Genomic DNA, 144,179 nt, shown 5'->3' with positions numbered 1-144,179 from the left:
CCCAGTTATGTTAATTCAGTACATTTTGGGATACAAATTTAGTATGTACCCATGATAGCTGCTACTTAAGGCGAGTGTACAATTAATTGTATCGTGTTGCTAAAGTCTAGACTTAAGCAATCAACCAAACATGAAGATAACAAAACTGTAAAGGATGAAAAAATATTTATTTTTGTGCTTTGCAAAGGGCTTTGTTATTTATTTATTGCAAAGAGCTGCATTTTTAAAAAATTTGTAGTAGCTTCAGTATTTTTTTCATAACCTTGCTTATAAAACAACTAAACTATAAAGCATTTTGTGAGTCAAATGGCAGTAATTTGAAAAGTAGTTTTTGGTCAATTTGCACTGCTTTTTTAGCGTGAGAAGATTTACCCGCCTTTTAAAGCCGTACCACGGTTTGGCCATGCACTTCCTGCAGTGTGAGGAATGTGCGTGGCATGTGCGTGTGCTACATCACATTCTACCCACAACAGAGAGAAAATCTGGAATTTCTAAACGTCATGGAAACTCTGCCAATGTTACCGGATGGTTCCCAGAAGTACAAGTGAATGTTTTAGAGATTAAAAAAGGGCTGGAAGAGCAGAAACATTGAAACATTCAGGCAGCTATAGTTTTACTGTCCCATCAAGTGATATATTGTGCTATCACTTTGCACAAAAGTTTTACTTCCAGTAGTCTATAAAAGGACAGCAGATCTGGTCTGTAATGCACAAAACATACCAAGCCATTTTTTTTGTCATCTTTTGCTCTGTTTCTTGGATGCAGTCATCAAAATAGCCCCCTTGGTGACAGCCCCTAAATACAGTGTTTTTTTTTAGAAGTTTTTTGAAAATAACTCAGATCATTCCAAGGCGGCTTGAGTGTTCTGCCAAAACGGCCTAGTGCTTTTTGGCTGCATCAGTGTGCCATTTCTGGTCAGGATTATCCCACATAAGCTCTGTTGGTAAAAGAGCTAGTGATTGTGGAGTTGACATAATTTTGTTTTGTGTGCCCACTTTATCATTTCACGTAATGTTTTCAAACTTTTTCATAACTTGTTTTGCATTTGCCAATTGGGCAATCTGTTTTAAACTCTCCTCCTCTCCTGGAGTAGTGGTTAGGGCTCTGGACTCTTGACCAGAGGGTCGTGGGTTCAATCCCAGGTGGGAGACACTGCTGCTGTACCCTTGAGCAAGGTACTTTACCTAGATTTCTCCAGTAAAAACCCAACTGTACAAATGGGAAATTGTGTAAAAAATAATGTGATATCGTGTAACAATTGTAAGTCGCCCTGAATAAGGGTGTCTGCTAAGAAATAAATAATAATAATAACAAAAAGTGTTTATTTAACAACTTTTAGAAGCCTAAAAACACCAACATGCATTGGGTGCATTTTTCTGGAGAGCGTGTTAAAAACAAACATTCACATACTCAGCATTGATAATAATACTGTCACGTGACTTCTTTCCCATAAAGTCACAGTGACTAATTTCACCCAACCACAGGGAAATGCAATCCCTATATAGATTTATTTGTTTATAAGTTTAAACATTAAGCATTGGCATCATCAAGTAGATCAAATCAATTGAATGTTCAATTATTTAACAGTAAAGCAGTACAAATAAGATAGAGGCATTGTAATGTAGTGAAACAAGAGCTTTAAATGTTATAACTTTAATTATAGAAGTTATTTTAGTGTATCTCCTCCCTAAGCAGTGCTGTTATTGGAGTGTTCACTTCATAAAGTGAGTTCAGTAAAGAAGCTGCAACATTCTCTGGTCTCCGTTACTCATAATAACTAATATTAAAGGCATATCTTTACATTAGTCACATTTACACTGGTAGCATTTGAATTAAATTATATGTGAAAATGATTTAGATGCAATGCAGAACACTATTTTGTGCAGTTATGTTTACAGAATTGACACCAGGACCACAGAACCAACCCTATCACAAACTGCAGGTCACAGCATGTCTCTGTAAACTCTATGTCTGGATCCCCTGTTCACCATACCCCAGATCATGATTTTTTTTTTCTTCACAGAAACTCATATTCATTGTTCTATTAAGGGCCTTAAAATAAATTGATTCTCTTGTTTTTAGAGGTGCTGCTTGTTTTGTTAAGGTATTATCATTGTCACATTGCCCAGTCGTGATTAGTGCCAGATGGATTTATTTCAACTAAAGAAAACTTACACAAGCAATAAGATATGTATTATACATATAATGCATTTATTAACCACCATTATAGAAAAATGATACTCTTCTATGTGAGAAGTAAATATTTATGTGACTTGTTAACCTATGTTGGCTCCCAGTGATGGACAATAAGAATAGAAACACAAGTAATGGAGCACAAAATAACTAATCTAAAGTTAATTACCTGTCACTGACAGGGGTCCATTTATCACATAATAGGGCCATCCTGCTGGGTATTGCTATATATTACTGTCAGGATGCAGGACAGATCTAAAATTAGGACTGAAGTCATTATATTTTGTATCTTGCTCTTAATTGTACTGTAATTCTTGACATGTATTGTTTGTATACAACTGTAAGTCGCCCTGGGTAAGGGCGTCTGCTAAGAAATAAATAATAATAATAATAATAATAATAATAATAATAATAATAATAATAATAATAATAATAATAATAATAATAAGAAGAAGAAGAAGAATAAGAATAATAATAAAATATGATTTTTACAAAGCTCGTTTTGCAAAATATGCAACAAGTTCTCAGCCATATTTATAAGCCCCAAACCCGTTATAGATTTGTTTCTCATGTCTTGCTTTTCAATGTAAAAAAATAAACAGCATTAACAGAGAGCAGTGCAGCAGAAAGACAGAAGCCTCCATTATGTGCATTAGTTTATTCCAGGACAATCTGCCCTCTGCAAAGAAAAAAATGACAATCTGCTCTGACAGTTCCAACAGCCATCAACACAGACGCTCTCACTGAAGCTCTCCACTCGCACCCCGACCTGCAGTTCACACAGCACCTAATAAACGGGATACAACACGGCTTCCACACAGGTATCTCCAGCCTCCCAGCTTCCTCCTTCATTTGCAAAAACCTCAGATCCGCCACTTCGGAACCACAAGCCATCTCCACCTTCATTCAAAAAGAAATCAAAAACGGCTTTATGGCTGGCCCCTCCCCCTCCCCACCATTCTCGGAATATAGAATCAACCCAATTGGCATAGCTACACTAACAGTTTTCACTACAATACATCACTCTATCAGACAGCATTAAATTCATAAAAATAGCAGGGCATGGAACATTACTGGCAAAAGCCAACATCACAGACACATTTAAAGTGATGCCCATCCATCCCTCTCTAAGACACCTATTCGGAATTTCCTGGCAAGGCGCATATTACTTTTCAACGCAATTAACCTTCTGCTGCCGCAGCAGCCCCGAAATATTCGATTCACTTTCAGAAGCACTCTGCTGGATCCTGTTAAACGAATACCACTTACCATTTCGCTTGCACCTCCTGGATGATTTCCTCCTCATATCTCCAGTATCAAGCTATCTCACAGCTGAAAATGCTGTTCTCCACCCTGGATGTTTCACTCTCAGAGGAAAAAACCATTGGACCCACCAACTGCCCTCGACACAATCAAGTTCATGGCTCGCCTCCCCCCTGACAAATTGGAGCATCTGCGCCAGCTCATCAAAACTTTCCAAAAAGCAAAAACAATCAAAAAGAGAGAACTCCTCTCTCTCCTCAGACATTCATCACCCCCCAAGGCAGGACCTTCATATCACATGTTCTAACCCTCTCTACAACCACGGAAAATCAGAAGGATGGTAAAGAGCCTGCCTGCATCCTCTCCAACTAGACAGCCGATAACATTGGAAATTCTCTCCAAACTGATCAATACATTGCGAAGCGGCTGCTTCAACCCAGCTGACGACCTCACGGAAACACTACACTTAACAGCATTTTTTGGCTTCATGCGATGCGCCGTTCACAGTTCCATAAGTGAACAGTTCCCATCCTTAGGCATTCGTCACTCTGACTTGTCATTGGTCCCTGACAGCCACGTCTTTCTATAGCTCAGAATATCCAAGACTGATCAACTTCAGCAAGGGCAGCTTATTCAATTTTTGAAAATTGACACTCTGTTATGCCTGTTTTTATCCCTATCTAAATATCTAGCCACAAGGAACTATGCTCTCCCATCAGACCCGCTGTTCACAGATATATCCAGGACAATTATCACGAGCCACTGGTTCTCCTCTCATCTATCTGTACTCACCTCAAGGGCAGGCTTGCCCCCTCAATTCTATACACCACACTCCTTCTGGATAGGAGCAGCTAACTCAGCAGCAAGCGCAGGAGTAAACCAGCACCTTATCCAGAACATGGGGCACTGGTCTTCAGCAGCTGTAAAGACTTACATCAGAACATCTCTCTCAGACATTGCAGTAGCCCAGCAATTAATTGTTAACATGCCCAGAGTGGGGGTGCCCTCTCTGCCAGGTCCACCAGAGGTTTTCCCCATTTTAAAACTTAAAGAATGTTTTTTTTCTCTCCACAGTGCAGACGGCCTCCAATCCATAGTCGTGTTACTAACCTTTTATGTTGTCATTCTAACTTTTATTCTATGTGTGCCGCAAGCAGTCTTTCTTCACAGTGAGGTTTGCAGAAGCCGGGGGTCCTATCTTTGGGGGGGCAGTGAAGCTCACTCCCCCTGCCTCGGGTTCTGTCCACGCCGCCCATATGCTAATATGGCAGAGGCTCTTACGGGAAGCCAGAGGGACCCCCAGCCATGCCTGTACCTTCGCAGCTCATGTGCTTTGTCTCTACATAGGCTATCCTAATCCTGTCTCTACCAGCCAAGCTCAACTCTCGCAGCTCTGGCCTCTAACTGTCTTCTTATTCACAGGTCCCTTCGGGGCTCACTACCAGACATCTGGCATGACCTCAGCCTCCAGGACGCTACCTGGTGCCAGACCTGTCTAACTCTTTCTGTTTCCAGGTCCGAGACCTTTCCGCCCCTTGGGAAGCCAAGTCTACCCAGGCCACTAGAACGTGCTCCTCCGAGCAGTAGGGGCTCTTCCCGTCCTATATGTTTTTGGTTCCAATCACATGGAAACCTCTGCACTCTCTTGGGTATCTGTTTCCCAGACCGAGCGAGGAAGCTCCTCTAGGTCCTCCGAGTAGTGAGAGTTATGTCTGTCCTGTCTAACACTCAGCGCTCATATGCGCCCCGTGAAATAAATAGTATTACATTGTAACTTCATGTACTTATAGTTATGTTTTTTTTTTATTTGTCTATGATTTATTATTTTAAAAAATTGGATTGGTCCCTTAACCCTTTGCGGTCCATTGTCGGACTGGGTCCGACATTGCAATTATTCCTCTCAGGTCCTTTGTCGGACTGGGTCCGACATCATTATAGCAACGCAATAAACGGGTTTCTAGTCGTTTTTTCTCCGGAAAAAGCCGAGAAAACCATTCAATTGCCGAGTGGGAGCGACAGGAGCCGAAACAAGTCGGCAAAAAAAAAAAAAAAAAAAAAAAAAAAGGCGTATCTCGTGAATAGGCATACATGGTATCAGGTATCAGATAACGGGGCGGTCATAGTAAACAAGCTGGCTGAGTGTGTCAGCACACAGAGACTATCATGGACATTTGCAGAGCTTTTTTCAGATGTTATAGTAATAAAATAATGAATTTGATCGCATTATTGAGGAGTTTGGTGATAAAACGAGTGATCCGGAGATGATTGATCGGTATGTACGACTATTATTTTTATTATTATTTATTTCTTACATAGATGAAATCGATAGCGAACGAAAGGGTGTGGTGGGGCTGGAGAAGCCTAGTGAGTGCTTTGTTGATTTGCAGGGCCATTTAAACCCATTTGACTGTGGAAAAAAATACATTTTAAACAGCGCGTCTAAAATTAACTGCGCGTGTGAAAATAAATTGGACCTGACGCGTCTGACGCGCACTTAATAAATGGACTGCAAAGGGTTAATAGTTGCAGCACTCACCAGTTTGTTTTTGGAGTCGTCAGTGAAAATCTGGCCCCATTATTCAAGATTGCATCTAATATCCCAAACTTTCACAAATCTCCAAACTTTTATTTAATTTATTAAACACAAATTGTACGAACATTTACTCACAGATCCCAACTGAACAGTCTGAATCAGGATTTCCAGTAGGTAAGCATGATCGCCAGTGCTCATACTGTGGTTTGGGTTGAAGTTTATGCATATTTTAAGAAGGTTTAGATGCCCAGAATAATATATGAATCCTGCTTTTGTGGTACAGAAATGTTTTCCTATTTTTATAAAACAGTAACAATAGTCCTGACAGTATTTAGTAGGGGTGTGCCGAGTAACGCATATAAACACGTATTTGTAGCGAGTATTGTCAAGCAGTATTAGATAACACTATAAGGGTGTCAGTCACAGGAATTTGACTTGGCCAGAGTTGTCAAATATTCTTATGCAAATTTTAAAGTTCACCCCCATCAAACTGCATGCAAGATTTGTGGGTCTTAGACAAAAATTGAGATCAGTATCATGAAAAAGAAAATCACCATGAACTGCATCAACTGTATAGTGTAATTGTGACATACTGAATAACAGGCAGGTTGTTCCATATATCCATAGATTTTGATACCCAAAAAACATGTGGTAAACAATGTTGTAGCCAAGTTTTATCACAATTGAGTCAGTTCTCTTTCTATATTAAACTCTAAAGTATGACAAATGGGAGCATCCACTATATCCCTGTCACTGGGCATATGAATCCCCTGTGGGAGATAACACCGCAGTATGGTTTTCAACTTTCAATCAACAATAAAACACAATAGATACTTTTTCTACTGAATAAATGTAATTTTTCTACCCTGTGCATATTTGTCCATTAAATATACAGTCCAATAAGTTAAACCCTTGGCAATTAAATCATCATTTGTTTTGTGGTTTATTTGAATTACAAAATAATACAAAGGCAGGCCCAAACTGAATTTAAATCCTTGTCCACATTAGCACGTTTTCATTTGAAAACTGAGTTGTAAACCAGATTAACTGGATTACTAGTAGTAATTTCCAAGACAAGTCAGAAAGTTGCTTACTTCCTAAGCCATCTATATTATCTCAGATACATCCCAAGGCACTACTATGGGCAAACACCAGTAATCATAATAGCGTTATGGAGGATTCAACCAAGCTTGAACACCCTTTACATCCATATTTCAGGTAAGCCAGATTTTCTAACCGGCTTTTCCCTGTAACCATGTTCGAAACTATACCCTGTTTGGGTTTTTGAGAACAATTACAAACCATGTTTTATGTGAACATGTTAAGGATTTTGAAATCTCAACATAGTTTAAAAGCTCTAATGTGGACAGGACATTTAATTGTAGATGAGATATTATGAAAACTTACCACTCATTGTATCTTTATTGATTTGTATTAGTTTATTAAATATTGCTAAGCATGTAATGAATGTTTAATTTGTGTCATTCCTGCATTCATATTGGTTTAATACAGCTTTATATAGCTAAATGATACAGATGGAATTTTAAAAGGATTATGTGTGCAACTGTTTTTACATTGTTACACTGTAAAGAGGTGTGCCAAGTTTGGCTCCAAAATCTGAACAGCTAGACTTTGAATTACATCCATAAATGTAATTTTCTCCATGTGATAGTGTGTATTGGAGCCATTAACTTATTGGCTTCAGCTTTATGTCTATCTACCTCTGAGACTGTAAACAAGTTATCATATCACTCATGGATGGAGTACAGTGAACAGTCACTGACTGATGAATGCTATTAAACTGCTTCTTGCCAACAGTGACATTCACAAGTTTTTTTTTTTAAACACCACTTCAGTCACTGTAAATGGTGTTTATTTTGAAAAAGACGATGACATATTCATGAAAAAACTTGCTGCTGCTCAAACTTAATACGGTATGTTTGTTTGTTTGATTTGAATTTGCTCTCTTTCAAAGTAGACTAATGTTTTAATTAGATTGACAAGGCTAGTAATCACTAATGCTCAATTTCCAAACCACATTATCCCAAGTTAAGAATTCCCCAGCTACCCTTACTAAAAGGTTTGTATTAAAATAAAAAAATGGTATACCATTCTAAGGAGTCATACACACCAGATGCTGCAAAGGACATGTGTCAGCCTCTGGTATGGGTGGAAAATATTAAAACTTTAGTGTCGCAGTTGTCATGTCAATTGAAGACATTGAGGAGCTTTTTATTCCAAAGTTCAAATTACAATTCAAGATAATAAATGAGAAATAAGCAGACTTACTTAAACTGCATTAAATAAATCAACTGCTGTGTTTGTAACTTAACCAGGTGTTTTTCTCATTGTGAAAAAAATAGTAATTTAATTTAAAAGGCTTTGAAAATCTACCTAAAACCCTTGGGGGAAAAAAGAAACATTAACTAGAATGTAAAAGTGTGGCACCAGTATATATATATATATATATATATATATATATATATATATATATATATATATATATATATGTATATATATATATATATGTATATATATATATATATATATATATATATATATATATATATATATATATATATATATATATATTTTAAGCCATTTATTAAGGGAATTCATCTTTAAAAGTTTTAGATATACAATTCCAATCAGATAAGAAAAAATAAAATATTTCCTTTGCTTCTGTTTCTACTTTGAGATTTATGAATCATCTCGTGCAAAACTACAACTGGAAAAACGACCTTTGCTGGCAGATCTGTTTTAAATTTAAAAAGTTTACCTGAGTTTAAAAGCAGTCATCCAGTCTCCGGGTTTCAAATCAAATTTATTGGTTCATTTTTTTTTCATCTGTATAAACAGCTGTTCTGCTTTTATGATGCCCCAGGACGCTCTTAAAAAGATGATGCAGCACCTACTGAAAAAGTGGTCAGTTGACTCCTTTGAACAATGAGTATACCAGAAGTAAACATCTGTGGCTAGCATTTGGGATTATGTGGAAGTGTTGTAGTGTGTGAAAATCTGTGAGGTATAATAAGGTTTCTATGCACAAAATTCCAGGAACTTTCTACTGAGCCCAGTTAAATATCCTCAGAATGTGGATTTGATCAAAAAATGATTTTCTATGTAAAAACCCATTATAATCCTCTAAGGTAGCTTTCTAGTCTTTGCCTCTCAAAGAAAATTGTCATAAACACCTTTATCTGCTGCTTGACTTTTCCCAAATGCGTTGATCTTGGAGCAACTATAGATGGCATCTTTTGAAAGCAAGAAAAAAAACTAGTTGGTGAAAATTGAGGTGGCAGGGGTAGCCCACACAGAACTATGTGACTAATTTTAGGAGTGATTGGTCACCCTGGTCCCCATAACTCGGGTCCTAGTTCCCAGGCTTACATGGGGTAATATTTTTAACTAAAAATCAAAAAAGCTAATGTTTTACAAACGCCTTCAACAGTGTTGTTGTTCATTTCTTTTAGTTTTACCACATAATTTATGATTTAGTGTTAAAAGTTAAGAATTATTTTCTTAAAATAATACCGTATTGGCAACCATTGGTTTAAGTAAGCCTAGATGATTATTACCAGAGCCAGTTGCACTACCTTCCACCCACAGCCAAAGGTCTATGTAATTTATAGCTTTACACAGGCATAGGCGTGATTTACATGGGGGATGCGGGGCACATATCCCCCTCACAGGAGTGCTAAAACTTTTATTTCACGGTAATTTATTGATATACTCACTAGTCAGTTAGAAGTCAATGGGAAGAAAAATGGGATTGGATCCAGGATCACTGTAGCCGGATCATGAGATGGCGTTTTACTATGAGGATCTGGATCAGTCTCCAGTGATCCGTAATGTTGATCCGATTCTGGAGATGCACACACCTTAACTAGGGAAACTGACCAATGAGAAGTGAACATGCGTGGCGCTTAGTTTAAGACCGCGGCTGACATATTTGTACACAGTATGTTGGGAAAAAATGGCAAACAAATGGATAAAGATAGGAGGATGCATTACATTGCTGTATCCAAAACACAGGAAAATGGTTTAAGTTTGTAATTTACCATAGATGGCATTATTTACTAATCTTATCACACAGAGGTTTCTGTCTACTTAGAGTTTAACTTTTCATTTTAAATTGAAACAGTAAACTCAAAACCAGCAAAACAACCTTTGTGCCTTGTGCAAATAAATATAGACATCAATAAAAACTAAATAGATTACCAATAACTTTTTACATAATTATACAAATTAATCATGATATATTACTGATTCAAAATTATTTTGCATGTTTAAATACATCGGACAGACTCTCGCATCTCTATTTATCAATGTTCCAAAAACTCACTCTTGGTCACATTTTACTAAACATTTTTTAAATGTTAACTTTAGTGGAGTTCAGGGGGCGTGAGCCAGGGCTTCGCCCCTTCCTAATTTCACCTGCCTATCATTATTGACTAATTTCACCTGTCTATCATCATTGACTCCCTATTTAAACCCAGTCACAGTTCAGCTCTTTCTCTTGCGTTTTTCTTTTTTGCATATGCTGCGACCCGTTCTCCCTCTCTGCCGGATCTCCCCCAAATATTCCATTCATTTCTCTATCTCATCATTTTTCCGATGGAAGCTCAGTACCGTCTACTTCTAATGCAGACCTCTACCCAGCAACCAGACCTACTGCCCCCGGCACTACGGAGATGAATACGCCCCCTCCAGCAGGCTCAGCCACTGAAGCAGCTATTTTATAAAGATTGGCCACTCGCCAAACTCTTAAAAACCCTGCACGACAACAATATGCCGCATGCCTCTGTGTCGGTCCATCTGGGGGGATAGTGAGTCTCACTTCCCCAACCTGGAGTTCCAGTAACTCTGCAGGTTCTTCGTGTGGTCAGAGGGGACCACCAGCCACGCTATTCATGCGCTATATCTTGCCTCAAGAAAGAAGACTCTGTCTTACTTCCTTCTTTACCCTCCTGGGACATGGTCCTCTTACTCTTAGTGCTCGAGTCCCATAACTAACAATTATGTGTTCTTTCAGATTCTCTATTCTTCCTTACGTCAAGGCTTCGTATGAGCTGTTCCGTCCTCTGAGGGTCAAACCCGGTCGCTAACTGGGACCCAGCTGCGAGGCCGAGCCTATAATGACTCTCAGAGAAGTCAGAGGACTCTGTCTTTTCAGGGGCCCGGAGGCAATTAGGGCTAGGCTCGACTCCATAGGGGAGGCACTCTCGATTGGTGTCCGGCCTGTCCTTTTCTCTCTCCCTTGTCTAGAGGCCGAGCCTCCAATCCTAAGTTGCAAAAAACACTCCATTCCTCTCACAGCCCTGGCCCCGTGAACTAATAGATAAACAATTATCATAACGAACAATATCGGTTTGCTCATAACAAAGTTGAGTTCTTATCTGTAAACAGGAACACGTTGAAAGTTTGAAATTCATTGTCTGGAGCTTGGTGTTATTTACATTATCATCGATACACTGCAGTTTGAGGTTCAAGCTACATCTGCATATTATAACCCTTTCAGGACCAAGCATTTTTCAGTGGGATGCTCCCCCAGGACCAGGCACTTTTTGGCTGTATTTGACGCTCTTGCTATAAAAATTCACTACAAGTCTATTTTTTACAGTAGCATCTTGGAAATGGTGTCCTTTTTTTTCAGAACACTCTGGGAAACATTATAAAGCATCAGAAATCATACAAACTTTTCGCTTTTTCTTCAACACAATATTTCTTGTTTTTATGTATCTATTTTTTGTTTTAAGTATTTGTTATTATGTATTCTGCTTAGAGATACATGTATAAAAATGTGTCATTCTATGACCCGAGGGACCTTACAATACTTCCTGAAAGTTTTGTTGAAAAATATTGATTTTTGGGCAAATTACAAGACATTGTTTCACCTGAGTGATTGCAATGATATAATACACGTTTATTCTCAGGGTCTTTATAAGCAATAAGGGACACTACTCTCGATTATTTTCTCAAAATAAATATTTATAAATAAAATATTTGTTATTCATTCCATTATTATCAGTAATAAGAAAAAAATGTACCCGATACACTTGTTTGTTGATATTTATAAATGTTGTAAAAACACACATATATATATATATATATATATATATATATATATATATATATATATATATATATATATATATATATATCGGGAGCCAGTGGAGCGAGCGGAGTAGTGGAGTAGCGTGGGCGAAGCGAGGCAGAGAGGACACCAGTGCGTGCCAGAGTGCAGATGTGCTGGGAATAAGAGAGGCAGGGGTCCAGGGTGACTCAAAAGTTCTTAGCGGAGGAAGAGGGAGAGAGTGTGGTAGATTCCAGAGGAACAGAGATAGAGAGATCAGAGGAGGGGGAGGAGGAGGGAAAGAAAAGGAGGTCAGATTTAGAGAGGTTGAGTTTGAGGTGATGCGAGTGCATCCAGGAGGAAATAGCAGACAGACAGGTAGAGATACGGGAGGAGATGGTGGAGTCAGAGGTGGGGAAGGAGAGGAAAATCTGAGCATCATTAGCATAGAAATGGTATGAGAAACCATAGGATGCGATGAGGGGGCCCAGGGAGCGGGTGTAGAGAGAGAACAGGAGAGGACCCAAGACTGACCCTTGGGGGACTCCAGTTAAGAAAGGGTGAGGTGTGGAGGTTGCTCCACGCCAGGTTACCTGGTAAGTGCGGTTGGAGAGGTAGAAGGAGAACCAGGCCAGAGCAGCGCCAGAGATCCCCAGGTCAGCAAGAGATGATAGTAGAATAGAGTGATCAACAGTGTCAAAGGCAGCAGAGAGGTCGAGGAGAATTAGGACAGAGGAGAGAGAGGCAGCTCGGGCAGACTTAAGTGAGTTGGTGACAGACAGGAGGGCGGTTTCAGTGGAGTGAGCAGAGCGGAAGCCAGATTGGAGAGGGTCAAGCAGAGAGTGGTTGGACAGGAAAGCAGAGAGCTGGTGGTGTACAGTCCGCTCGAGGGTTTTAGAGAGGAAGGGTAGGAGGGAGACAGGATGGTAGCTCTGGAGGGAGGTGGGGTCGAGGGTAGGTTTTTTGAGGAGGGGAGTGATAGAGGCTTTTTTGAAGGCAGAGGGAAAGATACCAGAAAGTAGAGAGGTGTTGAGGAGGGAGGATCCAGGATCCAGGCTCCGATCTGAGCGAAACTTCAGTGCTCTTCAAAGACTGAAGTCATGGTTTCGTAATTCCATGACTGAGAAGCGACTGAATAATATAGCACTCATCACTCATGACAACATTGTGCCAACAATGTATTGTTTTGAATGATTTCTGCAGGAATGTCTTTGGATCTTTTAATTAGACATACTGTACATGCTTGTTTGTAACATATTTTATTATTTCAGATAGTTACGCCACTGTACACAGGGCATCTGATTTGTGGAATTTGCCATGTTGATATACAGTGGGTAGTTAGTGTCTGCAGTGACGGCACCAATATATATTTTTTAAGTATATTATTTTGAAATGGTTCTGTACCCTACTTGACGCTGGCACTGCTGCTAGAACTAGAAGTTTCATTATGAGAAATAAAGGCATGTTTAGCAGACAAGTTCATCATATTTATCTTAGCCATAAGAACTTGCCAGCTCCCAAGCCTACTGAAATCCACCTGCAAATTCATAAAAAAGTGATCCAAAAAGCTAGTCATAATGGTCTTGTACTGTATATACAGTACCAGGGGGATTAAATGATTAAACAAACAGGAGATGAAAAAAAAACAACTGTCTTGCTGTTTTTTAGTTTGTTCTTAGGACATCTAACAGTCATATGCTGCCTATACTGTTCAAGGTTTAACCAGCCCACAATCATAACTGGAACTGAGTCACTGTTGAAACAAGGGTGCTCTAAAATTCGTATTTTCCAAGTAATTACCTTTAAAAAATGTTAAGCTATTAGGTATTAATTAAATGGAATACAATGTTAATTATTAAAATGTCCCTCGGCTTCCCTTGCGTGAATCAATAACAATCTGGCAGTGTTGTTTAATATAGGCCTAGAACCTGTCGTGAGCAAACTAAAACTTGTTTATATTTTAGGAGCGATTATTTGCCTTACCTAAGCAATGCATCTTCTCTCTGGTGAATTTTGGATTGGATTGTAGTCCTGGGCAAGATCTGATTAAACTTGACAAAGAAATTCTTATCCCAGAGTTAGGTTTACAAAAGGTCATGTTTATGTGATGAATCCGTTGAAATTACTAGTCAGTTTAAGGCCTCAGTACGGCAGTAAAAATGTCAGCACCCCAGATGAGAGGAAAATTCACTTGCAACCGGCTTTTACTCTGTGCAGAATTTAATTACCATTAATTGGTACTCAACTGTAAAAGTGAGAGAATGACAGCTTTTCAAATCAACACATTAATAAATAGGTGTGTTTTAAATTATTTAATATGTGCCAACACATACTTCTTGGGAAATACTTGGGAAATATTAGAATCAGCACACCCCTTGTTGAAACTGGTTTAATCTTGTTCTGCTGCTGATGGAAACAAATAGAACAAATGGAAACAAGGCATAATAACTCCCTAGTATATCATGGAATAGTTTTGTATGTTTGCTTGTGGCATTTCTTGTGCATGCTAACTACAACAACTGGTGCTGTGATGGTAGAAACAGAAATCATTACAGTGGAACAACAGATTGTTTTTCCGTGCACCACCTACACTCTCTTAGTTTAAAGCTCATCTGAATCTGCCAGGGAATTTCCACAGTGCATTAGCACAAAACAAAAATGATCTTAGATTGCAATGTGAAAAGTACAGAAAAACAGAAGAACTTTGTATTTGTGGTTTTCTACTAATTTCCAAAAATATTATTTCAGGGTTGTGGCAGGTTGGAGCTCAGTCAAGCCAGGAGCCTGAGGAAGTGTTGTGACCCACATCCCCCACGAAGCCCTGACTCATAAGGAAATTGTGCCACATTCTCCCTACAAAATGCAGAGCACGTTTGCTTTGTTACGCCTGGGAAATTACTCCTTAAGTAGGACGATGAAATGTAATTAACCTTAGGAAATGATCTTTACAGAAATAATTTAGCAGGGGGATTTAAACAGCATCACTAGAAACCAATCAGAAAGCTCCCTTCCCCCTAAGAATAACAGACGTTAATAGAAGAAAAACAGCAAAGAGACACCAAAGCCATCTTTGTGGTCTTTCTCATATATCTGTAGATTCAAAGAGTTTTGACAGTACGTTGGTTATCAAAAATAATCTACTTGGTGGCTTCACTGCGGCCTAGTCACTTGAAAACGTTTTGTTTTTTTTGTTTTTTTTTAAATATCAGGTATAGATATTTACTTGTGACCTTTACCAACCAGCTGCAAAACTAGGTACAATTAGAACCACTGCTCCAAAACAGATGTGGACAAATTGTTTGACTACCTTGGGAATTTGATTTATTTGAAATATTTTTAATTATGGTAGGCCTTTTAGAATGCATGCTCAGTTCCAAAGAGGTTAAACCCTCCTCATCCCAGATGGGTGCAGCTGGCTGGGTCGATCGCTGCTCCTGTTCAACATGCACTGTGTGATCTTTAATAAGTAGATATAATCTTGATTATTCAAATATGTAATACAATCCAATTCAAACAAATATCAATATATACTATAACTTAACCATTCATGAATTGCACGCAACTTTCTTCAGCTATGGTCAAAAGTTTTGCATCACCTAGAATTATAAGATTGAGACATAAAACAAAACTAAAAAAATATATAAACATATATTTTTTATTTAACATCATGTAATCAAAGAAACTACAAAATTAAGAATGAATAACTTTCAAATGTAACTTGTAAGTACCTTATTGTACATAGTTATTAACCAATCAACCTGTGCTAATTGCTTGGATGAAACCAGGTAGAGTCCCCTGGTTATGATCTTTAACAGCCACCTAAGCAGTGTATAATTATAATTATCCCTTCTTCAAACAGTCATCAAAGATGGAATCTAGTGCCCTTTTTTTTGCTGTCAAACTGTTAATGGCAGCTTTATAAAGTGAGACTGCAACATTCTTACAAGTAAATGTATGGCAGATGTGCCATTTGATTTGTTAGGGGATTCACATATGTTGACTGCTGGAATTTAAACTGTATGGGGTATGGAAATCACACACACACACACACACACACATATATATATATATATATATATATATATATATATATATATATATATTACAGTTGGTATGGGTTGTCTACCATAATACTTTGCAATGCTTGTCTGTGCTTTACCATACTTTTTTTATTTTTTCCCATGGTAATGTACCATAAACATGTATTTCTTTAGAGTTTTCTTTGTTCTCCTATATTAATTTGTGTGTATTGGCAATTCACATGCTGCCAAATGCTTCAGGAATATATGTGCTTCCAGGACCACCTACACATAAACTTAATCCTACCCTTAAATCACAATTTAATCCTTACCTTAAAATCACTGAAATGAGATTGCAAAATTGCTGTTCAGTCCCGAAGTGTGACAATTGTTCTCATTTAAAGAGATCCTATTAAAAGTGTGGATGTTTCCAGGTGCATTTCATACAGGGCACATCAACAACCTGCTTAATTTGTGTTTTGTTTACAGTATAGACAAGATCCTTTATGTTTTAAAAGCAACTGTATACCCTGTGATTATAAGTACGCCATCTTACTGGCCGTCCAATATTAACCCGTAAGTAAAACTATGTTTGGTGTATATTTATGTCTCAGTCCTGTAACAATATTTTAATGATCTTAACAGATACACATCTACATTCTGCCAGAATTTACCTCCATATTAGTTCACTGGTGTTATCCCCTGGTAAATAGGGTAAGGGGGTTGTATATTACCCCATTCCACTGTATTGTTTTTAGAAACGAACTGACCCTATTTAGTCATTAAAATTGACCTGAAATAGGTTTTACAGAGAATTTCTAATAAGCTTGGAGACAACTTTTTTAAACTACCTTTGGGAAATGTAAACAAACAAGCATTACTGATAAAGTAGAGCAAATCCCTAACTTTAGGAGAACACAGCAAACTTTTACCAAGGAAGTATTTTTACTGGTGAGTAAAATTGAACATCATTGTGGGTCACTGCACACGATGTATACGACTGTTGTGGGCCTGCCTATGAAGTAAGTACAAACATTTCCAGTAACCAAAGCAAAGCAAGTCAGGCATTGCATTTTTGGTCATAAGGTGGTTTAAGTTCCTTCTTTGAAAATAATTTTGTGAGTTCAGCTTGCCATTGTCTTGCATGATTCTGAAAAGGCCTACAGAATTTTAAATAAAATCTTGAGTTTATTGAACATGGTGTTATGTACGGAACTGTATATTCTCTAAGGGACACTTCATCAACACATCTATTATAAAAACGCTTTTCTAAGAGGCAAACAATACACAGAATGTCACTTTATGGTGGATTTTGTGCATATTTTACAAGATGGAAAACCAGAATGCTTTTTAACTTGTCCAAAGCTATACTCATCACTGAATCATTAACTTTAATGGACTCCATCACAGGGTGTAGAAATGTTCCAGTGCACTTTCACAAACTATACTCTGTCAGCACAGAAAATTGTAATTGCTAAGCTTATAATTATTATTTATTTGTTCTACAAATCCTTGTCCCAATTATTATTATTATATTATTATTATTATTATTATTATTATTATTATTATTATTATTATTATTATTATTATTATTTTAATTCACAAGCATTTAGAGAAATCACATTTAAGAAACATATTTTCAAATGTAATTGGTAAATTACCCATTCAAGAGTAAACACTAAGTTTTATGTACTGTGTTATTTTTTGTTAATTACATTGGTCAAGTACATGTGGTAAACCGTACTTTCTAACTTCAACAATATTAGAACATTATAGATTTAATGATTTTTATTGTCTTCACTGTAACATACAGGAATCTTCTAAATTAATCTAATTATTGTCTTATAATGTACCAGATAACAAAACAAACACAACTGCAGATATCTGATGATTTGTGCCATATGATAGCAATAAATCCTGGCACACAGTATTTGTTATTTGGCATTTTAGTATATAGTATTAGCAACATAATTAAAACTGAATCCATGATTAGTCCCTCATATTCAACTACTTACCTGTATCACCATAGATTGAATATAGTTTAATATTTAATAGACTGCACAAGTGAGCACATCATGTGCAATGTTAAGTTGCTGGTGTTTGAGTAACAATAGACCTAGGTAGATGTGGAAAGAAACACAGCAGAAAGTAGTTTCCAATTTGTTTGTAACTTTATTGCAATAGGAACACAAATTGAACTGACTAATATAGCCGTACATTGACTATTTTCAACTAAAAGGGAAGAGCTTTCCCCCAAGAGGAAGTCTTTGTAATTGGCAGTAGCCTTTCACAATACCAACTAAAAAGGCAATCATTTTGTTATTAAATGCGTTAAATAAATGTGTTCAGAAATGTAAACGTGACTTCTACTTTAAAGTGGATGATTTAATATGCAAGACAATTTGTCAGTGTTTGCCAATTTTGGGTCAACCAGCCATCTGACTATTAGTGACATTAATGTTTTTTTGTCTGTGTGTCTTGTATTTATTTTATTTAAACTGAAAATTAAATGAAATGCAGTATCTTGTTCACAACTCTTGTCAAAACAGCAGCATGCTGTACAAAATTAAAAGCATTACAAATGTATTACCCTGGTACAATAGAACTCACCATATTAAAAAAGCACAGTAAGCCTAAACTTTCTGATAACCCCCCATACATGTCTCCAAATTGTAAAGTGGAAGTTATAAAGCATGCATTGAGATACTCTGAATTATACTCCTTTTCAATTGATAACAAATCAGATAGTTATAATCAAACTTAAATAGCTTCTTTGTTTTCTACAATATATTGTATCCCACAGGAACATGATTTAGGGTGGAAGACTGGTGCAAGCTTCCCTCCCATCTAAAATATCTAATATTTTGTTTCTAACCCCATCAAATGTACAAAGGCAAGGCACTTGAGAATATACTCTTGTAGATGACTCTGTAGGCACACAAACATCTAATATTAAGCCCCTTTCACACTGGCATGCTTTACCCGAGTCAGAATCTACACGGGTCAGGTCCTGGTATCATGCGGGTTGGCTACAGGATTTCATAAAGCAGGGTTGACCTGGGTGACAGACGCGAGTAAACAATCCCTGTATCAATGCCCCGGAAGCAGCTTGTTACAGATGCTTTCATCCAAGCTTCTCTGGATTGAACTGTCGGCCCAAATGTTGATTACAGCAAAGATTTCTTCATCCCTGCTGCAGTCTGGCTCATGGTGTGTCTCAACAGCACAAATATGGTAAAACAGAAACCTTCACGCAGGCATGGCTGTTTGTTATTTTGTCCGCCGTCATGCATTTTGTCTTGCTCAACCCGGGTCAAAGCATTTTGACCCACATCCTGAGGTGGGTCGCTGAGACCTGGGTTAAAACGGGTACGACCCAGGTATGTGGTTTTACACTACGCGTGATTATGACCCGGTAGCCAGAACCCGGGTCCGGACCCGAGTAGGAGTGCCAGTGTGAAAGGGGCTTTACTGTGCTTTAAACTTTACTCACCCTTACAGACATTACTTTGAGGCTGAAAACATGCAAATATCTGCAAAGTTTAAGTCAACATTTACAAAGACAGCTTGTGCATGTTTTAAATGATTAGCCAGGTCTAATTTTGGCCAGACTTAAGTAGTCTGAACCCTGAGCTTTAGAGTATAGGGATCACAGTCTATACAGTTGTGTATTGAACAACTGTCAAATTTCAAATTATACCTATGTGACACATGCTGTTATGGGGCCCCAAGCAGCTACATGGTGACTATGAATCCACACTTCTTGAAGCCAACTTTGCTTTACCTCTCATTTTACAGTATAATTTGTGGCAAGGATTTAATAATATACAGGTGCAAGATACAACACAAAGAAGTAACTAACTAAAACCTTATGCTTGAAATGTTTATATAAAGAAAAAAACCCTCAAACCATACTGACCCAAAATGCAGTCAAGAAATTTGATGGATGTCCTTCTTCAGAGTTATACATGGCTTGGTTTCACATGGCCTGCTTTATTTATTTTTGTTTAATTCGAATAGAAGAGGCCTCAGACACACATCGCCTCTCCAGGACACTTTTCTGTAGGCTTAATGCTGCGCTCTGGAGCACAATTATACTCAAGCATTATTTTAGGGGGTCCTTTGATGACTGTTAACAACTAGCTTACTGATGTATTAACACATGTTGTTCATTTTACAGTTAATTATTTGTAATAAAAAAATAATAAAAAAATAACTTTCAGCAAACATTAGATACCTACTTTGGGATATCAAAAAATTGTAATGGGGTTATGTTTGTTGAAAAGCTATTTTAAAGATGTTACTGTAGTAATGTTGAGCAAGTGAGATCAGGTTTTATCTTATTATAGCTTTCTATTATTATTTTATCAACAGGGTATTATATATTTACTAACTATTAACACAAATTTAACATTTGTTAACACGTTAGTAAACATGTTGTAAACAGTTAATAATCTAAAAGAGTTCCCCTTTAAATGCAGTGTATCTGACTTCCAGGCTCACTGCTGGGTGCAGGCAGAATTACTCATTCCCATTACGGCTTTTCTCACAGTCCATATGTATCTCTCTCTATACTCACCCCTGCTCCGTTTTTTACAGTCCACATTGCGCATTCAGATCTGCACATAGAACTATTGTAAACCTCTTGCCCCACATTCTCAACACTTTTATTATTTCCAGTTGCAATGACACAGGCACTTCTAAAAGAAAACATTCTCATTGTAGGCAAAGTGTGCTCCCTCTTTATAATGCTATAGTCAGGGGCCATAGTTACGAGGCCATGCTATTTGTGTTCCGCCTTATAACAAGAAAGAAAGTACTAGTGGAATGGCATTACAGGGCAAAATGGGAGCCACGACCACGTCATCTTATAACTAGTTCTGTGATATAAAAGGCCTCCTTACAAAGAGGGAGCACTGAAGTTGATCATTTTGTTAAACAAGCTTCAATTATTTCTGATTCATCTGTTACCAGGGATGAATAATAAAAGGTACAGTAATACTGTAGTGGTCAGTAGTGTACATACAGTGCAAGCTAGTGTGATCGACAGGGCAAGGCAACTCAATGCACTGGCAGAGACTGGGCACAAACTTGGTGCTTTGCTTCCCAGTCTGAATTTTAACCAGTGTACAAAATAGTCAGACTTGTATGGACAGTTCTAGATGTGTAGCATTGACTTCTTGTGCACAGGTAATAAAGTTAGTAATCCAGAAATAAAACAACTTAGACATTGTGTATCCTTCCTCCTCTTCAGCTTGAAGCATATCAAGGGGCTCCTGCACCGTCAACTTCCCAGAGAGAGCCATAGGTGAAAAAAGCCTGCACTAAAAAAGCACTTGTACTGTTCTGATCCCACCTAAACCTAGTGTGACCATATGGTGACACACATGTTTACGTCATCAGGAAAAGAACAACTGTAAATTTGTGAAGTTATATTTCTAAACAAGTTAATAAGCAAATAAAAAAACGTTACATGAAAAGATTATCTTGACAAAATATTTTCAGACTTACCAAAATTGTACTGCCATGTTTGGTGACCAAGCAGCAACTGAGAATGCCTATGTGGTCAGGCAACTGGACTCAAACAATGTCAATACTAAGTGCTGAATACAAAATTGGACAATTGTTGGCAATATTGGCAGACCTAATAGCCCTCATATGAGAGAGTGCTACATGTGGCCATATGGCCACACAAGGTTAAAATGGGTTTTATTATGGATTATTGGAGCACCAACATCACACTGTGTAATTTACATTAGAAACAGGTACATGGTTGACATTGAACCAGCCAACTCCAGAGTTGAAGGCCTCTTGATCAAGGGCATGTTTCCACTGTGCCCCCCAGACACGTTGTACAATGCAATATTACGTTTCCCATGAATTAATGAAGATGGCACAAAAGTTCTCACCACTCACTTGTTTAGTTCAGGTTCCAGAGGTTAATGAGGTGGACAGGCACTTTTAAATGAGTCAAGATAACAGTAACCTGAAACCTCTGAGAACCAGACTGTACCTCCCCCTACTGCCTCCATCTTTGTAGCTTTGTTAATGAAGGTTCTAGAAGTCAACAGCAAATCCACTGACCGCCTTCCTTTCACGACACTACATGGTCTGTTTGAATTCACAATACTTGGGGGGAGTGTTAGGGGGGGATTACAGAATATTTTTTTTACAAAATCTACCATGTATGATGTATAACTCTAGCAGCAGTAATGAGGTCCAAGTTGGTGGTTCTGTGCCAGTTGTGGCTCTCTAGTGAAGGGTTTGGCACAGTGCAATGGCTGCTGCTAAGAGCATTACTATTGGGCCACAACTAAGCAAAAACAAATGGCGGTGTAAAACTATGAAGAAAAACACTTCAGTTAAAGTCTAATTTTGGTTAGAATGACATTTCCAACCATGAGTGCTGCGTATAGCGTTTAAAGAGATACGAAGTCCAGGGATCCACTTGTCTGTAGGGTTGTTCTGGCTTCAACAAAGACACACATTATAATTCTGTTATTGTGATACCAAACATTGCATATTATTTTATAATATACTGAGAACTTACAGTAACTAATGTTGTTCTCTTTTTTAATTATATGACAAGAATGTCCTTTTTGAATGTCTGAAACCGAAAAAAGATGTATTGAAATGTTTCTTTAGTTAGCAAAAGTCTACTGGAAGTCATAATAGCAGTAGACTATTTCATGTTAGATTTCAAAATGTCACATTTTTTATTTTTTGTCAGTTTTTCGTTAAGTATATGGAAAACTACAAAGCGGTATGTAATTCAATATGTTAACGTAACATTATTCAGCAGGTTTCATTCAATGTGTTAATTCTATAGGGTGATGCAAAACATTTGGCTATAGCTGTACATATCTACCAATCTGATTTGGAAACCAGTCAATGAATAACTTTATTATAACAAGAAAATACATCATGTTCATTATGAATTGAAGTAGTGCCAGTCACATTGGAGTGCAATTGTTTGTAGGTTTACTTTGCTAGTTTTGGTACCAGTCTGTTGCCAGTTTCTGACTATGAGAACTAATTTCAATACAAACCCAAATAACCACCAGAGTGAAATGAAAGGGCTGGATTCAGACCAAGGTCTCCTGAGGAATATCTTTAGTGTTCCCATTTAAACATAAAGTGCCGACAGAGAGGTGATTAACAGTCATTGCAAGTCATTTAGGGTGAGTAATGATGCCTGGGGCAAAGCTGTCATTAATGAGTGGTGATCACCAATGTGGAGGGTCTTTGTGTTTTTTTTTCTATTAGAAACATACAATTGTGTTTTCCATTTTTTATGTATGGAATTGAGAATTTTGTTTAACGAGTAAGTAATTTCAGATGTCCTTTTAATTGTTTTTTTTTTCATTTCTGAGTGAAATTATTCAGTGGTACATGGTTTTGTTGCTCTGCTATTGTTGTTTCAGTACCGAGACTGAGCAGGCTTCCTCGTTCTGTGCAAATCATGTGACAACATGATCTTTCAGCTCTTTCACCTACTCTACATTAATATAAACAAAGAGTATATGGAGCTGAAAGGTCACATGGTTTGAATAAGTGTGTTTAGACCTAACATTTAGGATTCTCCAGACAAGCACAAAGTAAACATAAACAAATTGAGAATAAAAACATATTTACAACCCAAATACCATATGCTCGATATATTCTAAATGTTTATTTAATGTTACTGTTTAGCAACATTTAGGGATGGGTGCTTACAATTTCCTAATCACACCCACTTACATGGGCTGTCAAACTCAAACCATCTCTCTCTCATTCATTGTATTCTAGCAACCCAGTAAGATGCCCATTATAATTGGATACTGTTAAGTTAATGGACAAACTTCTGGTTGCAATTACAATACATATTTATTTGGGACTAACAGAATAGCCTTTAAGTTTACTAATAGCAATATTAATTAGGATGTAGGAGTTATAGTTCTATAATGGGCATGGTCATGAAATTCCCTCACTTCTCTCAGCAGAGACTTTGCATAAAACCTTGGTCAGACATTTGTCTGGAGTGCTAGTAAGTAAATGTTTCTTTTTCTTTTGCTTCATCTGTTTTCTTGTATACTGCATATTTTAATATCTGTTTCAACAAGGAGCGATACACTGATTTTGACACAATCTAATGCAATTGAGGGCATATTTAACAATTAAAGATGTTCAATTAATAATTATACTATGTGTTTCCATAAAGAATGTACGTATAATGTAAGCACACTGTAACTAGCAGGCATTTCACTAGATTGGAAAGTTGCTATTAGTCTGCAATGTACAAATTATAAAGGAATTTCAGAATATCACACTTTTGTCGAACATGCAACTTTTATGAATTATATATATTTATAAAATGGCTTGGATAAATTAAGTGTACATATTGGTGTTAATTACCTCGGAAACATGATGCCTCGCATCTCAGGGCAAGGTGGTCTTTCAGTACGTTACTCGAAGCATTGCTGTCCACATATTATCTAATGCTGGTTTGTAGTCCAAGGAAATTATTTCGGTTTCCGGCCATCGGTGTGAAAACAGCTTCCAAAATTATTAGCCAGCTTCTCTTGAAGAACGCAAAACCTGTAGTAGGATTTACAAAGACGTCTCCATCCACAGCCTCACACTCAAAAGCCCCTCCCTCGAAGTCGACCCCAAGTACCAGTGAAGTGGCTGGCTGTTCCATGAATCCTCACTCAGGTGTGGAAAATCAGTCTGCTTTCAATTCCAAATGCTATTTAATCTTGAAATGTTACTATAAATGGCAATGTTCAATTTAATGTTTTTATGGCAAATAAAAAAAAAAAAGTTAAAATATATATGTCACAATGAAACTGTCCTTAGGGACTATTTTTTCTCAGTGGAAGGATATATAATACATTTCTTCTTTTTTCCTTAAAAAAGCTAGTTATATATATATACACACTGTATGGTTCAGATAAAATTTAAATAAATTTCAGTTCTGCATTTATCAACCTCTTGATTAATGGGATTCTTCAATTCAGTATTTTATAGTTAAAACAGCAGAAGTAACAAGAAAGTCCTCTCGTTTTGTTATGACGACCTTCAATGTCAGGGGGTGGGACTTTGATGAGAAAATGACAATCTGCAGCATAGCAGAGGTTGAATTCCAATCCAGTTAAAGGAAAGCCAGCTAAACCCCTGACAGTACTTATATGGGTCATTCACTGAAAGCAGGCAATTGGGCTTCCACAAAATTGAGAAATTGAGGGGATATTTTTTAGTGAAACAACCATAATTAAATAAGAAAACAGCTTATCTGCATATAACATAACTCAGCCGAGCTGAAATTTTCATGTATTTTTTTTATAGTTTTGTTCAAATTTCTTTTAGCACATAAATCTGTCATTACCGTAACACAACTAAAAACTGTTGTATAAGAGAAATACACATCACATTGACTAGGCATTATAACATTACACATAAGGGAAAATATTTCTTTCAATTTTCAAAAGTTAAACTTTTATTTTCATATTTATTGACTAATACAATTAAAGTTAAACTTAGTTTTGGCACTTACATCAGGTATTGTACTGATATTTTTAATGAAAAGGTATGTTACCAATGATTAAAAGCATACCAAACTCTCTTACTGTTTTTAAATATCCCTCACCCCCTCATTAATATCACTTCCACTCCTGCCAATGCTGCTGCAGTTTTATTCACTAAAATAACTATTGTTACTGTAATGACAGCTTGTTACGGTAATGACACAAGGATTTAAACAGTGATTTAAAATAAATATGTAAAGAAATAAACCATTTATAATGACAATACCCAGGTTCCAAAATACTTTTTCAGTCGTTCGGGACAAACACCAATCACAACATGTTTTAGTACAAATATTTATTGGGAATAATGCGGAGTATGCAAAATTACACAGAAGTATGTTATTGTGACAGGATGACAGAGATTGAGACTCAGAAACACTGTGGAAAGTTAAAAAATAAAGCTTTTAATATACCAAAAATACAAAATAAACCGGCACGAGGGCCAAAAAAAAAGGTTTCAAAACACAGACAATAAACACAAAACAAAACTTACAAAAATAAGTCTTCCAGGCTGGGCGTTGCCTTCACTGGTTTCAAAAATGAACAAAAAACAGCACACACAAAAAACCTTCCTTTCTTTCTTTCTTTCTTTCTTTCTTTCTTTCTTTCTTTCTTTCTTTCTTTCTTTCTTTCTTTCTTTCTTTCTTTCTTTCTTTCTTTCTTTCTTTCTTTCACTCTCCCCCCATGGGAGGCTGAGGCCTCCTTTTATGCCAGGTGGCTGAGTGTTTAATTGGATAATTGATTGATTGATTGCTCCCACCTGACGCAATCAACCTGGGCAGGGAGGAGAATTTAACTCCATCCCTGCCAGTATTTCCAAGGGCAGAGCCCTGCTCTGCCACAGTTATATATGCGCATTCATTTGGCATCATACCTAACTTGGTTTGAGAGCTCGCTGCGTGGCCGACTGGACAAGGCGGAGACCCCCAAAAAGAACATGCAGGTCTCAATGCTGTGAGTAGTACTGGATGTAGCCCCCTTGAAGGTTTAGCCAACCTTTAACAAATAATCGTCAGCGCGCAGGAGAGGAAAACAAAACCCCAGTTGGGAACTAAACCTCTGGGAATCCATGGCTGATCCGATTGCCCTTCCTCCGGACAGGCTACTAACACTTAAGAGCACATTTCTGTAAAAGCATTTTGTAATATTTGTTTTAATGAAAACTTGGTTTTAAGGGACAAAATAAAGGATGATACTACAGGCATTAAAAATGAAGGGAAGGGAATGTTGAATGCAATGTGAACATTTTTAAAGCAATTCCAGGATGACCAATACGTTTGCAGTGAGTGAGGAGTGATACTGAAAAGAGCAGTTTCTTGGGCCTTATATGTGGGTGGATGAACAACCTTTGTTATGATTTGGACTGTAGCTGAATTATCTGAGTGGATAAGAATGGAATTTTGGGCCCAGGTGGACCCCCAAAGGAACGTGGCTACAGCGACCGGATACATCTCGTACAATGACGAGGACTGATCGGGTATAGGAATGGTGCTGAATCTTTGGGCCATGGAGCAGGAGTAGTTTAAATGGCCTAGGAGGGACAGAAGATTATGTTTGGTAGGAGGGGGACCGGACAGAAAAGTATAAATAATGGATACGATACATTGTTTTTTTTCCCCAGGGGAGCGAAGCTAAAAAAGATTGAGAATCCAGGGTGATGCCTAGAAACTCGATGGCAGTGAGAGGACCCAGCGTCTTTTCTGGTGCTAGGGGGGTGCCGAGATTTGAAAATAATGATTTGAGAATATTTTTTGTTCTGGGCAGGGGGAGCGTGGGGAAAGCTGGGGGTGGTGAAGTTATGTGGAGTGGGACGGTTGATTATCAGGGGTGCTGAAACCCCGAGATGGATCGCGGGAGCGGCCACTCCTGACTGTGAAAGTCTCTGGTTCTGGATGCTCGGGAACTGCTGAATGAGCCTTTGATTGGCAGGTGTCATGAAGGTCCCGCCTTCTGCGTTTCCCAGATATAGGTGCTGAGCTTTGCAGAGATGGGCCAGTGGGTGCGGAGCAAGCTAGAAGGCGACGATCTGTGCTTTCGTCATAATGCCTGCGACGGGAAGAATGCTGTAGAGAGGAGAGGAAGATATTGAACAAATTCTCCTTACATGCTGCGGATATGAGGGGATGTTGTTACTACGGAGGTAGTGCTGAAGCCTGGGGATCGTCCAGTCAGTGCTGTTGGTGTTACCAGGAGGACAGTCAACCAGGTGATGAAAAGGTGAAATTCAGCTGTTAGGTCTAGGATGACCTGCAGGGTGAGACGATAACGCCTTACCACCGCATCTGGAATCCCAAGCAAAGTGACCCTGGGTTTGAATATGCAGGGTCTTCTCTGTCAAAAAAGCAGACGCCTAGCTGCCAAATCAGTGGAGAGAAAGCATTTAAAAATCGTGATCGGTCAAAAAGACCACTCCGGTAGTTCTAGTGTTAAAGGGTATTAATGCCCCTCACCTAGTCGTTCTGCATTCGTAGAAAATACTTTTGTGAAATACTGATGAATTAATTTATATTTAACAATAATTTAGTATAAAGCATTTCTAAAAAGTGTCATTACCATAACAGTTCCGTCATTACTGGTACAAAATAAGTTGTTACAGTAATGACAATTTTAAGCATTTTATGAATTTATAAAAATCTGAAGCCTACACACTCTGACCTTGCCTATAGTTTAATTCTAAACTATAATAATTTGTTTAGTAAAACATTTAATCATAGCAGAATAACATGCAATGGTAATGACGCATAATAAACCTAATCCATGATTTTCAGGCACAAAAAACATATTATCATGTTTTAAAAGGATTCCATGAGATACTTTTGATAAGAAAGTATAAGAGCTGGAAGTGGGGACACTGAACTTTCATAGAAAATCACTCTTAAAGTTTAATATTGCATACAAATAATTATGCATATTTCTTACATTTTAATAAAAACAGCTAACAAAATATATGTTTACTGCATCTGCCGAATTATTACCTTTTTTAAATATTTAAATACACTTTACTTTGAGGTGGGGACTCAATTTGTCCCGTTTCTGTAGAATGAGCCATATACTTAAAACATAAGCTTCCATTTACACACTTTAAAATATCAGTTTACTAGAGTTGAATATTATCTGTTTGTTAATTTAACAATGTACGTAACAGCAAGTGTGTAGGATGATATGTTGTTCTACGTTATGTATGTGTTGATGCTCATTTAGTCTGTGTACAGCAGTTTTTATTTTCAGCAATAGCCTAATTTCATTGCCACAACACATTGAAACCCTGGGCAAATTAAGTTCTAAACACTATCAATAAAACTTTCAAAAGGTAATGTTATAAATCTCAAATACATTTAAGAGCTCATTCTATAACATTACCCCTGTGTAAATGTCTTGAATGATAATTTTCAAGTGCCTTATGTACACAACTCTTTCTTTGAAAAGCTGCATATCATTTGCTAGCCATTGCCTTTGTACAGCCGTTTTACACATTGTCCTAGAGAACATTACCAGCTACAAATCTGCAGCTAAACAGCTGGTTTGTAGATGCCATTTTGGAAATGAAAATAGTTTAAATTCATGTGGATTGTATTGGGCACTGGATGCTATAAGGGTCCACTGATAAAGAAGCAAGTAACATAAAATCTGTATCTGTTTGAACATGACCAACACATGTGTTATTTTCAACCCAACCTATTCTTGACCTAACCTGCATGTTTAAATTGGGTACTATGTGCTGTGCACTTGTTTATTTCTCCCATGAATGCAGAGTTAAAGGTTGAAATGCCAGATTGCAGGAAAGGTCAAGGGTCACACAAACAGATAAAAGTACAGCAGGCTCTCCTTTACCTAATGATTTTCCACAAGCTGCCTTAGATCAGTGGTGCACACCTGTGGCTCTTTCAAACCCTTCACATCCAGGACTGTTATTATGCATGTTCTTTGTGTGTTTGCTGTCCAGTGGTTATTTTTATGAGTTAGGTCTAAGGCTGGTTATTTTTATGAGTTAGGTCTAAGGCAGTGGTACTTATTAATGTATTTGTGGCTGTTCCATTAAAACTTCTAGAATCCTTTTCCAACATTACACATGGTTTGGGCTTTCCTTTTTTAAGGGCCTGGATTATTTTTCTTAAACCAAATCTTGGTGACAACCTAGACCCTGTGTAAAGTTTCTTTGTTCGAATCATGTACTTATTTGCACCAGGTTTTGTTTCCAAGACCCAGTCAATCTGCAATCGAGCACATTTCTTCACTACTGTTTTTTTTTTTGCTTGTGGTAAAAATATCTAGTTTCGTCAAAAGTTTATTCTTTCTTATTGAATGTACCTATTTAACAAATAACAGCCAAATAATGGATCATTTGAAACTACTTGTGGGCACACTATTTCAGCATGTTGCATACTCCCAAGTTAACACTGCCCTCTGGTGACAAAAGATGTATCTCTACAATGGGCAAGTTACAGAAAAAATACAATTTGTATCATTCATAAAATAATCTCTGGATTTCATTTCCTGAAACATACAGCCATCTGGTCTTTATTTTCATCATACATTCTTGTGTACCATAAAAACTCAAATTATGTTACAATTATGTTGTACATCAACATATAACACAAGTGGTTTGAGAATTATAACATGCTGATTACCATGGTGGTTTATGATGACTTGTCAACTCTACTCTAAAGTTCACTTACTTTGTGCCTCAAACAACCTTTCACTTTTAGAAAGGTATCTTGGGGATATTCTGAGAGATCATAAACTCCAACTGCCTGGGGATGTAAACATGGAAGTTTCTGAGGAAATTTTAAATAAAAGGAAGTTAGACAAAGTAGCATTTTTATACAAGCTTTATTTACAACTTGTTTAACAACTGTACATTTTTGCAGCATAAGGAAGCATATTGTATTTCTAAATGGAAAGAGACTGTGACCCCCCCCCCCTCCCCCTCCCCCTCCCCCTCAATTCAACCACACATTTTCATATGACCCATTTGAACTCCTCCTAAAACTTTTCTCACATTATGTACATATATGTATACAACCAATATAAAACTTGGCAAATGGAAAACTTTACTTGCTTAAAACTACAATAATGGCCAGGTCCTGTTAGAGAAAAAAAATAATAACAAAAATAATAAAACCTGCCAATTAAACACAGTGGCCTCTCCTTTCATAGATTTTGTTTTACATGTCTTTGTTGTACTAAAAGTGAAGCAATCTAAACATTATTCTTGTCAAAACCATCAAACAGAAAATAACTTAATTGCTGCTATTGAGTGGGGTAGATGAATTCCAAGAACATGATTTTATAATTGAACTCCAGTGGCATCCTGATTGTAATCAGTTGTATAACTGTTAGGGAGTGAGGCAAAAGAATGTTTGAATTTGCAACCAAAATATCCTGCTGGCTCACAGGCTTCTATGCATACATGCCAAGCAAACAACAGTATATGACATAAGGTTTAAAAAAAAAAAAAAATGCCTTGCTCAGTACTTTGTTTATTAGCAATCGCCAAATAGAAGATTGTTTGCTAAATGCCTCAGCAGTTCTTTACAAGCTTTTGCCCAAACTGTGCATGCACCACACAATAGCTACTGTAAAATGTGTGTCACTGTAAGCATTGAGAGAATGGGAGCATTGTGGCAACAATGCTATATTCTCAAAAAATGTCACCAATTCCAGAATCTCAAAACCCACAGAAGAGTCCACTATGTATATTCTTGCCTTTTACAGGTGCGTCATAATCATCAGTGGTTCTGTGTTGTCAACCATGACATTTTTCGTTACATTAAATTCTTCAGTCCACTTTAGTTTTCCTGGACAGAGTTGACCACAGTTAAAACGGGTCTTGACCTGTTAATAAGTACTGTATCTAAAATAAAATATACAAAAAAAAGTGGATGTATCAAATCTTGCTCAATACTGCATATGTAAATAAGAATTGATAAATAAATACACCAATATAAAAGGCATAATTGTTCAACAACCTTTTATCTGAACACATTTTCACCCTATTAGATAGATCAATGCTTTATTTTAAGGTAGTCATCTATTGTTGTAACTTACTATGAAAAACAGAGCACAATTGCATTTGAAAAGAAAATGAATGGAAGAAAACCAAGCAAACGAATGATAAAAATTATTAGTAAGTCACTAACATTTAGGGAGACATGCATTTCAATATGGAAACAGCACAGGGTTAAATGTCCATTTAAAATAAACAGAGAATTAAAAAATAATAATAATAATTCAGAGATAAAGATCTCTCTGCTCAATAAAAAAAAAGCCGGACCTTGTATTAAAGTCATTTCCTCAATATGTTTTGCATATGGTCAAAATAGAAATGTACAACATAAAGCATGTTTTTCTTTCGTGTTTTTTTTGTTTTTTTTTCTTAATACAGCAATCGCAAGCTGAGAAATACAGATTTTGTCCGTGCAGCTATTCAACATTGATAGCATACCAAGTGTTCGAGAATAGGCTCTTTTGATTCTCAATATCTCCAAATAACTTTTTGAAGTGGTGCCATCCAGGCTGAAAATAACAAGAGCAAGAATGGGGATAATAAAGTGACATGCTCCTGCCCTTTCCACAACACATTACACAGTAAACAGTGCCACCCTTCCTTTAAGAGTCCTGGCGCTTGTTCTGTATTTGACAGGATTGCAGCATTTTAGTAGCCCAGGCAAGCTTCGGCTTTTGGGTGGGCGAATATCTCCTCTTTTGAGACCTCTCCGCTACGTGTTAAGGGAACTGTGATGTGTTAGTTGATGGGTTATGCAGGCTTTACTCAAAGTCATGCAACCGCAGGTCATGCAACCATCAACCAAGCTGAAGGTCATGCTATCACATCACTGCAAACAAGAAAAAACAAAAACAAAAGAAAAAATATATTAAAAAGCAAATACAGATGGAATTGTTAGTATTACCCTGTGTTAGATAGATTGATTATTATACATACATATTTAAATGTGAGATTGTACCCCATATTGCTTCTATACAGTACTCAACAAGGGGGTACACCTGAAGATAACTATTTAAAACACTTACTGCCAGTAGGCACAATTCATATATTTTCCTTTACTTAAATGGATATTGAAACTAAATTAATAAATGTATGTATGCCTACGTGTTTAAAATGGCTAGAACACAATTTTCTCGTTGGCTAAGTCTACTAACTTTAAACAGCTGCAACAGTCACTATCAATATGGGGTTTGAAAACAAACAAAAAACTCACAGGATTCCAAATGTGTGATAACTCCATTTGTTGAGCCAAAATGGCACCCCAAAGGGGAATTTGGCAGAGAATGGTTTAATGTAATTCAACAAGACCACTTCATCAGCAAATACAATGTGCATTGGGCCTTCAATCTTACATTTTGAAATTCTACACATGCTTTATGTTTTAAAAACGCTCATGTTTGTATACGCTTAACTACACTAGCTAAACAGTTAGTAAGAATTGGAAGCCCAGTAATTAGTATGTGCAGACCAAACAACAGTGAGTGGCAAGTAGGTAAGACTAAAAGAGAAAAACATATTTTATCTGTAAAAGCCTGCTTTTGCTTGTGCATACAGAATATTATCAGTTTTTTTTTTTTTTTTTCTAGTAGCTTTAAAAAACACGATTGGCAATTAACTTTTAAAGCAATAAAGTTTTTGGTTACAGTAATGTCCACGACCCGTTTGGTTGTACTTCAATCTTGTAACCCACTGTTTGGCCTCCATTTGCCAAGTTTCATTACTCTGTAGTTTTGTTTTCTTTTCAAATCAAACCAAGTGACTTTGTACTAAGCCTGTGAATGTCTAAAAAAAAAAAATGTATTCTTCCGTCTGCTAGATTCAGCACGGTCACTGATCAGTCAGTCAATATCTGGAAGACTTCTTGGAGACCAATATTAAAACAGTCAAAGTAGTTCTGTCAACATTGACCAACGGTAACTGACTGCTAAGCTACAAACCCCTATTCTCAACTCTATACAATTTACAGCACAATTCTAGTGATATTATTTCTAGGAAAAACAGCTATGGGATCTGCCCACTTCTAATCTTGAGGTGTGTGCTTAGTAGAATAAAAGAGGATGGGTAAACTGTTCTCTTTCACTATATTCTTAACATCAAAGAGCCACCTAATCTAAGTCTTTAATATTCATGTTTGTGGGTGTCCAATTTGTGGATCTGAAAGCTGTGGAAAAGTTTTAAAGCCCACAATATGCTATGCATTATTATCAGCTCTATAACCAACTAGTGGTACTGCATGCATTATTGCATTTACCCTGCAGATAAATCATATAACATTGTATTCTCTGACTGTTGTTTAAAAGGAGCTAATCAGCATGCAACACCAATCACTCGTATTCCAAATGATGTCTGTACTATGTGAAATTGCACTATGATCACGGTACACAATATACTGCAGCATTTTCAATCAGACGTATGTTTGGCATCTCGGAATGTATAATCAAGCTGAATATGGGTAGAGACTAAATGTTGTCTAACTCATCCATGCTCATGGGGGTGGGGTGCTTAAATGAGATGTACAGTACAGTGTCCCTTTAGGGTCTTGTCTGTCCCCATTCAGAATAATGGTAATGTACAAATCTAACTGGCAGTAAAAACTACATCTGTAAAAATACATTTTAATCAAAAACACAACAGTATTAAACTTGGGAACCACCAAGAAATTTAGCACGAAGGACCTACACAGCCATAGAAACCCTTCTGTCTACTTCAGTGGTTTTAGCTGGTAGCCCACATGGCAACATGACTCAAACTTACAACTCTTAAAATGGTTTCCATGTTGTATTGAAATTCATATTATACTTGCATATGCATTTGGAAAGCGAAAATAATGTTTTAAACATGCAAATAATAATAATAATAATATAAAAAAAAACATCTAAAATTAGAATCATCTTGTTCTACTGCTGCAACTTAAAACCACAAATCACACATTTATACACAAAGACACTTCATTTATTTAAACTGATAAAATCTAAATCAGAGTTTGTGATAAACACGCTCACCATGCTGTACATTTGTGTTGATATAAAACCTTGTTAGGGTATACTACCACATTCTGCTAAAGGTTCACTGCATAGAATTGTGAATTTTCAAAAATAACACAAAACCAAAAGGACAAAGACAAACAATAATGATGTGACCCTTTACCCACAATGTTCATAAGGGGAGAGGGCTAAACAAAAAACAAGTGGAAGAATCATTGTAATTATTTGCTGGCAGAGACTGAGACTATATGTGGCTTTTGTTCAAGGGACTTTTAAGCAGAGATGCCAATATAAAATAAATTGACAAACTAATGGAAGCACACAATTGTCAGTAGCAATTCGCTGAATTTCGGAAAACCATTGTTCAAATACACATGAATTTTCCCTGAATACAGAGACCACATTTTGTCACATTTGACTAGAAAACATCAATATATAAATGTGTATTTCATATTGGCCAAATTCAGATTCTATAACACCACTGTCAGTTTTGACAGTTTGGCAAGGAATTAAAAAAAAAAAGATTTTAAATATTCAGCAATAGAATGAAAACATTTTAAATATAAATCCGTACAGACTTTTTTCAATATTTAAGTAATGAAAATGCTCATTTTTGTAATGGGGTTTTACATCACTGTTTTGCTATTTGCATCTTCTCTGGTGGTTTTGGTTTAAATGTTTGGTTGTAAGTGTGTACAGTATTTTTAAAATTCGTGATTTTCAGTGCGAAAGTTTTAAGAAAAGTGAAAAAAGAAAATAACGTAGCTCACCATAAATAACATATAATTGTTGTGTTTTTTTGTCCTATTCCGTGAAATAATTTTGTGTATAGTGAATTTTTGTAATGGTGCTCATTTTTGTGCTTAAACAACACAGAACTATTTTTTTTGTCATATCCTGTGAAATAATTTTGTGTACACAGTGAATTTTAGTGCTTCCCTACCCTGCCCTGAAGGTGTTAGAGGTTAGAGAGATTAGTTCACCCCAATCCTTGGTCTCTCTTGAGAGACTGCCTGTTCCCATTAGTGCCCAATGGTGGCCCCTGATCCACTAAGTCCCTCCCTTTACAAACAAACAAACAAACAAACAAACAAACAATAATAAAATCAGCGCAAACCCTTTCATTCTTCAAAAACAGAAACACAGATTTCCGTCTGTTTTATGTGTACATTGATATAAAAATGTAAAAGGTGTAATTTATATTCAGGTGCATATAGTAAGGCAATTTTGCAAAGATAGATTTTGATTTGAATTTTTATTGATTGGTTGCTGGCATTGTGAAATGATGCGTTTTTTATTGACTATAAAGTCATAGCTATTCAAATACATTAAAATGTTTCTTCCTAACTACCTTATTTCTTCATTTTAAACACAAACAATGTTGTGGATTCAGGGGTACCTTGTCTCAAATGAAGAAAACCGCAGCGCAAATGTATGCTTCCATTACTGTATGAAGTCATGTATAAAAGGTGGTGTTTTCTCTGCTGCAACCAGGTAATCTTTCCCCGGTTATCAAAAAGGGACTCACTATTTGCACAATATAAAATATAATTTGTTCTAAAGTTTCCATCATTCATATATGGAAGTATTGCTCAGGTTTGGAGATAATGATATCTCTGATTAAACCATTTGAAATATATTAATAATAAATATTCAAAAAATTAGTTTTATCCAAATTGTTAGTCTGCTTGTAGTTTTACTCATGACATAATGTAACTTTGAAGTTAATACTAAGTGGCTTTGTAAGAAATAACCTGGTAATATAAAATAATACAGAGTAACAAAATAAATGTGATCTTAACTGTCCTGGAAGCAGCCGCTGAGGTAGGGTTAAGCTACAATCCACTGTTAAGCCTTGTAAAAAGGTTAGGCAGCCATGGCTTGAAAATAAAATAAAAAAAGTTATTAAAACAATCAATGTTCAATTATTAAAAGGGTTGGTAGCTTCACATCTTATTTTATTTATTTTCTCACCTATCCCTTACATTTTTATGCAGTTAACAATTATTCCAACTGGTTTAGAGTTCTTTTGCTCCAAAATTGAATTCAAATCATAATTTACCAGAGCCTGTGGAATCTTATTTGCAGGCTGCTTTTGTACCGAGTCCAAAAAAATCATATAATGCGGTAACCTTTACACTCTGCTGAACCAATCGGAATAGTAGAATAAGGTGGGGCCAGAAGAGTTGAGAAAGCAACCGATCATGTGATGTCTTTGGAATCAGGAAGTACAAAAATGTGGATGTTGGTTTAACTTAAAATGTAATCTTCAAGCAACATCACTCGGAATGGTTGTACCACTAATAAAATGGTAAGGGAAAGTTGAACAAATAAAAGCAATGACACTTGAAGTTTTTTACCCTTTAAGTACAATCCATTTTGAAATAAAAAACAAGAAGTAAAATGTACAGGTGTTGGACAAAAATACATTTGAAACACCTGTCATTAGTGTCGTTAGAGTGCTGGGCCAAAATGGGAGGCCTGGATGGCAGTGATTTGACATGACAAAGGATACATGAACATTCCTCAATGATTACCAGCATGTTATTCTTTCAGGGATGTACTGCAGGGGGTGGAAATCAGCAATGAAAAATGTTCCCCAGGATGGCCCACTTACATTTCCTTGTAAAACATTCATTTTTGAGCAGTTTCAGATAAGGAAGCACCTGCTACCCTCAAGACTATCGGATCAGCTGTCTATCCCATTGTGACTGAAACTGACCTGAAGATGTGGCACTGACATATTGCAGAACAGATGTCAGGGATGACAGTTACACAAGTGAGTCATCATGTGATTAAGAGCTAGTTTACAGAAAAGTGTGTGCTATATATCCAAGGTGTTTTTATTTTTTGTCCAGTCACTGTATTTGTATAATTTTAAAATTAGTAAAATATATTAAAATTATAATTTCAGATACAATATTAAAACCAAACAGATTTGATCATTATCAACAAAGAGCAGCCTACAGCACATACTAAAGTTTAGTTGACGGTTGGCACAGTAGGTTTTAGGTGAATGCAATACTAATAGTGACAATTCACTCGACAGGGGAGTAAAGTGGCACAGTGCTGCTATGGATTTTGGTTAAGATGCCGGTGGACGAGTGGAATCAATATTTGCATTAGCTGATCTGATGACAAAGGTATATAGGTGTTAGTCAAATAAATCTGAAACATTTGTCATAACTCTGTCAATAGGGTGACTAGCCACTATGGGCTGCAAAGGCAAAACTGATCCAATGTTAATAGTCTGCAAGGTGTTGAAAATGCACCATTCTTTTATGCTAACTCACTCTAATTCCTTTTTGAGACTATTCCCAGTGTAAAATCTGTAATTTATGCAGTTTTTCATATGGAAGAAGCTGTCAACAAAACCAGCCCTTTATCAAAGTTGGTCAGATTTGTCACCTAGACCATCATGACTGAAACTCACTTGCAACAGCAAGATGCACCATTTTAATTTCCACAGAATGTCAAAACATGAAATCTGTCATTTGAGGGGCAGTGTACTGACACAAAAGTGTATGACACATATTGAAGGTTTATTTGTGTTTCTTAGTATCTTCATGTATTTTATTAATCTATATATTTAAACATTGGCCTTCTTCAAGATGTTTTATTTCCCCTCCTTTATTTGTCTTGAGTATTCTGCTTCACTTTTGTAAACTAACAGCTTTTTTCTTTTTAATGTTTTTTAACTCGTGTTTTGTTGCATATCGCTGCACTGCACAGCACCGCCTCCAATTTGTAAGGATCATATTTAAACATGTTTGGCTGGTTTCACAGACCCCGATTACCACTAATATTGAACTACATAACATTTGGTAAGCTATACGAGCACTTAAGAGATCTGTGGAACTCGCCGATTATATTAATCTAGAAATGCATAGAAGCATTTTTTAAGTGAATGGGCCCCAATAATGGTAAATACATCTAAATCTTAAAGGTTGGCATCTCTGTTTAAATCCATAGCATAATATAAATGTATATGAAACCATAATACAATTGACTTGAAAAGATAAAGTTAAACATAAGCAAAGCAACAGAAAACTCCCGAAGCTGTACAGTACTGAATGTTCACCAAAATGAGACGATTTCTCCCGAATTGCTATGATGTGCAATTACACGATTGCGTGGCTGATGTGTCCTCAGGCTAAGCTCCAGCTTCTCTACCTGGCTGTAGCTGGCTGGACGTGCCCAGGATATGACCTTCTTGCGCTGGTTGCCTGCCTTTGACGTGCAAGAAACGACTGGCCCGAACCAGTGCTGGCGAGCCTGTCCTCTGCAGCTTTCTTCTGGAGGGCCATCCCCTGGGAAAGACAAGTTTACAGTCTGCATACAGGATTTGTTAAGCATCATTCAGTGCTAGTAAAACAAACTGTGGTTAAAAACAAACATTGTAGGGTTGCTAAGTTTCACTGACCCCAGAGTGAAACTATAGAACTTTGGACTGTTTATAAGGATTTATAAAGTATTCTTTTTGGTTTTACACAAAAGACTCCTTAAAAAAAAAAGTAATTTTATGAATATAGGGCCCTTTGCGTCATGTTCGGTAAGCTAGTTTGGATCTCATGTTTTATATTCCATGCAAGAACTCAAATGCATGGTACAAAAGGGCTGAGAATCAAAACACTAAGGAATAGCATCATAAAGGTAAATAGGGTTGAGAGATATGGCGCCTGAAGCCTTACAGCACCAGGCATTTGTGTGGATGCCTGTGCGAGAGGTTTGTTGATTTCTGGTTTAGTAGAAAATGCTCTAGCAGCAGTTGAAAATCTAAAATGTTCATTAAATTAAACCAACATAAACATTTTTTTTTAACCAGTGCTAATATTCATTAAACATGTTTTTGTGTAATCCATGCTTTTTATCTGTGTACATGATTAGAACTTGAGAAGGAGTTTGAAGAAATATGCAGACAAACTGGTGAGCCTGGTCGTGTTTATTATGACAGATTTCACAGCTTTGCTGTAGATTAGAATGTAATTCTGTCTTTACAGTCTTTCTACCATCACAGTGTAGAAAAGGATACTCACCATATTGTACCAAGCAGAAACTATCAGCTTCTCTTCATGATCTCTCTGGCCTTTTGTCTTCTCATATTCTTTCTATTCATTCAATAAAGAACGAGGAGGAACAAGGAAGCCACTTATTAGCATTTATACAAAATACAAAACCGAAAGCTTGGCTTTTGTAAAAATAATAACCCAAATAACAGCACTTCATGTGATGTAGGTCATGCAGGCTATGTTCAGCAAGACAATGGGGTAAAACTGTACAACACAGAACTGGCATTGGTAAACAGTTACAGTTACAATACAAATAATGAGCAAACTTTGCTTTCAAATGCTCATCATGCATCCGTGTGAACATTTATATTGGAAGTGCTTCTTACGCTGGGAACTGGTCTCCTGTATATAGCATACAACTGGACTGTGTGCATTATTTTTTTGCATTATTTTGTATAAGTAAGCACACATAAAGCAGGCACCTCTAATAGGGATGTAATAGGTTAAATGGTTTAACGGTTAACCGATAAATAAATTCATACCGTTTTTACATAACAGTTAATGTATAATACAAATTAATTAAATGTGTCCGGCATTTTGTGTTTCAAAAGTAAATATCAAACAACACACATGCTCTTTACGCAATGCCTCTGAATTCTGCAACTCCTCTGCCTGGAACTTTTTTTTATTTGGCAACACATGACGTGGGGTTAGGTATGATTAGCTGACTGAAACCTCATTTATCAAACTAGTCTCAAGCTGTCGATTTCCGGTGTTCGTACGCAGAGCACAGCAGCTGGCATCAAAATAGAAAAGGGAGGACTGTATAGATGGAGTGGTCAAAATGAAGTTAGTGCTTCGTTTTGACTGAGTGCTGTAGCTGTACCTGAACCAACTGAGCCAGCAGCTAAAAGACCATGTGGAATAGAAATGTGCCATGCCGATGCTTTTAGGTGAAGACTATGTTCTAAAAGCAGACGTTAATACAGTTGAAAAGGAAGTGGAAAGTTACTTCAAGGAGCCTTGCAGAGTGGTGGTAGCCCAATGCATACCACTTTCCTTCACTGGAAAAGTTACCTGTGATGCTCAGTGCCTGCAGAACATCTTTTCCACTAATTGTAAATTGGTTGCAGACTGACACCGGAACACGTCAAAGTGTTCATTTTTCTGAATAAAAACCACTTGTAGGTGCATTTATTTTTTTATTTTTTAAATATAGCTGATTTCACCTCAGCCGGACTTTGAAAAAGTACTTGCTTAATCACAATTGGACCATATTTTGTTTTCTGAGGGAACGTTTTGGATTTTTAGCAAAAGTTGCTGCATACATTTCATGTTCATGTTATGTTTCATGTTGGATGACATTTTCGTTATCTTTGGAGAGTACAGTGGTTTAAATTTTGATTTTTTTTTTTTTAAACTAAGATGTTTTAGTAGTAGTTGTGGGCACAGTTTGCTAAAGTTGCAGTGGTCATCTGTGGGAAAAAAATCTTGTCTTTTACGTACATGCTTTTAAAATGGATTCATAGCATTCATTCATAAGAATCTTGAAAAATGAATTGTTGATTTTTACGCTAAGTTTATGGGATGGTAGCATGCATTTACGTTACGTTGTTTTCTTTTATGTGAAACCAGTGTCCTCTGTAGTGGATTGAGATTAACTATGAAGGAGATACTAGAAACTTAGAAAGGTGTACCAGTACACATATCGTCAATGTGATACAATCGTGATGCAATTAAAGAGAATTCGTGCTCTAAGCTGGCTCTTTTTATGTTTGGTAAACACATGTCAATGCATGACAAAGAGTAAATATATGTGTAAAGGGTATTTATTTAAAGGGTATTCAGTGTGACGGTGTAACTACGGTTAAATGGTTAACCGATAGAAATCAAATAGTTTAAACAGATTTCTTATTAAACGATATTTACATCCCTACCTCTAATGAATGCAGCATCCTCTCCCTCTCCTGCAGCTGGTTCTTAAGAGCTTGAACTTCAGGCGCTGATCCCTGGTTCTGTTTGGGATCCAAGGTTCTGATTACCTGCAACAATGTTGTATGGAAGGTCGGTCATTAGGAGGTTAATCATAAAATGCAGAATAAAAAAGTACATTTATAAATAGTCGTATATTCTAATCTAATGAAAAAAAAAATATATAGAGGTTAAAATCCTGCTAGGTCACTATTTAAAAGCTGTGATAGAAAGTACATGCCTAAGTAGGGCAGCAGTGTGGAGTAGTGGTTAGCGCTCTGGACTCTTGACCGGAGGGTCGTGGGTTCAGTCACAGGTAGGGGACACTGCTGCTGTACCCTTGAGCAAGGTACTTTACTTAAGCTTTACTTACACTTTTAGCTTTTTCCAGATATTTCTTATATCTGTCTTCCATTTGTTTCATATCTTCATCTTTCTTTCGTAAAGCTTCTTCTAACTCTTCAACTTTTTGAGCTTTAAGGGAAACGACAGGTGAAATGATTATCCAGTCAATGATTCTGTGAAGCATCACTCAGTGGGATGCTTACAGATCCTTTTTATTTCTGTAGTAATGACCGCTTGCTTTAGCAGCTTACAGTACGTGTTTAAAATATTTGCTGAGAAAATTCACTTGTCACACTGATCCAGCATACAATGCAAAGGACAGAAGGGGTAGGTTTAAATATTTAGGCAACGGAAGTCTCCCAGTTATAGTATCGGGACATTTTGGAAGTAGGTGAATTCATTTCTAAATTTCAATTTTACAAAACGTGATACATAAAGGCAGTAAGCGCCAGTTTGATATTGGAAGGAAGGAAGCTGTTAAAAACGCAGGGCCCTATTCATAGTACTTAAGACAGTAACGGCTGGTTTTACAGTCCGTGATTAATGTGAATATTAGACTATCTCATCTAAAGTAGTATTTGATTGTCCAAACCAGGGTTTGAGAAATAAAAAAATACAACAAAAGGTTCTGTCCCACATAATGGAAAAAAAAACAAAACAACATCTAATAAAGTAGGGACATATCTGCAACAGAAACAGGTTTCAAACTCAGCTCACAGTTAGGTATTTAACCCATGGCTCCATAGCTGGTCATTTTTACACATTACTTCCAATGTCTGAAAACAGCTGATTCACCTTCAGAAAACGTTATACTCACAGCTGCTGTTGTATTTTGGCTCCAAATCTTCAATATAAGCTCTTTTCTTCTGAAGCTCGCTATGTACCTCCCGCAACTTTTCTCTATTACATACAAGGGAAAAAGTGATTAGAAACACTGGAATATATATACAATGCCTTGCAAAAGTATTCAGACCCCTGACCAATTCTCTCATATTACTGAATTACAAATGGTACATTGAAATTCCGTTCTGTTTCATATTTTATTTTAAAACACTGAAACTCAATATCAATTATTGTAAGGTGACATTGGTTTTATGTTGGGAAATATTTATATATATATATATATATATTTATATATATATATATATATATATATATATATATATATATATATATATATATATATATATATATATATATATATATTTTTTTTTTTACCATACATACGCTCTGCATGAAACAATATGGTCAGATCTGAATTTACTGAACTGCCAAATCAACCTGGTAATTCAAAACCTGGACACAGAACTATCTGACTGTTGTAGTCTCTTTTGATTCTTGTTAAATACACCTATTGATGATACTGGACAGGCAGAGGGGCAGCTAGATAACTATAATGTATACGGATGACTACCTACATAAATTAATTTCAGTTAATTGAAAACCCCTATCATGCAGGCGTACGTTACAATATGTAACATCCAATTTTAGAGAATTAGAGAAAACTGCAATCAAAATACTTAAAGTTTTTCTTTTTTAGAAAACCTATTACAATTTGCCAAAATGTCTCTGCGCACCTGATGCAGAACAGGGAATGGATGTCCACACAAAATCCTTATTACATGGAACGATACATAAAGATAAATCACATAAAGAGAAACCTTAAATATTATGGAAACACAAAACAGAGCTATACTTACAAGTGCTCTTCGTATTTCTTCTTCAGAATTATTGACTACGAAAGAAGAAAACACAATTTGAAAAAATATAATTTGGTCTACATTCACTTTGTACTATTAACATCTTAAATATGTATTTTTATAAATGTCAAAATCACTGAATGTATTTGGTTGTGTTGGTTTAGTGCCCTCTGCTGGTTTTTCTATGTTACTGAGGTCTTCAATAAAAGTTGACACATTAAATCCGAATTTCTCAATTCAATATCACACACCCTTATTTGCTAGTCAGTCACGCTCAATGTAAATGCCAGGCATTTGGCTCCAATTCAACATTAACTGGGCAGAGTTGTACAATATATCCATTTGATCTGGTGCATTCTAAATCACTTTGCATAGGCCTGTTACACCCTTTTACTGGAAATTGGTTACTTTGCATTGTGAAGAGTTGCATAGCACCACAAAGCAATGACACACACACCCTTAAATACTGCAAACAATTGTTTAAAGTGAATCTAATTGTAAAGGGTACACAGAGAGGCAGGACTGATGAAGGATATGTTTAGAATAACGTTTGATATTCAAGCACAGGTCACTACCCAGCACAACACAGAACTTTTCAATCGTAAAAATCATATACAAATACTGGTATATTTAGACAAACAGATACAAATAATACATAGACTACATATACCATTAGTATATCAATATGCAGTATGTCTGTTTACAAATGTCATTTAATTTAAAATAGTAAATAAAGAGTTGAAGTGGACTTCTCTAAATTTCTATAGGGATATTGAGCACAGGAATGCTTTTTCTTGGGTTTGCCTTGCCTGTTCAGCGATTACCCGGGGCAAACAGGTATTACTATTTAACATCTTGATAAATAGCTTCCTTGTATTTCACACAGTCTGCAAATGGATTGACTTCACTAACACCGAGCCTCAACATAGAAATATCCACTTAACTGTGACTATTTTAAAAGGAAACTATATGGATTAACACTTAACAATATGGAAAAAGGGAATACAACGGTTTGAAATAAGTTTAGCATAAATAAATTGTACAAAGGTTTGAAAGCTTGAAGTAAAACAGAACATTATTAGAAAGCATTGAGTTCAATTAAAATGCAGCCCATACTCACAATAGCCTAGAATTGAAGCCCACACCAAGAGAAGCATGATTAGTGCAAGGAAAAGCAGACAATAGAAGAAACATTAATGAGTAAATGTTAAAAAATAAATAAAAGCAATACATTTCGTTTCACACATGCATTTTTTATTCCTCTTCTTGTGTTTTCATCTGTGGAGGTACCCCACTTTGTAGATGTCTAGATATACTGGGCATATTATCCACATTGTTTTCAAGAAATAGAATGCCTTTCTGCTTCCACACTAAAACATAAATGACATCACAGGAGTGAAAAAAGCAAAACATGGACCACTACACAGTACTACAAAAAGATGTACATCAGTTTTGAATTAAGGTAAGCGTCTAAAATGTGTTTAAAAGCAGTAGAACTTATAGAATGGCATCCAAAATATCCAAAATGTGGTCATTTGCAGAGATATTTCTCTCGCTAAATGTATATATATATAGGATACACAAAAGGATATTTCAGGTACTTAAAAAGGTAGAATAATTGATTACAAATCAATTATCAGGACGTTTCGGACTACAGGTCCTTCATTGGCTGAATACAAAAAAAAAGTGCTTTAAGTTTTTTATCAACTTTATACCAATGAGTTTTCTGATCACTATTGACACACACACACACACACACACACAAACACACAAATACTGGGCACTGTGCTCTCACAGTAATTGAAAAGTCCATGATCACATTCATCCCAACACTACCGAAAAATATCATCTTACACGTTTTGAGAGAACAATATTTAGTCCTTAAGAGCAAATCACCACTGGCTTCTGCCGCAGTTTCTAGGCTTCACTGGCAGGCTCTGGAGAGATGCTGCCAAGCACTCTATACAATATGCTGGCAAGTAATGACTGCAGCAGTAGTTTAATAAAGTATTTACGAATAACTAACAAGATTGAATGTCTCTTGGAAGGAAAGTAATTTCTTTTGATAGACGCAGTGGTGTGGCCCATTATGAATACTGAGATAATACTAAGAATATGATTACTTGTTAATTATTTCCCTTTTTGTTAAGAGAAGCAATGTGTCTTAAGGGTCGTATGGTTAGAAAATAAATACACATATGCAACATGCTATGTTAAATTGTTAGTAGTGCTGAAGGTTAGGTGTCAAAAGTTAGAAAGTTTAAAAATATTAAACCAAAATGTATCTATCGGAGCTCATTATTTTTGAATGAATACTCACGTCGTCCGCCTTTGAGCCCTGCTCTTGTAATGATTTCTGAAGTTCTTCTACCTGGGATTGTACCTCCAACAGCCTCTGGTTCACTAATCTGAAACGGGACGTTAATATAAATCCTTACATATTGGTTGTCAGGGGCACTTTATTGGCTTTGTGGTATTTTGTGTGTAAAAAAACAAAACTAGACCAAAAAAAAAACAATTATATGAATTAAAACAGGGCTGTTCAACAGATATCTCTTGAGTCAGACATAATATTACCCTTTTTAAGTATCCCATTTAGGTTTGAACAGACTGCAAGGACAGAATGGCTGTGAACTAAACTACTCAAAGAGCTAACTCAGCTCAAATGAAAACTTAAAGCGCTGACTTTTACACACACTGCATTCACTGACCTACATGTTCCATTTCTTAAGAACTTTCAAATTAAACAAATACAGGGTTAATACTGTAAATTATGAGGGCGACCAGTCCAAAGAAGAGGGTTATGATATTACAATAGCGGAACAAGTAATAGCAAACCGCATGACACCACCTGGAATTTTTATACGGTTTGCAATATAATGAACCATGACAGCAGAAAGCGAGTGCAGTAAATGAGAAGTGTAATGCAATATGAATTGCTGAGGGATTTCCTATCCCTCACAACACTCCTGAAAATGAGACACTCTACTAAAAGTCTTTCTACACATTTGTTCCAATTCATTTAACCTCCCAGCACAGCCTTTACTTTGAGTGTTGCTGCAGTGTCTTGGGGTGGTGATGGACTTTGGTCAATTGTTTAGAAAAAAAGTCGGGATGCAAGTCAAGTTGGTTCAGTTTTTTAGCAACTCTTTCAGCTGACGTCCAATCGGTTTTCAGTAAAACCAAAATGATAATTTAAAACTGAAGAACCAAACTGCATTTCTGTAGCCAAGGGTTATCGTATATTTTATTCTGTGATAAATAAGCTCAATACATTGTTGTTGCATCACTCATACCAATGTATAATACAGTTAGACACAATGTAGAAAGAATATAATACTGTTTTAAGAGATATTCAACTATTTTACAGTATTTATGATGTTTTTGGTACCCCCATTGCCGCCGATGTTGGTTATCAAATTGCATGCAAATCCCGTCTGAGCAGAACTGCAGCTCATGGTTTTCAAAATTGCAGGTATTTAACATGTTGGCTTCAAAGTGTCCGAGATGTGTGGTAACATTTGAAAATAGTTTCTGATGAGGAAACACTTCTAATTTAAAATGTCACCAAGATTTATGCAAGCAAAAAACTAAAGCTAGAACACAGGCCCTCCGCCAGCTCTTACTTCGTATGCTGGTTTCTTACAGCCTGTTACTATAATACATATGAATCTATGGTAAGACCATATGCCAACAGAACACAGCAACAAATAATCAGACCTAAACTAATTTCAATGCACGCACAGTAAATAAAGCCTTAATAAAAACTGACCTGCTCACAGAAGCATCTGATTTAACGCAGCTTCCAGATATTTGTCATCAGTAAACCTTTTCGCTGGTTTGTAGTTTCTCCCAGTTTACTGGCCATTACAGTTTCACAATCATTCGGACCTCAACTTACATTTCATTTCTTTCAATACTTTTGCATATGGCTGTTTTAGTCAGTTTAGCATCATTATTTAATTTTTTATTAGGTCTAACAGACTCGACAACTATAACTTTCTTTTTTTTTTTATTAAATTTCCATTGTCAGCCTTTTGCTTCTTAGAATGCATTTTTTTATACACCAAATGTGTGAAGATGCAGTTAGCCCTACTGAGGGCAATAAGGTAAGTTTGTCATAACTTTTTATTTATGTAACTATATTAATTATTAAGGGATGTTAATATGAACCGTCTACATGTAGCAAGCAAAGTGTGTGCTGAGCTCCCAGAAATGCCGCTGGCTTACAGCTGAGAATGGCAATGCTTCTTCATTGTTCAAAACTATTCTGTTCCGGGTTGTTTTACATTTTGTCGGCATTGCTCAGTTTGGAATGCTGCTTTCAGTTAGGTCTTAGTTCGGGAAAATCGAAACCGTTGCATCCCTAGAAAAAAGTGTGCATTTTTCACTGTTACTAAGAGTTAAAAGTGCCCTGAAAGTGGTGGTAATAGACCTGAGATTATCCCAAAATAAAATTCTTTGTGAAATATCAAGAAGCAGCATTTTAAACAATACAAAATCCTGATGCTGTTATACTAAACATGGTATGCTGAAATCATTTTTGGATTACTAAACTGAAAATAATCCAAAAATAATTGTAGAACACAAAGCACAACCCAGAAGTGGTAGTAACGTCCACAGAATGAGTTCCACCCCTGTGAATATCAAGATCTCGACCTGTTCTCAGTCTCCAGTTCATTCTTTCTGCTGTTGGCGTCCTCCAATAGGCTCTGTAACAAGGCAATCTTTTCATTGTCTGAACCTTCCTGATTCAGCTTCAGTATCTTGTTTTCATGCTGCAGCCGAATGAGCCTCTCTCTGATAAAACAAGAACAACACAAATAAATATCAGGACAGGAAGGTATACAACTTGTTTGGGCCCCTATCTCAACAGTTGTAGCATCTGGCAGGTGTTTGCAATCTTTAGTTTATTTGATGTAAAAATGTATTAACTGTTAGTAGGGGAATTTTTTTTTTTATTATTTTTTAAACCAATGCTAATCAAATCAGAAGAATAAAAAAACTCACTTTGTTTAATGTATTAATGTGTGATTCCAATGCAATATTATGTAACACCAACAATGCTTTTTTTTTTTTTTTTTTTTTTTTTTTTTTTTTAATAATAATAAAATAAAAACTGCTGTACAGATTTTCAGTGTACATGCTCACCAAGTTTAAGCTTTCTAGTCTGACTGGCAAAAAAATAAAGAATGGTCTGAATAGCCCACAACGTGCTTCCTGGTGCATTGTCCTAGTAGAAACAGGTACGTCTTGTCCAGGGTTAAAGGTTTCTATGATTTAAGCCACTATAGCACGCCTGTTGCTTGTCCCAATAAACAGCCTGTAAACTAAGCTTGAAGATTCAGAAAAGCATTTCAGTTGTAAAGGCGCTAGTTATGTCGACAGAGATTTTAACTTCCTAGACATACTGAAGGAGGGCTGAGGCCCTGCACATGTAAATAGTGTTTTTTGTTTCTTTTTTATTTTTCTAAATAGTTTATTGTTAAATAGTTTGTGTTAAATATAGCAGGGCTGGGAATAGAATCCCCTACTTAATTACAATAAGTGTGGAATGTGGCCAGGTGTTAATTGATATACAACAGGAGCTGGAAAGCCAGTTCCTTTGTTCTCTACAAGCCAGAGGTAAAGGGCTGTGTTGGTGGAGGACCCGCATGGCAGTGTGTGGAACCAGGGTAAGCAACAAAGCACTAGTGATCACCAAGTGTATACCGGGATCCTAGTGTTTAACACAGGGAAAATTAGGTTGGGGGATTTAATCCCACAACAGGGTACAAGCATGTGTCAGTGTAGTTGGTTCCTGGAGAGGGACACTCCTTTTCGTGGAGGTAGCGCTCAACTCTATTTTATTAGCTTTGTTTTGCCTTTTTTGTATTTATTATTATGTTTGTGAATTTTCTCCCGCACTTGGACTACCATTGATTGTACCCTAGTGGCGGCCATCTGTTATTACAACTGTTATTGCAAATAAAACCTGCGCGCCTGCGCGCCTGCGTGACGTGTCAACGTCAACCTCTGTGTCCCTCTGGTCTGTCAGAGGATACCCACAACCCACTTATACACAAACAGATATTTATGAAATAAGACCACATACCTGTATTCAGGTGTAACAATTTCTGCAGCCAAACAGTCGGTGGAATCCTGACTGCCCAGTGGAACGAGACCTGTAAAAATATCACATGCATTTGTGAGTATGTGATAGATCAAGATCAGGCTGCTTAATACCCTTCCTAAAATCATGACTTCTTACTATGGTTAACATTCCCACTGCCCCTCTTTATTATGTTAATACTAGTTCAGTTATTAACTTTATTTTTTAAATACAACAGGTACATCCTGGTTCTTACCTGTGCAGACCACTAGAGTCAGCCTGGACTATAGTATAGGATAATGAACCCTTTTAAATATGTCCATATTCTGAACTGAAGTATAAAGAAAAGCAGGCAAAGAATCAAAGGGTTTTTAATACATTAAAAGGCAGAGTGAAAACTGCAACCACACAGAATATGAAAGTTGTTGCAACTGATAAACACCTGTGGAAGCCAGTGTTCTATGTACTGCATGTTCAAGATTGCACACATTTGTATTACAGAGTTCCAGTCAGTACCTGCCGTGAGTTGGCCTTCCTGTGCTTGTACACATCGCAGCTCTTCAATCGTTTCTTTCAGGGAGTCTCTCTCTGTGCGCAATCGCTGAAAGAAGAGACCATATGAAAAGTCATGAGCAACAGAAAGAATGAACAACTGGCATTATAACGAATGATCAAGGATACTTCAATCGACTAAGAGAATAAGGTCAACATCATTCACTGACTCTCATAAACAACTAGAAAAAGTTTAAAATAATAATATTATATATATATATATATATATATATATATATATATATATATATATATATATATATATATATATATATATATATATCCTGACACACACAGGAACCCCACTCCTGTAGTTTTCTGCTCATTAAACTGCACTTTGACTGTAGTTGCTTCTACATAAGACTACAGATTGTCCTTTCAGTCTTGTCAAACCCGTTATAAAAAAATAAAATAAAATAAAAAAAACTTAAATGAGATCATTCAAAACAGCCATCGGTCAGACCACCTGCTCTAGCGGATATAAACTGTAAACTTTCTTATATAGACCATCTACATCTACACAAAGTTTTCCCCATCTAAATCGAACTTCAAAAGCTGAAAAATGTAATTTAAAATGTTTGAAATGAAAGTAGAACCAATTACATCTTTTTCTTTCTGTAGAGAATCCACTTTTTCTTTTAACCTTTTGTATTCAAATTCCATCTTGTCTGCTTTTTTTGACTCTTCAGACAATCTGTTCTGGAGCTCCACAACCTGCAAGGTGGCAATATAAAACGTTACTCATTTATCAGTACAGTTTCGATACACTTACCTATTTACTTTGTCGAAACTAAACAGAATATTTTCAAAGCATTTCTTACAGTCCTAATTTCAAAAAGAAAACCTAGAACCAAACAACCAAGAATTAAACTCAAGGTTTATTAAGCACCCTAAAGTTGTTTGTGGAAACAAAATCAAGACGACCAACATTTTGGTTATTGCCTTCATCAGCCAACATGTGCACCAGTTTTGTTCCTGTTCATCACTAAAAACTCTTGGATGTATGCACTGATTAATGCATTACAAGAAACATTTGTCTGACTTGACTTCTTTTAGTTTTCCCTCAGCATACAGTCTCTACCTGTCTCTTGTATGTTTCCAGCTGCCCGCGTGCTGCATTAGCTTTCCTCAGCTCCTCCTCCAGGCTGACTGTGTTCTGCATGTACAGAGTATTCTTCTCCTCCAGCAGCTTCACCTGTCTCCTCAGGTCTCCCAGATCCTCCAGCTTCTTTTTGTAGGAATCCACCATGCCCTCCAGTTTGGCCACCTTATCTGAAGAATGCCTGGATGAAGCAGAGACAGGGGGAACATTTTGTGGCTTTAATACACCGACATCCATAAGCAACATTTATCTTTCTGCATGAAAGACATAAGGGTCAGGAGTGTAGTAATAAACTAAACTTATAAAAGTTTTAATTCAGTTCTGACTGCTGGTGAACAGAAAGGATTTGGGTTTGCAAAACACCTCTGCCTGTTTTATTGGACTAACCAGAATATCATTACAATAAAGGTTATTCATTTGCTAATTTTGGGCACTATGATGTCCAGAACTCTTGTGCTTTGCTCTTGTAGTTTATATCATCAGGCTGACCTTGCTATAAAAAACCCTCAATTTCACACCATTTTTTGAATGAATATGAGCAAAGACACAAATCTTCCAGTACATCCTAAGAGCTGCACTGTGCATTTTAAAATATAAACTCACTGTGTTTAATTGTCAGTTTATTTATTTCTGATGTATTCATGTAAAATCTATTTTTGTTCATGATACCAGGGGAAAGGTCTAGCAGCCAGAATGTATACCCAGCATCTTCCTGACTGATGTGAAGGTTTAAGTGGTTTTCCTGTCCTGATAAAGCTGTTTTCAAGGACTTTCAGTAAGACATGCAAGTAATTTCTTGTCAGATGAATGCAGGTCACATTTCACCAGTCTTGCTTTGTAAAGCCTGTACGTGCCTTTGCAAATGTAGGATGCTGCAAGCAGGAGAGGTTCAACTACTGTATTAGACTGTGGAGAAGCAGATTATGAATGTGTGTGTTGAAAGACATTCATTTGGGAACACCTGTCTAACTTAGTTACAAGGGATTCTGAGCACCTCTGGAATTTTTTAAATCAGTTAGTGGATTTTAAGTAAATTTAATTTTTAACAAGATTAACCCTTTGCGGTCCTATGTCGGACCTGGTCCGACATTGCAATTATTCCTATCCGGTCCAATGTCAGACCCTGTCAGACATCATCAAAAAAACGCCAAAAACGTGTTTCTAGTCGTTTTTTCTCCGGAAAAAGCCGAGAAAACCATTCAATGGCCGAGTGGGAGCGTCAGGAGCCGAGACAAGTCGGGAGGAAAAAAAAATAAATAAAAAATATATTATATATATATATATATATATATATATATATATATATATATATATATATATATAAAAAGGGCGTAATCTCATGAATAGTCATACTTGCCCCTGGCATCAGATATGGGCGGTCATAAGGAAACAAGCTGGCTGTTACTGAATCAGCGCACAGAGAATATCACGGACATTTGTAGAGCTTTTTTTTTTATTGAGGAGTTTGGTGATAAAACGAGTGATCAGGAGATGATTGATCGGTATGTACGACTATTATTGTTATTATTATTTATTTCTTGGCATATGTGAAAGCGATAGCGAACGAAAGGGTGGGGCGGGGCTGGAGATGCCTAGTGAGTGCTTTGTTGATATGCAGGGCCTTTTAAACCCGTTTGACTGTGGAAAAAAAATACTTTTAAACAGCGCGTCTAACATTAACTGCGCGTGTGAAAATAATTTGGACCTGACGTGCCTGACATGCACTTAATAAATGGACTGCAAAGGGTTAAAAATAACATATATATATATATATATATATATATATATATATATATATATATATATATATATATATATATATTCTTTTTGTATTTGTAGGCAAGTGAGGTGGGGAAGCATATCAATGCTGCACAGGATTCAGTGAATGATGCTTCATGTATAGACACAGTGCAACATTAATATGCTTTCCACTTCACTTACTACATATAGTACAATACACTTTTTTTCTGGAATAGTTACAGTATAATCACAAAACTGAAAAATACAATAGAAGCTGTTTATACTGTACCTAAGGACATCCATCTCATCCTTCAGAGACTGGGCTTCATCTGCCAGCGATGTCAGCTCCTCATTTTGTCCTCGCAGCTCCCCGATTTCTTTCTCCAGCTCCTCGCATCGTATCCTGTAATCATCTTTAGCGGCTTCTAATCTACAATGCAGAAAAAACAAAACAAAACACTATTAGCTTGTTGCTGGGGAGGAAACAAAAGAATGCTTATTTCTAACACCGAATTAGTGGAAAGACACACATGCAACACAGCTGTGTGGGTTTGTGGAGAACTAAACCAAGGCTTCAGCAGGGGTGCGAGTGGATAGTTGTGCTGATGGTAAAGAACCCAAGCTTAGACTTTTACCTCCTTGTGGACATTAAAAGTAAAGCAGTTAGAGGACTGGGATGCAAGGTGGAAGGAAATGGGTGCACATCCCAGCTCAGATTTGCACTGTCAGAGAAGGACTGCCTGGTGTAAAAGCAATGAAGACTGAAATCAGTTGCAGGGTTAGTGACTAGTCCTGGCAAATTTTACTTTGATTGTCACCATAGTTCTAGTAATAGTAATTTTTTTTTACAAATGTTTTGCTGCACCAACAGCGAGTCGTGGTTATATCTTATGTTGTTTCAACATTTTTCTGAACAAGTTTAAATGACCAAATTTGCCAAACCTAGTTTAAAAGTTCAGTTTAGCATCGGCAATTAACTGAATACAGAAATAAGACATGCATACTGAACATACTTTTGGATATGCAAGAGCCATACAGATCCATGTTACAGACAGAATGACACAAATGAAAGGTGTTTTCCTCAAGACACACATTACAGTAGTTAATTCCTGCCTTCCTTTAGACTATTAATATCTTCTTGTACTTAGAATGCTTACTAAGAAAAATGACCTACATGCATTTGCAGGACTGTGAGATTTCCTTAAATGTACTAGAATCAATTTGGTTCTTGAGTATTCCTTTATATGGATGAACATACCAATTCTAAGAGAATAATGTTGTATATTCTTTACCCTCTTGATCAGGTCATGCTTTGACACACAGGTCTAGAATGGGAGGTTTCAATCGGGGGTGGATTGTTTTTTGGATCTCAATACACAGCATGGGGCTTGTGGACAGTGGGGTGGAGGTAGGGGAGGATAACCAAGCACGACACAGATTAACCCACCACTATCTGCTGAGCCAGAATATCCTCTAGTTGTAAAGAAGTGCACATCTATTCCAGTCCCAATTAACCCCAGCTGAAGATGCTTAATGCTAGGGTGTACACAGCACTTCCTAGGGGGTATGAATACAAGGGATGAAAATATTCATTATTTTAAAAAAATGATTATAGATTTAATAAGTCTGAAAATTGCATACACGAGGATGGGACAAATGGTGGAAACTATAGCACAACTTTAATAAAATTCCTAATGGCAATTTCTTCTATTCAACCGAAACTGAAATGCCCTTAGAAAAAGGCAGTCATTGCTCATTTGATCTAGAGTCACATTCAGTGAGAGTCAATTCCAGACAGGTTAAATCCACAGCCTGCTAATTATACGTACGCTAATAAAGAAATGTCATTTGATTGGTAACATGAGTAGTGAAGGTGGTTATTGCTTCACACCCAGCAATTCAATGACTGCAGTCCCAGTATACTATACCTAAACGTTTCTTCCTGGAGCTGATCTAACTGGGACTGCAGCTGCAGGTGTCTCCTCCCAGCAGGGCTGTTGGGGTCTTCGATGGAGTCTGACTGGTTGAGTCGTTCCATAAGGATCTGGTTTTCTGCCAGCAAGCTGCCTTTCTCCTCCTGCAGAGCTGCAACCTACAGGAACAAAACAACATGGCCGCCTGTTATTTTCAGTAACCCTGAGAAAGATTTTTTTTTTTCCCCCAGTGAAAAAACATATTATTTTAATATATATATATTAACCATTTAACTATGATGCCAATATGGATATCTGAATCTTGTGTTGTCTTTCTAGGATAATGTTTATGTTACATTGGTATGTATGTATGTGTATATGTATGTATGTGTGTGTGTATATATATATATATATATATATATATATATATATATATATATATATATATATATATATATATATAAATTGTAAATAAACGCCAGGTCTCTGTCACTGCCATTGAAGCTGAGGAATATGAGGAGGAGCTTGAGTGTAATGAACTGCGACAGCGATGAAAGTGACTCTCAGGATTAATAAATAATAATAACAGAAAATGTAATTTAAGGTAAGCCTATATGTAATGCAGTTGTTACGTTATTAAAAGTTTTGATAATTTTAAGCGTGCTGAAAGTAGACCAGATACAAACCTCTTGGTGTATTTTAATGTGTTTTGTTGTATTAACAAAGTTTGAGAGTAAACAATACATTATTTTTGATAATGATACTTATTGCTTTTATTGTTCATTTTTAAAAACATTTTAAAAGTTAATAAAAAAAATAAAAAATAATAATAATAATAATAATAATAATAATAATAATAATAATAATAATAAGAGTGGTAGCTCTAATTCTGTTTTAAAATACAAATTTGTACTTCTGCTTGTTCATTTTTCAATGTTTTGCATACCGTATCCTTGCTAACCAGTGCATATAAAAAGACTATTATTAATACTTTCGCTTTATACTTGAGGGTGTACAATACAATGTAATTTTGTTATAAAACAAAACTGTTACTTAGTTCCCACTGACACACAACCTTTTAACAAAGTTGCTGGAATGTTTAAATTGAGTTACGATGTTGCTACAAGGTTGTGTGTTGGCGGCTTCTCAATGACCGCATGAAGCATGTGAAGCTAGAGATAAAAACGCTAGTGTCTCAAATAATGTCGGTCTCCAATACGCGCCGGGTCTGCTGGCAAACATTGCAAATAAACGCCAGAGGCGTTTAATTGAAGTTTTAAATTATATATATATATATATATATATATATATATATATATATATATATATATATATATATATATATATATATGCCTGGACCTCTTACCTTCCAGATTGCAATGATAGGGTTTAGGGTTCTATTATTTACATAGACAAGATTTGGTGTCTTGATAAATACTTCTTGTTTTCCTCAGGATTAAATACTTGAGGAGAGCCCTGTACACAACATCAGCAGAAGTTATAATTTGTATTATTATAGTGTGTGTGTGTGTGTGTGTTTCAGGTTGTTTCTCTCTGCTGGTCACACATTTTGTGGATGAAACTTCTGGAAGGTGGTTGGTGAAGAAATGTTGGTGGAAAATAAATTATTACATTTTAAATTCATTTTAAAGCATAATGCACACAACTATAACAATAATAATAAATAATGAGGGAAACAAGTACAGTTTGTAAAAAAACAACAACCGTGTATTAGTGATGGAAAAATAACTCATGCATTTCAACAGGTGTATGATTCAATTTGATGCATTCCACAATTTGATGACTGAAGCAGAAGCGACAACATGGCTGTATTGCAGAGATGTCAGAGTGGCAGAATTAGTCCGGTCATTGTCTAAAAAATACTGTGCCTCCCATGAAACTGACAAAGCCTTAAATCTGCTCCTAGAAAACAAGATTAAGCAGTGGTCCTGGGGTGTGGATTGTTAACATCCCTACAGTTCACTGTGCTTTTCTTTAAGACTATGGTGCGACACTGTAAAATGCTTAGACAAGTGCAAAGGCAAAGCAAAATTTTCTGAAAGGAATTAAAACCATGTTAACAGTATAAATCAAGCAAGGAATTGCTCAGAAGAATAACTTAGCTACAACTATGTTGTCCTTGTACTTGCTGATAATTAGGGCCCAATGAGTTTAAATACCATACCCTGAAAATTAAGAATAACTCACACACACACAGTTTATTTACAAATAAACTCCACCACGAGCAGATTAGCTGTACCACCCCTCTACTCCCTATCCACGGATATCAGGACTGCTCAGTCCCTGACCACCTTCAGGCGCCTCCTCAAGACACACCTGTTCAGACAGCATCTGTAAACCTCACAACTCTCGACTATACTAGACTACATGGCACCCAATTGTACCAGTACTTGCATCAGCTTATACTTGTACTGAACTGCTCCATACCCTGCCATATTCTACCACTGCTCTTAAATTATATTTCCTGTATCTTGTACTTGATTTTACTCTTACAGGTATCCGTATCCATGTTTTTTGTAATTGCTCTTATTTGAAATCATTCTCATCCATTTATCGTACTTACTATGTGTGCTTAATGGACTTTAATCGTATGAGCAAATATTTTAACCATAAGTTAACTGCTCTTAGTCAGACCTGCTCTTAAATGTAATTATTATTATTATTATTATTAGTTTATTTAGCAGACGCCTTTATCCAAGGCGACTTACAGAGACTAGGGTGCGTGAACTATGCATCAGCTGCAGAGTCACTTACAATTACATCTCACCCGAAAGACGGAGCACAAGGTTAAGTGACTTGCTCAGGGTCACACAATGAGTCAGTGGCTGAGGTGGGACCTCCTGGTTACATGCCCTTTTCTTTAACCACTGGACCACACAGCCTCCTATTCTTTATTTTGCTCTTATTTGAATTTTATCTTATTTTCTACTGATTTTACTGTACTTTATAACTGCTCTTATCTGTAATGTGATACTTTGTACTGTGATATTTTGTAACAATTATAAGTTGCCCTGCATAAGGGCGTCTGCTAATAAATAAATAAATAAATAAATAAATAAATAAATAAATACCAGTATAAAAAAAAAAATATCAGTTGGGTCATTATATGGGTACAGTACATTAGTCATTGCAGACAATTATCATAATCGTAGTAAAAACAACTTAACTACTATACAACCTGGCAGCTGGAAAATAGCTTGATGTGTTATACAATTTACAGTATATAAGTGGCTGCACTATAAATATCAAGTTCTTCACATTAAAGTGTGTTATTAACTGAAAGGAAAGATATACAACAAAATATTCAGGTACTATATATATATATATATATATATATATATATATATATATATATATATATATATATGTCATGCAGTCAAAAACCTATAAATACCTCCAATGATTTGATTCAAACACAGGCTCCCTTGAGAAAGATATGTACAACATATCGAAACATTGGGCAGCTGGCTCTGTGAGCTAATATATATATATATATATATATATATATATTTATTGTAGTGAAATAGGTTAACGCAGGCAGGTGCATCACACAGGGCGAGGAAATCCACACACAGGCGGAGGGCGGGCACGAACCCGGGACCTCTCACACTAAAGCATAGCACCGATACAGCTGTACAAGAGCCGGCTCCTCTGCAAGGAGAGTCTTTGTGTGTGATTACATCACCTACCAGCCCTGCTGCTGCCTTCCCCATCGCACGCTATATATACAAATATATATAAAGATATGTACAACATACTGAAAGCTGGCTCTTTGAGCTATATATATATATATATATATATATATATAGCTCAAAGAGCCAGCTTTCAGTATGTTGTACATATCTTTCCCAAGGGAGCATGTGTTTGAATCAAAACATTGGAGGTATTTATAGGTTTTTGACGGCATGACAGCTTGATTTGGCCTCCCCAGCAGATCAGCATGCACAACTTTTGAATGAATTTTGTTTATTTATTTAAATGTTATATATTTATTGGAGTTAATTAGTTCATTCTTTTCTGTTGAGTTCCGTTGGCATTATCGTGTTCAGTCTATTTATCCATTTACTTTCTTTTATTCTTCTATATGTCACATTGTCTAATTTTAGCTGTTCTAATACTACAAACTTTACATCATTTATGTCATGTCCTTGACTAGTGCAAGTATTTGTAGAACCTATTCTGTCAATTATTTTTTTATGTTTACTGTGAACTAGAATATCACCTAAATTGGCTTCTCTTTTGAATGCTACAACCGGGGCCTTAAGAAATAGCTTTTTTTCAATTTTTCTTAATTACGTAGAATCCGCAAGTATTTCCAAACTAGCTTAGAAATATTAGGCAAAAGTTTAGAGTAAGTCATTACTAATGGGACTCTTTTGACCTCTATTTTTATAATCTAGTAGATCATCTCTTTTTATATTCTCATCATTTTACCCTTCAATATTACCAGTGAACAATTTAGATGCTTTGAGAGACAGAATAACAATAAAGTCTGAAAGGTTTGATCTGAAGTGCACAGTTTCCCCAACACCTCTGAATACAAAATGTTACTCTTCTGGTGTTGCAGCTGCATTATTTAGGAAAGGTCAACACATAGCGGAGGGAAGACAATACATATATTAATCAAACCAAAATTTAACAAACAAATCTGAAATCAGTCAAGTTAAATTTTAATTCCCTAATTTTACAGAAAACTACAAAAAACAAAAGATCTTAACTGAAATACTGTCCTGAGGTAAACCTACAATAAACTGATTGCCCAGTTCCATTAACCATTAACTTTTTATTTTCAACGATTAAGACATCAACATAAAATATACCTCCACACCCTTGTTTACTAATTTTGTATTTTTCTAAAATGTTTTTTTTCCCCAGTAAATGTTAATGGAACTTGGCCCTCATTCAAGTAGAAAAACATTCTGGCTAACAGTGTTCAGTGTTCAGTGTCCTGCTAATAGAAACTTTTTTTTGTCGTCTTTGAACGCAGAAATGATCTCAGGACTGATTTGCTTTGGGGTTTTTTAATGTCTACTCTCTCAGATTTGTAATCCCTCTCCTCCCCATATCTATATCTGTATTCCTACTGTACCTTACTGTCTGAATATTTAGTTGGACAGTATTGCCATGTTTGCTCCTCTAAACGTGGCTGTCTTGGCTTTGTCCAGGACACCGGCAAGCATTCCTCCACAGTCTGAAGTGGTGTAGGTAAAGAGACTGCAGCCAATCCCTCCATGGCTTGGATGGGCAACCTATGTTCGGCCATACTGCCCACTGTCTGCTGGCGTCTGTCTTCTTGGTACTTCTGCTCGGCAGGCTGTTGGTGATGAGCTAATGCCTGAGCATCCAGGAACATATACCTCATTCCAGCACTCACAGCTAGCAGGTCAGGTATCCTTCTTGCAGAGGTCTCTTCTTCACTTCCCAACTTCTTCCTCTGAGCTTTCTTCATGGCATAAGACCAGGTAGTCCTTGCCCGTTTCTTAAGCGTCATTCTATATAAGGCTTCTTAGGCCAAATACAACTTATACCTGACTAAACTGGTCTTAATAAATCTTCAGAATGCACACAAATTGTTCAGCAATAACTAACACATCCAAAAACTTAAAACTGCATTATGTTATTTGCATTTTATGCAACCAATCCAGCATTAAAAATATATGAGAACCTATTAAACGCCAAATCACATTGCATCTGGGGCTGCTGTTTACCTAGCCTATACTTACTCACTTTCCAATACTGGGAGGAGTCTGTGCACAGTAGTCTGGCAAGTTTCTGTTTCAGTTCTTACAGAGTTTCTTTTTCCTCTGTCATGACTTCAGCTGTTCCCCGTTTGCCAACTAATGGCTGCTGAAAACTTTTGATTAATGGTGAAAGATTTTCAAACTCATACAGCTCCCCTCAAAGGAAGGCTTGTTAAATACATTTCCAAACAAACTTAGTTTAAGGTCTTGTTCTTGTTTTTTTTTCTTGTATTATGGGCACTGCACCTACAGTAAGTATCTTTTCAAACGATCATGTTTTTCATTGCCCAGCTCGTACACTACACTACTCCACAAGTAATAACCTTATCACTGCCTCTACTTACTTAGTCACTGGTCATTCTGAACTATGAAATACTGCAGTCTCCTAGTCTCTCCCTCCTTATCAGTAACTGCAGCACACATTTACAGTTTAAGTCTTACTTAAGTACTGCACATTGATATGTTCAATGTGTATTTTTAATTGTAATGGTGGCTGCTGGGTTCATAAAAAGCACATTATACATGTTCTATTGTATTGCACTGTATATTGTAAATGACTGCCCCACAGGCCCACGGCTGCTTAAATATTTGCCAGTATTGGAACGTTAACTTTTTTCCACAACGTGAGAGGAATCTCTCTCAAGCTATTAAAAGTGTAATATGCACAATAACAGGTGTATCTCTAATGCAATTCAGAGTGTATCAAGTGGCTCAACTTCTTCATATAGAATTTTATTTGGAAGCATGAGTATGGCAATAAGAAGAAATAATGACTTAGGTCCCATAGTACCAAAAGGCTTTTGGTTCTGCATTACTAGGTTAAAAAAAAGGTGGTACAGTATTAGTTTTAGCATAGTGGCCAAACAAAACTCATTGTGACAGACTAATGCGCACACAGTGTTAGAGGATTTCCCAGGGATGCTGTTAAAGCAGACTACAATTCCAGTGCCATGGGAGCCAAAAACGAAAAGAAAAGAAAAAGCAGAATTACCCTTTCGTCTAGTTCAATACACTCTAATCTCAGTCTACCTCGCTCCTCTTGAACAAGGTATGCCTTCAAAGCAAGGCAAAGTGGAGAAGTAGTTAAAAGAAAAGGTAGGGAAACAAAATACGGGTATATAACAGAAAGAGATCAGATTACTAGAAAAGAAGGGTTTCCACAGCACCGGGCAAAGAACAATAATATACAAATGCATTACCTTTACATGACAAATGTGGTTTTCAAATCATTGCAGACTACTTCAGATATTAAATGGCATTCTCGTTTGCCTTAAAAGGAGTGCTAACCAATGTTTTTTATGCATTAGCAGCCTTGTCACTGGCCCCCTTTTTCTTGGTTTCATTCAGGACATACCATTTTTCAATGCAAGAAAAATGTGTAATAACTGCCTGTGTTTGGTTAAACGACCTGATTGGAGCAAGACCATTGGATTAAAATTGCCATACAGCACAGGGAGTGATTTCATACCACTGATGAAGCAGCAACTCTGTACTCTGTAGCATTGTCTCTGAAATATCTACACATTCCAAATTAAACCAAAAGATCTTCACCGTAAGAAAAGGGGATCAGTCATGGTGATGACAGTAAGAAGTAAGGAAAAGTATTAACAATCTTTTAAGTTTGCCCAAGAAACAGTACTCATGTATTATTATTTTTGGCTTATATTGACCATTTCCTTTAAAAAGTTTTAAAATATTGCATTTAATAAAGTTTGCCCGATGTGTGGGAACCCAATAATAATATGGCAATTGCACATATTAAGAAGCAAAGGAAAAATGGAAACAATTACCATTCAGAATATAGACAAAAGTCTTAGAAAATAAATACATGTGAATTTGTGGTTCAGTAACAGAAATGAAAAAAAGAACTGTAAAATGCAGGACTCATAATGAATATTTCATCCATAAAGCCACTCATGGTTTGTTAAACACAGCTCACTTAAACAATAGCAACTCAGCCACCACTGTTAACATACAATAACTGATTTTCATTCATATGATATGAGTTCAGACTCACCTGCATATCCAGCTCATGACACCTTTGTGCGATTTCTTCTTTTGTTGCCAATGCGTCATTCAATTCCTCTACGGTTTTCTTAAGCTAAAAAGAAAGCAAATTCACCAAAGTTATAAATACGAGAATGTCATTTTTAGAATTGAGTTAACCACTTTAGAACAGTGATGAGAAAATCTGTATTGTATTTAAAAAGATATTGTGCCCTTTATCATTTATTGTGAGCTGAATGTTTAAGTGTTATAATACAAACTGTGACTATACCGAAATATAGTATGTCAGTAACATGTACTGTATATACCTTGCCATGGCATGGCTGTAAAGAGCTTTAAAAAAAAAAAAAAAGAATGTAAAGAATATCATTACCATACTGCATCACAACTGAATAAGTGGTTACCTAGATATATTTTAAACATTGTAAATGCTCAGAAACACTCTGTGACTTCTGCCTCTTTCCACAGCCTGCCCTGCCCTGCCCTATAACTTGGCTTTATAAAAATGTTTTGAGTCAATAATAATTTCAATAAAACAAAAAACAAAAAAACAGTTGCCCTGGAATCAGTATCAATGATTAAATCAATGAGAATGTTTTTATCTGAATTTAAAGCATTAAGAAGTTAGTGTTTGGTGAGCTGTCTACTAAAAAAAACACAGAAGTTGTGATGTTAGCTCAAGTCCTGTGGTTTTACAAAAAAAGTGTTATATGTTGCATTGTTTTTGGATTACTGGAATATCTGCTGCTACTTAGAACAGTAGCCTGGCATCAAAACTCACCTACACAACAGGATTATAAGAAAAGCCTAGTCTTCATTATATGAAAAAATGAATACAAAAAGTGGCTCTTGAAGTTGCTCCATCATTATTAGAACAATTCACTTCAATTTTCTTTTTACACCCATTTTGGTTACCACTATTTGCTTCTATATATATCTATATATATATATATATATATATATATATCTATATATATCTATATATATCTATATATATCTATATATATCTATATATATATATATATCTATATATATATATATATATATATATATATATATATATATATATATATATATATTTTTTTTTAATCAGTGTTAGTGAAAAGAAATACCTGTTTATCAAGGTCAACATAAGCGTAATTCCCTGCCGCCACTGGAGTTTCTTTGCTCATCAGCTGAAATGCAGAAGTCAGGATTACTCAAAGTAAAGAAGATGTACATCACAATATAAGGCACTTGTTCAAACATGTACAACTCATGTGATGCAACACATATTTGTTGGGGTTTCTCAACCCTAAAAAGACCACACTACCTTACTAATTTAGGTCAAGCATCTCTATATGCACTACTCCAAAAAATGAAAGGAGCAACATTTCAAACTTGAATTTTTCTAAAACACAGTTTACAACTAGAATCAAATTTGAGTGTCAAGGGGGCACTTTTTACACACTGAAATTAAGATACATTAATTTGATTATGTTCACTGTATCAGTGACGCGCAATGAAATCAAAATTCAACAGGAGTCACAACAAATTCACAAGCTACATGTCTTTGTGTATCCCCAGATTCCAGCCTCTGAACAGCTCTGGCAGTGTGGACTTCAGCAAAAATCTTCATCTGCCGCCACCTGGAATCTTTATACGCTATGACTCCCAAACGAATATCAACAAACAATGTGGAAATCTGAAGTCTAAAACTGGGGGTACCTGCTTTTAAGGGGGGGGGGGGGTAAGCCGGTGCAAAATGCATCACAACAGCCGTTTATTAAAGGACACGTAAAAGGTCTCTCATGAATGCCTGAACAACTGTTTTTGACTGTTAATTTTGTATTTATTTATTTGTCATATTTAATGTTTGCTCCTTACATTTTTTTCAATACTGTAGTATATACACCGTTTACAGTACGTCTTTATCATGAGTTGTCCTCATTCAAACAATATCATCTTATCAGTTTGTTAAACTACTGCAAATAGTTTATATCCTCCTAACGATATGCAAAACGCAACCTGAAAAAACTACTGTGTGTGTTGTTTTTGGGGTTTCTTTGCCAATAAACTTAAAGATCAATACAAATTGAATGTACATGCCTATTTTGCAGTGCTCATTTGCCAATCACATTTTTATTTTTAAACTGTAGTGTTAGTTTGTGTTTACCTCTTGAATTGCTGTCATGACAACATGTTGAACAGACTCCTCCATCATCATAATTGTCTGGATATACTCTACGAAATACAAGGAAGAACAAGTTTGACATGTGAAAAGAATACCACAGTACACACACTTTGAAAGTTTTGTTTCGCAAAGACATACAAGCAAAAGGATCTTTGTGAAAGGGTAGCGTGGAGGCCAAGGCTTGTTACCCGTCAGTAAGGAAACCCAGAGACAAAAGCTACAGTTAAATGCACACTTTTATTAACAAACAAAATACAAAAGAATCAAAAAGGCACAGGAACCAATATAAACAGTTTAAACAAAACAAACACAAACACTGCTGTCAGGCTGGGCATTCGCCTTCACTGACCAGTACAGAAAACACAGTTCAGAAACTCACCCTAAACTCCTGCAAACAAAGGGTTTTTCTCACCCTTTATGTAGGTGTCCAATCCCCAATTAGCAGTCAATTGCCTAATTAGGTAATGGCCACATCTGTGATTGTTGGCAGGGACAGATTTAACCCCATCCCTGCCAAACCTACATTTATGCAACTATTTACAATGGCATGTTTCTTCCCTGCCGCAATCTTAAACAGCTATCAATCTGAAATGAATACCAGTCTGCTATAAACATGCTAACTACTGTACACTATAAGTAGTGTTCCTTGTTTTTGTTTTTTATCTTTAAAACATTTTTCTGGGAATTTTTCAGAGTTTATTTTACATATATTAAAATAAGGATAAAAATCAGTGAAAAAATTGTTTTAATTGAAACATCGGTAAAAATTGGGGGGAAAAAAACTCAGCATACACACTTTACATGTGGAATATGATGTGTAGCAGTTCTGGTTTCTCATTAGGTTTAATGTCCCTGTCTGATAAAGCACAATCTGTGTGAGTTGAAGCCACATTTTCCCAAGTTAACTGGTACTTTGCAAACGTTTGGGCAAATCGCTGTGCTGACGGAAACAGTATCTACAGAAGGTATGAACATGACATCAGCACAAAACAAGCCAGGTTTATTTGCCTTGAAATCATAAAAATAAAATAAAATTGTGGTACAAGCCATCGGAAGACACGTCAAAAATCACACTGGACATTTCCATCAATGCGTTCCATGTAAGTTTACCAAAAGCATCACCATTTTTTGTCAAATATTTACGATTAGATTGTCGGCGTTAGGCAGTGTTTTAGCTGATGGACAGACAGTACTGTCGCACAAAGTCACCGATACATACCTCTGCAATAAACTGCGGCAGTCCAGCAAAGCACAGCGCTCTAACAAACTCATTAACACAGTCATTCTGAGCTCTCTTTTTATTAAAACATGTGTAAAAGCCGCACAACTGGATTGCTTGTCTCTGTTCTCTTTCTTGTTTTAGTTTAATGTGTCGCTTATTTTTCACTATGTTCTTTTATTGTCAGTGCAAACATGTACCTCAACGCAGCAGTATTTGCAGCGCTATGCATCCTCTGCCTCATCTGACCCACTTCTGTTATTTTTGCTTTTTGTATAATTCATTTTCTTTTGAATATTCATAAACTGATTTACGTTTTCTCCCCATTCCTCATCCACTAAAAAATATTGTATTTTCGTGTAAATATTTCAATTTAGTTTTCAATCAAGCTAGTAGTTACTACGCCCAGCAACTGCCACAATAATCAGACTTTGATTGCCCAACATAATCAGGTGATAGTGTGTTTGTGAAGTGACAGAGAACCACAGTTGAATGTTATTTGATCCTCTGGCGTCTAAATATCTGCTGTATCCTAGGATACAGTGCAGGGCTGCTTATAAAACAGCATTTTAATCAAACTATTGTGTATTTCCTAGAAAATAATACTGAGATAATATTGAATAATAGACAAAATCGGGTATAAATCAGTAAAAACCGACGTCCAGTTAAAAAACAAATCCTGAAATATTTCGGTAAAATTCGGGATATTTATTTTTTATTTTATTTTTAAAAAAATTATAGAGCGCAACAGACCGGAAGTGGTTTCAGAGCGCTGTACAAGACATAAATATATATATATATTAAAAAAAAACCGGAAACGCAGAACCCTAACTATAAGATAACCCTTTCAGCTCTGGGTTTAAAGTACATGTAGCAGCTATATTTATAAACAAATGTTGAGTGTTAATGTTTTCACAGAAACCATTAACTTGGCCCACTTAACTGTGAACCAACACTCAAGTGTTGCTTTCTGAATACAGCCTTGTGTCTCATTTGAAAGAAGTTTGGTTGAATTATCTTTGGAAAGTAGTCCATTTCACCACCTTAAATTGACCCAGTCTCAAAATAGAAAACAAAATCTGGCACCAAAATCAATCACAATTCCCCACCTTGTTTCTGCTCGCAGTTAACAGCACAGCCCAAAATGAGCTGCAGCATTCTTCCGAGCTCAGCAGCATCAGAGTGCTCTCCTACCAGGTTAACGTCCGGGAGTATGAAGTCATTAATCTGCTGCCCCAAAATCTTTAAAAAAAACAAAAAAACAAGACTATCTTCATACCAAATGAACAGATTAGCTGTCAACACTGCAGTGTGTTTACAATAGCCCTCCAGAAGACTATTCATTTGGCGCAGAGATGGCCCTCTGAAGAACAATGGAGAAAATTGATTGCTGCCTTCTGCAAAGCCACAGCATACAGTACAGTACACTGACATTTTTAAATCATATCACTCAGAACATATACGGAATGCCTCATATAGTGTAGTGCTGTGAAGTTACTGATAAAACTGGTAGACGTTTGCTCCACCTCCCTCGTTTTAAATCATCCATATTCTACTACTTCTGTGGAAATAAATAGAAGCCATTTGTCAACAATACAATGGCTTTTCAACAGGGAATGATGACACATTTTTCAACCACAAATTCATCACTATAAAATGTACCTTTTAGATGCCTGACTGAATACTCTAATAGGGACAATTTCACTCTTTATTTATTTTTTTCTTACCTCATGATTGTAGTCAAGAATGCCTTTTAAAATTTTCTTCAAGTTGCTGATCTGCAAGAGAAGAGCACCCATGTATAAGGATACCACCATACAGTAGAACAGTGGAGGATCTCTTCACAAAGCTTTAACCTGTGACTTATGTAAAGAATGGTTTTTCAAAGACGGTTTTGTGTATATCAAACTTTTATTTTATTCATTTTTCCAGTACAGTGGCTACAAGATCCAAGACCACTCATTTTAAATTTCTAAAGACAGGAAATCCAGTTTAAAACAAATATAGTATACAGCAAACTCACCATTTACAGTACTTTTTTGTAAATAGTGATGAACTTAAAAATATAATGCAATCTATGTAATACAGTACACTTTTGTATTAAAGTAACAAAGATAGAAAACTAACATTAGTTACATACAAACAGAAAAAAAATCATGCTTTTGATGTATAACAGGATATTTTACTGCAGTAATACTCAAACTTCCTGCCTAGATGGTAATACTGAGTCTTAGGATCTAGCAGAATATAAAAGACAGATTGGTGACACTTTATAAAACTTGAAAGGAATCCGTCCCCTTTGGCTGGTCAATAAGGCCAGCATTCAAGCTCTCTGTAGAGTGCTCTGTGGAATACTAATAAAACACCACATTCCTTCTAGAGTTACAGTAGAGTTCTGTAAACAGTCCAGTCCCACTGCAGCCATTCCCCAGGCTACACTCCAATAGCAACATCAGAATGCAAATCATACACTCTACAAGACGCACATCAAAGTGCAAAGAAATACTGTAATATTGCAAAATACTCACAATGCTTCACATTAATTGTTGAATTATTTATTTTTTATTATGTTTTATTTTTCAATATTTTTAAGTTTTCACGAAGCTTTATTTACTTATGTATTTATTTATTTTTACAGGCAAGAAGTACCAGAAACTTGTACACGCTCTGGTTAATTAGGCTAACCTTGTACAGAATCCTCCAGAGGTACAGTATACATGACCACATGTGGTCATATATTTATTCCTCATTTAAAACCATTAGGTGGTCCCGAGGTACAGGACAGGTTTGACCTTGCATCATGATACATAACTCTGAATAACAATGATGACATAAAAAAATTACCATGAATTATCATAATTAATCAGTTTTCTCCTATTAATTGGTGGAGAACAATTTAAAAAAATCAAAGTGCACGCACATACAGAGGGTCCCCATAATTCAGTATTGAAAGGTGTTTAGGCTAGGAGGCTTGGAGAAGATGAAACTATTGTAACTAACGGGCAGCCTTTCTAACTCACCAGAGCTCCAGTTGAGCCACACACAGAAAAGTCAGGTAAGGATACATGTTTCTAATTGATTGCATATCAGAGAAACACATTAACAGACTGCTGAAAGCACACATGTAAAAAATAACAGCCCTAACAGTGTTCATCAACACATGTGCCAAATCATTATGATTACATTGGAAAAAAGCTCAGCTCTAATCAGAACTCAGATTTGTACTGTTTGCAGAGATAAATCAGAACTCTTTGCAACAAATTGCTTGTTTGATTGTTAGTACTAGCCAATTGACAAATCATCTTCTTTGACAGAAGGACGTTCATATGCGATAAAGAAGCACAAATGGTTTGAGGGCAAACTATAAAAAAGTGAGTGATATTAAAAAATAAAAAAAAGTTCAGTTGAAGCTTGCTGTTTGAACAACGTATCTTGAAGATAATGTGTTGGTAGGCAAACAATTTGATATACAATGATATTCTATGCGCCAGTTAGTGGAAGACCATTCACAGAAACGACTCAACTTTTTGTATTAATCCATGGCGAATTTATCACCTTTTCTTGAAAGATAAGTACTATATATTTTTCCAGAATTCAGCCAATATAATAATATGGGAGAAACGCCACAATAAATATGGTAATCTATGTAATTAGTCAGCAGTGGTTTCAATTTCAGCTGTACTGTAAATAACTGCATTTAACCAACAAAAAAAAAAAAAAAAAAAAAAAAAAAAAGGAGGCCCACTGCATAACACACAACAACTCCTGCAACAATTTAGCCTTTTAAAATGTATTTTTAAGAAGTGTCCTTGAATACTATACTGTTACATGCATTATGTTTCCCAATTTAAAGAAAAAGCCTGGTACTCCACCTTTAATCTCCAATTATCTCCAACCTCTGTTTTGATCCTGTTTATCCAGTTTTCATCAAAGTATGCAGGATCTCTGTGAAATAAACAGTAAACATGTTAACACTAGAAGGACCGGAGATATACTCATACCTAGAAGCCCTGCAGCAGTATTTCTGACGGCTGTATTCAAAATACTGTAAATAGTATGACGAAAGGAGAAACAGTCGGATGTAATTAGTTTTTTTTTAATGAGTACGTTATATAAACATCTGAACAAACGAAGCATATTATATACATATGAACATTTATTTTACAAAACAAAAGAAAATGTAAATAAATAAACATCTGAACAGACATTGGTTTACACAATACATATTTATAAAACTGAAACGATAGCAATACATTTTTAACTTTTCAACAGCAAATTGTGAGGTTCTTAACCACTTGATTGATTCTGCCGTTTACCTTGGCAAGCAAAAACTGGCATTCAGAGGGCACGATGAAGGCACCAGTTCCTCAAATAGAGGTAATTATGTGGAATTTGTTTTTCAGATTTCTGACTACGACAGCATGTTAAGCAATCGCTTCTCAATAGCCACAGTATTCTCAGGTACCTCTACTAAGATTCAGCAGGAATAACAGCAGTACAGGAAGCCAAGTACGAAGCTGTAATGGTAGATTAAAACAACTGGCGTCCCAGCATCACCCCCCTCCGTCCCCCACTCAACTCAATCCAGCTTACTTACCCATACATCAGCGTTTCTTTCTTTCTATTGTGCTTGAGATCCCCAATCAGAATCTTTCCGTCTCAACCACAGCCAGTTGCTGCTCCTCTCTGCTGAAGTTCTTCACTGTGCGACGCAACTCTTGGCCACTGAATCCGACGTCTCTGAGAAACTGGGTTGTAGAATGTGCCACAAATCCTCGACAACCCACCTCCACTGGGTAAACCCGGACTCTCCATCCTCACTGTTCTGCTTCAGCAGCTAGTTGAGCATACCGCAGTTTCTACCTCTCATACGCCTCATCTACAGCATCCTCCCATGATACTGTTAACTCTACCAGGTGAACAAGGCATACTGATCCAGACCACAAGACAATATCTGGTCAAAGGTTAGTGGTGGCAATCTCAAGTGGAAAAATAAGACGTTGACCAATATCTGCCAGCATTTTCCAGTCTCTTGCAGCTTCCAGTTGTCCTGGGTGAGGCTTGGTTTTAACACCTTTTCTTGGCGGTTGCTCTCCTGGGTGGAGGAATGTTGTCTTTAGTGCGTAATGTTTTGATGGAACTGGTGGCAACTTATTGTTCATGTTACACATGTCTTCCAATGCTAAGGCCAAACATCACAGCACCTGGTCATGGCACCAAGTAAACCGTCCTTAGCTAAGACCCACCTTACATCCTGTCAAAATGTGACTCAATGTTGCAGGTGATGATCCTCTCCTACCCAGAGGTTTAGGTTCTGTGGTGATGGTAGGACATCATATGTTGACCTGATGAGGAAAGTGATTCTGCTCTGTTCCATTGTCCATAGGTCTTGCCAGCCGATCTTGCCTTGTTCCAACCCTCCCATCTCATCCATTCTCCCTGCTTGGCCTGGGAAATGGCCTTTACGCACCTTATCCTCTCCTCCTGCTTTTGCACTTCGTTGACTACCAGCTTCCTCCGTTGAGCTGGGGCTGCCTTGTGCCATGTAGGAGGAGCTGAACTGAGACCAAGACCCCCTCTTCCATGCTGAACTTGCCCCATGATATCACCAGTTCGAAGGGCAGCCTTTGACAGGTGCTGCCTCCCTTATGCATTTGTCGCGTGACTCTACTAATGTCATTTCCAGTCAGACCTTAGCGCACTTAAACTCCTCGGTTAGAGCGGAGACTGGTAGCTACAGTATTCCTTTACCATAGTCCCATTTTGCTGAGGCAGCGTGGAACTCCCAACCATTTCCTGACGTATGAACCGATTAAAGCTTCTAGCTTCTCTACTGTTGTCAAAGAAAAATCGTACACAGTCAGTGGACACAGCAGCCTCGGCAGTAGACCAAACTGAAAACACCAGAGTTTTAGTTTGCCTGGTAAAGCGCTGCTGTCTGTGCTCTTCAACCCTTCCACTGCTTGTTGTACAACTTCTCCCACACGAACTGTGTCCTTTAGATCCCCATCGTACCACCGCCCAAGACTTTTCACTGGCTTCTCAGACACTGTTGGTATTGCCTCACCATTTATGTAGAACCTTTTATCTACTACTTTACCTTTACTTATAGAGATGCTCCTTGATTTAGTGGGCTTGGATTGCATTCGTGCCCATTCAAAGTTATTGATTAATTTGCCCAATAACCGATTAGTACAGGCTACTGTTGTAGTCATGGTTGCCATGTCATCCATGTATTTTTATATACAATTACCCATTTATACAGCTGGGTTTTTTACTGGAGCAATCTAGGTAAAGTACCTTTTTTTTTATTTTTTTTTATTTATCCAAGGCGACTTACAGAGACTAGGGTGTGTGAACTAGGCATCAGCTGCAGAGTCACTTACAATTACGTCTCACCCGAAAGACGGAGCACAAGGAGGTTAAGTAACTTGCTCAGGGTCACACAATGAGTCAGTGACTGAGGTGGGATTTGAACCAGGGACCTTCTGGTTACAAGCCCTTATCTTTAACCAAAGGACCACACAGCCACCTTGCTCAAGGGTACAACAGCAGTGTCCCCCACCTGGGATTGAACCCATGACCCTCCAGTCAAGAGTCCAGAGCCCTAACCACTACTCCACACTGCTGCCCCACTGCTAAAATAGGGGAAAACTGACTGATGCTTGTAGAATCTTTTTCTTTAGGTATAAAGGCTCCACCTGTTCGGCACCATGCTCTTGGTACAACCTGTTTTTCCCATGCCACTTTCATCAATTTCCACAGGATTCGTAGAACTCTGCAGTCTGCAGTATGATACAGGTCGTACTTGCAAAAGAAATGACTCGTATAATAATCAATGTTTTCATTTTCTTTCATGATGCAATCTTAGTTTTGCAAAATTGTTTTTTTTTTTTCCATTGTACAACACCCCCTTTTTCATGTTTATTTTGTTTGAAGCGTTTATTCAAGTTAACAACTAATGTTATTACTTTATGAAAATGTGTATATGGCCAAAAAATGCGTTGTCTACAAGATTTAACTACTGTATTGCTTTCTTTGTTTTGTAATTAATTTACGCGGGTAAAGTAAGGCATTTCTTACTTCTGTGATATATTTTTCAACTTTAATACAGTGTTACATATAATGACTTTGATAACCTTTTGAAAACGAATATCCAAATGAATATCTAAATCTTGAACGAATATCCAAACATTTCCATGTTCGTCCCAGCACTAATTATATATACATACACAAACACACACACACACAACTTCAGTCTGGGACCTAGGAGTGCCGTGAGGTTCCAACATGATGGAGTGGGTATTTTATTGTCAATTTTTCCTTACTCAGACCCCTTACTTATTAAATACCCTGGTATCTCTGAATAGATCAATCGTCTCCTCTAAAAATATGCTAAATATTTTAATGAGCAAGACATGTTTGAAAAAAAAATACAGACGTGGCAGCTTTACTTATGATATGTTTTGCTTTTAAACAGACTATTCTGGAGAAAACAGTGGAACCTACGAAACAAATACGAAAGTAAAACAGCATATTGTACTTATTAATTATCTAAATTATGAATTTAAACTAGCAAAAAAGCATATGTAGTACTTACATTTTTTGAAGAACTTGAGCCATCACAACCCCATTCGTGAGATCATCTATTTTTTTACATGATGCTTCAACACCAAAGGTTTGTATCTGAAAAAAAACAATTAAAAAAAAGGGATTCATCTCCAGGATATGGTTAATTTACAATAGCATTCCCAGGTTTCGCCTAAAATATGCCTTATTAATCATTCTTTTCACACATTTGGGGAATTTATATTGGAATCTTTGAGTTAACTGCAAGGATTCAATGCAGTTTCAAATAAAATACGTAAACAAAAAAACTATTATTTCAGAAAATGTTTAGAATTAGAAATGATGTGAATTAATTCAGTTTATGCTTACCTACAATTCAAATTGATTAGCGCATTTAATAATGTTGTGATAAACCAATTTTCGGCACAGTTAATTATCACCAAGTTTCTCCCTTATGATGCATAGAACATAGGGTAATGTATTACAAGAAATAGATGTCTACAATGATTTATTTCAGCAATTTTTTTGCAAAATTCCAAAAATGCTAATTCAAAATTTTTAAATACAATGGCATTACTCTATCCATAACACACAAGAATTTTACATTTACAGTAGAAAAAAAACCTCAGGAGATTCAATTACAAACATTGATAAATGTCTTTCCAAATGTAATTTCAACAATTGAAGCCATTGAGAAATAATTTTAGACAAAAAACTTTACTTAATTTAGTATATTTCAAGTACAGTGAAGAGCGTAACACAAGACCAAGAATTACTTAAGTGGTAAAAGAATTGTGCGAACTGAACCCCACCCCCCAATTTTCATTCTACAAGAATACAGGAATCAAGGACACACAGACCTACAGTAGCTGAGGGAAGAAGCACATTAAAAACCCACACATAATTAAGCGATTACAGATGCAGGTCCACAGTGGTACTGTATTTGTGTAAGTGTACAGTAACACCACAAGTAAACAATATCCCATACAGGCTCACAGCCTATCCAGCACACCCAACTTCCTGTCCTCACACTCAGGAAATGATGCGGGCGTGTTTTAAAGCCAGGGGACTTCGCCATTCTATAGTGATGTGTCTAATTACATGGCTTAATGTTCCAGCTTCAGTCTAGTAATTATTTCCTTTGTGTGCAAAAGGCAATTAGCTCCACTCAAGCTCCAATGGTCCTGAACTGTATAATCGTGTTAGGAAACTTATTTTTCACATAAAGCAGACATATGTCTGCTGCTAACCTCCAGACCTCCTCCCTGTCCTCTATGCACTCTTCACACAATGAATATACAGTAGACTAGGCCTGCGTTATAACAATCCGTAAGTACAGTGCATAGAATGTGTTTCGTTGTCACGCTTTTCCTCCTGTGAAAACTTTAGTACTACAGTAAAGATGCACTGTTGGCTTACTTTACAAAACAAATTTACTGTACCTGCATGGGTAGTCAACATGTAGTGTGAGCTCCCCATATTTGTTACTGTCACTGGATAAAATTTACAAAATGTGTATTTTATTTAATGATCAGTTGGACTGTAATTAGATCTTCTCAAGTCCCACCATATTGTAGCACTTTGCTTACATTTCTTATTTTAGACACACACACACACACACACTCCCATCTATAAATATTTTTAGAACAGTTTCACCATCCAGTTACCCAACACTGACAAGTGATGTGGACCAGCTTTAATATTAGGTTTCAGTGCAGCAGGGATCCTGTCTGGGATGTGTGTATCTGTTTTAGTTGGACATATTATTACATAGTTGGATTTAATATTATACCACACTAAGAAAAAAGGTTGTTATATGGAACTATGATGATATAACTTCACCACATAATAGCCCCACAAAGGCCAACCATAATTATTTATAAGCTATTATTAGCGTTTCAGTTTTCACACATTCACATTAAAAGTATGGTCTAAACTGAAATACAAGAATGTATGTAAATATACATTTCTTAGTAAGGAAACCTGATTTGTCAGGAGCTACATTACAACAATCCTTCTGTGCGTAAGATTGCTGAATTTACTAGCGAGTTGCTGCTGCCACACTGTTAATTTTTTAATACAGTATATTTTTACAATTCATAAATCTGTATGACAGGAAGTACAAGTTAAATGTAAAGTTACTTCTGACCGATATATTTTACGAAAAGCAGCAGCTGCCTCTTGCTATGTCTATGCTTTTGTCTAAAATCAAAGATTGGAACCTCGACTCTTGCAAAGCATTCACAATTTCTGACACAACTGGTTCATTTAGCGCATCCACAAACTGCCAGCCAAAGTTTTTTCTAATATGATCTGCACCCATTGATACCCCATGCCTTTCCATCAGCCTTATAGAAAAAAGGCAGATAACATTTTGACACGACAAACAACTGTTTAATTAATGCTACTATTGTAAAATAAACAAGCATACAAATACTAAAAAGAAGCACATTCCTACATGTGCAGACATGCGGCTTTATAGATGGCATTTTGTTAGTTTGTTAGTCAGATATCATTTCTGAGGACGTGTGTAACTGTGGCTTTGCTATCATTTCCCACATGACAGAGTATCCCGTGCCCGAATGTTTGCGTGTGCTCAGCAAAGCAGGGATGCTTGTGAACAAACGGTGCTTCTTTGAAACCGGAGAATGTGGATGCCATAATATTTCTGAATAAAAACAGAAAATAAACTCTGGAGAGAGCACAGACTTTGTTACGTTGGACTTGTAAATAGTTATTCTTCTGTTCCCCGTTGGAATTTGTTTTTTTCTAATCTGGTTGCTTTCAAGACATCTTAAGGTAAGACCGTACTATTTGTAATGTTTTATTAACTTTTTGTGGGGTGACCAGACATAAATAATTAGAAATGTGTAGTTTTAAGTTCAACTGGAGAAATGTTTACTTTTTGTGATTAGATTTGATGAAAATATATGTACCGTATTACTTCGAATTAATGCTGCCCTCGAATTACCGCCTTACTCAAATATCAGCTTTTTAATAGACGCCGCCCTTGAATAAACGCCGCTCTCAATAAAGAAATGTAAAGGTATTTTTTTTTCTACCCTGCTCAAAAAATAAAGAAACACGCAACTCTGCCTATGTACATGACACCCCAGAAGGACTGCAACTTCAATCCAGCATGTAATACAAACTAATGTACACCCACCTTAGTAAGCAAAGGGGATAAAACAAGGGCTGTCTGTTTACCTCGTCGTCAGCTTGGATGATTAAGAAATACATGCAATTATCAAAACAATGCTGATCTCATAACTGGATTATACTGTTGTATACAATGGGAATATTTCATACTGGCATATCTTTAAGCTATTAAGCTAGTTGATGGCAACCCATGTATTGAGGTATGTATTGTATCGTTGTGACCCCAAAGATACTGCACACAGCCCTAATTACACGCCAGAATTTGGGTTACTGAATGTACTTACTGTACAAGTTTCACCACAATTGGATGATGTCTATTTTGATAGATCCAAAAAGAATCTCCTCCCCTCCTGGGATTATCATCAGTTCTTCACTACTGATGGATACACCTCACTAAATAAAGAAGGACCTGAAGGAAGAGCCCATTCTTTATTTGTTCATTTTGCTTGCACAGACATCTATGATACAGCTTTCAGACTAGCACTTCTACAAACAAGTAAGTTTCAAAATGAAGGTTACTGAAGCTTGTTGCCCTATACTGTGGTACTGTACACAGAATACAGCAGTCCAGACAACGCATGTATAACATGTCCAGATTCTGTTGTGCACTGCATACTTGACATGCTCCACTACTGTACTGTATAGCTATGGTCAAAAGTTTTGCATCACCTTAAAGAATGATCTCATTTTGCTTCATAAAGTCAAATGAAACCGGCTGAGTAACGTTAACATATTGCATTAGATACCACTTTGTAGTTTATACTTAATGAAATGCTGACACTGTACTACTATTATGGCTTCCGATAGACATTTGCAATATCATTTTGTAGTTTATTTGCTTACATGATGTTAAATAAAAGATCTAATTTATGTACATATAAGGTTTTTTTTTTGGTTTTTTTTGTTTTTATTTTTAATGAAGGTCGTAATCCTAAAATTCTAGGAGATGCAAAACTTTTGGCCATAACTGTACATACAAAAAAGGGTTGTCTCCTCTGTTGTCTGAAATATGTTTAGCCCAATGCTATTTATTTGCCATAATGAAAATGATGTCTATACTAGACAAAAACTAAAAAATATCTCTCAGGAAAAAGAAATGGAATATGAATGCTGTATTATATAATTACCATTTGTCAAATTTTCATCCTAGGACATTTCTGACATGTAATTGTAAGAGGTCAAATACCTTACAGTGCAGTCTGTATACTGACAAAAAATACACACAGTACACATTTTGTTACTGACTGCATGTGTTTTTTTTTCATCCATTTACATTTCTACTGTAGCACACATGCCTCATTCTTTGCAATGCTGTCTGCAAACAGCTGTTTGTCACTGTGTTTCTCAAAGGCATGCTAGGAGATTCATCAGAGCCGGTTAACATAATCAACTGCCCCACTGCCAGCTCTCCATTACTAAATTAAACATATTGCTCAAGGAAATCTCTTTATGAAACAATTAATAGTAGTCTAATTTTACAAGTGGATGTTGAGTATTTTAATTGAATTTGCTCCAGCACATAATTACTTGATGCTATTACAGTATTCTTATATATACTAGGTTAATTCATTTTAAAATTAATTTACAGATTGAATCATTCAGCAAAAGCCATTCAACTGTACAGTACACAGGGATGCCTCTTTGAAATGCTGTACAGTAAGGCTGGTTAAACTGTAATAAATTCCTAAAAAACATAAAAACTAAACATTTCAAATTGAAAATGTCATGATTTAAGGAGATCTTGCATTCACTTTTACAGTTTTGTTTTACATTTACATCTGTACTCCTTTATTATCTTCAGTTGCAGGACAAAAATCAAACCAATGTGAATTGGTACTCTGTCGATCCAATTTAGATTTTGGGCAGATGACTTGGATGCTCAAATTCAAATGAAACATTGACATACTTTTTTAACCATTTGATCACAAATTGGGTTTTAGACTGCATAGAACTGGCGGCAGCCCAATTTTTAAAGTGGAACATGATAAGACTTGACTTGTACATACTGGTTTCATGAGCAGAGATGGAAACAGCACAATACCATTAGTTGCTTCAGCCTGGTTTGCAGTGCTTTGTTCTCCAGCAACCAATTTTTCATTTCTTTGAAAAGTTCACAGATTCATTACATTCCATTCTATCAAATCCATCAGCTAAGAACAAAAGCATTTCACAGTACAGTACATGGAGCATATTGCCAGTAGAGGTGCAACAATTAATCGATGCATCGATTACTGGTCCTTAAATTTCCAGAGCGTCAATTACATATTGGTGAATTGATGCATCGAATTAGAACCCAGTTTGAAGTCTCCTGTTGCTGGTTTGCATTAAAACCTTGAGCACGTGAGAATAGGCCTATTGTATTCACGTTTTCTTGATTAAAAAATTTAAGCAATATGTTTTTTCTTTTTCAAATAGAAAAAACTGACAAAGATTGGTAATTTGGGGGGCTTAGGGATAGGGTAAAATTGTATAAGAAGCTGAATTTAGTATGATAGTTAAATTAGTCAAGATTTGTGAGATTAATTAAAATGTTTTGCTTTGCTTTGGACATAAAATGTTAACAGTAATGAACAACCATAGTGCAGATAGAAATTACTTCTGTACAATTCCTGTGAGTTGATGCCATCAGACACATGGGGGCTAATGTCAGGGGTGCAAATTTGGCGCTATGGCGCTAGATTCTAGCGCCAGCAACATTAAATCCCGGCAGCAGTAGACATGTTTCATTCTTCTTTTTTCACAGCAACCATAGACGGTGACAGTTTCTCATTGGGTCTGTACTACTCACATGGCCATTGGCGCCGGCAGTTGTATGCACATTACACACTGTGCGTACCATTGGTTTGCAAAGTTTCGGCTGTATAAGTGTGGACTCACATATAATCTTGTGCGATCGGTTGAAGCGAAACAGACATTTTAAGCTTAAAGGATTGTACTGTTTATTTAGTGGTAGTAATAAGCAAACAAAAGCAGATACATTTGGATGAAGCTTGAAAAAGAGCAGACCTCTTTCTTCTGATGATCCAGAATGTCAGAGGGGAAAAAATCAGTAAAAGCACCGAATTGTCTGTTTCTTGCACAACTGTGGTGGAGTTGGCATTGAATGTTAGTACTGTTGCTGCTCTTCCAGGATTGAGCACATTAAGTGCACATTTATACAAGTTTAAATTTGTATTTTAATTTTATAAGTGTCTTGTATTAAAATGAATATACATTCCCTAATCATTAATACATAATTGCAAAGTTGTGTTATTATTATTATTATTATTATTATTATTATTATTATTATTATTATTATTATTAATTTATTTTTTTATTATTTATTTTTTTATTATTATTTTTTATTATGTTTTATTTTATTTAACTGCCTGTTTTGTCACACTGTGTAAGAGTACAAAAAAAGTTTATGTTTATACGCCATGCTTAGGGGGCGAGTAATGATTACATTGTGGGTGATTGTGGGAGTAACGATTAGAGATGGAACTAGCAAAACAGATTTGTGAATTAGGTTTTCCCTAGTTTAAGTCTGTATTTCAAATAGGTTTCTTTGTACCTTTTATTGTTGTTGTGGACTATTCTGTGATAATTTAGCACTAGTAGGCTCTCTGATGCTAAACCTTTAAAAAAATTTGCACCCCTGAATGTGCTCTCAAGTTGCTGTACAACCCCATTCTGTAGAGGATTAGAGGCAGCCCCTGGCCCTGGCTGCGTGCTGCACTTTCATCCCTAATGGCAATGAATAGGCCTACAACCAATTAGCCAAGCAAAGAATATTGATTTCCATTGTGTGTTGGAGAAGAAAAAAAAAAAAAGAAGGTGGTTCAACTTGGTCTTTTTTTGCGCTAAACCAAGGGCCACCTAGTGCAGATATTCATTATATCCCAAACAGTTACAAAAAACATATAGCGGCCTAACTATAATTTACTGGAGTCTAGAACATTTTCAAATATGACAATATAGGATTTTTGTGAAGAGAGCCCGATGTTGGTGTTTACGTTTCAAATCTCCATTGATCTGTATAAATGCTGCTGCTCTATTTTACATTTGGAGTTGTTCTGGTACTGCTGTAGGTAAGTAACCCCCCTTCTTGCATTAGGTTTTATTGTCAGTTTTCAAATACTGTACAAGGCTCTTGGGGACGCGTCCTTTACGCACACAGGGTTTGTCGGGTCTCTCACGTTTGCATTGTCTGTGTCCCCAGAAAGCGTGTGTCTGCCTGACATGGGCAGCGCCATGGAGGATTATTATTATTATTATTATCATTATTATTATCATCATTATCATTATTTAAAATCATGCAGGTAATGCAGTAGCATTGCAAGAGGTTCATGCTTCAGGATGTTAGAAAGCTTATACTCCTTGTTGTAGCTCCTGCTGTGGAGAACTGGAAAACATGGACCTGGGAATACTTGGATCAGAGCGGACTGAGGACTGAACCTATAATGAGTTGCGCCCCTTTCATGTAACCGTCCGTGTACAGTTGCTTGTTTTGCAGAAATCCATTTCAGGCTTTCTTACTAACTGCTTCCAAAGCATAAACAATTGTGTTTGAACAATGTTAATGGCTGCTGACAGAAATAAATGGTTCAGAAGTTTCATTGATTTTTTTTTGCTGTACTATAGTAATACTGCTAAGTTTAAGGGTCTACTTGTTGCTTGTCAATTCTTGGCAGAATTAATGGTAGTTCGACGATGTGCACACGGTCATTTAAATCTCCCTTCTACTAGCCGATCGTATGAAATATGTTACAAAAAAAATTGCTCCCCTCGAGTTAAGTCTGATATGAATTGTGTTATCCAGTTTGAAGAAATGAAACAAAAGCAGGACTTCACTTCCCACTTACCTATAGCTTAGTGTTCTGAGCAGAGCACGCATACTTTGCAATATTGAATAAGCAAGTTAGTTCGTTTGGGGAACTCGGTAGAAAAATAGAAGGTGAGACCAAAACATGAATTATGATTCATAAATTTAAAAACCTGATAGGTTCTGAACTTCTGGAGCATTTGGTCTCCTTTAACATTAAGAGCAGTGGGGGGTGCCTGGTTGAGTAGAATGGTTGGTTGTCCTTTGATCTTCACAGCATTTTGCTTATGTGGATTCTTTCGCCTTTTTGCTCTTTTAGACAGAAAAAAAATGTGTGGCTTTTAGTGTTTGTTTCTTATTGTTAAAAATGGACAAAACTTTCATAAATTTAAAAAAACAAAAGATGTACCATAACATTAAGACTTTGTACTTTATTGTGTCCAACATTTTCACTGGGACCCTGTGACAAGCAGGCTGTAGTGGTGACGTCAGACCCGGAAGAAACACACAGTATTGCAAAGTGAAATGTGAATTGCGCTGTTGCGCGTTTAATAATGAACAAAATAAAAGGTTTTAAACAAAAACCGCACACGGCACTTTGGGCCAAAATAAATAGACGAACAAAACGACAAAACAGTGCACGAACAGACAAACAAACACGGTGAGTCAAAGAAACTTTATTTTTTCTCCTTCTCCACACCCATTCTCCACTCACCGAGAGTGAAACGTGCATCTATATGTTGTGCCGGGATTCAATTACTAATTAATTATTCACTTGAATCCCAGCACGTGAATTAATTATGTGCAACCTTGTGCGCGCATATTATTAAATACTTTAAATGCACGTGAAGTGATAGTGCATAGTGCAATCCCAGTGCCTAAATACAATTATACATTTTAAATACTCGTTCTCATTACCCACATTATATCCCATGTACCTACATCTATACATCAACATTTACACACTACATACAACATAAAACACAAAAATACACACAGGGGTGGGGCACATTGCCACAGACCCCCAAAATTTCCCCTGGGACCTTCAGTTTTTTTTTAGTTGAGAGTCCTAGAGCCTCAATGGGAGTTTTGGAGAGTCCTGCTGTAAATAGGGATTTATGAACAAATTGGCATTTTTCAGTAATTAAAATGCAGGAAAAGCAATGTGCTACTGTTCTCAGTGGGCAGTAAAATTAAACTAAGCACATAAACCCCTCTTTTATACAAATAGGGGGTGATGTAAGGATACGCGCAAAGTGATTTGTGGGTGCAAAACTGTAAACTGTGTTTAGCAGCCATAAAGTCTGATTTTACTGGTCACTAATGCGGCGTATGTAAAGAACGGTGTTAACCTGGCAATCTGCACCCGCTATCGAATTTGGACTTTGCCATCATTAATCCATTAAAATTATATTGAAATGCATTCACATGAAGAAAAGAGCATGGAATTGGGCAGGATCTGGATACTATGCGGGTGCAAACATTATAATGTGATGTAAGCATTTTGCCTTGCACTTAGGCATTTACTGACACTCCAAAAACTTTACACCTCTTCTTACAAGGTGCAAACCATTATGTCATGCTGAAAAAGGCAGGCCAATACATATAATTTCCTAAGGATACTTGTTGGTTGAGGCTTTTTCAAATAACTCTGTTTCATGCTGACTCTCAGCTCCTTCTCAGAAAACCTCAAACTCCCCCCCCACCCCGGTGCGCCAGAAAGACTTCCTATTGCTTCCTATTTTTGAGCTCCACAAATGGCATACAGCGACTACTGCTCTCTGTACTGCTAACTCTGCAAATGCGGCCGCTAAATAGACCGATGCACTCTCTGAGACCCTCATTATCGTAATTGCGGAACATTACTTGTGCGTGTTGAGTAATTTGCATTGCTCTTAAGCTTACATAGGGCGTAATGCAAAGTAATTGCCTGGCTGCAATACAATTTTAATTTTGCGTGATTATTTGCACTTGCTTATACTTACATCCCCCATAATGCATTTTTGAAGAGTATTAGCCTGGATGTATACTGTAATCTACTACTGTATTTTAAGCACTGTATCCGACAATAAGATTGTAGTCAGTAAAACAGCCGTTTCATGTCACATCATTGTAATCTCGCCTCCAGAAAAGGGCTAGTGGAGAGAACCATTCTCCTGCTGTGACTGCCAGGAGTTATGTAATGGAATTTAAGATGTGTTAACATTCAGTCTGCTTGGCTATAGATAAATAGAAGCCACCCTGAAGTCATTGAAAGTACTGTATCTTACAGTAAGTGAATGTTCAAAAAGAAGCATAATGAATGAATTTTACTGTTTATTCAGTGTCTATAAAATGCTAATTTAATCTGTCATGGAGAATGGCAGCTCCGGTTTTGTTATAATGTTAACTCCCCCACGCTAAAAATGAACACATAACAGGCAGATAATTATTACTTTACAAAATTCTGATTAAGAAGCAAATAGTCGTCCTTGTTTTATCAGTATGAATAACAGACAAAATACAATCTTGAGATGAATTAATTTATCTATCTGTTTTCTTTTTATAATAGATTCACTACCTTGAGTACTTCTCCTGTTTAACTGGTGAATCTTTTAAATGTAGCGGTACCGTGGTGGAATTAGCATTCATTTTCAAAACAGCTCAGTTGTGGTTGTAACCTTATACTTTATAAGGTCATACAATGCAGGATTCAACAATAATGTGGCACACACTACTTGTTTTTATTTTATTTTTATTTTTTTAAATCGCTGTCTTTATGATTTGTTAGTTACCGAAATCTCAGTCAACAGCTGAAGACAGATCAGAGGATAACTTCATACCACTTAATTTGCACCGATGGAACATAACCTGTTTAACTGTACTGATGACGTATCAAATGCTTAGATGACAGATATGGTTGCATTCTTGTAGAGAAAACAAAATACATTTCGACAAGGAATTGCATTAGTTCCATTAGTTGAGCGCAAGGTGGTTTCAATAAATACTTTCCGATTTAAATAAATGTTTATTTTTTAAAATTGTTTTTATATATAATTATTAGTCAAATAAACCGCTACTGAATAAGACAATTATGCTACCTACTTCCCAGGCAGGTAGCAATTCCTCACTACTACCTTAAAAAGTTAACTTCTAGCCCTGTATCACTAGACTGGTTATCGAAAAAAGTCAAGAATTACTGCATCTGTACTATACAGTCTCCACTGGCATAAATTCAACAAAACACTGCTTTTTGTATCTCTCTGAGAAGAAGAGGCTAAAAAGAAACCTACAACCTGTCACACAGTGACACAAACTATACTCTCTTCTTCACATGGGTTTATAACCCATTAAGATGTCACTTGCCTTGGAGCACACATGCTCTTCAAACCAATCTTCACTCATCTCAGTTACTGTACCCAGGAGGTAGTTATTTCCTTCTCTTGGCCACTTAAATCCCAAAGTACAGTACAGAAAATTTGTAATTTGTTCCTCATCTAAAATAATGGACCCAATCTCCTTGTGAATTACAGTGTAGCCTAAATAGAATCACAGAGAACAATTCTAGTAAGCTGCCTTCACACTGAATGGAAGTACAGCAATTTTATTTTTCTTAAAAGCCTTCAAGTCTTGGTGACTATTATTAAATACATTTTCAGACAGGCCGATTACACCTAAGGCAAAACAGAAATAAATCTCTGCCAGGGAACCTTGCAACCCTTCAGTTTTTTTTTCCAGTCCATTATGCTTACTCAGTTGGACGGTGGGGATGTCTACAGTACCTCAAATATAGGTCAAGTCTCCTCTTGTTAGGATCAACTCGGTGCGTTCCACAGGCAGACATTTAATTAAGCTGGGGAGATGTACTTGACTATCAACATATCGATGTCAGGATTAATTTGGTCACTTATAAAAGTTAAAGAAAGTGGTTTTGAATGAAAGAAACTAGTTCACATCCAAATCATTGTACAGTTGTGTTAAGTACTGAAGACAAATATCCTGTCTCATAAGAACTTAAGAAAGTTTACAAGAGCCCATCTTGCTCATTTGGTTGTTAGTAGCTTATTGATCCCAGAATCTCATCAAGCAGCTTCTTGAAGGATCCCAGAGTGTCAGCTTCAACAACATTACTGGGGAGTTGGTTCCAGACCCCCATGCATCATATTGGGTGCTCCCGAAATGTTTTCAGTTTTATTCTTGAATTTTGCTAGACTAGTAAATGAAACGTCCTATAGGTCCCAGAAGACTTAGAGGTTTAGAGGTTTGTTTTTCTCTGGGACCAACCACATGGAGTTGAACAGTTGCACCAAGCACACTACACATGTATCACAGACACAGCAATCAGCATGCTGCCTGCCTCTCCAGCCTTGTGATTCCTATTATCACATGACTAGATAATAAGATTAAAGAACACCCTTGAACAATCTTTCACTTACCACGATTATAGCAAAGGAAGGCAAGAAACAGGCTGCATGGCAAAATGATGGAACAGAACAAATGTTAATTGCCGTGGGTTAAAGAGAGAGCATTGGTGTGGATACAAACACAAGATACATAATGAAAATTCACATTGAGTGGAAATAATGAAAAAAAAGACCATGGTTTCTGTATGTAATTTGGTACTGTTTTTTTTTTTTTTTTTTTTTTTTTTTATAAACTGTTCCCCGTGTCGTTTTTATGTAATTTGCAATCATCTTAGTCGTTATTTAAAATTACTCAAATATGGCGTTTTTTTGTTTTGTTTTGTTTTGTTTTGATTCTCTGAAGGAAGCTTCTCAACACTTGGGAGCTATTGAAGAACAGCACCTTTACTATACATAGTCTTGACAACCAAAAGATATTATACTGTAGTTATAATCACTCAGGTGAAACAATGTCTACTAATTTGCCCAAAAATCTGAATCTTTCAACAAAACTTTCAGGAAGTATTGTAAGGTCCCTCGGGTCATAGAATAACACATTTTTATACATGTATCTAATTAAGCAGAGTATGGTTTATGAAGTACTTTATAATGTTCCCCAGAGTGTTCTGAAAAAAAGTACATCATTTCCAAGATGCTGCTGTAAAGAAAATATTTTTAGTGAATTTTTATAGAAAGAGTCTGATACAGCCAAAAAACACCTGGTCCTGGGGCAGCATCCCACGGAAAAAGGCTTGGTCCTGGGGCAGCATCCCACTGAAAAAGGCTTGGTCCTGTGGCAGCATCCAACTGAAAAATGCTTGGTCCTGAAAAGTTACATTGATTCCCTCCCAGCACACACTCGCATGTGCTACAGTACCCAATTTGACTGTGTGTGTGCGTATTCTATACGTCATTTGTTTTTGGTAAAATTACATTACTAATGCTAACTAAGGTTTAAAATAAATAAAATAAAATAAATAAATAATGCAATTCTCTAAATTAGTTAAAAAAAAATTGTTAATGAAACAAAAAAGCCCACACTCAAAACGAGAGGCATATTTCACATTTTCCAATAAACAAATAAATACAGTACAAATACAAAAACAGTGCTGATATCCTCTTTACAACCCACAATACCCTAACACAATGACATAAGCAATAGTCAATGCATCTTTATTACTAAACCAGAATATCTGCAATTACTACTACTGTTTAAATGCATAAACTAAACTACAGTACACATGTTGCACTGGAGGTTTCAGCCAGACAGCAAGTAAATGACTGAATGAAGCATTTTGGTAAATATACTATACAGTAGATTGGGTAACCAAAAAGTGGGCTGATATTTTCTTCTATTTTGTACAGATACAGTGTGCATTACCAACACAATTACAAATCACAAAACTACAAAATACAGGATTTTACCTGAATGAAAACAACATTTCTACTTGATCAGCAGTTTACATTTACAATAAAACCAAAGGAAGGAATAAAGAACAACCAAAAATACTTAACTTTGACCTGGTGCGTTACTACACTAGAAAAACACATTCTTCCAGCAGTTAGGCCTATGTTTTACTCTAGTGCACATTTCTCCACAACCCAGGATATCACCCATGAAAAGTATGTTAGAAATACCGAGTATGTCACTGGGGTGCATTCTGAACACAAACAGGAATGTGTTATGATTCAAGTTTGTAATAAAAAGGCCATTCTTTTTTCACCAACATATTATGTCCCACTTAAAACATACTGTATTGGGTGCAATATACTCAATGTATTTACAGTAAATATTAGTGTCAGATCCCATCACTGCTGAAAACATTCAAACAAGGACTTTTCAATGAAATGAATAACTCTACACCATATGCAATGCGATAAAATTAATAGAGCCAGCATTTTGATAAGTATCTTTCACACCACAGGCGACATGGCAGGCGATGCAGGGACAACTAGGGAACTGAACAATCAGAGAAGAGCTTCAATGAACGGTGTCCACCAGGGTGAAGCAGAATCCAAAATGACAGGGGAAAAAATAATACTTCCCATTGAAAAATACTCAGAGCTTTATGACAAGGATCATCGCAATGATAAAGATACAGAGATGAAAGATAATAAGTGCATTTCGAAGCCTGGTATGTATGATTTACTGCCATAATATGTTGAAATACCATTAGAGAAGACACTCATAATTTCCAAATCATGTTGACGAATACCAGTCTTGATCATAGTTTTGTCAATAGCAATTTTAATAGTTTTGCAGATCTGACAGTTTCCAAACCTGTCACATCGCATCTGTGTCACTTCGGGTGTGTGTGGTCATGTCGCTGCAAAAGTATCTTGTCGCCCGATGGAAAATCGCATCGTGTCTGGTGTGTAGAGGCCTTAACGGTGCAAGTGAGAGCTCAACTGTATTTCTCTACTGTAGGTTATAAAACTTCAGGGAGTGTAGGCCTCTTTTTATTGATTTGAGTGGCAGCAGAAAAACACATGAGTCGTGCACCAAACAGACCACCTCATTGATTGTCAACAATCTGAAACGCCTGAGCCAGTTAAAAAGCAGGGTTTTTATTTTCTTCAAGACATTCTGAATAAAACCTACTTGCCGAAGTATATCCAAATAATATGATATACTGGGATAACATTTCTGTATTTGGAAACCTTAGACTTGATCTGTCATGGATTTGCACACATGCACAGCCAGGCCACATTTTTCCCTAGGGTTGGATTACCCCCAGGTCAAGCAACAGAACCTTCTACTGACTCTGGAGCGCATCCTCCTTGTTTTACAGTATTTCCCCAACAGTTAACAGGATGCAGACTAGCAGGACGTTTTACTGGTTCAAAGTAAACCAGTATACAGGATCAGGCCTAAGGAGGTCAAATGGCATTACCCAGGGTCACACCCAGGATCTACTGATCATAGAGCCTCAGCTCTGATACAATTCCTTTAGTATCCTGAAGTCTCTTTTCAGATTGTTAAATATGATATAATAAACCCAAATGTATATGCCCAATACCACAGAGATTACATTATAATTGTGTAGCACCTTCTACAAAGTATAGACACTAGAAAAACTCGGGCTGTAAATTTACGTTACATAGATTACACATTTAGGCTAAACATTTTGTGGATGTTTATTATTTAAACTACTCTATCATACTATATATACACTTTCAATGAAAAAGAATAGCAATGCAGATATTCAGATTTTGTATTTATTTCACATTTTTAATTTCACATACAATATTCAAATGTAAAAAAAAAATTAATGCAAGATACATTTTCGGTAAAACGGTAGTAAAGTAAAATACTATTTTGTTTGTATTTTTTATTATTGTTTATTGTTTAACATTTAAAGCAGGGATGGGCATTTCCGTATATATTTTAATGATTGTATACGCAGAATTTATTAAACGATTAAACAGATTCCCTGTTATACGTTTCATCACCGTGCCACTGTACAGTATGCATAAAGCCCAACTTCTGCATCATTTCCAAACAGCAATTAAAGGCAACGTAAAAATGTAGAGATTACAGTGAGTGAATAAATGATGTGTTCATCAGACAACTATAAAATACAAATACATGTTTACATTAAGGAACATATCATATTAAATACAGCACTACCTCCCGGTCCTGGTATACATTCTGCTACTGGACATCAAGTCTTATAATAATGTAGGACACAGTAGATGTTAAAGCATTGAATGTCATAAACTAAATGTCATCATTGTAACAGAACAAGTTCAAACTACAAAACTTGTCTTTTTTTGTTGTTGTTTTTGTATAACTCGATTTAACGCTGTCCTCCAACAGTGCTGGTAGTCAATGTATCTTTAGTGATCATTTCTACTGTTAGGTTTGTTATTCATCATTTCAGCTGTTAGGTTTGTTATTGGCTCCTTGGTGGAGTGCATTTGGTGAAGCAAGCTGATTTACCGGTACTTGTGCTGCTTCTGCAAGGCATACTCTCAAGGTCCTTTTACATCATGCGCGTTGCGTCAAAGCATTAGCGTCCAGCGTAAAAGTCTTGCAGTCAACAGAGCCCAAGGCTTGCGGCGAGGCCTCTCTCTGAAGGTAGGTGGATACATGCCTGTATCATACAGTAATTGGCGATTATTGTCCCTGTGCTGTTCATGTAGCTCAGTCTTTTATTGCAAAGTGTGAATTTTACTGTTTTAGTGTCTACTTTGGTAAAATGATCCCAAATAAAATGCTTTATTTGTCATAACTAACAATTGCAACAGCCAATTATTTGTTTGTTACAGTAAACCAATAATGAATACTGCATATCAATTTAAATACAATACATCATGGTAGTGTCGTGTTTCTTTAAATTAGGCCCAGGAGGGTTTACAGTTGAGTGGAAAGAGGTTAACATGTCTGTATTTAGGATGTCTGTTTTCACCACCAATCCCAATAGGCTTTGTATAAGCATGAGGGTTGATCCAGCCACGCTCCTCTATTGACAGCAGCAGTGTGGAGTAGTGGTTAGGGCTCTGGACTCTTGACTGGAGGGTTGTGGGTTCAATCCCCAGTGGGGGACACTGCTGTTGTACCCTTGAGCAAGGTACTTTACCTAGATTGCTCCAGTAAAAACCCAACTGTATAAATGGGTAATTGTATGTAAAAATAATGTGATATCTGTATAATGTGAAATAATGTATAATGTGATATCTTGTTAAAATTGTAAGTCGCCCTGGATAAGGGCGTCTGCTAAGAAATAAATAATAATAATAATAATTGACACATGCATGGGGAGTGATCCAGCCACTCTCCTCTATTGACACATGCATGGGGAGTGATCCAGCCACGCTCCTCTATTGACACATGCATGGGGAGTGATCCAGCCACGCTCCTCTATTGACACATGCATGGGGAGTGATCCAGCCACGCTCCTCTACTGACACATGCATGGGGAGTGATCCAGCCATGCTCCTCTATTGACACATGCATGGGGAGTGATCCAGCCACGCTCCTCTATTGACACATGCATGGGGAGTGATCCAGCCACGCTCCTCTACTGACACATGCATGGGGAGTGATCCAGCCACGCTCCTCTACTGACACATGCATGGGGAGTGATCCAGCCACGCTCCTCTATTGACACGTATACACATATTTGGGAATGAATTGGAGGACCCATTTTTCAATAATGGCTATATATGGACTATTTGTATATATATATATATATATATATATATATATATATATATATATATATATATACACACACACACATACACATACATACACACACAGTCCCAGTAAAAAAGAAATCAGGAATGTACGAGTACTATGATGAAGGTACTGTATTAGCTGACAGTAAAAAAAAAAAAAAAGTAATAAAAAAAATTAACAAGTTCTTAGTTTCATTTTACAACTTTAACAGCGTGTGCCATTTTCACCATCATGCTTGGATTGTTTAATACCACTTACTGTATGCTTGAAAGTTTCAAACTTTATAATATGGACAGTACTTTGAAACCTGTTTAACAGAAGCAAAAATGTGGGTTGTCCCTGCTTACCTGTATATCAAAAGCACAGATATGTTCCCTCTCTTATTAACAGCTTAGTGCTATATGTCAAGCAGCAACACAAAATGATGACATTTTGAAATTGTGACCGACTGTTATAATTTAGAACATGGGATGCTCATAAAACAACTGGCCACAAAGAAAGTTTCCGACAGCTATTTTCCATGCGACCTGGTAACAGCAGTTCATAAGGGTTCAAATGCAAAGGTATGCAATAGTTACAGAAGGTAACAGGATAAAATCAGTGGTGGGTTAAAACTGAAATGAGTTGTGACCTTGACCTACAGCAGTTTAACTTGTCAATTGTATTAGGTCATTTTAATTTTTAATATCATGTCATTTAGCCTTTTAACATAAGTCTTGGAATTCTCCTCAATCCACTGAACTTTTTAGACTACATTGTTTTTGTTTTGAACCTTGTACAGTAAGTTATGTCCTTAAGTGTCCTGTTTAGTTGTCTACAGTACATAACAGTAACACTGTTGCTGACAGGATATCATCGTGATTGAGAAGCTGTAGTTACTGTATGTCAGATATTTTAAATAAATAAAAGCAGTTAAGTGACAACCAATGACTCCCTTTCTTGGCAGCTAACATCACATTGTGGACGCACACAAAAAACCAAAAATAAACATCTGTGATTCCTTCTAAACAGATACAGAGGTCATCTCCTGGAAGGATGCATTGGAATCAAATATGATCAATCGTTCTAAATGGGGACATCATTAATGCATTAGAACATTTTTCTTCATTAGCCTAATGTCATGTAGTTAAAGAATCACTGCTCTTTGTAAATGTTCCCACACTAATAAGCCATTTCTAGTAGTAAACAGGACAGTAATGTGTTCCTTCACTTCACAATTTAACTGGTGCTCGTGTGGAAGTTTCAAGTTTTACTGTAGATTAACCGTACCACAGTCTTTTCTCTCTAAACATTCTGCTACAGAAGGATACCAAAGCAGCTGATGCCATAAAAGCACCATTTCATACTTCAAGTTACACATATTGTTAGAGAACTAAACACATCAGGTATTTCATTTAAGAAAAAGTTGAAGCTCACTTGACTGAATTTGTTGCTGCACAGTTTACTTGTCAGCCAAAGAAAAGGCAATGCAACACCATAATTTAGCACATGCTCCACTGTCTGCAGTGACATCATCACACCTGTGTATGATCTACAACCATCACACAGAGTAAATTATATATACATTTTGAGAGCAAGTCTGAACAAAACAGAAGCTCCATCAATCTGAAATAGCACAAGAACAATATGCCATGTGATACAGTATCAAATCAGGTGGCATCTCACTACCAATGACCAGCTGATTGAATAACACACACTGCTGCACTAAAATGTACTCTGTGGGGAATATGGGAATGTTTCCAGGAATACCAAGTGAAGAGCAGGTTCACACCCTACAAGTCCAGGTACCATGAACTTCACAGCATACATATAAACTGCTAACTACTGGTATCCCCTTTAAAAAAACAATTGAAATGCCAAAGTATACACCAAAATAATGTATACATGTATGACAACAGTATGGGAGAAACGTCTGTCTTTACAAAGCAACGGACTTGGTGAAATGATATTCAGTGATACATTTCTAGTTATTACTTTAATAAAAGACACACATAAAGCAGCATTTGAGGTGATATTGTATAAAGTAGAAGCATTTAAAATCATATCCCGGCGGCCCTGATGTAAATTACACTTTATTATTATTAAAAGAAAGAAAAAACAATTTTTGACTTGAAACAACAAATACATGTTATGTCTAGCAATGCACCGTATCTAACAAGGGTGGAGTACACTTAAATCAACCGGCTGTCAAGCTTGCAACATCAACCGAATCAGACATCCTGGGCCGCTCAGATCACAGTACAATAGTAACCCTATCCATTTCGCTTTGCAACTTTTTTTGGATAGTGGTGCCCTTAAAACTGAGTGATTAAAATAAAAGGCTGCGACGGATCACTGCAGCACAAACACGCAGACAGTTCTACGTGGCTTTCCTAGTATGATTGTAGTCTACAGACTCAATTAACTGAACTGGTCTATAACTTCAGTCTTCAGTCGGGGGGAGTTCATCTGAACAGTGTCAGTAATGACCTGGGACAGGCTGCTAATCAAAATCTGCCGGTTTAAAGTACAGTGTGGTTAGTATAATAGTTGTATATATTAGGACAGCACCCTTTAGAGGCTCTTATGACATCAGCTGTCAGGAAAAGACATGGTCATTCCGGCTATACAGATCAGCAACGAGCCGATTGGGAAACGTATTTTAAATTACATTGTATAAGTAGATCAGATGTGATGATAGCAGAAAGGAAACTCACCCATGTCATCAGACTATCGCACAACTCGACCCGATCCACCGAATCTAGGGTATTCATCATGAATCGCCGCGATAGTCCCCAATAAATGTAAGTTAATAAAAACAAAACAAAAAAACCTTCGGTTTCAACACAGCACTAGAAATGAACAGATGAATATCCACACAGGCGTTCTCGGTCACTCCCAACCGTTCCCTTTGTTGTAAACCACCGGGATACTGATGGTGGTGATGATAATAAAAAAATAAACGGTAACAGACAGGCGCTGTACCGGTTTCTGCCTTTCTCTCTTTCTCTCCGTCTCCAACCAGGCGGGGTCCTACAGCTGCCACCCAACACGCGTCGGGCGCCTCAAGCCTGTCTGACATGGGCGTGAGAAACAACAGCTAATTTTGTTCCCCCTTTTTCGATAACAGCTGCTTTGTTTTCAATTAAAAATTACTCCGCAACTGGATATAAACGTCAAAAAGAGTATTTTCGTACATGCAGTATTAAGACGGCAAAATAGGAGGCGGACTGTTTCAGTATGGTGGAATTTACGTCATGAATTCCAATGAAAGACACCGGGTGCGTTCACGACACGCAGACTTTCGTCATTCTGCGCAGAATCTGCACAGAATCGGAGCAAGTAGCCAATGAATTTTCAGAATCTGCGCAGAATCTGCGCAGATTTAGCAAAGTCTGCCTCTCGTGAACGCACCCACCGTGTCAACACGGAAGTCGATCGGTGTCCAATGGAGAAAGCAGGGCAGGTAACGTAAAAACGTTTATTTTATCACACCAATATTTCGGAAAATAACAATGAGGTTTGTATTCCATGCTGTTATCGACAAATGCATTTTAAATTGTTACTTTATTAAAGTTAATACCTTTGTTTGTGGGATACTGTATAACACAGCATTTTAGAGGACAATATTATAATACTCTTGACCAGAGGGTCGTGGGTTCAATCCCAGGTGGAAGACACTGCTGCTGTACCCTTTGAGCAAGGTACTTTACCTAGATTGCTCCAGTAAAAACCCAACTGTACAAATGGGTAATTGTATGTAAAAATAATGTGTACAAAATAATGTAATTGTATGTAAAAATAATGTGATATCTTGTAACAATTGTAAATCGCCCTGGATAAGGGCGTCTGCTAAGAAATAAATAATAATAATATAATAAGTACGTTTTGATTAGAAATCGATGTACAATTGATACAGCACTTCTATTAGTGTTACACCACATCTGTTGCCGAAAAAAAAAAACAGTTGAAATGTCATTTATTATTAGAGTTGGTCAAACGGGTGGAGGCTAAACGACCTGTCTGACGATAGACAGTACAGTACTGTACTTGTGAACTGCTGAACCGTATATTCTTTACAATATACGCGTCTTAAAAGAAAAATGTAATACCCCATACGGATTTCAAAGTATTTTAAAATAGTTAAAGACCACGCTGAACATATAGAATAATATCACTATACAAACTAGTTTTTTTTTTTTTGTCTGAGCTACAGTGGCTCGAGCTTGCTAGTTAAGTAGTTATGTGACCTGGACGGGTAGTTTGAACGGTAACACTGGGTTCTAAACAAGTGCAGTATACATTACGATTTAAATATATATATATATATATATATATATATAGATATAGATATAGATATAGATATATATATTTCTTAATTTAATTTCCAGTTTATCTTGGCCTGTGACAATATGCAGTAAATCCACTGACTGTTCATGCTGTCAATTTGGGAAAACATTGCCAGTGCCAGGTAGATGATGCACTTATTTTTGAGAACACGTAGCTCAATCCCAGTAGGCTTCTTAATGTTTCTGTGTCAGTATCCTATGGAGGATAATTTGTGCCAAAGTTAAAAAATAAAAATAAAAATCGAAATAAATAATTAAATAAATAAATAAAAAACGAAATAAATACATACAAATATAAATAAATAAATAAATATAAAACTAAATAAATACATAAATAAGTAGAAACTGAAATATATTTAATAATTTATCTATTTATTTATTTATTTCGTTATTTATTTACGTATTTATTTAGTTTTTTATTTATTTATTTACTTATATATTTATTTCTTTATTCCGTTTTTTATTTCGTTTTTTATTTCGCTTTTTATTTCGTTTTCATTTTTGCACAATCTTTTCGACCTACCCTCAATCGTGCTCGATGGGCGGGACAATAAGTGAATCGGTGATCTACTAACTTTGCCTGGTAGTAGTGCGGAGATGTGTGCAGTCAGGGCTACAACGTCGTTGTTGTACAGTTTCAATGCTGTGAATATACCATACGTTACAAATGTGTGCAATATGACTTACAGGAGTCTTATCCTAGAAAAGATTAGGGAGCTTTTAATTCAAGTTGAATGTGGGTCGGTAAATGGCGACTTTATTTTGTTTCGAGTAGATTGGCTATGGGAAAGAATAGGGCAGATATTGGCATGTACTGATGAAAATATTGATGAAGGTGCCAGAACTAACTTGCAGATAATTCGCCATCAAATTCTACGCAGTACCAGTGACTACAGTAAAGCAGAAGAGTCCACAGCGGTAGGCCAAACTGGGACGGGAAAATCTGGACGTCCCAATATATTTTTACGAAGGGAGTCCTCTCCGCACTAGTGATGTGTAGTTCGCGAACGAATCGTTCTTTTTGAACGACTCACTAAGGTGAACGATGGGAATCGGATCAGAGTCCCCATTGAATCGGTTCTTTTGATTCACCCTATGAACAAGCTGCGTGGCGCAGGAGTCGAGTTACCAGCCTATCAAAACTCATGAAGTGATTCTTTACCTCTCGAGTCTGGCTGATTTGTTCGTTGTAACAAGGAAACCGGGTTGTCTCTCAACTCGTTGAGTGTTATGAAACTGAAGACCATATGTGTCAGTTACATCCTCCAGACCATAGCTATATATCTATGATCCAGACGGTGTGTACTTTCTAGAGAGCTGCTTCACGCTGTCAGAAAACTCAGATTACAAGTTTGTGCACCATAATTTCTTACAGTTCTTCTTAGTTTACTATGTACGTAACCTTGTGTAAGTCTGCCAAACAAATAAATAATAAAATTAATCACTACTAGTTGTAGTCTATGTGTGTTTGTTATTTTTTATACACATACAAAATTAATCATATCTATAGTTAACTATTTTGCACAAATTATGATTAATACTTCTAAGTCATCTTGAGTAAAGTCAGCCAAATTACTAAATAATAATAATAATAATAATAATAATACTAGAGATATACACCTAATTTCCAAAATAAATAAATACAAACATCTACTGGTATTGTAACGTTATTGTACCCAAGGCTTAATTATACAACTTGTGATTACATATTGTGATTACAAAGATTACATGATGATTTACAACTACGGTTAAATATTTTATAATTTAATAATGACGGCGATTCACCTTAGTCCACAAGGTGACACGTAGTATCAGCTACGATACAACGACCTTTTAGGATGATATTGCACATTCTAACGGATGACGTTCTTAAACGTCTATTATATTTTACATTTTCTAAATGTTATTTTACTGTGGTAAATACTAAATATATACACATTTAAACTTTGTTTATATAAAATGTAGCCTACAGGTTGCGGTTATGGGTGTGCTTCAACGGGCGATTGATCACATGACTAATCTCTAAAGGTTTACTGGATAGAAGAGGAATTGGGCAAACAGCGTTTGGTATGTGCTGAATAAATACCACGGATTTGTTCCACAAATACCACTCGTTCGAGCCTCTCTTTTTGTTATTGTAAAAAACAATGGGTGACTCCAAATGTACAGCTCTGGAAAAAATTAAGAGACCACTGCAAAATTATCAGTTTCTCTGGTTTTACTATGTATAGGTATGTGTTTGGGTAAAATGAACATTTTTGTTTTATTCTATAAACTACTGACAACATTTCTCCCAAATTCCAAATAAAAATATTATCATTTAGAGCATTTATTTGCAGAAAATGACAACTGGTCAAAATAACAAAAAAGATGCAGTGTTGTCAGACCTCGAATAATGCAAAGAAAATAAGTTCATATTCATTTTTAAACCACACAATACTAATGTTTTAACTTAGGAAGAGTTCAGAAATCAATATTTGGTGGAATAACCCTGATTTTCAAGCACAGCTTTCATGCGTCTTGGCATGCTCTCCACCAGTCTTTCACATTGATGTTGGGTGACTTTATGCCACTCCTGGCGCAAAAATTCAAGCAGCTCAGCTTTGTTTGATGGCTTGTGACCATCCATCTTCCTCTTGATCACATTCCAGAGGTTTTCAATGGGGTTCAGGTCTGGAGATTGGGCTGGCCATGACAGGGTCTTGATCTGGTGGTCCTCCATCCACACCTTGATTGACCTGGCTGTGTGGCATGGAGCATTGTCCTGCTGGAAAAACCAATCCTCAGAGTTGGGGAACATTGTCAGAGCAGAAGGAAGCAAGTTTTCTTCCAGGACAACCTTGTACTTGGCTTGATTCATGCGTCCTTCACAAAGACAAATCTGCCCGATTCCAGCCTTGCTGAAGCACCCCCAGATGAGTCCAATTTTCAGCTTTGCCCAACACCTGGTCGTCTAATGGTTAGACGGAGACCTGGAGAGGCCTACAAGCCACAGTGTCTCGCACCCACTGTGAAATGTGGTGGAGGATCGGTGATGATCTGGGGGTGAACCCAGTCAACCAAATATAGATTTTCCCTAGCTTTTGTGATGTGCATTTCGTGAACGACTCGTTCTTTCTGGTTCAAATAAACCTACGTAAACAATCTTAATGCGGTCTACATTGATTGGTTTTGTGTCATTGAATCAGTGAATCAAATGAACAAAATGAATCAATTCACCAAACTGAACTGAATCAAATGAATCGAGACACTAAAAGGAATCCATCACTGCTCCGCACTACTACCAGGCAAAGTTAGTAGATCACCGATTCACTTATTGTCCCGCCCATCGAGCATGATTGACGGTAGCTCGAAAAGATTGTGCAAAAATGAAAAGACGAAATAAATAAAGAAATAAAAAACGAAATAAAAAACGAAATAAATAAAGAAATATATAAGTAAATAAATAAATAAAAAACAGAATAAAGAAAGAAATAGATAAATTATTAAATATATTTCAGTTTCTACTGATTTATGTATTTATTTAGTTTTATATTTATTTATTTATATTTGTATGTATTTATTTCGTTTTTTATTTATTTATTTATTTAATTATTTATTTAGAATTTTATTTATTTATTTATTTATTTTTTAATTTTGGCACAAATTATCCTCCATAGTATCCACCCGGCATTCGAAACGACTACTGAATTGAGAACAAGATTGAAACCCTAACTGTCACACACAGACAATCATCTGCTAGAAACACGTAACCATACATTTGGGTTGAAAGGCAAACCTGAGACATAAAATGTGTTTTATTTACAAGTGAGCTTTTCCACTTGCTTTGCCAAGTATCAAACTATATTGAATATGGAGTTTAAATAACATGTTTCTGCTAACATTTAAGGTGTAAAGCAATATGGGTTCAGTCTATTAACGTAATCTAATTTAAAGTATGGATTTGTATTGACATGTTTATAGTGGTAACAGCCATACCAGTCTTATATCCATGGTAAGAATAAGCTTGCATTTGATTTTATTGTTAAGGGTTTTTTTTTTTTTGGCACATTGTAGGAATTCCTTTTACAGGCTAATCTCTTGTCAGTTCTTTTTTAGACGTATAGGTTATGATAGTCTGGAATGGATGAGAACCAGTGGGATATTCTGGAATCCGGACAAGGTAGCATTTCATTGATAGAAGGGATAAGTAACCCGGTTCTTGCTACAGTGGTTCTCTGTGGTGCATTTCTGGGTGGACTTACAATTCTTCTGTGCAGGTGAGGATGATGGCTTTAGTGTATTATCCAAATATGCGGTAATGTAAAAGTTATAATGGGTCGCAGTTTATTCATAATGGTGCATCTTAGTTGAGCGGCTCATGAAAAAACAAGGCTCTTTACATTAATTTACTGATAAAATAGTATGTACTGAGGAGAATAACACTTTTTTTGTTGTTTTAAAAAATCACCATGGATTGCATCAACGACCTATATGTGTATTATTCTGAAATTACCCCTTAAAGTAAGTGGTTGGTGTCATCCAGAGGATGTTAAGTTATATTAACTGAAGACATTAACAGCTAACAGCTTCCCCCCCCTCCCCAGATCAGCAGATATTGATCTTGTTCCTTTTTCATTTGCAAACTTTTCCAGGAATGAACAGGAGAACATCCACCCTGAAAACCAGGCACGAGTGACTGCTGTTCGACAACATTTACAGTCCCAACAGGTGGAGTTCAGTAATATAATCAGTCTCCACTAATTTATTGGGCAAGTCCACACAAATACAGACAGGGCACTGATAAGTGAGTAGGTGCAAAGGAAATGCCTGTCAAAGCTGAACAAAATGCTTAAATCTAAAATGTCTGAGATATACTTTGTGCCTTTAAAATCAGTGCAGAAAATAAACACATTATAATTGTTTTATTGCTCTAAAACATGCACTAAACATCTTTAATATCTAATTTACAAATGCACTTTAAACATTAAAGATGTAAAATGTAACTTTTTTTTCATTATTATTTTTCTATGCAGCCAATCAAATACTGACAATTTCAGAGTTTTCTAAAGCATTATCATGAAAATAAATACTTTCTCAACAAAGTACTCTTCTCAGAAACCAAACATGCTGCTATATTGGTTCTGCTTCCCACTGTGGAACAGACTATTTTAATATATAAAATAAGGTCACCACAAACTAATCAAATATTAAAAACCAACAAACAAATGTTGTCTGAGAAGGCTCTTTAAACAAGAACTTAAGCTCTTTGTTGTAAAGTTTTTCAGCTGCCCCACACTGCTGTCCTCTCCCCATAAGTTTCTCCCTGAACAGCACTGCTGTCTGATCCACGTCTGTTTTTTTTAACCCCTTCTTTGCCTAGCCAAAACAAAAACAAATTGCAGGGTTCTCCCCAGGAATTCTGTACAGCCGGGTGGCAGAACATTATAGCCGGTAGCACTTTTAACGGAAAAATAAACTTCCCTTACCTTAAATATATAATACGACAAATAATTTTAATAATGTGTTGTCTTTCATTGACTGTATCTGGTTGCGCTTTATTTGCTACGTTTTCTTTTTCATTACTGTTTTTTATTATGGTAAATTACCATGCTTATTTAGACACTCTACGATTTGACTGGGGAAAGACAACGTAGGTTTATTGGAGTTCACAAAAAAAACAGTAAGCTTGTCACTTCTTTTTTAAATTAATTACTGAGCTTATTCATTTAAATTGTTTTCTTTATATTAAGTTTTCAAGGCATTTTGTTAATGCAGGTCTGTTTTTGTTTTTCGCTGTTCTACATTTTCTGAAAGCAACTGTTCATTTTAACAATTTTTTTTACACAACAGTACTCACACCCGTTTGGTCACCATCATAACTGTTTCATGAAACCGGAGTGTAATAACCCAGCACCTCTGTACTTAAGCATTTGTATGTCAGCTGACAAGTGTTCAGCTGATACCCCATCACGCCTTTCTTCTTAATGGCGTACAGCCTCTTTACATGCACCTGGGTACATATTTTTGCGATATCACAACAAAAGGAATAAGCTTTTTTTTATTATTATTTATTTATTTTAGTTGCATATGTATAGCTAATATGTACTATGTATCATAGTACAATAATATGAAAAAAATGGACTGAATGATAATACCTGAAAATAATCTTAATATTGTATTAGGCGATTGATTGCACCGATCGACGGCTTATTTTGAAAACCTTGCATTCATTGTCACACTTTGTGCTTTGAAAATAACTGGTTATTTTTTTAGCAGTCATTTTTAACATTTTAACCTCTCGAAGTGCTTAACGCAGAAAACCCACCCGCTCAACTCTCTGATTGGTTAAATGTTTTGTCAAGACGTAGCACAGCTGTCATGTGGTTCCAATGTTATTTTTTTTCACCCAGCAACGTGCTAGTGATCTAGTCTGCTAGAATCGCAATCAATCCTTATTGTTAAAGGCACAGTAGCATCTGCAAGACGGGCGGATCGGGTTTTTTCAGCCAGGCGGAGACAGCCACTTCACCGGGCGGCCTGCCAGGGCCTGGGGAGAACCCTGATAAATATTAATGTCAGAATCTTCACCCTGTCATATTTTACTATTACAAATGCTCACTCATACAGGACACATACTGTTCATCTACTTTTTTGTTCGAGTTCAAGCTCAAGTTCAGGTTCAGGTTCAAGTGTACTTGAAGGAGGCTTGGTGGTCCAGTGGTTAAAGAATGGGACATGTTACCAGGAAGTTCCAGGTTCAATCCCAGCCACTGACTCACTGTTTGTGACCCTGAGCAAGTCACTTAACTTCCTTGTGCTCTGTCCTTTGGATGAGACATACTACCAGGGTCCTACTGTGAGTGACTCTGCAGCAGCAGTTGTGATGCATAGTTCACCCCCTAGTTTCTGTAAGTCACTTTGGATAAAAGCGTCTGCTAAATGACTAAATAATAATACTACTTTGTTCTGAAATACATTTAGATTCGCAGTTGATGAATAATGCACACATACTGCAGATTTCGATAACAAGAATACATTGTAAAAGTCAATGCAGTATCTAGCAAAAGTTAGAGTTTTATTCATAGGCAAAAGTAATGGTAAACCAGTCTTGTTTTTTTTTTTTTTTAAAGAAAATATGACCCTACCTCTTTTTCCTGGATTTGCCTTCCTCTTATTGTCTTGTTACAGATGTAAGATTTTGAAAGTGTTTCAGCCTATTTTATCTGCTGTTCTTTCAGGATGCACCTGCACAACACCGACAGCAGTTCTACGCAGACATGTCCTGTCCAGTCTGTTTACAACAAGCCTCGCTGCCTGTTGAAACCAACTGTGGTCACCTATTCTGTGGTCAGTATGTTTGCTCAAATTGTCAAAAGTCTTGTGTGTGAGAAAGATTTAAAGCTGTAATGTAAAGGCTCCATGAGCCGTGGTTTTATTTTATTTTCACCAGCCTTTTACCAGTACAAGCTCAAGTTCGTATGCTGCTTAGATCACATGTTAAATGAAATTGATCAACACATGTCAGATGATCTGTGTTGATGACTCCAGAAGACCAGGTTCGGACAAACTTGTGTTAGTTTGTCAGTTTGTTCTATGCTACTGACACTTTTTCTCTAAAGTACTGTAGCTTGTGATTAATGGCTAGTTATCCATCATTTCAGTCAGCCTATAGTGTTGTTCCATATGTTGTCCAGAAGAGGTCTCACCTGCCCATAGTAATAATAAGCAATAATTATTATTATACTAATAAGATTCAGATTTAGTTCCATGCCCTTCCTGATATGTGACTCGTGCATTTTACTTTTTTATTTATTATTATTGTAAATGTCAATTTATCCATTTTAAGGTATTTCATATTTTGGAAACAGTGCAGTATTGTCATATTTATATTGTGTCAATGTATTGCACTAGGTTTAATAATACATTACATGAAATATGTTAAGCAATATATTATAATTCTGAGTTTAAGTTGATCTATCTATCTATCTATCTATCTATCTATCTATCTATCTATCTATCTATAATATATCCACGGCTCGTAATGGAATGTGAAACAAGCAATGTGATTTGTCGAACAAGGTTCCAGCTGTCCATATATTGGATGGATACGGACAGCTGGAGCCTTGTCACATATTCAAAATCACTGCGCTGCCTCACAGAATTTAAACTAAATATCGGTAGCCATCTTGCTTACACTCACTTACAGATGTACAGCTGTAACTGTGAAACTGAGTGACCAATTACCTGCAAAAAATACCAATACTGAAGATTTACCCATGGCTGGAGTTTAATAACGATAGTGATCAAATGAATTGTTCGGTCTGCAGTGTAGTTTGCGAACCGCTGTTACAAAACCTGTACAAACAATGCGGCTTTGGTCATGCTGATAGTCATTACGTTCAGAGAAAGTCTAGTGAGGCATACAAAGAAAAGAACACCATACCTACTGTCAAGCATGGAGGTTGTAATATCCTTCTATGGGGCTGTTTTTCCTCTATTGGCACAGGAAATTTAGTTCCAATATATGGTAAAATGGATTCTTTAGCATACCAAAAGATATTGGCCAATCATCTGAAACCCTCTGCTACAAAACTTGGTTTAAAGTGCAACTAGACATTCCAACACAACAACAACCCAAAGCACACATCAAAATCTACTTTAGAAGGATTAAAGATCAATAAAATCAAGGTTCTGGAATGGCCTAGTCAAAGTCCTGATCTAAATCCGATTGAGAATCTTTGGTATGAGTTGAAGAAGGCTGTGCACAAGAGAAGTCCTTGGAATTTGAATGAACTGGAACAATTTTGTGTTGAAGAATGGTAAAAAATGTCCAGAGTGCCCTATAGCCTAGAGGTCGCTGGTTTGAGTCCAGGCTATTCCACTGCCGAGCGTGGACGCGAGTTACCGGGGGCGGCGCACAATTGGCCGTGTGCCGCCCGGGGGGGGGCTTAGGTCGCCCACCAGCGACCCCTGTAGACTGTCCGAGAGCCTGCGGGCCTGCCTGTTAATTGCCCAGAGCTGCGTGGTCCTCCGACGCTGTAGCTCTGAGGTGACTGCATGGCAGGCCTGCAGAGTGAAAAGAAGCGGACAGCTGACGACACATGTATCGGAGGACGCGTGTGTCCATCTTCGTCCTTCCCGAGTCAGCGTGGGGGTGGCAGCGGTGAGCCGGGTTGAAAAAAACAATAATTGGGCTTACCAAATTGGGGATGAAAATAAGAAAAATAATTGGGAGAAAGAAAAAACACAGTAATCATGCCAAAAGCTCATTGACAAATATCGTAATCATTTAAAAGAGGTATTATTGCTACAGGTGCCTCAACTAGCTATTCATTTCATTTTCCTTGTCGGGGTATGAATACTTTTGAATTAGCATTTTTGGATTTTTGTAAAAAAATTGCTGACGTATCTAATTGTAACACAAATAAACCTTGAGCAGTTGGTGTGTCTGATACAAATACTGAAATTACTGGGTCGGAATAACAATTTTCATATTTTTGTATGTTTTTAACGTTTGCTTTAAATTCATTAGGATCCTGCATTATTGCATACTGGAGACATGGGTCGTGGCTTGGAGCTGTTAATTGCCCAATCTGTAGACAAATGGTAAGATTTGCTATTATTTTGATATTTAGAAGCAGTGCTTTATACCTGAAGCACTATACTTGCAGAGAGAGTGAATTATGTCTGTTTTATTTGACAATATTTTAGTTGTATTGGGTCACTCCAGATCAAGCCAATGAAGAGGTGTTGCTCGATCTATAGCATTAATGGAATTCTTTTTTTTTTTTTTATTGGAAAGCCCTTGAAACAAGTTGAAATTATACTAACATTATTTCTTTTGCCACACTTGTGCTGTAACATCTTAAGGTGTACTTCTGTATTATATAGAATATGAATAGATGGTCCACAGGAAGCATGTCTATTGTTCTATTAAAAGATATCACATCAACATTTTCTTTCTTAAAATTGCTATAGAATACAACAACCAAAAACTTGTTTGTAATGTATTGTTATTTTTGATGCAGGTGACTTTGCTGTTTCCATTGTTTCAAGAGCAAGACCAGCCCCAGCAGCAGGAGGCAGGCCAGATACTTCAGGATGTCAACGACTACAACCGGAGATATTCCGGACAGGCCAGACCTGTGAGTAAAGATGACGATAAAAAGCTTGATGTTATTTTTTTATGGTAGTTGAAGTTGTGGTGTGTTATTTATTTCCTAGGCATAGACTTACTGATTGGGTTGGAATTACATCTTGCAGTTTTTTTTGTTTTGGTTTTTGTTTTTTAACTAAAATCCTTTACCATTGTAACATACTGTATATGGTTCTGTCTCCTGAAATTTGATTTGATTTGATTTAGGGAATCATTAGTATTTTCAATTATTTACTAAAAAGCCGTGCTTAATCTCTATAGGGCTGTGCTTCAAAGGAGCATCTTGTGTCTTACTATTTTATTGCATTTTTTATTTAAAACAGATTTTTAACTAATACAAGAATATACCAGAGAAATAAACTACCTTTGATCCAAAGATATCTTTGTCAACAAATATCCCAAATTAATGCAAGTCAGTATAAATCAGCCAGTTTGCTCTATAGAAAAGCTGTGTAGCAGAGCTAGAAACACACATAGGAACTGATCTGATTGTAGCTTTCTCATCTAATAATAACACACATGTTTTGAGGTTTAAGAATGTAAAAAACAGTTTCACAAAACTTTCTGAAATATATCCATACACCCAAAAAGTTATTTATTGTAAATGCCGAATAAATAAAAGGGAAATAAATAATTGTTTTTGTAATTCATATATTTTATTCTAAACTGTTATCTTTCTATACCAATTAACTTAATCCTAAACTGCCAAACTAAAGTTTAAAAAAAAAAAAAAAAAAAAGCCTACAGTACCTTCTACTGGCTCGCCTCCACTTTCCCCTTTCCATTCAAACAAATTACACATATTTATCAAAACATAAATAAAGACTACTTATCAGAAATCATCCATTACAGCTAGTTTTCCACAAAAAATGTGACACGGTTGAGCCATGTTAATTCAGAATTTTTGAAAAAAACAAACATGGAGTTGGAATATGTATTAAATAAATAAAAATAAACACTTTAAACAAAACAAGTTGTCATAGGGTCCTTACAGAAGTATTTTAAAAGTCTGTTCAGCTTTTTCCAGCTTTTGTAAGGCTTCACCAACAACCCACTCTTTCACCACAGAGCTCCCTGAAAATCATCAAATACAGCAGTGTCCTGCCTTTTATTACAGGCTAAAGGGCTTCAGTTTTTATGGATCAATTAAATATTTTTTCAAATGGAGCCTATGCACAAGATAACCTCTGTGTACATGATAAGATGTAACGGAATTTTGACAAACCCTTGACGAGGATTGGTGGATTCCTCATACCTGATGTATCATTTTTCAATTTCCTTTCTTTTTAGCTGATGGATCACCTCCGAGACGTCCCAACATTGCTGCGCCATGCCTTCAGGGAGATGTTTTCAAGGGGGGCATTGTTTTGTATGTTTCAAATTCGAATCCTCCTCTGCCTGGTCGGTGCTTTAATGTACCTTGTCTCGCCTCTGGATTTAATTCCTGAAGCTCTCTTTGGAATCCTGGGTTTCATGGATGACCTTTTTGTGATCGTCTTGTTTTTCATCTACATCTCCATCATGTACAGGGAAGTGGTGACGCAAAGGCTGGTCATGTGAAGTATCGACCAGGGTCACAGGAGACGTTGAAAATCTCCAAGGCATGTCAAGGATGTCAAACTTGCCCATTGCTTCTGTATCTTTCGCAATATATTAAAATACCAACAGGGTCAAGAAACAGTTGAATCTCATCACTTGAGTACTTCTTAATAGATTGCTGTAAGTTTATAGCCCCACATAGTTTTATTTTTCGCCTCAGGATCAGCTCATGTTATTTTTCATTGTTTACGCTATTGGTGGCAAAGAATCATCTTGTAGTGAGGCAGGGTAACCCTTTTGTGACATTGTTGCTTGGGGGTTTCCACATCCTATAATGTTTTACTGTTAAGCACTAAACAGCATGTTCTCAGTTAAGCTGTTTGTTGATAATTCCTCAGATCATCAGGGATAAAGATAAACCAAGCAAAAATAGTCAGCCTGTATGTGTGACATCAGGTACGCTTATTATTTTCTTTTTACTGGAAAAGCTACAGCACCCCTATTATTTTAAACTGTCGGAACATTAGTTCTGTACAGAGACAGCAAATTTCAGAACAATGTCAGAAAAATAAATCTAATTTTTAAAAAGGAAAATCAAGATTTGTTTCTGACTTTCTAAATATTTTTTTTAGGCAGCTGCTGGTAATATTTTTTATTATTATTATTTATTTATTTTATTTCTTTTTTCAATTTTAAAAGCATCTCACAATTTAAAAATGCCGTAATCTTGCTAATGTGGAAAAATATCAAGTTGCATGACAACTCCTAAGGATCCAGTTTATTTTGTTAATTTTCATATGCAGATTCAAACCCCTCTTTCCCTCTGTCGGCCTAGATGTACTTTTAATGTTTGCTGATATGAGAGGAAGTTACTGCATCACTCAACAAGCCCTGCCACATTCAATGCAGAAGAGCCTGGCCTTGCACAGATTGTGTCATTTACAATTAATGGGAATGTTGCTTAATGGGCTACCTTGCTTACTTTCCAGAAATTACTGTATCAACCTCCTGCTTATTTCCACTACCATAATATCAAGGAAGAAAGCACATGTGGGGGAAATAAACTGGAAACACTCATAATGTTGTACAGTGAACATCACAAATAGATAAGGACACCGATTTAAAAAAAAAATACATACAAGTGTAATTTGTGTACTTCCTGTTCTTTGTTTAAAAATATGTTTTGACAATACTGGAACTTTCTAGTTTTCATCAAGTATAAATCCTTAAAGGTGAGTGTGTTTTTGTCCAATGTACGTGATGTTTTGAACTCAAACTGCCTCAGGCTTAAGTAGCATTTTGAGCACAACACATTTAGCTTTTTCTGCTCACTTACTCACACTCTGGTTTATGGATCCTTACTCTTGCTTCACCATGTACACAGGACATGTACAATTATAATTAATTGTACCATCTGCTAACTCAGTACCAGGAAGCAGCTAGAGCCAAATACATCTACACACACTTTTTATATTAGATTTCAATGGTTCATCCCGTCTATGGTTTCCGCTGCATATTGGAGTTCAGTCTGTACACAATATCCTTCCATATGTATACTTTAGGGCTCTATGCCCACCTGTAGCTATTGGCATCAGTCTTGCCACGTCACGTGCTGTTCTCAATCACATCAAGAGTTGCTTTACAAAACCTCAAATTGCTGCAAGTGGCCAGTTCTGTTGCACAAATCTGACATTTATGAACATGGTAATTGATGCCCAGAGCATTGTAGATGCATCAATTATTGTTGAATGACATCTGATCCAACTGTTTTCATTAGCTATGATGAGTAAATATGAAGTAAATATGAACACAAGTACATTACATATATATTCCCCTAATTTTAATCTAACCTTAGTTTGATACATTTAAATGAACCAGTTTATACATGTTAGTTGTACGTTCTAAACTTTCTTGTTACTCCAAATAGAATGGAACTGTCAGCGAGGGTATTTGCTGCTGAAGCGTAACAAGAAATAACAGTATTTCCAGATATGAAACAGCTGTTAAATTAATTTAAGGATTAAAAAAGTGTACAAGACAAGGCCAAATGATCTGTCTCCTTGTATGTACGACAGCTAATTTCACAGCTTTTAACCACCACTTGAAGGCCTCTTAAGCTTGCTTTGCTTTCTCAAAAGTAATTAAAAAAAAAAAAAACACATAAGGTTGTGTTTCTACCCAGACAACTAAAGCCTTGTACATGAAAGTGAAAATGAAATGCCACAATATTTAATATGAAATGAGGTTGTGGATATTAGTGACCTGGATCGAATGTTAGCAGTCTAAATGTACTTTTTTGTACTTGTTAAAAACAGTATATAAATGGTTTGAAGTTTCAAGGTAGAGGGAGGGAAGCATTTTGGCCCACTATTCAGTGCTGCAATTGTTAGTAGCAATGTCATAATGTTTTAATGTGGTCCTGGTCTGACAAAGAGGAATGGCATTTCACTCCACCCGCTGAGCATGTCTCCGCTTACGATGTGGAAAAGGCATAGTGCCGGTGAAATAGAAGTGTTAACAGTTTAAATGTTTAGAATTTTACCTAATTACAAAAATATGCATGCCGTGTTAACCTCTGTGTGTATACAGTAGTAATTGTACAATGTAAGGCTAATTATTTGTTTATATTCCATATTTATTCAATTATCCATAAACCACAGATAATAGTGATAATTGTCTTGTGATGCCTTTTCTGAGGTTACTTGTTAAAGTTGCTGTTCTTCAATCTCAAAGCTTGTATCGTCAGTCATGGAAGTCATTAGCTATATTTACAATGAAAATAGAGGTAGCATGCTATGGTTGTTGCACTATTATTACTGAAAAAAAAAAAATCCCTTGACCCAGTCCTTTTTTATTTTGTTAAGGGTTTACAACAATGTGCTGTGCCAGCCATTGTATGGTAATTAAGGAGGGACTGCTAATACAGTAGAACTCCAGAGTTACCAACACCAAACTTACGAACTGACTGGGCTACCGAACACAAGGTATGCAATCATTCAACCATGCGTTCAGTGCAACCAGAAAGGTGCTCCCAGATCCAGCTAGAGGGTGAGGAGGCCGGGGAAATTTCCAAAACAAAACAATTCACAAAAACAAGTACCAGTGCCAGCCCTCAGTCCTGCACAGGACCATTTGCGTTCGCGGCCACCACCACACACTATGTGCTTCTGTGGTAGTTTAATGAACCCGGCAGCGCAGGCGCTGTCAAATTCAATACTTGAAATATATAGTGAGAAACATTGGATGTGTGTCTATGACTTGCAATGGTCAGTATATGCCTCAATCTTGCTCTAAAAAGCATTTTACAGTAGTTCTTATTTGGAAGTGTGGATTTGTTGAATAAGTTGCTCTGTCAGTTTTAATGTTATTTCTCAGTTCTGTACTGTAGTGAAGCTTGGACCCTGAGCGGTGTGTATTATTTTGACATTATTTTGGTTCAATTGAACCAGGGGTGTCATTTCACAAACATTCTGGGGGGGGGCAAAGCTTTGTCAGCATTGAATGTTCTCTGTCCCAAATAGCATAATGACTGAGAAAAAACAGCTAGTAGTAATTGGGCCTGTTTACAACAGGATAGTGTGCTGTGCTTTGTCAACATCCTCATTCTTAAAATCTAAAATATCACAATGCAGAAGACATCACTACCCGTGGGATCACAGTGCTGTGGAACAAATGATGCTCGGAAACAAAGAGAACTTGAGTTTATTGTCAACCTAGGATAGACAATCATGACATCGTCCTCAGGATCTTGAAAAATACCAAGTTTACTGTACTGTGTTTACCATTTTCTACGCTGCTAAAGAAGAGATCATGTCTGAAACATCCTGAAATAAATTACTTTTTAATCATTTAAACCTTGCATATACTCAAAAAATCCTCTGAATTTTTACTGACAATTGGTGAAATATGGTCTTCTGCAAATCATCCATTTTTTTTATCGCTTCTCTACACTGTCTACGCTTTGTTCTTCCTCCACCTTGCACAGGTTATCTACATCCAGTTCATTGTTTACAAATCATTGACAAAAGCGCCTTCTGTGGCATCGCAACATCGCATTTCATTTTGAATTTACCGACTTTCCTTGATGAAAACTAGTCCACATCTGGGAGGTTACTTGACACCTGAGGACCTCTGATTTTTAGTCCCATTCGAATCATGCTTTAGTTATTTTTTATGAACATGAATCATGCCTTGTGTGGTGACATGGCCCATCTTTGTTGACTCATGCTACTGGTTGCTTTACCCTTCAGAATTCCATTTCTTGTAACAGACTCTCACTAACAAAATAGAAGCATTTGTGGCTGGCACTTTGAAGTCATCTGGATTTGCCTGTTCCTCTGTTCCTCATGGAGAGACAATTGGAGAGACAGTCAAATTCTGCCAACTAACCTACATTTACAAAACATTTGTGATGTAAAACACATTGTAGGAAGTGGCACATTTTCTTAAATCATTTTTTTCTAGCTTTTAGAACACTTACACAATTCTCAATTTCTCTAACGCCCAGGGCGAATTGCATTCATAGATGTAGGTTGCAATACAATATACAAATGTCCAATATGGAAGTTCCATGAGTGCACCTAATGAGAACTGAGTGAGTTCCAGGAATTGGATTGCACTGGCTTCTGCAGTTCACTTGCAATGTACTGCAAGGGGAACTAAAGGAAATGGGCTAGTCTCTGTTATGTAGTTATGAAAGAATGTATCTAACTTAACATAAACACAGAGGTATTCATTTCTGTCCTTTTAAAGTCTGTTATATTCCAAACTCTAGGCTGTCAGGGAATCAAGTTGATAGAACTGCCTTTGTCAGTCAAAGTCTTTGAATGTCATTTCAAAAGGACAGAGCAAAAATTGTGACAAGAAGCAGAGCTGTCAGGGATTCACTAATAATAACCTGACAAAATAACCTTTAAAACACTGTTTATTCACAAATGTGTTTTGGGTGGAATCTATATCGAGTAGTGCTTTGCATTGATTACAATGATGTTCAATAATAATATTTCTTTCCCATCAGTAAAGCCTGTTATACTGCACCCGCACAACACGTTGTAATTAAAAACAGAAGAAAGCTGTGAACACATTTTGTTATCTACTGTGCTATTATCTACTATAGCAGCTTACTAACATGTTCACTTTCTAATCATTCCCAAAGTGAGATTAAGTGGGTTGAAAATTAAAGTGATTGATAAAAGCATACAACTTTTTTATTATTATTATTTTGTCGGGTACTTATTATTTTTTCCAGTAGATGGCAGTGTTGTGCTTTTCTCTACTTGGTTACTATTACTGTAATTTGCATACTGTGGAGTGCTGTAGTCAAAAAAAATAAATGTATGGGACAGTTGTACTTTTTGTTTTACTTTTTAAGTTGTCCATTTCTATTTGACTATAGTGTTCTGTGGCTCAACCACAGAACATTATTTTAAAAACAAGGAAGTCGCTCAGTTCATTAGACTAGGTTTCAGTTTTGCTTTAACAGAAAATAAAGTAATTTATTTTCAAAGATATACAGACAATTTTATGTGTACCTGTGACAGGGTAACCCCCGCCCCTGGGTGTATTTGGTTTATTTTGTATAGTTTGGGTTATGTAGCACAGGCGAGTTAAAGTGTATATTGGCATGTGGGCTCAGGGTCATAATTAGTTCACGTGCAGACTGTGCCAGGGCCAGATTGAATGATTAGCAATTTAGTCCCAGCACAGATTTGTCACTCTGGGGTAGTGTGATCAGAGGCGGAACGTGAGACGTGAGATAAGAAACTAATATCTAAAAACAATTGCTACCCGTGCTGGTTTTACACCACCACGATACTTGTTTGCTCCGTGGCTGTTTGTCTGTTTGTTTTGTATCAGTGTTCTGGTTTGTTCAAACCTTTTATTTGTTTATTTATAATTAAACTTGCGCATCAGCACCTTCACTCACCTCAGACTGTGTCCTGTACTTCCTGCAAGTCATCTAGGACACAGTACCCAACAAATGTTATGTGCATATTGAGAAATGCATTAATAAACAACTCACTGTATGCAAATATTATTATCACAGAACACTGAGCTCTGCTATTGGCCTAGCACATAGTATTTTTTATTATTATTATTCCAATTAGCATGCATATTGTCCAGCATGCCACTGTGATGTTTGCACAATCTGTCCTAATTTTGTCCTGTAGTCCAGTTTCTTAGTGTCTATTACTGTCTTTCAGGTTTCCCCACAAGAAGTAATCCAAAGGCATCAAGCCACTCCACAGGGCGTCTGCAACCTGTCTAACCACCTTGAAACATGTTGTATAAGTAGGTAGAAGCAAGACATATAGTACACTTAGCGCAATATACACTGCCTGGCCACCTGTACCTAATATCAGGTTGGGCCATCGTTTGCTTTGACCACAGCCTTGACACGACGGGAAAGTGTCTCCAGGGATGATCCTGTTAAGTTAATAATATTTCATGCAGTTGGTGCAGAGAGATAGGCAGAGGACTGTGATGAAAAACGCATCATTCAAGTCCATCCCAAATATGTTCAATTGGCTTGTGGTGGAAGATGCCTGAAGTCTGTGTCATGCTCCCCAGAGCACAATTTCTGCACAGTGGAGAGGTGGAATACCGTCTTGAAAGCAGTCTTCACCATTAGGGGAAGAGGGCAGCATTGTTGGGTGGAACTGATCCACAACAATGCTTGTGTAGAGAAATCAAAGAACCCAGGATATACCAGAGGGATATTCACCATTCCAGGACAATGCCATATCCACTCGGGTAGACAGGTCCTATAAAGTGGCCAGGAAGTGTATGAATTGCCTTTTAAATATATTGCATGTATTTGTATGTATTGAACCCTGGAAAGAACGTATTTTCAGGACAGGAGTGTACAACTAGAACTAGAATATACCTGCAATACCAGCAAACAAAGCCCAAACAGAATCTCACTGAAAACATGGCAACCTGTTTTATGCAGCCACAGGCAATCAGTCTTTTAGGTGACAGCTTCATTCAGGTTTCACCAGTAAATATTACGTGTAGAATAATGAATATTCTTTGTATCAAAAAGGGTTTCCAATTAAGCATTCATACCGTACTAATATACAACAAATTACAAAATTACAAAAAAAACAAAAACAAAAACCAGATCAATAGATCAGCCCCTTAGGCTTGCAGTCCAGAGCATGTGATACATAAACAAAGTATCCATGTGGAAACAGTTATTAAAGTGTGATGTGGGTTGTGGTTGTGTGGTTGGGTTCTTGGAATGTTCCTCAGGTGGAAGGTGGGATCATTTGAGAATTTGTGAGGCAACATCTGCCTTTCCCAGACTTTAATAATTAATTATATAATTACTAATGTAGGATAAAGACTCAACAAAGCCATAGGCAAATGACCAACAGTACCTTACAGTGAAAGCCACATACCCACAAAGTTTACTTTAACATGACATAAACCTGACATCTTTACAATTGCACACTCAAGTACATGTTAAGGCAGTGAAAAAAAAAAAAAAAACTTTTCAGTTCTGAAGAAGACAAACACACCCACAGGCTGGTACAGTATGAATGATAACACAAAGCCAGGTACTGAAACCCAACACCTCAAACACAACTCTGCTTGGAAGTCTCCAGGATCCTTATTTCAATTAAGGTAAATAAAAAAAGTCCTTACTTTATAAGATGAATACTCAACTCATCCTACACAGCAAAGGATTGTAATGAAGGAAGGGGAGGGGGGGCTGTATGATGTGCTGCTATGTTCATTAACTTTTACCCATTAAAAATGGTAGCAGCAACAACATACAAGAGCATCAGCAGTTTCTGAGAGTGTAATTGCTTGGTTTATTCATAGAATGTTAAAAGGGATCATTAGCTCCTTTTAATTGGTGACTGTCAGTGAAGAACTAAATCAGGTTGGCTACAGACAGTAGGCGGGCCCAAGGCAAACTTTCACATCAAGCTCCCCAATTCACCGCAACCCTGGCCAACCATCAGTCCTGCAATTCAGTCGTGTGCCTCTGTCAATCATTGTTTAAATGCCATTGCAACCCAATTAATTTCACTGAGGAACTTTTCTGTTTTAAACTCTGGTGTCCAGATGTGACAACCTACAGTACTGCATCACATATACACCAGATGATCACTGAGGAGGGGAGGGGGAAGTGCAAATGGTAACATGATAAAAATGACCTAGCTTTTTGATACGTCATCACTATTACATTATTTCCCATTACTAAAGCCTCGAGAAGGTGTTTTAAGTACTTGTCAGTGGTCCATGTATTAATTAGGGTCACTCAATCACATAAAAACTGACCACTAACTGAACCCAACTGAATCTTGCTTAGCATTATACACTTTTGAAACATAACTAGAACATGTCTTTGCTGTCTCAGAATGGCCAATACATTTGTATTTTTTTTATTTTTTTTAAATGCTGCATATATTTAACAATTACATGTTGTTTCAGTAGCTAAGATTTGGAGAGGGCTGTGTCACTACAGAACCTCCCTGTAAAGCAGCCATGGCTGAGAAAACATTGTAGAATCAATTATATTACACTTCTATTTCCATTCTGCCTTGTTATTCTCCTGCTTTCGTTTCTTATCACCTTATTTTTTTTATTTCTTATCCAATTTCTCTTTCATTTAAAATAATTTCTTATGATGATTTCCTATACTGAAACAGCAGTTTGTTTCTGTTTACAGTAGCCTTCCAGACCAGCAACTTTTGCTCGGTGTTGTTTACACAGAATGACAAGTCATGTGACATGTGACATGTAGAAATAGAGCAGGTCTATATATATATATATATATATATATATATATATATATATAATTAAGATAAATAGACGTGGGAAGCCCCGTGCTTCATCTCTGTAGCCTTGGCCACACATACAGTTGCTTGGACACGGCTTACTTCATAGTTGACTGTAATCTATGAGCCTCATTCCCCTCACAATTTATCAGAATTTATCACAATTTGCATATAAGTATAGTAAGAAATATACTGGAAGTAAGAAATTAACCCTGTGGCAGGGCGGAAGCACCTTGACAGCCCCGCTTGGGTGCGATATTGATTTGTATATTTGGTTAAACCCTTTGTTTTATTAATAAAAGTGTGCATCTGCACTTAAACTGCAACTTTTCGAACTCTGGGTCCACTTCCTGCCATCAGCCAGCGTTACGCCACAACGCTACCGTTTCACACCGTCCTTCAAGTTTTTTAAGGTCAAAGCTATGGTAAAAAGCTCAACTCTTGTTCACATTCATAATAAAATGCCCTTGACACTTCTGATTTTCAAAGAGGAGCCTTGCCTGTAGATCACAGCATTCCAGAGTTTTGAGGCCCCATCCCACAAATGTCTCCTAGTTCATTTCACACCTGTGGACATTTTAGTTTTTTCCCATAAGCATCTTTTCAGGAAAGTGAAATTAAAGCTCTAATGAGCAACCCATATATCAACAAATTCTGTCATTTTGTTATTTATTATTTGTTATTTGTTTATTTAGCAGACGCCTTTATCCAAGGCGACTTACAGAGACTAGGGTGTGTGAACTATGCATCAGCTGCAGAGTCACTTACAACTACGTCTCACCCGAAAGACAGAGCACAAGGAGGTTAAGTGAATTGCTCAGGGCCACACAATGAGTCAGTGGCTGAGATGGGATTTGAACTGGGGACCTCCTGGTTACAAGCCCTTTTCTTTAACCACTGGACCACACAGCCTCAGTCAACCTAAGCAGCGTTTCATTTTGGCATGGATGGAGTTTAAGTTGAACTTGATTTAAACACTTAATTGCTTGTTTTATTCCATGGACTTTTAAATCATTAATACAGACAGGGACAATTAAGAGACAAAATAACCTCTATTTTGATAGGGAACATATTTTCAAATGCACCCCTCTGATTAGCTAAGTAGACTCTTTGAAATCAATACACAGGGTAGGGGCAGAGTATGACTTGTTAAAAACCCCGGACACACACATCTTTTTAAACTTATTGCAAAATTTTTCACTTCCGCACAAGAAATTGATCTGCAATCTCACATAGTAGTCAGTTTGGAAAGCAGAAGAAATGCAATTTTTAAAAGGTAAATAAATTAATCTAATACCAAAATAATAGTGATTTTAACAAACAGCAGGATACTATACTCTGTATTATAAACATATCAAATAAATGCTTACAGCGTGTACATGCAGACTGAAAACATTAAATAAACTGCATTTGTGAGTCAACTGACAGCTTTTGGTCATGGGCCTTCAAAATTACAGTGTCTATCCTTAGAAAACCTTAGAGAACACAATCTGTTTCGCTTTTGGTTTTCCCCCAATACAAATGTATGCTTAACAAGATTTCCACCATGAATAACAAAGCAGTGTTCTGGGTGTAGAAGTGTCTGTTAGAAGAGGACATGCTGACAAAAAAGTTACCTTGGTTGAGTCCCATGCAATTAAAAAGAGTAATAAACAGAAGCTTTCAAAATTAAAGAAATGAATAACACAAGCCAATTTCCTTTAATCATCCCAATCTCAATCACCAACAGTCAATTTCCTCAAGTGCTTATACACATGGGACTAATTGAGTGCAACATTAAAATATGCCCCACTGGAAAACATTTTATATAACTACAAGAGGGCCAACATGTAAAGCAAATAAAATATACAATTAAAATTAGTCTTACCAGACTGTGGTAACAAAATGAAAAACCCATATTCTTCTGCAATTTCATCTCAGTTTACGGTTTGGATCCACAGATTGACGCCAAAGTATTCAGTTCTGCAGACAAACTGTAGCTGAAACTAGAACTTAAAGCAGAAACATAACAACTAATAAAAAAGGAAGAAAGTTCCAATATCCCTAAAGTAAATTAAGAGCAGTATTTTTACTTGATGGAGTCACATTGTTGGTTTAGACAATTATTGGGCTTGCATGAACTTGAATGTTGATTTGGCAGTGTTTCTTTAAAAAAATAAACACTTTTTTGTGATTAACATATTTTATTGAAATGTTTTTTGTTTTTTTTTTAAATCTCATTAGACACAATAGATTAGCAGAAATAGATTACCTGTTGAAAAATTGAAACTGGTATATTAAAGTTCCAAGTTAGAACCAAAGCACCAAATGTTACTGATTTGTCCTGTCTTCGTAAATTATTTGTGACTCCTAAGAAACATAAATTAAGATTTTGCTACAGGTGTTGGATCATGTCTATATTTACTTCGCTCTCTCCCAGCCAAGAAAAGCAGTGAAAAAGCAACCCACATCCAGAATGCAATAACTTTCATTTTTAGCAGTCCCATAGATTTCCTTCATCTTTTTGGTAACAAGTACAATCTGTGTAGTCCAATTCATTCACAAATCAGTCTGCCAAACGTCCTTAATATCATTAGTCCAAGGAATTCAATAACCAACAAGTAGAACAATAGACTGTATGCTTAAGTATCATAACATGATTAAATTAGCATCCAAGAGATAAATATCAAACTTACAAGCAAAAACCTTTTGTGCCAATTCATCACTAGATTAGCTTTTATAATATTCTAATTTCTGCGCAAAGTGTCAGAGAAAACGAATATGAAAACTTATTTTATTCCTAACAGTTATTGCCTTTTTTATCTAAATATACCCCCCAATTTTCTGGTGGTTTGACTGGCCACATTCTGAGTTTTTCCTCTAGCTTAAAACATTCCACACTTGCTTTTCATGAGACCAATAACAAGTGTTCTAAATTTAAAAATTCTAGATTGAATTACACTCCAATGAAGTCATTTTCCTCTAGAGGAAACAAGTGTTCAAATCCAAAAAGACTCCATATCCTTCCCTAATTATGCACTATCCTTTGTAAGGAATGCCACATTTTTCAGAATGTTTTTTGTTCCTTTAATTCTGTTGGTACAAATGTTGCTGGTAATACTTTGCCTTGGTCTTGATGCCTGTGTTGTTCCATGCACAATAATAATAATAATAATAATAATAATAATAATAATAATAATAATAATAATAATAAACAATTAAAAAACAAAAAACAATTAAAAAGGTCTAATTAAGCAAATTATTCAATTAAGGGTCTAATTAAGTAATTGAGAGCTCAATTGGAATGAAAACCAGCAGACACAGTGGGTCCCCAGGACCAGCATTGGGCAACCCTGGGGTAAGGCACATGACTTACAGTAAATCACAAGCTGCTTATGCAACACGTCTTGGTTACTAGGCCTAAATAAAAAAAGACATGTTGACCAGCCAAGGTATTTTGTCTGAATCCAGGATGATAGATAGATGATGATAGATAGATACACAAATTAAAATACTTTTTTTCAGACCTCAGGGTCCACTGCCTTCCCACCACCTCCTTTGTAACTATATCTCTCTTAACAGGGTTAAGGGTCCTCCATCATCTGGCCTTGGCTGACTGATGTTGGGGCAACTCCTGACAGACTAGATCCTAGGCCAAACTGTATAATCAATCTATGCTTCTTTAATCGATACATTTATCTGAAATGATCGCAAATACAATATCTCTCTAGGGTGAATAAACCTCTTAACTGTCTTTGTATCAGATAGTTTGGCTTGTATCAGATGAAAGTGATGTAACAGTAAGATTTACAACATTAAGGTAGTGTACAAAACATAAAACAAACTTAATAAACTGCTAACAAAATCACTGAAAAAGAAAAACAGCTTGAAAGGTTTAGGCCTATACCATGGTTAACTGAAGACAGATAAAACATCAACAAAACAGAAAAATACAAACACAGCACAGAAAACCTTCACAGACATTCACATAATTAAACAACACCTAACAACCATCGGCAAGCCCTGGCAAATTCATCAGATTTTCCCAATGGAGCTTGACCCAATCCTGGCTAATTTTATACAGTGAGTCTGCAAGAAAGAACCTAGTTCTCTCAAAAGCATAATTGGCCATCTAGACAGATAGTTTGCTCGCAGTAAGTATCACATTTTCCATGGAAATGGTATGCACAGTTCAGCATTAAACATGTACATATAGTTTAATTGTTATTTATCTATATATTATAAACAAAAATATTGAATGGAGTGGATATTGCGGTTTGGATATCAGCTTGTATCATACAGCATCCTATATGATATTCTATAAGTAACTTGAGTACCTAAAAGTTCACAGGATCCATACTGTTTTGTTTTTATCTGCTCTGAAATCAACACAACACCTCTTGTGTTTAGAAATATATCTCACTGTTGCTACGGTACAGTATACAGTTTATGTACAGTGGTTGTATTCTCCATGTGGAATTAACAGTTATTTAGTGAAAACTTTGTAAATTATCTTCTAACTATTTTGTCTCTGGTGTTCACAAGCAATTAATGAGCAATGTGTTGTCATATTCATAGCAAATGGAATTTGTGGTCTACCCTTTATTCTCCTAGAGGTTGATACTGTTTATTGGATGGATCAAGTGGCATTAAGTAGCTTGCAGTGCCCTGTGTCACTACCCTCCATGATATAAGCTTGAATACCTCTTATGCTCTTGTAGTCTAATTTGTAATGTGCTTAACAATTTCTGGGTCACAAGTTCGAACTCCATCTCCCTCACTTGGATAATAATCCCTTCAGGTTGCCTGTCTTGGAGGCTATAGATAACTTGAAGTCTCTATAGCATGTCTGGAGTATTACATTCTTAAAAAACACATACATGTATATCAGGGGAAAAGGAATCTTCTGTTCACTTGGATTTTGTGTGTTTTTCGAAAAAAGGAAAACAACATATAATGTTCTTAATGCAGTACAATTAAAAAATCTATTTAGCAGAAGGACATTTTTTAAATGCCCAGGAACTGAGCTGAAGACAAATGTTTTTTGCATGCACGGCTCATTTGAAGACATGCACTTTGAGGCCTTTTAAACTTCATTTGAATGATTTTTCAGCCTATTACCGTTTGTTATTGTGGCTCCCAGTTTCTTATGAGGCACTGAACATGCTGTGTGTTCAGTGAGTTGGTTATTCACTGTGAAAAAATGTTTTAATAGAGCATGAACAATTTAAAAATAGCATGCTACCAAGAGTAAATATATAAAGCTACTCATCTGTGAAGTCATACCCCACCCGTCACAGGTTATTTTTTGTGCACATGACATGCTGCCAAATATGCTTTGTATGCATCAGTGAGATATGTCAGTGATTCCTGGGTGTTAGTGAGGCCAACCTGGTGAGATATGTTATTCCACTGGTGATACGTCACTCTTTCTTTGGTAACCAGAAACAACAAATAATACAAAAAAGCTCTTTATAATCAGTTTAATATTTTTTATAACATAAATCTATTGTCAGGATCCTTCTTTTTTTGTTGGTATACACTACCCACCAACAAATATATGCAGCTTTACTGGAAGACAATATAATATAATGTATTCTTAGTGTCACCCTCCACAAGGCATTTAATTCTAATCGTACCACCATTACCACCACTTTTCACCAATACTTGTTGGAAGGTAGTGTACAGTTCATTCTGGTTCACATACATAACAAAATCTACACAAAGCTGAGACTTGCTTTTGGCATGAGGAATATTTTGATTTAAGGGTAGCTTTTAGTCAGGTGCATATCAGACTGTCTGTGTATATGTCTGGGGGAATTCTGCAAACATGCCTCTGTACAGAGCATTCAAGAAAGTTCCATCTGTCTCCAGCTATTACAGAGCTTTCCCCTCAGCAGTGTCCAAATTAAAGAAAAACTAGCTGTTTTACTATATATATATATATATATATATATATATATATATATATATATATATATATATATATATATATATATTGTAGACCTTTTTATTTAACATAATGTAATCAAAGAAACTACAAAATATCACAAAAGTCTACCAAAAGGCATAATAGTAGTACAGTATTTCATGTTAGATTTCGTCATCTTTTTTCATTTTTGTCAGATTTTCGTTAAGTGTATGGAAAACTACAAAGCAGTATGCAATTCAATATGTTAATGTAACATTATTCAGCAGGTTTCATTCAAGTTTACGAAGCAAAATTAGTTAATTCTATAGGATGATGCAACATTTTTGGCCGTAGCTGTACAATTAAGGTGCATAGTGTAGTATACTTTATATAGTGTTCAGAACAGAACACCTCGTGGTTAATGCCACTATAAGCATACAGTATGTGTAACTTTCACAAATCTTCCGTAAGTGGCAGTAGATTGTGAAAAAAAACTACCCCAGTGTAATAGCAAACTGCTTTCTTTTGATATATATTTTTTTTTTTGCGCAAGTTATCCAAGTTATCTAACTACCAAGGAATGTATGCTGAAAACTTGTATAAAACGTCTTTTTCTTAGTCACATCTTAAAACAACCAATTTATTTAGATTTGTGAATTATCATGCTTAATCATCATAGTGCACAGAACTAATTTCTTTCTGATTCACCAGTTGACACATGGTGCAACACGTAATTCAAAGAATGAACACTTATGCGTTACAAAAAGAAAAATCCTTACATATCACTAGAATTTGCTTAGCTTCAGTACATGTTTCGCGACTCACTTTAGCATTGTGCAGTTCAACTTTTTATTTATAATATATTTGATCTCCGTTTAGAAGATCTTGGACATATAGGATACAGTTTAAAAAAAACTACCCTGTTTTCAGAATCCTTGCATATCTACCACCTTAGAAACATGTTGGAAAACCCATAAAAAACTACAATATAAACTTTCCCCATCTCTCCTTTCCCCTATTTGGTGCAACCTGGACTTGGTAATTGCAGATAAACCATTCTTATTTAATCCATGGAAAGAGGAGGGCATTACCCATCTTAAGCAGCTCTATGAAAACAATGGCCTTCTTTCATTCAGTCAGCTGACTGAGAGGTTTTCCCTTCCAGAGAGCTGCTTTCTTCAATACTCTCAAATAAGACATGCATTACAATTTAAACTTAATACTCACCCGGTTAGCTTACTACTTTCCCCTCTCACTGGGGAGAGGGGAAACTGTGAAGTGCAATAGATGGTGATATCTGTATTCCAACACATAAGTAGAATGGAGCTCTCAATATAAATGGCAGTGAAGATTTCTGGAAAGGAATTTGCATCCAGACCTTCTCACTCTCATACAACCCCAAAAAAGGTACTTCAGAGGACTCATTACACTGGCAGGAGATTGTTCCTGATGGGACTCTCTAATACTGAGGCATGTCTACATTGTGAAGAAGGGGTTCCAGACAATTATCTACATGCACTTTGGTCATGTCCACCCATTCAACAATTTTGGTGTAAGATTCTGAAGGCTATATCAGACATTATGGGCTTGAGTGTTCCTTATTCTCGAGCTGTGTGTTTTATTGGAGACCTCTCTGTTGTTGAGCTTCCCACCCATAAGTCAAAGTTTCTGCTTCTTTCCCTTACGATAGCAAAGAAGGTTATATTACAAAACTGGAAAAATAGGACCAACTTGTCATTTATACACTGGCTTAATTTAATGACTGAACATGCATCACTTGAAAGACTCACAACGAGAATTAACAATAAAAACACTGAATTTCACCTGGTCTGGGACCCATTCTTCACATTCCTAGATTTAAAAAAAAAAAAAAAAAAAAAAAAAAAAGATCTGCCCCATCATACTCATTTTCAACCACTGTCTGTTGTAATGATCAGTACCCAATGTAACAGCTCAGCTATGATCTGTTAAGACACCTTCAACAGCCTTCTCTTATTTAATTCATTTCTCTTCTACCGCTTCTCTTTTTATCATTTGTTTTCTTTTCTATAACGAATCTGTTATTTTGTATTTTATTCTACTCGTTTTGTTTTGTTTTTTGTTTTTTTGTTTTGTTTTGTATGTGCTTGTTTGATTTTATATTGTATTGTTATTTTTTTTTTAAATAAAGGAATATATATATAGTAAAGGCCAGCCATTATGTTGGTTCTCACCAATTGGCCATACGTATATGTTATGTTTTCTGAAGAGTCTCTTACTGCTGACTCCAAAAGCTAATCCTGAATTACTGCTTTATATCTGAACTCCCACTTTTCTGAAACCAAGGAAAACATACTTGAAGTTATTGACTGGCAGTGATTGTAATAGGAGTTAACAGATTCTTGCTCTGACAAGATAGCAAAAATTGAGAAGCTTTGATATTTTGACACATGTAAATATGTACTTACATTGCCAAACAACTATCAGAACACTACAGAATGTCAGGGTATTTTACAGAAGATCTTTCAGTAAAGCAAACAAAGTAATTTGAATGAATGTTCAATAAACTACAGTATAGAGAGAGAGAGAGAGAGAGAGAGAGAGAGAGAGAGAGAGAGAGAGAGAGAGAGAGAGAGAGACATTCTTTTTTTCCATTGGGTAAACTCCTCTCACAGAATATGTCAATAAAGAGGTTGTGATACCATTTATGCAGATCCATTAAATCATATTGCCTCTGACGCAGGAGTTGACCAGAACTGGGAGCAGCATTTTCTTTGATAGGGTAAACCTCCTGCAGTAGTGGGTTTGACAGCAGGGATTTGTGGACGGTGAGTCATTCCAGGTGGGATGGCAAAGCAATGACACATCCATAGTCGGATCTACACTTGAACAGTGTGCAAAAATCAGTGTGAGAATAGATAAGGTTGTGATAAAGGGCATCTGATCTAATCTCCCTCTCCCGACTGTGAGTCTGCTAGTCACACTGTGTCCCTGTGTCATGGCTTTATTAATGTATGCCTGCACACCAATCCAAAAATTACATTTCGTAATGAGGGGAAATGAAAAAGTTTTAGAAGTTGTGAGGTGAAACTGTTTTCAGCACAGAGAATCTGCCATGGATGAGATTTATTGATTGCAATTGCAAATGGTTTAGTGAACTGTGATGTGCGCTCAGGGCCCGATTACTGTGATGGGCGCTCAGGGCCCAAGTGAATAATATATTTGGCCAGAGGCCTCGTCCGTGGGTGTGCTGGGGGAAGAGCCCAGCATCTCCAGCCTGACCACGCATCCCGTGGAACTAAAAACAAACCGCTCAGCACAGGTAAGGAAAAAAAAAACACTCATATATTTTAATTTTTTGTAGGGGGAAACCTCAGGGAATCCATGGCTGAGGGTAGCCCTTCCTCCAGTGGTCAACTCCTATTTCGGCTTCCCAGCACCTGACTGAGCGGCCGAAACAAAAGAAGAAACATGAGAGAATAACACACAGAGCTTTTATGCGCTTGCTGATGATGTGTTGGTTAGGGCCAGATTCTTCTGCAGAAAAGCAACCGAGTTTACAATTCTGATGTTTCTTACAGTGTCTGTATATAGGTGAGAAAACAATGTGATTGTCATGGCTCATGTGCATTGCGAGGCACACAATCGCTTCATTCAAGCCAGCAAAACCACAGCACATTCTATAAAGTGGATCCTACAGCTGTATGTCTCTCTCTCTCTCTCTCTCTCTCTCTCTCTCTCTCTCTCTCTCTCTCTCTCTCTATATATATATATATATATATATATATATATATACACACATAAAGATAGATAGATATTAGGGGTTTAAATCTTGACATTGTCTATTGATCGAATATCATCTGATCTACACAATTGATTAATTGATTAATCACACCTGTTTGCTAGTGATATGAAATTGTAAATAATATTATTATTATTTATTTCTTAGCAGACGCCCTTATCCAGGGCGACTTACAATTGTTACAAGATATCACATTAACTTAGTTTTGAATGGCTGTTTGTGGTGTTTTATGGGTTGGGACACTCTTTTTAATTTGAACATTTCATTAGAAGGGGAGGGAGAGAACTACAAATGGATGGTTTTCTTTTTCTTTTTAATCAGTGGTGCTGAGGATGGGTTAAAAAGTGTATATAGCTTTAAAAAATAAAAAAAGAGAAAAAGAGTGAAGATGTGTGTCTGATGTGTGCTATGTATTTAGCAAAGCGGTGGTTCAGGCAGGGAATTTACTTTTAAAATTGCAAACATCAAACATACTAGACGCCTCCATTGCCAGAACATTTGTCAGTTAAATGGCAAGCATCTAATTTGTCATTCGATAAACAATACCTCAATCCATTTGTTCCTGTTATCAAAGTTTGCCTCCTTCTCCTCAGCCTCCACCTGTTTTTTGGCTTTGTTTAAGGGGGAGGGATTTCCTGCTTCCCTGTCCATGGCTTCCCTACAGTCACCCTCTCCTCTATCAGCAAACTACATTATTATTTATTATTATTATTTATTTCTTTGCAGACGCCCTTATCCAGGGCGACTTACAATTGCTACAAGATATCACATTATTTTTACACACAATTACCCATTTATACAGTTGGGTTTTTACTGGAGCAATCTAGGTAAAGTACCTTGCTCAAGGGTACAGCAGCAGTGTCCCCCACCTGGGATTGAACCCACGACCCTCCGGTCAAGAGTCCAGAGCCCTAACCACTACTCCACACTGCTGCCCCCCAAATTAATAAATAGCTCATAACTGAAACTGTACATTAATTCTGACTGGTTATCATTATTCTTTAAAGGGCATAAGCTGAGTTAAATAATGACCATTTTCGCTGACAGAAACACATTTATGTAAATTGTCAGAATGCCAGTATATTAGAAATATAACATGAGAGGGAGCTCTGCCATCATGAATTTTATAAGCTGCGTTTTCTGTCTGTGAAATATGATCTTCTTGTGGTTATCCTACAGCATGTCATAAATGCATTAACACTCAGATAATCTCCAGCAGTGTTAACCTCAGTTTACTCAATAAGCCTATCTATAAGAGAAGGCTAGTTGTGACGGGTGGATGACGGTGTAATACTTTGTTCGAATTCAATGACCATTTATATAACTGGGCTGGCTCCTGTAAAGGAAAGATTATTTAGATTATCCAGTTAAATAATCACACACCTCATTATGCAAATCACTGAAAGTATACGTGAAGTACCTGATTACTCATGTTTGCTGTGTTCCTTGCGTGCCAGTGCTTTTGTGGGTGATTACTGTTTTTTTGTTGTTTTTTTTCTTTACACCTTCCTGGCTCTGAATGAACACTGTTAAGACTTTATAAACAGTCACACATCTGAGGCACTTGCTAAATGGTTATTTTTCTGCCATGCAAAAGCTGTACAGGCCTGTACTGAAACCACTTCATCGTCCAGTTGGCAGCACTGAGCTTGGGTAATCACAGCTATCATTCTCCTAATTATCAATCAAGGTGACCACTGTAATCAATCCAAGAGTAGCATCCTAAAATGCAAAACAAATGTCCCTTCTAACACCATGGTAACAGAAACAATACTTGGAGCAGACATGCAACTTTATTTATTCAACCAAAAACCCGAAAAAGTACTGTGCTTGTCATCTATGTATTTTTATTATTTTGTTTGGTACCTAAAACGTTTTTTAAAACAGAAGGCATTGTTATTGGTGATTTACAAAGAAGCCTCACTAATATACAGTATTTTTTTATTATTATTATTATTATTACAAAGTGAGATCAATATCAAATAAAGCTCCAGTTGATTTTATCCTATCTGATAGTGTTTTTGACATTGGAAAGTATGTGAGAAACAAAATCGACTAGTTGTAAACCTACCAAACACCTAATTACTCTGTACTCTGTACCTAATTGCTGTAAACAGCACTGGAGGTGCACAGTAAGGGTCACATATACCAAGAATTTGACATTTCTTGTTGCATCTTGTTAACTCCTTATTTTGGAGGTGACAAGTGTGTTCGTTATTAGTGTGTTGTGTGGAATCTATGTAATTTGCCACCATTGCTGTTTTGCCTGCCAGTATGGCGCTGGGGTCACATGAATGCAACCCCTCAATAGGCTTCAATTTTTTTTCACTCAGTTTGCATTTACCCTTATGTGTTTATTACTCACACCATTCTCATCCTTGACCTAATTGAATAGGTATGCTAATTTTTGTGCATTTGAATGAATGACAAACCAAATACAATCATAATGAGTTCCAAACATACCAAAATTAAAAAAATAACCCACCTGCTAAACAAATGCCTGCAGTAGATTTTTGTTTTTTTTCATTTAAAGGCACTGGTGACAAGCCATGTATTATATCGTGCATGGTGCTTGTCCTTTCTCTTCTTGTAGAATGCTGATAGCTTAGCATTTAGCTGAAAAATCACTACCATTAAGCATAGACCAGTTTTATACAAGTATTCTCTGTACAATTGAACCCCTTATTTCTTTATAAAAACATGACAGAATAGCAAGTGAGAAACACAGCATTTTCCCAGTCTGTGAAACTAAATGGTCCCAAAATCGACATCATTTTTGCCATGCACTTAACTCAGAACCTCCTATACTTACGTACATTCTATTTTGTTTAATGTAGTGATTTTGCCAGTGCTGCTGTGGAAGGGCCATGGTTACTGGGTAGTGGAAGCCCTCAGGGAGGGTTGCACTTAGCATAGGTGAATGTAAACAAGAATACACTTTTTTGAAGGTGCAAATAATGAATAATGAAATTTAATCATAATTTTACCTGGTGAAAACACTTAAACACATTTAACAATGAACATGTTTCTTTATGTTTTAATTAGGAAACTGCTCTGTGGTACACATTCATTAAAATATTAGCAAACCTCTTCATCATTCCAAGTTTATTGCATTAGGATGTGTGTTAGAGCTGACTAATCATGACTGGACTCACCATGGGTGCAGTTTAACTGCAAGAGAAGAGCGTAGGCACTTCTGAGAGGGGGCTAAATGAAAGGGCTCCTGACGTAAGGGATGCATTTTGACCACTAGACCTGCTTGAATTTGGGCTTAAAAAAAACTCCCCCTTGCTCTGGGGTTTGGTTAAAACAATCTCCAGTCTCCAGGATATCAGTGTCAGACTCCCAGGTTCCCTTCAAAATTGTAATTATTGATGGAATTATTATATGATACATCATGCACAAAATGCCCTCCTGTGCTTATACGATGGGAGAAATTAATTTGCTATTGGGAAGATATAGATATAGATATGTCTATTATTGTTTTACTGCACGTGTAATATAACTGTTCGGTTCACAGCAGTAAACGACTGACAGAGATTGTATCAAGAAGTAACGACATTTTGGACACAAGGATAGATTTGATTTAATGACTTTATAGTTATCTGAGTTGTGAATATGATACTGTGCAGGTATCAAATAGAAAGGGGTTGAAGACAATTTCAAATAAAAGCTGACCGTGTGAAGAAAGCTCCACGAAAGGACCTAAAAAAATGGCAACCAAGAAGGCTGTGGCTCAGTCTTATTTTATCGGAGAGTACAATAAGAGAATAGGTGGAGTTTACCTCTTTGATCAGAATCATGGAAAGTACTGTGTAAAGATCCACAGTAAAAAAAAATGGTACTGGTCAATTGTCATATTCCAAGAGCCAGAGCTGTTTGTCCCAGAAGAATCCACAAAAAATATATTTTTCAATCTATTTGATTTTCATATTTTAAACATATTCACATATTATTATTATTATTATTATTTATTTCTTAGCAGACGCCCTTATCCAGGGCGACTTACAATTGTTACAACATATCACATTATACATTATTTCACATTTTACAGATATCACATTATTTTTACATACAATTACCCATTTATACAGTTGGGTTATTACTGGAGCAATCTAGGTAAAGTACCTTGCTCAAGGGTACAACAGCAGTGTCCCCTACTGGGGATTGAACCAACAACCCTCCGGTCAAGAGTCCAGAGCCCTAACCACTACTCCACACTGCTGCCCTACATATTCAGAAAAGGGTATCATAAAAAGGTACAGGTAAACAACTACAACATATTTTTGACCCCAGAAAGGACTATCGTATGATATAGCATATGTTAAAATGGTAGGCTATTGTTATTCGTTATTTCAAATTCGATAATTCACATATCTGGTTAAGTCCAGCCATGTTGACAGTAAATTGACAATACTTTACAAGCTGCCGTCTGCTGGATGTCAAAGGGAAGCCCTGCAGGTGTCCACTTGAGCTCAGGAGGTGTCTGTGCAGTAGTGTCCGATGTGGCACAATGAGGAGAAACAGTCGCTGATGGTTTAGAGTGCTCCCTATGGAATACCCAATGGAGATCATCAATTTGGCATAGACAGGATACAAACTAGCGCTCACCTGACTGTATGACTCACCCTACACACCACACAGTCATGCCTTTACCAGGTGAGCCAATCAGATTTCTGATTAACGATGGATTACTGTATTACCAGATGTTTTAAAATGAAAATTAATGTATGCAAAAACAAGTGTTTCTTTCAATATTACATATTTGAGAGCTATATAGTGAATGAAAGTGTATGACAGGTAAGATTTATGAAATTATTTTTTAGCAACTAACTTCATTCACTGAGCTGTTATGTAGTTAAACATTACCTTCTGATGTACATTTACTAATGCCAATGATCAAAATGAAATAATAATAATAATTGTGATAATAACTTTATAAAGGCATGTCATGAAATGTGGTTTCACGCTATCTGAGAATCTTTGATTTTTGTGTAGGAAGTGTAATGCTAAATTCCCAGTTCAGTCTATTTCACCTCTGGTATTTGAACAGCCTACAAACAGGAAACTTTCTCAAAAAGGTTTTGTTAAACATACATATATATAAATAATCACTTTAGAGAACCCTTTTTGTGCTGTGAGGGAATCTTAATATCAACATTGAACAAATATTTATGCTTACCATCCAGTAGAACGCTCTGGTTAAATGTGCTGTAAACCTGGATGAGACACAATTAGGGAAGTAACATTGAAACGTGTCTGCAACATCATTCTAAAACCTTACATTGTAAACACCCGTTTTAATTATTAGCATTTCTCCTCCTTAATTACTATAAAATGACCCCCACTTAGAAGTTTGTTGTTTCTTCAGCAATAATAGTGTGACAATCATAGTGTGCTACCTCTATTTTCATTGTAAGACATGTCAAAGAGATAGATCTAGAGGGAAACAGATAGTAAATCCTGAGTAGAATACCTCCTGACTATCTGAGGTGACTTTTCTTACATTCTTATGTCTCCAGTAGTTCACTAAGGTACGAGGGCTAGGCCTTGAAGATTACAGATTAAAACAAGAATTTGTAATTCAATACAGAACAAAATAGGAGGCAAATTGTACAGTAGGGTAGCAGTGTGGAGTAGTGGTTAGGGCTCTGGACTCTTGACCAGAGGGTGGTGGGTTCAATCCCAGGTGGGGGACACTGCTGCTGTACCCTTGAGCAAGGTACTTTACCTGTATAAATACCCAACTGTATAAATGGGTAAAAATAATGTGTAAAAAATAATGTAATTATATGTAAAATAATGTGATATCTTGTAACAATTGTAAGTCGCCCTGGATAAGGGCATCTGCTAAGAAATAAATAATAATAATACAGTAGCCATGTAAGAAGTCTAGCTGCCCAAATTTGAACATGCTGTAGCTTAGCAACAGAGACTTGTCAATGGCCAGTATAAGGGAATTGCAGGAATCAGGCCAATATGACACCAGAGCAAATATTGTCATCTACTGTACTGGTCACTCACCAGTGAGATAAGCAGCAGAAATGTTGATGCTAGAAACACCTGCATCCTAATCATAAACTTTTATCACACTTTTACCCCAAATCTTTAACCTAATCGTAACTTTAACGTCACTATCAGATTACAAAATTGTATGTACATGATCCATGGCGAACCAGAGAAACAATGGCAAAAAAAATCTTCTCTTTTTATTTTCATACTATGTTAGGAAATATAAGTCCAGATTCCATTCTCTTCTGTAGAACACACACATTAACTTTTGAACAAAGCTGTATTAATGCAAGAAATGGAAGCGAAACTGTAGATTATAATGTGTTACGCATGACAAAACACATGTCAGAATTTGGTTTTACATTTATTAAAGCAGTGATAACCAACAGTTTATTTTTTAAAGTTGAGAGAGTTAATTATTATTCATTTTAACATTAGGGATGAGATTATTCTCATAAATAAAAGCTTCAGTACTGTTGGTTCTACTATCTGCCTCATTAAACTGCCACTAAGTTTAGCGAACACAGCCACTCAAAACACAACATTTTGGATTCCTGATGCATTTATATGACTAATTTAGTGCGTACTACAGTGGGTGAAATAAATGCCTTATGTCAGTAACTTTAGCTCACTTCCACCCATGTAACTTATGCTAAGTGTCATTAACTCATAGGCTAACCAATTAACTGATATGACTGGAAATCGGTACCAATTAAAACAAAAAGAACACAGAAAGACATGTATTTTGTAAGAATAAAATAAAACCAATAACAATACACAGTGCAATAGCACACGTTAGATGCACAAGTAGAAGCGACTTTTATTATGAACCCAACTGACATCCAGTTGTCATGGTCAACTGTTCACTCTTCTTAACAGAGCATCATCTTTTTAATGGGTGCAGAGAGGATGGCTAGAGTCTGCACAGTATAATCCTGATGTGATTTCTGGCATGCCCTGAAGCATCTTCCACCCCTCTCTAAAGCGTGAGGCGCCTTAAGCGAGCCTGCACTAACAGAGCTCACTGTAGTTTTACTTCATATAGGATAAATAGGGGAATACGGGTTCAACTCTTTAGCTACTGATGTCCACATTTTTTGAACCCATAGTTTTTCAACTGAAGAACTGAAAACACGGTACAGCATTAGATTATGTGTTGTTTTTCTGGCTTGTTATGTGTTTATGACATTTTGTTTCTACCAACTTTTTTCACAGTCATGTTTTAGTTATGCATGTTTGTGTTCTATGCTATACATAAAGTGCTGCCCCAACCACACAACTAATCTTCTTTGTTAACCATCACTTTCAAGATTTTACATGTCACTTTAAACAAAGGATGCATTTATGAAGGCCTGCCTAGCATTTGCAGATGATTTGCTTGATTATATAGTAGAAACACACCCACTAAAGTTACCAACCCAGGAATAAACAACTAAGACATTTGATTTTGGGGCTTGTGATTAGTCTAAAATATTTTTTTTATTTGGTTTACAAATGCAAATGGTGTTTTTTTCTTTCGGACAAAACAAAGTTCTACTGATGATTTGGAGTAAATAGCTTTGAGAATTTAGCCCTTTCTTACTCAGAAACAAACTTATCAGGTGTTAGTTCTGTGTAACTGACACCGCGAAACTGAATTTTATTGGATCCCCCAAGCTTTTACATACAACTCGAGAAAAACTTTTTTATTTTTGTATTTATTTTTTTATTTAGAAAGCCCTACTCCATTCTAAATTAACAAAGTGATCACTGCAAACACTGATCAAACAAATCTTACCAAACTGTTTAAAAGTGGGGTATGATGTTGCATCCACAACTGTACTACATATGGCTAACATGTGAAAGAGTAAAATGTTACCAGAAACTTACTTTTTACATTTTATTTGTTTAACCAGAATTAGAGAGTTGGTAATTTCACAACAGTTAGAGGTTACTCAGGCTATGCAAAAATATGAATAAAACATATTATTTGATAAACAGACCCGTTACAATACTATATATTTCATTTCCAGTCTTCCAGTCTGTCACTTGTATATATCATGTCTGGCATAAAACCACATATGTATATGTTTTTATCATTTTTTCAAAAGTTTTGGCTGATAAAGAAAACAGTTATACGGAATTGTTTTCTTTATTCATGGAAATATTTATTCATTACAAGTAAATTAACTAACACAGTGTAACAAATTAAGTCTGGGTTTGAATTAACTCATTGATAGGTTCAGTCACAACACTTTAGTGAGTTACTTGTCATTAAAGTTTTTTTTCTATGGATTAGAAATGGATTCTAAAACTGTTCCATGACTATCAAAATGGATTTTATCCATTAAAAAGCATTATCACTAAAACTGTGAATTGGGCTCACAATATACCAGTGGGGCTAAAAATGCTGTGCAACCCTCGGATTAGCAAACAGTAACCCTCCAACTGCCATAGAAAAGTTGCTGTGGTACTATAATCTTTGTATTTGTTGTAGTTTGAAAGCACTCTAACTGTCTAGCTGTAGCCAAGTTCCAGGTGCAGCAGTTAATCTATAGTGTTGTGTTTTAAATTATTCCATAACCTGAAATAACATAAAAGTGAATAACTAAAAGATCCTCAGCAAAAGAGGTGCAGTAATTGTGTTAATACAGCTAAACATAATTGATCAGCAGGTCAGGTCATTGGCTTTTATAGGGTGTCTGGTTTAAGTATTTTCAAATACTATTTTGCAAACCTAAATATATATGTTGACTGACGACTGAGTAAAAGTTGTGTGAATAGAGGCCATCATGAACCCTTTATATGTTCAAGTAATATATATAATAGACTTTTTGGACAGTTGGTACTCTCAGAACACCATGCTATCTGGATTTCTCAACATCTATTACTATTTTATACATTTCCATTGACTTTTGATCAATTCATATCCCAGATTAACCAATTATCGATCAAGTTTATGCTATAATTAAAATACAATTCAAATACAATATACGGAAAAAACTCTCCAAATTGCTTTCTCTGATGTACTGTATAAAATTGCTTGCTGCTCTGGCAGCTTCTGCATTAAACTTGCTCCAGATTACATAAACCAGCAGAAGTACTCAATCACAGAGTTTACATGATCGCGAAACTTTCCCAAAGGTCGGGAAGAATGGCAGTGATCCAGTTTACATAGTGTATAAAAGTCAGATAACAAGGACCAGCCAGGATTTTTGGAGGAGAGATGTAAATGCTGGTGCCAAAGGGTGGTCACATTTCTATAAGTCTGACATAGCACTAAAGTCAGATAAAAGCTATTTGTAAATCAGAATAAATGATAAAAAAAATAAACCATTGCATTGTTTGCCCATGAGATAAACATGGGTTCTGGGATTTAAAGTCAGGGAGGTATGCGGTGTCCAACGAAGATGCAAATCAAAGCGAAGGTTTGGAAGTTTAACAAAGCAGAGCTTACCTTTGTTTTGTTTGATATTCTTATTTTTAATATATCACTTTGAATACATTCGTTAGGCTCGTAGATGCAATTTTAGCATGACAATTATTTTAAGCATCTCGCCTCAGAAATTGTAAACAAAATAACCCCCTCAAACATGGCTGTACAATCATTCTTGCTTTGACGTGATGTTTCGCTGTCCCCAACAGAGCCACGGAGGTCACATGCAAATTGACCCGTTAGAGATCAGATGGGCGTGCACAAAACAGATAGACATATGAGCTAAACATTCATTCTGTCATGTAAAGGCTTTCTGCAGCGCCCATGTCTAAAATAGTCATTGTTTACATACTAAATCTGTATATTATACTAATGTATTTGAACTATTCTGTTTGATATGTGCAAATAATTTGATGGTGAGGCCTACCGGAGCTGAGGCCTGCCTGCACTTTAAGTTATACTGTATGCCACACCAAGAGCACAAATGTATGTTTTAAATTGTAGCCCCAACCTGTAGGATAAATGCAATATACAGCACTTTACATTACAAGTAATGGTAATTTTAGAGCTTAGTAGGGTTCCGGTACTATATTTTATATGCACAATATCTTTTGTCAGATCATTATTTTTTTATTTTTTTATTTTAATTTGGAATACATTAGATATGATATAAACAATAATACCTATTTCTTGAAATTTACACATATGCTTGGAGAAGAGATGTTTGATGTCTTGAAAGCTAGTGGCTGTATATCACAGTAAATCAAAAACACTGTATCAGCTCTTCAGGTCTATTATTATTGTTTTAATTAAATAACCTTTAATTATTTGCCTTATACAGAGATAGAATCCCAGCAATGCACAGACTATGCCAGAAGTCACTCTCATGTCCAGGGGAATGTTGTAGAAACCATGGTTTTTATTAATATAACATTACACCTAGGATTGATGCAGGAGTTAGATAGTTCAACGTTTGATGGAAGCAGTGAATGACAGGGGTAGCTACAGCTTGCACGGTAATTCTGGTTTGTGATAAGTTTAAAAATCTTAAACAAGCTTTCCTGAATGAGCGTGTCCCCAAGTTGCACATCCAGTTAAAGTGCTGGCGCTGGGAGTGCAGGATGAGTCATACAGCTTGGACGACGCCAGCTCGCGTCCGGGCTGTGCAAAGAGGTTGAACTTTGCTGGGGACTCTCAGAGTGGATAAAAAGCAGGGCTGATCTCTGTTGTCCGGGATCGGTAGCCCACCCGCCTCTGCTCTGGATTGCTCGGTGTAAAAGCGATTCTGGCTTTAGGCTTGTGAGATCGGAGGACGTTCACACGCCCTCAGAACGTTTGTGCTGTGTGGGGACTCGCTGCGGTGAGGAGAAAAAACATAATTGGACATTCCAAATTGTGCGAAAATAAATACAAATAATAATTGGTCACTCTAAATGAAAAAAAAAAAATTAAAAATAAAATGGATCAGAGATTTCCTTTAACCTTTAATACATAAATACAGTATTCATATATTTTACCTTTTTTCTGCTTGATGGAAGAAAATCTCTGTTCTAGTACATAACACACCCTCTGAATGCTGTCTGTCAATGTAAACTAAGTCTGCTTCCTCGCTGTCCTATACGTTCAATCTATCTATTTAAATTTAGCATAGCAAATACAGTTTAAAAAAAATCGAGAATAGTGTTTGTTGTCAGCAGCTATACAGTAACCACAACAGCAAAAACTGGATGCAGTCTGATTACTTCGGTTCGGGACATTTAAAAGCACGTGACGGGCCTTACCAGATGTTAAAGCCCTCTTCTTTGGGTTTAATTGTAATATTGCACAGTGTATACTAGAAAGTTGCTTCTTGTCTTTGTTTAAAATTGAAACTTGCTCAATTTTTTTTTTTAATTGAAGTGGGGCTGCCCACCTTAGAAATCAGGGAGCTTTTGAGCGTCACATGATGTTACCAAATTCTGCAAAAATCTTAGCCATGGAATATCATGACAGGAGGCATAGAAAACATGGTTCAGATTAAAAAACTCATAATTGTAGAATCGATGTCTTTGACATAAATCTATGTAATGTGCACCCCATCAGTATGTATTACAAATACATATTGTATGCTGGCCTAAAAAGAGCTGATCATTAGCCTGTCTGCATTCAGACCTGAACGTGAGCTCAGTGGCTGCATTTGGCAGTGTCAGCTCAAACGTGAATCATATTTAGAGATGGCTGGTCAGGCATTACAAAACAGGGATTACTGCTCCTTAGTATACCGTCTATAATAATAATAACAAAATATTGTTATTGCTCGACGTACATCTCACATCTGTGGTTTTAAAACTGTTGTTTGTCTTTGCATCCAAACTATAATTATTTGGGTTTGTTGGTTCAATTTATTCTTAACCTACTCATTAACTTATTAGTAATATGGTCAGTTGATCAAAAAAACATATACATGTACCAAAATATGGAGCAGGTCTGTGGAAATTTGCCCCTTACAATCATCCATTTCTTATACAGTATATGTGGGTTTTTTTTAATTTTGCTGATGTGCTGACTGGTGTGGTGTTATACCAGGCCAGAAGGCAGTGCTGGAAGTATGATTTTTGGGGTACAATTTAAAAGACTAGGTAAAGGTTATTCTTCTTCTATAAATTGCAGTCTTATAGTTGTTCAGTATGTCGACTTTAGTTAATAAGTCTATTAAAGTTGGATTCTCTGATATCAGTTTTTCAAAATGAATTCTGTTACACAAGGTTGCATTCGCAGGCAACACTGAAATAAACAACACTGGCCTCCAGATTTCACATCTGTTCTGAAAAAGAAGGGACTACATGTTCTTACCTTGTACAGTATGTCTGTTGTGGCCTGTGTATATTGTATATTGCTCGTGGAAGCCATGTCCCTGTATGACAGATGTGATAACCTCATACCAGTAAAGCTAATATCTAAGTGAAGACGTCATCTATATTGTTGATGCTGTCCTCTTAGGCTGTCATCATCTCTAGATAATTATAATAGGGATTAGACATGCATGGTTTGCGCCACTGCAGGCAACTGTAAGACTATAATGAGATCATTTAAAGGTCTTGAACATTCGTTACACTGTGGAAATAGTGCATGGGTCATTACTTTATTGGGGTCACTAAATCTTTTTGCACACATCCTTAAATTCGCTGTAACATGATAATTAATGCTTAAGGGGCAAGCTATTAATGTTGCTAACTTTTCTGATAAGAACTGCATAAAATCTGGGATTTTTATAACATTCTCACTTATACTGTTGCCTCTTGTGTACTACTATTTGCAAATGTATTTATGAACATAATTGTTTTTATATTTTTGTGTGTGTCCTTTTGACATAGTTACACTGGGAAATTGTTCAGCATCTCCATTTTGATTTCTGATATTAACATAATAATCATTTAACATACGAGGTAGTTATCAGCAGTTTACTTTCAATCTATAGCACTCTCTTTGAAATATCACTCGATTCTGAGTGTAAAAAAGGAAAAGAACCAAAGATCTTGAATGAACGAAAAGGCAGGCCATGATACTGTTGCTAGTGCTAATCCGAGGTAATAAAATGGATTAAAAACCTTGATCATGCTTTTCATGATTCACACCTTACACTGAATTGGCAAACAGTAAAATCTCTGATGGGACCAACTAAGCTCTCAAAAAACATGGAACCGCTCAAAGTGCAATGCAATGGTTTTGTTGTTTTTATATCCGTTATTATTTTAGATTTTTAAAGGGAACACAACAGCATCTTGGTAGGAAAGTGAAGATGTCATATGAGTGTTCATCAAATACTGTATGGTACTGCAACTTCTACCACATGGTGTGCTGAACCTATAGGACTCCAAAGCACAATATGTGCAGAGGTTCCCTTTGGAATGATATGCACATCATTACATTACAGGAGCAAGTGAGCAGCGTGTATTCATAAACATTTTCTGAATTCAGAAATGCACACTGTTTTGAGGAGAATCCAAATATTTCCCCTTCTTTAAACATTTCCAGGCACATAAAACGTTGCAACATAGATTTCCAACTTATTACTCAATATTTATGGGGCTTCATCAAAACCTCTTATTCAGGTCAATACCTTGAAGACATTCAGCAAAGGATGTAGATCAAATTATCCATCCGTCTGGAAATTGAACTTAATGGCCATAAAGAATCTCATTGAAAAACAACAGCCTGCAAACTCCTGTTTGCTCAACCATTCCAAACTAAATATGCTTTCAACTTACTTTCCAGAAACTTCAATTCATATTTTTAAAACCAACAGCTCTGCAAATCTGGTTTCCAAGCCCAGGATGTTATTTGGCTGAAGTACACAGCAACAATCAGACTCATATTGAAGTCTAAAATATCAATAATGTATATGTATCTGTGGGTTTATTGTATTAGAATTGTATTAAAACACAATTTCCTCCATTTTCAGAAAATGTCAAACAAATTATCTAAAAGGAAATATTAGCTCTGGAACTGTTTCTTTGTTGTTACAGAAGAAAGTCGTTTTTTTTTTTTTTGTTAACATCACATTTTTATTTGTTCTTCAGGATTAACATACAGTATATTATATATCCCCTCCCACTTCCCCACTCCCCCGGCAACCTGTCAACTTCCCTGGACCAATAGATATAGCAAAGCAAAAACAAGTGAAAAAATACAGTACAACCAGAGCACATAGAGCTCATTCAAACTGTTGCAGGGTCCAACAGCAAGGACACTTTAGCTGCTGCTTCCCCCCATGTTACCAGCGTGGATAATTTGTCTTTATTTATTCAGGCTGTAGAAAGTTCCAACAGAATAATCTCTTTAAAATTAAACAGCCATTGTCGCAAAGGTAACTGGTGAGGGGGAGCCAGCGTTGCACTATCATTTTTATTTGCTGCAAACAGGGACCATCACGCCCGTGGGTCACGTTATCATTCTAGAAGAAACTTTATCTTGAGTGACTCAGGCTCTCTACTAGTTCCTCAGTAAAATTCCTAATTGAAAAGAAATCATTGACTATTAAAATACTGATGACAAAACACATTGACAGACAATTCACTTTACCCGATCCCGATGGGGTCGTATTTCGGCTTGGGGTCCTAATATATATATATATATATATATATATATATATATATATATATATATATATAATCTTAACAGCAAGAACCAATTTTTTCAATGGAAATTAACCTTATTAGAACAATCACTTTTACAGGATCGACCCGGGTACAACGATCTCAGTAATGTTTAAATGTTGATCAATGTGAAGTAATCTTCATAAAAGTACTATATATTGATGGAACACGTTATAAGGCGGTACAGTCATGGCTCCCATTTGCCCCATAATGTCATTACAGTAACACTAGTAGTCTTGTTATAAGGCAGAAAACAAATAGCATGGTCTCTTAACTAGGGCTCCCGACTACAGTGTTATAAATCTATAGATCTATCTATCTATCTATCTATCTATCTATCTATCTATCTATCTATCTATCTATATATAGTTTATGTATAATAATATCCATGTATATGGACACAGGCACATTGTTAGTAATTTCAGTGGGGTCCTAATGTTTATTTTTGCAATACATTTTAATTTGTTATTAAAACAGTACTAAAAATCTAAGTTTTCAAATTTGACAAATAAATAATTTAAATTAATATTATTATTTTTACCTAAGTGCTCCATTGGAGTCCTTTCAAATATATGCTTTTAAGAATGTTAATGGTGAATGGCCAGTGCTGCAAGATTGGTGGTTTTCCAGCCAAATTACCATAAAATTGTGTAATAATTTGGGTCATATAGGGTACAGTATTTTTTCATTGAATCTAGCCCTTTTACTTTTATCTAACAAACAGCGTTGGGAGAGTTTGCATTTGAAATGATATTATAGCCTTCCATCCAAATTCTAACAAGGCCAAAATCTAAGACCATGATTCAAGTTGATAAGACTTAAAAGTCCACATGTTCTGGTGCAGAAAGGATCCTCCTGTGGTCCTGTTTGAAGCTATCCAAGGTAAATCGCTGCATATTAAACTTTTAAGCAGAAAGCATATGAAGCGGTCTGTGAGGTTTAACCTAGTTAGTGCTGAGCCTGAACACAAATTTGGATTCAGATTTATAACAAATGTTGCCTATACAAGTATCTGGATACAATTTATAAAGCATTTTCAGCACTGAGTGGGTCCCTGTAGTGCACAGAGGCAGGGAGTTCAGAGTGACTGGACTGAGATGCGAGTTGTAATAAGTATTAAATAATTGTTTCAGAAGCAGCATTGTTTCAGTTAGTCTTTTGTAAAGGTTCAATTCATATTTATTTGTATTTATTCTCATTTAATACAACAGCACTAGCACTACATAAGACTGATCTTTTCAGGACATTCTTCTGAGAAAAAGACACATGACATGCACAATATGTTGGTTAATTGTGTGGTAATTGTATGATTTATCAACAGCATTTGTTAAACACTGACTTATAAAAAATGTGTACACAAAAATGGTGTTGTCTTAGTAATAGTGTGATGTATATTAAAAAGGAATCTTGTTTTGCCCTCATCTACAGACAGACAGACACAGATTTGTGCTTCACTTTATGAGAACATTCAACTGTAAAAGACATTGCATCAAACATCAATGACAAAACCCAACACTTGAATTGAAATAACAACTGTCAAACAGACAAAGCTCAGTACTCAAACTGAATTAATATATGCCAAACTCAAAATACTCAACACAATAATTGAATTAACATATGTGAAATTTTCAAAGCTCAGTGGCCACTGATATGTGAGGCACTGGCTTTCACAATTACACTTTTGTTACTTTCTCTCATACCAGTTTATTTTACAAGCATTCAGTCCCTTTTTATTAACAGTGTCTTCTCAAAACAAAAGACCAGAAAAATCCTGGTGCAGCATGTCATATCTTGAAAACATTAATATGTAAATATACATTTCCATGTACATGTTTCAATACCTTTTCCTGTGTTTGTCCTGTGAAATGATAGCAAGAACTTGACAAGAATCCTTTAAATGTGTATAGAATGCTAACCTATTTAGAATGTAGTATGAACATCATACAGGATCATATTTTACTATAAAATTGAACATGTATTAATATATGAATTGATAACCTTGTTTGTTTAAAAATCAATGCTAATTCTTAGATAGACTTGTTAATGTGCGTTGTCCTATGTTGCTAACTGTGCAAAAGATATTTTGCATGGTTTCCAAGCCCTACACAGGCTGAGAGGCATGGGTTTCGGTGGCCTTTCTCTTTATTAACAGATCTCCAGATAGCTAATCAAATTCTTCATCTTATAATCAGTGGAAGATCTGCTCGAAGGCCTGTCTGTTGAAAAGCACAAAAAGTAACTGTGGTCGACATTCTAACAACTCAAAAATCTCCCCACAATCAAAAGAATTGTATTATATTCTATGTTGTCCTTGACCAATTAAGGTTTGAATACTTAAATGTTCATTTAAAGTCCTAAATTATCTGACACACCTCTAATTTTCAAAGTTCAATCTGTTCAATACAAGCTGCTTGTAGGGTTCCCTTTCAATTCGAAGATGACCACCAAAACATTACGTATGGGATATGCCTGCCTATTGGTAGGCTCCTTCCTGGGATGACGCCCTCTATCCCGCCTACAGAGGGATTAAATAGTCAAACCACGGAAGCCATGGTCTCAAGACGGTAAGGTAAGACCCTCTGTGTTGGTATCTGAGCATATTGTGAAAAAGAGCTTTTTTAGTCAACTGCAGTTCCCTTGCCTTTCAGGCTGAAAACTGGCTTGCTGCTTTCACTGAATTAGTGACTCCTGATTCAGCCTTTTTCTTTCTTTTGCAACCTGTGCACGCTCGCGTTGCAGGCTGCTGCTTTCCTATCTGTGGTACGCGAGTCGACTGCCTGTGCAGTATTGATTTAAAGGAGTGAGTGTTGTTGTTTTTTTCCAGTCTTCATTCGTGTGGGAGCTGTGCCATACCCTTGCTGGCACATCTGCAGTGCTCATGCGGTATTCCCGCTTGCCTGTGTTGTGCAGCAGCTATGTAATAAATAAATAAATAAATAAATAAACAAATAAATAACAGCAGGCCTTGTCCTCCACGGGCTGTATTTTTACTAGACCCGCTGTAGAATAGACCTCGTCGACTGCCTCGGCTCGCCCACCTCAGTGCGTCGGGCCTTTGAAAAATCAAACAACAACAACAGCAGTGTGCTCCCCAGTAGTATTGTTTGTATTGTTTTTATTGTGTTGTACTCCTTCCACAGATTCGCCTGCCGCGGCTTCGGTCTGTGTGTCCCCTGGTATACCCGATGTGGCTGAACCCTCAGTGCAGGGTTACGGAAACGCATCTAAATAGGGCCTACACAGCGGAGGCGCATGTGACCTGCATTCCTAACGGCGTATTTGGATGGCGTGCTCACAGAGACCCCACTCCCAGAGCCGGTGGCCACTAAGCTTCGTCTTCTTTCAGGCACACTCTTCCAGATCTCCGGTCTTCAAGTGCAAGCCCTAGGCCGGAACCTGGCAAGCCTGGTGGTGGCTCGCAGACAGCTGTGGCTGTCGCAGGCAAAGGTGCCGATATCCCTGGGACATACCTTCAGGCCGGCTGTGGAGGAGATTTTGCAGTGCTCTCATCGAGAGTGCGATGCATCTTGGCAAGTGGCTGTGCTGCTCCCTCCCCGTGCTCCGGTGCAGGGTAGGTCGAGCCGTTGGCAGGATCCCCAGTCGCATACCTTTAGTAGGATGGTCCTGTTGCCAACAGCCCCACTGGGTGACCTGAGGCATCGCCTACAGGCCACAGCGGTGGCAGGCAACCGAGCCCCTCCACAGAGCAAAGGGAACGCAGGGCGCGGTGCGTCCACGCAACAGCATTGATGATTTCAGCGCCGTCACCCTAGGCAGCCACCTCAGCGTGCTCCACCCCACCCTCAGCAGCCCCAGTAGGGGCCC

General features: G+C 36.6%; 2 protein-coding genes and 1 long non-coding RNA gene across 13 annotated transcripts; 1 reads left to right on the top strand and 2 right to left on the bottom strand.

Moving 5' to 3' along the window:
* Positions 1 to 30,567: 30,567 nt before the first annotated feature.
* On the bottom strand, positions 30,568 to 94,489 carry LOC117421161 (protein Hook homolog 3). 7 transcript variants are annotated; one of them, XM_059023587.1, is made up of 25 exons: positions 94,021 to 94,489; positions 73,826 to 73,911; positions 70,098 to 70,170; positions 67,953 to 68,003; positions 67,335 to 67,467; positions 64,989 to 65,056; positions 63,946 to 64,008; positions 62,844 to 62,927; positions 61,818 to 61,880; positions 55,080 to 55,243; positions 53,787 to 53,891; positions 53,441 to 53,581; positions 51,391 to 51,592; positions 50,913 to 51,023; positions 50,274 to 50,358; positions 49,761 to 49,830; positions 48,326 to 48,466; positions 45,987 to 46,074; positions 43,667 to 43,701; positions 42,784 to 42,866; positions 41,995 to 42,095; positions 41,588 to 41,692; positions 39,678 to 39,749; positions 38,815 to 38,951; positions 30,568 to 32,486 (listed from the first exon to the last, which is right to left on the bottom strand). In XM_059023587.1, the coding sequence occupies exons 1-25, from the start codon at positions 94,078 to 94,080 to the stop codon at positions 32,471 to 32,473; spliced, it is 2,337 nt and encodes a 778-aa protein (XP_058879570.1). In that variant the 5' UTR covers positions 94,081 to 94,489; the 3' UTR covers positions 30,568 to 32,470. The 7 variants fall into 7 exon arrangements, with proteins under 7 accessions (XP_058879570.1, XP_058879559.1, XP_058879561.1 ...); XM_059023576.1 differs by lacking the exons at positions 30,568 to 32,486; positions 61,818 to 61,880 and adding an exon at positions 34,257 to 36,521 and having other exon boundaries at positions 94,021 to 94,488; XM_059023578.1 differs by lacking the exons at positions 30,568 to 32,486; positions 53,787 to 53,891 and adding an exon at positions 34,257 to 36,521 and having other exon boundaries at positions 94,021 to 94,487.
* A 121-nt stretch (positions 94,490 to 94,610) lies between these two features.
* Positions 94,611 to 107,470, top strand: LOC117421386 (E3 ubiquitin-protein ligase RNF170-like). Of its 5 annotated transcripts, none has more exons than XM_034035734.3 (7): positions 94,611 to 94,769; positions 99,751 to 99,911; positions 100,287 to 100,362; positions 102,873 to 102,981; positions 105,167 to 105,240; positions 105,663 to 105,779; positions 107,081 to 107,470. In XM_034035734.3, the coding sequence occupies exons 2-7, from the start codon at positions 99,775 to 99,777 to the stop codon at positions 107,348 to 107,350; spliced, it is 783 nt and encodes a 260-aa protein (XP_033891625.1). In that variant the 5' UTR covers positions 94,611 to 94,769; positions 99,751 to 99,774; the 3' UTR covers positions 107,351 to 107,470. The 5 variants fall into 5 exon arrangements, with proteins under 5 accessions (XP_033891625.1, XP_033891627.1, XP_033891626.1 ...); XM_034035736.3 differs by having other exon boundaries at positions 94,670 to 94,769; positions 99,740 to 99,911; XM_034035735.3 differs by having other exon boundaries at positions 94,680 to 94,823.
* A 22,582-nt stretch (positions 107,471 to 130,052) lies between these two features.
* Positions 130,053 to 138,109, bottom strand: LOC131740219 (uncharacterized). Its single transcript, XR_009330852.1, has 3 exons — positions 138,052 to 138,109; positions 130,975 to 131,011; positions 130,053 to 130,342 (listed from the first exon to the last, which is right to left on the bottom strand). It is a non-coding gene; the product is annotated as an uncharacterized LOC131740219 (long non-coding RNA).
* Between the last annotated feature and the right edge of the window lie 6,070 nt (positions 138,110 to 144,179).

Source organism: Acipenser ruthenus, chromosome 1, assembly GCF_902713425.1.
Source record: "Acipenser ruthenus chromosome 1, fAciRut3.2 maternal haplotype, whole genome shotgun sequence".
NCBI classification, from domain to species: Eukaryota; Metazoa; Chordata; class Actinopteri; order Acipenseriformes; family Acipenseridae; genus Acipenser; species Acipenser ruthenus.
Note: the sequence above shows the minus strand (reverse complement) of the source record. Positions and strands in the feature narration are given on the sequence as shown.

Excerpts from the sequence above, each read along its gene's own strand:
- LOC117421161 (XM_059023576.1), bottom strand. The coding sequence starts at position 94,080 with ATGATGAATACCCTAGATTCGGTGGATCGGGTCGAGTTGTGCGATAGT. Across the intron at positions 43,702-45,986 it reads AGGGCTCAAAGGCGGACGAC|TCAATAATTCTGAAGAAGAA; the intron begins GTGAGTATTCAT and ends CTTCTTTCGTAG. Across the intron at positions 42,867-43,666 it reads AAGAAATACGAAGAGCACTT|AGAAAAGTTGCGGGAGGTAC; the intron begins GTAAGTATAGCT and ends TGTATGTAATAG.
- LOC117421386 (XM_034035734.3), top strand. The coding sequence starts at position 99,775 with ATGGATGAGAACCAGTGGGATATTCTGGAATCCGGACAAGGTAGCATT. Across the intron at positions 102,982-105,166 it reads CTGTGGTCACCTATTCTGTG|GATCCTGCATTATTGCATAC; the intron begins GTCAGTATGTTT and ends TAAATTCATTAG. Across the intron at positions 105,780-107,080 it reads ATTCCGGACAGGCCAGACCT|CTGATGGATCACCTCCGAGA; the intron begins GTGAGTAAAGAT and ends CTTTCTTTTTAG.